This window comes from Condylostylus longicornis, unplaced genomic scaffold, assembly GCF_029603195.1.
Source record: "Condylostylus longicornis isolate FDR11 unplaced genomic scaffold, ASM2960319v2 ptg000044l, whole genome shotgun sequence".
Lineage (NCBI taxonomy): Eukaryota > Metazoa > Arthropoda > Insecta > Diptera > Dolichopodidae > Condylostylus > Condylostylus longicornis.
Window position 1 is genome coordinate 1,915,062 of NW_026578013.1, and position 144,179 is coordinate 2,059,240.

The following is a 144,179-nucleotide window of genomic DNA, read 5'->3' on the forward strand; positions in this document are numbered from 1 at the left end:
TTTGTTATTTTCAATAGAATTTGTTAGAGGTGTAGACTTGTAGAGTTTACACTGAATTATTGATTTGAATAAGATGTGCGATTTTGAAAAAAATTTAAGCGTTTTTCATTAATAAAATGTTTAGTTTATAAAAATTCCGTCTTTGGAAATTATAAATGACGTTTATACGCAGCTAAACTAAACCACACATATTATTACCAGAGTTCAATACAAAATAGCTGAGTACAATGAAGTTGTAGTCATTGATGTTTTTGTAACCTAAAAGAAAGTGAAGCTTTTATCAACAAAAGGAAGATTTCTGCTGCATTTTTGTGGCTGAGCAAAAATTGCTTAAAATTAATCACGACTTACTTGACTTCCTCAGCCAGACATAATTTCTATTTTTTCACTATTTATTTTTTAATTTATCTTTATTTCACCCGTTTTTCATCTAAGTTGTGTCCCAGAAAAATACATTTCATATTGTATCCGTTTTTCATATACTTTCCCTTCTAGTCCGCCTTACTTTCGTTGCTCAATTGTTGTTAAAGTATACAAAGAGAATTTGCTCAATTCTCTTTTGTATACTTTGATTTCCACATAATCAGATTTTCGTGCTTCATTCGGTTTTCGCTTAAGTAACATTCCAGACAGGCATTCACTCGTATTTTATCCGATTTTCATAAATATTTTATGCTTCGTTTTCAGTCGAAAGTTCTATTTTAAGTTTTTGTTTAAGATAAGGGTGGCCATAAATTAATAATTAAGCATGACTTAGGGAATATTTGTTAGGTCTAGAATGTATAAATTTCATTCATAATTTCAAAACATTTTTATAAAACTTGGTAAATAAATAAAAATCGAAAATTTAATGTTTTAAGTTTCAAATTTCTATAGAAATTTAATTGTGTATTAAAATTTTTATGTATGATGGCATTTCCATTAGAAATTAATTAATTTTATCGTTTTTGCGGGTTTCTTTTTTGTTATCAAATTGATGATGGGAAAGCATTAAAATTTATTCGTTTTTAATAAGAATCATGCATTTAATTGAATTTCAAATCAATTTCAATTTAATGTGATAAACTTGAAATATAAGATTTCACCGAATCTTAAAGCGATTTTATTATTAAATTATATATGTACGTATGTATGTGTTATAAATGCTATAAGCATATATATTAACCTTCATATTAAGTATGTGTTGTGGGAGAGTAATTTCAATTTAATTCGTTTTGAATTGAAAAATGAGAATTCATGGTTTACTGCATGTATACTCTTCTATTTTAATATGTCTTAAATGCACGTAAAGAATTCAGTTCAAGAAATTTTAACATTATAACAAATACAAGCAATTGCTATTCATTATTAAAATAAGAACCACTTTTAAGATAAACTTACTACCATTTCGTTAACATAACTCATTACTTTTAATTTTAAGCTCGAAAATTGTTAATATTTAAAAAAATTATAACTATTTTTGCAAAATGCATTCGTACATTACATAAATTACAAGAAAAAAACACATTTGTGGGTACATATTTACAAATTACATAATTATTATTTCCAAGTACTTATAAAATAAATTTTAATAATTTTATTTTTAGAAAAATTTTTAACAATGCGCTTACAAATTTTTTACAGAATAAATTATTTCAAAATGACTGCATTGTTGCAAAATTTTTAATTCTACCATAAATTTCAGCAGATTACGAAATTACATTTTTTTTATTAAAAATATATTTACATACATACACAATTTTATGGTTGCTGTTTTATTGTAACAACTTCTAACGAATTCATTAAATTGAAAAAAATTCAAAAGAAAAGAAGAATAAATGAATTATGTAGGTCAATTTGAAGTTAAAATCACTTTAAGGATTACGAAAGCCAAATAAAATTTATTAATTAGTTTCAAATTTGATTAAATTTAGGATAATAGAATTCTAAAATTCAACTAGACAAAACAGGTTGGATTGATTTATGTTGAAGCACTGTAGGAATCTGACCAATAGTCGCCATTATGCCGATTCTTTAATCGAAACCTCGGGTTCAAGTCCTGGTCAGGTAGCTATAAAAACTATGTTTAATATTTTTTAGTTTAATATAAAATATTATAAAATGAAATATTAATATAAAAGTCCCATATATTCACAATATTCGATATTGAATGCCAACAAAAATGAAATATCATAAATAAATATCAAAAATGAAAAACCATAAATATGCAACCATAAATAAATATCAATAATTTTCAATATGTAATATAAAAAATACGGCCGACTTGTCTCCGAAGGTACTTTATTAGCAATTAACAATTAGTGGAATAAAAATTTGTTAAATAATAACACGTAAACCCGATTTAGATGCTTATAGCTACTGAATTTGTCTAACACTTTTGGTTCAATTTCATTGAAATATTTTTAAATGTCTCTAATTTCTTATATACATGGCGTCTTGTATCAAAAGGCATTGCTATATAGTATTGAATGAGTACACAAAACTTTTGTATGGAGACCATACTCACAGCCTCAACAGGGGCTTAAAGTCAATTTCGACTGATTTTTTTACTTTTGGAAATTTGAAGTATAATTCCGTACCTCTATCAAACAGGCGCCATTAGACAGCTTTCACCTTTTTTATAACATAGAAAACCGGATAAGGGAGAAATTTTTGCAAATATAGAAAGTCAGATTAAATTTTCATATATAAACTAAAAAAAGTGGTTATACTTAATCGGATTTTAAGAAATGTAATTAGAAATCACAATCAAAAATCTTGAAATTTGAAATTGGGAACAAAATATAAAATTTTACGAATATTTTAATGATTACATAATAACTTGATTGTCACTCATTTTATTTATTTGTTATACATACAATTTATTTTGAAACAAAATGTATAAAAAAAAACTATACAAATATGGATATTGTCTTTGAACGTCTAAAAAAATTATTAATGAATCGTTGTTTTCTTTTAATCACTTCCAATCAGTTTAAATATATACCCATAATATTGTAAGCCACCTTGAAAAATGTCATCCAAATCAATTCATATTAATTAATTTATTTTATATATAAAATGCATATTAATAACAAGGTTAAATGACATAACAAGACATTAATATTTATAAAAATATGAATTAATCATAATAAATTTTGAACATATCTGTAAAGTATATTTAATTAAAATAGAACAATTTTTGCATATATTGCATTATAAAAATGTAGACAATATGTACATATATAACAATGTGTAATAATATATATATTTTTGTATATATCAATAATAAAATAAATTTTAAACTTATATGCAAAGAAATTTATATTGAGTATAAAACTTCTTCAAATTAGTATTTTTAAGAATGAACCGAATTTGAAAACAGTGAACATTTCTTTAAAGGCGTTCTTTTACGCTCGCAAATAAAGTGTTTCTATAAAATTTTCTTGTTCCGAATGAGAAAATCTTGTACATGGATCAATTTAAATATAGGAGTTTTTATAGTAAGAGAATTTAATTTAAAACATAGTAAATGTAGGGATAAAATCTTTTATAATAATTTTTAAATGCTTTTGTAAAATTTTTTAACCTTTCAAAAACAGAACGTCGACATTTTTATACTTTTTTGTTAATGATGTTCTTCATATAAGCTTAAAATAGAATTAACTGGAATAGTTACTAACCCAAAAGTTTGTAAGCCAAAAGCGGACTATTAATCTATATTATTAGTATATTCCTCTTAAATACCACTAAAGAGAACTGTTATCTAAAGTTAGATGATAATGAGCGCTACTACAAAGAAGACATAAGCAAAGAAATTAATACCAGAATTTGTTGATATATTGCATACTTTTAGGAATGGTCATTTTTTCATTATGACGTTTGCTTGTTGTTATTTTTCAGTTTAAAAAACAGGTAGCTATATATTTCTAAAAATGCTTGCGGTCTTGACTCAAAAAAATACCACATTTGGAACAATATTTGATAACAATTTTTAGAAGACCCAAAGTTAAATTATAATTTTAAAGGAAATACAATTGAATTTTGACAATTTTTTGACAATTTGAATTTTGTACAAATTAAATTTTAAAGGGTATAAAAATATTGAATGAAAGTGTACAGGTGGACAAGCGGTCTGACAGACCAAGTTAAACCAAAAGATTTTGCTTTTTAATTGAATTCAATATGCATTAGAAATAAAGAAGAGCAAGGTATTTTGTAATTTTAAGTTCAGGTCTTAATTTATCTTATACTGAATTTCAAATCTAGTAGCAATTTTTTCTTGAATAAGTGAAAAAAAAATAATCCACAAGTTAGCTGTGAAAATAATTTTCATTAAAATACCAAAATATATCAAATTATTGCCTACTTCAAGGATGACAAAAGAAAAAAATTGAAAGACGCGCCAACATAATGACAAATTCCGCGGTTCGATTAAGTGAATAAAGATAAATAATAATTTTCTTTTTATGGCATGGGATTATACCATTAGTTTCTCGGTTTTGTAGAATTTTGTGAAAGCCTGCAGTTTTGAAAATATGAAATCGTGAAAATTAATATTTCACAAATTTCAAAAGGTGATGAAAAGGCAAGGAGACAACGGATGTGAAAAAATTCTAACGAAATAAATTATTTATTAGTGTCAATTAAAGCTGTTGAACACAAACACACTGACGGACGGATAGGCAGACAGACGAACTATTTCATATTTATTGTGTGTACAAAAATAATTCATACTAATTTCATATTTATTGTGTGTACAAAATGTTTTTTTTGACTGAGTGTTTAGAATGCAAATTCAACAAAAAAAAATTTTCCTTTAGAATTATTTGCAAAAAAAATACCATAAATAAGTGGTAAACAATTTTGAGTAGTTTGTATTGTGTAATTCTTATCACTTATATTGCTCGTAATGTGCAATAATATTTATTATATATACATTTACATTCTTTACACATATTATACTATACTTGTATAATAAACTGTCGCCTATGATATGCAAAATTTTTATAAAATATTTTTCTATTTATTTTTCAATCACTTGTATAAATTTAATAAAAATTTTCTTATTTGTTTATTTTATTTTTTTCTATATTATTTTTTTTGGTTTTTGAATTATGCCGATTACATATATAGACGAGTATATGCATTTTGCGACTGCAATGTTTTAATTTCAATTTTAAAAAATTCAAAAATGGGAATACTTATTTGTTAATTGGCACTTGTAAAATTCCAAGAAAGTATCGCAAATTGAAAACTTTTCCAATAATTTAATCATTTCAGACAATGTATATATATATGTAAGACAATGTATATATATATATTTAAAAAAGTTAATAACACTGGCTTATGTATACTTATCGTACAAGATCGTTTATTACCTATGTAAATAGTTAACGACTATAATAACTAATTAATTATGCTTGTCACCATATTTAATTAATATAGATATCAACTGTTTTAATTAAATTTTACAATGTTTTAGTAGAAACATACATAGTATGTGTTATTTATAAACTTTCATATAATTTCATATACAATTTTTAGTTGTTTTGAGATAAAAAACAAGTTTTGGAATATTTATTTTCTTAATACATTTTAAGTTCGTTAATCCTATATAACACTCAGAAAATAATAGAAATAATGAACAGTTCAACAAGCGCATGATTTACAATACAAAATTTTTAAATTAAGGAAATTTTGTTTTTTTTGCGCCTTAAAGTATGCAAAATTACAGTATTATGCCAACACAAACCCTTATATTGAGAAAACACAATGCAATCTGGAAATTTTTTCTACAAAGTTGGATTATTAATCACATAATTGTTAGTTACCAGCAATCAGTAAATCGACTTGCGTGCTAAGAAAAATTTTCCAAATTTAAGCGACCAATTACAAAAAAATTAGATTATTTGCCACAAAAAAAAAAACACAAATCGGACAAAAAAAATATTTTCTAAGGTGCCCTTAAAACTTTTTCCCTAAACTTGATATTAGAAGTAATTATCAATTTTAATTTTATTCTAGTATTTATTTCGAATTCTGCCTATTTCTATTCAATTTTCTGCTTATTTCTAGCCAATCTGTTTGGAAAAATGAAATGTTGTAAAATCACCAAATACCCCGACAAATAAATTTTGAAAATGAATATTTTTTTTTTTAAAAAACTTTAAAAGAAAAAATAATGTTGCAATTTGGATTAAAAAAAAAACAATAAAAATTTGAAGTTTTTTGGATTCGATTTTTAGTCTTTTAGCACATTTCGAAAAAAAAAAAAAAAATTTTATAGAGTGATTGCTTCACAATACCCAATCATCTGTCTAACCATTTTTGATTTATTCAATTGCGTGATTAACTAACAAAATTTTTATGTCATCAAAATAAATATTTGAAGTTATAGCTTATATTTTGACAACTAACAGAAACCTTTTAATTTTTGCCACTTCACTATTAATCGAGGTTAAAATAGACAGGCATCTCTCCTTCCACAATTATACTTAGATGTCTGTCATTAGCGTCACTTGTCATTAGCGCAATTCAATAATATAAACCTGAATCTCGATTTAAACCTCTCTTACATCCAACACTAACTTCAGCTCATTTTTGTTAATTTTAAACAAAAATGAGCTAATTTTGTTTCAATTTTTTCGATTTACACCATACTTTTGATGCTTGATTTTTATTCGCAATTGTTTTAAGATTTTGATTTACAACAAATCAAAATATGTCGAAATAGAATTCCTACAATATGCGTTACAATATACATAAACATAAGCTATAGTTTACGTTTGAAGAACGTTAAGTGATTACAAATCAAGATTAAAGTGCACATACAAATTTTTCTTTATGAAATTATTTCTCCAAACCACCTAAAAATATGCAATAAAGTACGATAATAAGTGAATATGCAAAACTTAATATTTATTATTGAAATTATGAAAATGAAATGTGCTACTTTGAAAACTGTTTGTTTCATCATAGTAGAAATTTTGTTTTCTTTTTTATTTGTGTGAATTTTCAATTTTGTAATTTATTACAAATTTAATTTATTCAAGTGCTTAAAACAAAAATAATGAAATTTCAACAAGTTTACTGCGCAACAAAAAAATATTGTAGCTATGTGTGTATTTAAGTTTTATGTCAATTTGTTTTTATTTTATTATTGTTTTTGTAAATATTTCTTTACTCAATAGCAAGTTGCGCAAAAAGTTCAATGAACTGTAACACAGCTTAGAAAAATAAAACAAAAATAAAACAATAAAAAACAGTGACAGCTTAACAAAATAAAATACACTTTAATACGTTCGCCTCGTAAATATATTTAACATGATTGAATATACATACATATATACATCAGTATAAACTTATATACATACTAACATAAAATATATGCATACAAACGAAGGTATTTACAGGTATATAGTAAATTTTAAGTGATGTTTTAATACACATGTTTACAATAATTGATACCTGCATAAAAATGCTACATTAATAGATGTAACTACTTATGTATGTATGTATATATACAGTCATTTTGTTCATAGTGCACATGTATATACGTACTTAATTACATACCTTACTAAGTTCTGTACAATCATTATTATAAGCTGCAGATAAAGTTATTGAGTGAAAAAAAAATTCTTATTTTAAAATAATTTTTAATCTTTTTAAACGAATTTTAGAAAAAACACAGTCGATGACAAAAAAAAAAGTGGATAAAATTGTCAAATTTTTTTTGTGGTATAATTTGCAAAATTATGTCTGAATATATTTAAATTTTTTTTAGTTTTGTTGTTGAAATGATTGTTGAGTTCATGAACTAAAATATTGGAATATAAGGGCTAACAAAGAGATTTTCTTTTCATATATGGGAGTTTTATGTAAGAATCCCATATACAATAGAATTCGTTGCAAATAAAAACAATTATATAATTCGTATTCTTAGTAAAATTCTAACATTTAATTGCAACTTTAAAATTCTTAAAAATTTAAAAAAAATTTTACGTAAGAGTATTTTTTTTATATACGAGTATTTGGTATATAATAATATTTGCAGCGTGATGACTCATATACAAAATTGAAGCTCAGTTGACAAATTTTCATATTCATGAGTTCCTGTAACTGCGAACCTGCTGAGCTGTGAACATCGTTTCTATACAAAAATTTTGTCTACTCTTGAGGGGCTTGAGGGACAGTGCACTTTTATACAAGAAGTTCAATTTCAATTAATTTTACAAAATTTTACCAACATTATATTGCAACTCTTAAATTTTTGCCATCCACAGTACTTTTTAGTTGCGTGTAAAATTAAATTAATTTTTTTCTAGTATTTTAATTTGTTATTTATTTTTTTTTTTTTTGTGATTTTTATTTCTTTTGTTGAAAGTCCCCTTTTATCTTAAAATATTGTCCGAAAAAAAACTACAAAAAAATTGTATTAAAATATCAAACATTAAAGAGCATTTAAAAGCAAAAAATACGGTTTAAACCCAGTTTGTTATAAATGCCATTTTTACAGTTTTTGAGTTAATATTGAATTTATAAGTTTTCGGATTTGCTTTTCTTTGAAACATATAGGTGAGGGCGAAATAAAATTATAAAATGTTTATAAACACCATAAAATAACAATTGAAATACAATAAATTGCCAACATTCCCGAAATTATTGCAAAAATTGTTTAAGTTAAGGAAGAAAACTGAAATGGAAAGTCATGAAAGCTTCAACACTTACATAACGGTAGCATTTAGTTGGTAATATCGTTTCAACCATACCCATATTTTTTAATTTTCCGCAAGTAATACGAAATTCATAGTACATATTAGGGCATAGAGCATAGGGATTAATTTATATGACATGAATTTTGAGAATTGGCTCAGTACACTAGCTATTATTGAATTAGATATTATATTACACCGTATATTAATAATTTTCTTGTATCTAGTACGTATATAGTACGAAAACTGCTTCTTTAACTGATCTACAGCTTCTATTTTAATTTCTATTACCATACATACTTTTATTTTTATTCTCATAAAAAACTGTTGTCTGTGAATACCTCATGATTGTCCTGATTAAATAAACTCCGAACACACAATACATAGAGATAATTTTGTCTTTTAATTTGCTTTAACTATTTATAAAAAATTTAATTTGTCATGTAAACTTTGTGTACTTAACAGTCATCTTATTTTATAATGTTAAAAAGTTTAATACCGCAATTACACTATTTAAATCTTTCTTTAGATCTAAAACCTACTTGTATTGTACGATTTAATCTTTCATCTACTGTACAAGTATAAAGTATTTTCATGTATCTATTCTATATTTGGGTATATTATGTTCATATGTGCGTTTGTGTGTATGTGAAATTGTTATTCAAAAATTTATGTATACCTAATAATAATGAAGGCTTTAAACTCTCTTGGTCTGGACAATTTATATCTGCTTTAGATCAAATGAATAATTGCTTTTTCGCTTTTGATTTGTTGTTGTCGTTTTCTTGTGGTTTTCTGTTTTTTTTATGTTTTCATTTTCATTATACCGGTACGAATGTATGTTCGGGGGGTGTTATAAATTTTTCTTATCGTTTGTACACATAAATGTATATTTTTGATTAGAGGTGAATATTTTTAGTCAATTTAATCATGGCTTCCCGTCTGTCAGTCCTTCCAAATCAGAGCTCAAAAACTACTTTAGTTAAACTCACCATAGTAAACGGTGAAATCGTATTTAAATTGGATGTGATCGAGACAGTGGATCGGGTAGATGCCATACAACTTCAAAAGTTGTTTGCCTATGTTTCAGAAATTATTGAAGCCATAATACCGCTGATACAAATATATCACTGGTGCTGTTATGTTATGTAGGTTATGTGTGACAAAAGTCTTTAAAATTTCTAGACTTCTTGTGGTAGCTGCCATACAACTTCAACAGTAAATTTGGTAATATCTTAGAAACTATTTACAGTATAGTACTGAAATTTTGTATAAACTAATATGACCACTATTTTCGGTAAAAACTGTTGAGATATCATGAGTGCTCATAATAACTGTGATACAACTTCGAAGGTTATTTGGAACTATCTCAAAAATGATAGAATCTATTGTATTGAAATTTCACACAAGCAAATATAATATTTTAATAAGCCTGTTATATTTTATAAAACGAGTAGAAATTTCTTAACTCGTGGTGGAAGCTGTCATACAACTCCGAAAGTCATTTTGTTCATTTATTATGGAAAAAACTGAAATTACAGTGGTGAAATTTTGCATACATATACGAATATGGTATTATCGCCATTAACGTATTTGTAGTAAAAATATTTCAGATGGTATGAATTTATATGGCATACTACCTTATATGCATAAAATAGCACTATATACATAAAAAACAAGAGGTTGTGTGAAACAGTATGTCAATGACACTACAACTCTTAAAATTATTCATTCGTATGGGTATCACAAAGTTGACTTGGTCAACTCTATCTATTCTCGTTTTTCTATTACTTTTGTTAAAAGTTGTTACAAAAATCGTGAAGTATATGGTTGTAATTCACTTTTAAAATAATGTTATTCACAAAATAATATATTTTATATATGATATTGCAATTTCTATAACGCTCATAATTTACACTTTCAAAAGTAATAAATGAACATAAAAATGAATTATGCCGCAACGAGGAGCAGAAGTAAAATATAAATTTTTACATATACAATTATTTTATATGTATACAGTGATATGTTTTTAGATCCTTAATAACATTCTTGCGGGTATGCATTATTATTTATACATCTATATGCATATACAAACATACATGTGCATTTATAAGTCTTTTTGTATATAATATGCAGCTATTTAATTATTATACAAATTAGTTATTTGCTTTTGTATCTATTTGAACGAATTAAGTTGGTTCATTAAAAAATATGTAAAAGAAATTTATTTCACAAGAAATCTCACACCTTAAAAACGACGTGCTAATATGAGTCTACTGAAAATTATGTGTAGTCTTTGTTTCAGTTGAACAAACATACACAAAATTTTTCTTTAACTGCCTTTAAACTATAAGAAATTTGCGAGTTTTTATTAACCATTGCATACCATTGTAAATAAAAAAATTACTTTCGTTATTAACGTAAACAAACTTCAAAGAACATTGTATATGTCATGATAATTCATCTTGCTCATATAGGCAAGTGAAATCACGACAAAAAACAAAATTTCGCTGCAGATTAAAGAAAAACTCTTAGTATAAAAAAGAAATTTTGTTTTCTATATATGGCCAAACTCTGTATATGGTGAACATATCTCTGTTGCCCATGATTGGTATGATGGGGCTTCTACATTATATAAAATTTCGAAATTTCAAAAAAGTGTATATATTGAAAAAAATTGCATGCTTTTAGGGGTGATATAATGTATCATCTTCATTTTATATTTACTAGCTAATAATTAAAAGTCCCTATTTTAAAATGCTCCCGACATTTGGCACATAAATTTAAACTTATAATTAATTCGACTCAAAAAATTCGGATTTTCACGACCAAGTCAAATAGATTGACATTACAAAAGTGTTGAAACCATTTCCATTCTTTCATAATTGAAATGGTTTCAAAAATCTCACACATTTGGTATTTTTTGTACTTAACACAAAGAAATTTTTTTTTAACTTTTAATTGTCTTTTTGTGTTCATTCACCAAAATAGTTAAACTTTAGAAAAATAAAGCAAAATGTGGATTGAAAATTTAAATAATCTCTTCTCTAGCTAGATTATATCTTTTTATTTGGGTTTCAAACATAAAGAAGACCCTAAAACTATAACTAATTACAATTGAAGAAATCAATTCAAATATTTATGGAAAATTATAAATCATGACAATGTTACATATATGTAGATATGTACATATATATTATGTATTTCAAACTACAAATGTATAAGTAGAAACATGCGAAATCTGTAAAAAAATTGAGATAAAAACCTTTCTAATTAGCATCCGCATTTCGTAACAAATAAATTAAATGGAATTGAATGTACAACACAACCAGAAAAGTTGAAATATATTTAGAAGCAAAACATGAAAATCTATTTTGGTCTGAAATAGAATCATAAATATAGGGTAATTTTTAATATACATACTATGACACATTTGTACTTTATGTGGTATAATCGGTTTGTCAGTTTATGTATTTGACACGTTCATAAACAAATTTTAATATATTCATGATTTCTTTAATTTGGTTGTAGTATATTTAGTTCATGACAATCGTAAAAGGATTCAGAGAATACAAAATTATTATGTGATGACTGCATAAAACAAGGGCATGCTACGTGTAAATGTGAAATAGCGTTGTAAATTTCATTGTATAAAAGTAGCATTGATAAAAATGTTGGCGGATTTGATTGATTATTTCAAATATTAATTTTGAACAACAGTAAATTAAAAATTAATTGTCACTTAATTAGCAACTTAAAATCTATTGAAAATTCTACAACTTACCTCTTTCAATTGCATTCTAAAACTGATCGTCGCCAGCAATATATTTTTCCAAAAAAAATTTATTCTGAGGACCATACCATGTTATGTTACCTTACCATGTTACATGTGCACATATTATATTATATTGAATGAATGACCTTATTTAGAAAATATAAATATGTATATAAATAAAATTTATATAATACACTGTAGTTCATAATGAATTGAACTAAAATAGGTAAACGAACAACATGTATGGTATACATGTAAAGCACATTCATATGGTTTTAATAGAATTTTGTTAGTACAATTGTTTGTTGTATTGTTTATAATTTTATTTTATTTTGAATTTCATTTCCGGTCACACATTAGGTATCTATATTATTTTTGTTCACAAATGAACTGTTTTTGAAGGGTAATCGAAATTTACTATTAGATTTGTAACTACCACATTTAATTACTGCATTTCTAATACAACGCGCATTGATTGTTCATGCGGATTGTGAATAGTGTATTCGCTAAAAAAATATTTAAGGCAGTCCCTATGTCCTTGAAAACATGTGCTCCTGCTAGACATTGTAATCATTATTTTAAAATTCGAATTTATTCAAAAATTAAATGATCAATGAAGTTCGCAACAAATTAACTTTTTAGAAATCGGTTTTTAAATCATCAATGCCATATGGACAAGGTTCTGAATGATTTAAACCGGTAAATCTCAATCTACAATTATTACAAATATCTTAGTGTAAGGTAAATAAAATTAGAAAAAGTATTTGCTTATTATGTTTATTCTATTTTTATGAAATTCGTACTATATGACAGCGAAGTCAATACCATATTCCATAAAATAATGTCTCACTCTTGTAAAATAAAATAATTAGAGAAGGAAGTTCTTTCTTGCTCTGTGGGTGTAATGAGTTTTTGCATGGGGATAACAAAACCTCTAGAGGAAAATTTTGTTTCTATTGTAATGGAACTACGTGTACGGATTAAAAGATCGATTAAGTGTAAATGTTACTGTAGTGTACATCGATAATCATCGAAAGTAGTTCGCAGTCGCAAATAATTACCTCTGATTTAACCAATTTATAAAGTCTATTCAAATTTTTCATCAAAAAGTATCTGCATATTAACTTCTTGATTTTGGCCACAGCATTCTTTCGTCATTGAGAAATTAGAAGACGTTTTTGAAATACATCAAAAAGGCATATCTAACTTTCATTCTCTTAAATAAACAAAGTGAACCCGTATAAGAAAATATTTTGAAAACAATTGAAGACAAATTATTCTAGACAACTAACTAGATTGGAAATGCCATGAATTTTATTAATGAAATTCTGTCAAAATATTTCGTTGCATTTTCTGCAATGCGTTACCAATTTAGTTGACTTTTCGCCTATTTCACATTTCAAAGTAATTATCTTGAGAAAGATTTATTTTTTAAGAATTCCAACTAATCCTCTCGCGCATATTTCTAATTTTAAATTGAAAATAAAAATTCGTTCTTTTCCGAAAAAAATCATCGGCCTTAACATTTGGTAATCCAATTGAAATATGCAATTTTCAAAAAAATTCCTTTATATTTTCTTTGAAATTACGAAATAATACGATCAAATTAACTTAAAAACGAAAAATTATTACCCTTATATATCAACCACTTTAACAATTTTTTTAATGCAACCAATCAAAACTCAAGGAATAGATACAAAAGGAGGAGTTAAATCAAAATTATTGGCTTAAAATATTGATTTATTTAAAAAAAAGGGCGTCAACATAAATTTCAATAGTTTTTTTTTATTCTGGTTTTTATCTGTTTTATTATTGTTTTTTTATTTTCTCATTGCATTTTACATATGCACTCTTCTTTTATTAATATTGAATTAATTTTAAAGTATGTGTTTTTGTATTGAATTCATGTTTTTATTACAAATACAGCCAAAAAATCTTGAATCTCTCAAATTCTCACATCATACTTTCCCTTTCAATGAAAAATTGAGTTTTTCTCACTTACACAAACATAAAAAAAAAACAGATTGAGAAAATTGTTTTATTCCCAAATGTTTCATGAAATGCACAATTCTAGGAATTACTCTTTGCATATACCGAAACAAATGAAATTTAAAACAAATCTTCTGGTTTCTTTTTATTTCTCTTTGCTTATATTTTTTTTATGGTAGAAAGCTCCGAAGATTACCGAACATATGATTTGTTTTTTTTTGTTAAAAAGCCGAACACAAAATAATTCAAGTTCGCTCGTACTTTAGTTAAACTGTTATATATATATATGTAAATGCATTTAGTCGATATATACATATATGTGTAAAAAGTGAGGGCATACATAAAAATTCTTAAAAAGAGGAAGCTTTTTTATACATAGGTATTATATGTTTGTGTTTATACATGGTTATACATTTTATACAAAGCAGAAAATGTCGAAATAATAAAATATTGTCAAAAAATCAATATTTCTTTATACAAATGTATAATTCTCATAAAATATGTACATACATATATTGACAAAAAAATACATAAAGGTAGGTACTGTTTGAATAAATTTGTGCACACATACACATACGTGATTGTATATTACAGATTACAGGTAAAAAGAAAATTTACTTGTATTTGTTCATTCATACAACAAATAAATAAATTATTTAAAAACAATATACATTTAGATTAATAAATAAAATTAAATAATTTTTTCAAATGTCAAAAAAATTAAAATACTTTTTCAAATCTACATTTAAATTAACTGAAATAATTGCATATAATTTAAAAATTTTAAAAATAAATTTACGGTAGTGCTCATATGTGAATACATACTTGGTATACACAGTCACAGGCACATGAATATCATACACACAATATTATGTACATACATACATAAAAAATTAAGTATACATTTTATTTGACATTTCTAAAATAATAACATATTGTTACGGTATTGTGTGTATATTATTATCAGAAAATGCTAATATTAGTATTAAATTTAGGTATTCAATTAATTGTAATCAGTAATTTGGCAACATAACATTTTTATATATGTATGTACTTTCCGTATGTTAATGTACTCGTATAATGAAACGTATATAAATAACCAAAGGTTAAATTAGTATTTATATATATGTAAATAAATATACATACATATATCTTAATTAAGTAAAAACTATACACCTTATAAGATAAAAATAAATATTTAAACTTTTTATTTCATATTTGTACAATTGAAATTATTGAAAAAATTTTCGTTAATATTCGGTAATATTCGGTTTTTCTTATACCATGCATACAAATGTATTAATTGATAATAAAAAAAAAAATAATATTTTTTGTACTTACTACCAAAGATTATTATACAAAAGAAAGTATTTTGAATATAAATTAGAGAAAAATTGTACAAATGTGCATATGTATGTGTTTAAAGAAAATTACAACAGCTTAATAAATTATTTAGTCAGCTTAATAATTAATGTTGTTATATTTTTTGGGTAGAGATTTTTTAATTATTAATTAAAATTTTAATTATTTATTGATTTTATAATGTATAAATATCTTTTAGTAGATAGTTGAGTTAAAAATGAAGTTGTAATTTGACTTTATTATAGTTAAAGCATTTTATAAAATTAATGATTATACATACATACATATATAATAAAATAAACATAAACATATTTACATTTGCATCAACAAAACAATTTTTAATTATAACACCTGTGAAGAGTCACGTCTAAATTATTTTATATTATAGAACACCTTAAATTTTGTTTTCCATTACATCTGAAATCATATTATGTTGTGTGGCTTAACTGCTCTTCGAATATTCTTTAGTGCAGAGATAATATTTTTAACTTTATTATCAAATTAATTAAAAAACTTTTACCTAAAAAGTAATTTTAGTAAAATATTTCTAAGAAAATTATTAAAAAATAGCATTCTAGATTTTTTACTTTTGCGAATTATTTACTTTATGTTTTTTACTTTTGCGAATTTAAAAAATTTACATCGTGCAGCTACAAAACATGAAGAAGGGAAATATTGTGCAAATCAAACGCACTCACTACCGCGGCCTTTCAAGATGCTCGAATTCATCAGGAGGGTGGAATTCGAGGGAGTATTGTAGGGTCGTGTCGAATACCTAGTAGGGGGGCACAATAAATCCTTATATGTATGTGCCGGTTGCGGTGTAATGTTACCTCACCTGTGCAATCTATAAAATATGAAACGTAAAATCTTAATATTTTTCCATTCTTAAGGTTTTCTTTCATAGAAAGCTCTCAGATTTGCAACATATGACTACAACGCTTTCCGAATCAAATTTCTAACTTCTTGTCAAACATATCAGGGTTCGATTATCTTTGCTCTCGATGAGTTTCAAAAAATTGTGTATTAAAAAAAAATGTATGGCGTATCGTTTGTTCGGTTTTACAATACTTCTTTCTACCAGCCTCCCCTTGCAAATTATCATCACTTCACAAAATTAGCAACACTGAAATTTTTAACTTCATATTAATCATAAATTTTAATCTCTTTCAGATTTCTTCAAACGTATTTTATATATTTCTGTCTCTTTGAAATTAAGTTAACGGAAGATATTATAATTTATTTTAACTCACTTAATAAGCTGTGAATTTCAACCTAACATTATGGTTGAAAAAGCTCTTTTTCTTTTATTCCTAAAAATATGCAATTATTTAAATGTTATAAATAATTTTGGTATAAATTGTTTTTTTCTGCAGAAAAATCTGAGCTGTCGATAGTGTTTCAGTATAAGAGAAAAAATTACATTAGTAAAATTATAAACAATAATGTGATATTGTGGTACAATTCGCTACCGCGAGAGTTAAATTGTTGATCCTAACTTTATTGGTACCGTTGGTAGAATCTGTGAGATTTTCGTACTTATATCATTTGTTATATAAAAATGTCATATTTTATTACGATTTTATGTTTAATTTTTTTTTCATTTTTTTGAATAAAACCTTTTGTGAAAATTAATTTTCTTCTATAATTCTATATTTGCATTTTAAGAAAAATGCAAATTTCGGGAAATTAATTACAAGAATGGGCAGCTATTCTTTGATTGTGCAATTTAATTTTATTATTATAATTTTAACTTAAGTCTATTCAATAGTGTGTTAACAGATGGGCATAAATAAATAATAAAATTCTACTTTTATTTAATATTATAAAATCTATCTCTATTTATTACGCTAAATAAACAATGCACTATTTTTAATACCTCATGAATATGAAAATTTCCTTAACTAAAAAATTCAAGAAATTAAAAGAAGAAAAGTGTAAATATGAAATATTTGTAATCTTTAATAAACTTTTCTTTTATGAAAATTCTTCTTGTATATGAAAGCAACAATATAATTATAAACACATAAGTATTATTATCACTTAATTAAAAACAATGTTGTTAAAAGGAAAAAATGAAAAATACAAAAAAAAATTAAAATAGTAAGCAATTACAAATAATCACAATAATCTTCTACTTTACTTTAAACCTAGAGCATCTTAAACTTTCTCATAAATGTATACATATGAATGTATATACCTGTACATATTCACAAATTACTATCATACATTCATACATAATATTCCGATAATGAACTTATTTGTATACAGATTAATTACATACTTACAAATATTTACAAATATACCGGCATATAGAATTTATACTAATAATAATTTACGTGAGCACATACAATATTCTTTATTGCTATTACTTGTATACGTAATTTGGAATATACTCATAGGCAAATGTATAAATTATTCATTACCACAATAATAACCACATCATACTCAATTGTATGAATATATAATAATATATATGTTGTATACGAGTATAATACACGTATGTACCCGTATATAGGGAAAACAATAATTTTTTGTGTTTGCATAGTTTTGTATTTTTGTTTTTTTTTAATTCAACTCACAAAAATATTCAGTCAATATATAGATAAAAATCTGATGGTAACAGTTAATGATCGACTATATTGCATATATTCTTCACTAATAATTTTCATTAAATGTTAATCGAAAATTTGACTTGAATTTATTAGGAAAACTACAAAAGTTCCCAAAAACTTTCCCATTGATTCTCTGTTAATAAAAAGTTTTACCTTTTTCTTCTTCAATCAAAAAAACTTCTTCAATTTTGCAATTATCGGAAACTTTCCAACTTTAAACCAGCTTTAGACCTAAACTGAGAAAAAAAAGCATTGCTTTTGAAAGCTTTATTCTGACATTTTTTTTAAATCATTAAGTAAGGTTAAGGCGATAGTAGCGGATTTTTATTAAACAAGCGGCAGCAGTACAGTAATAAATTAAAATATTTAATACAATTTATAGTCTTCTTTAATGAATTTTTTCAAAACTGAAATTTTAGAAAAATTTACAATAACGGCATTTACAATCAGATAATACCCCTAAAAGTATGCAAAATTTCAAGTTTTATTTTTTTACAAAAAACCATTAAGCTAGAAATGTAAGCTCCATCAATTTTTGCCTTATTTATAATAGCTGGCAAAATTTGTATTTTTTATGTTGAGCTATTATAATTGTAAAAATTATTCATTTACATTAAAAAATGGTATGATACTCGTATGTTAAATCTGATGTGAAAACAATACTTCCCTTATCGTGCATATGTCAAGCTATCGGTGCTATACGCTCTTATATTAGAAAATAATAATGTACAATACTTTATTTTTTATTGTAAATTATTACATTTCTATTACAGATGATAGCAAAATTGGCTTTAATCCATACCTACAACTGCAGGTGTATTCTTATTTCTTTATTTAGGAATTATGGTAATATTTAATAATATAAAATTTCAATTATTCAAAAAAGTATAACCCTAACGCTGCTTTAATTAATAGGAGATTTTAACAGAAACAATCGACTTTAATTTTTGGACCTTTTTAGGACATTATCAAGCCACTACTAGGTTCTATTAGATTCTTACTTATTAGATTCTGTTAGATTCTTCTGAATGGGAAGTGTAAAAAAAAATATTTTAAAAATTAAAATTTGATCAGTAGCTAAATGTATCTACCAATTATTATATTTGTATAAAACATATAAAGGAGGTTTTTCTTATGCTAGAAATCCTACTCTCTCCTAAGAAAATTTACCCACAGAAAATTTTCCCAAAATTTAGAAAATATTATACTATCAATCTATGTATGTTATACTGTATTCTTACATGTAATGCATATACATACATGCATGTGCATATATATAGGTACATACATATGTCACAATGTAATATTATTATAGATTAATGTAATTATTTGAAAGATACTATTTAAACTTTCTTAACTATTAAAAAGAGATTCACTATAGTGAATGTCAAATATAATTAAAATTGTGTATACATTCCCATAAACACTGAGTATATAATACCTATTCATATTTTTCTTATAAGAGAATCAACAAAACAAAATGAAAACCAGAGATAGGAGAGTAAACCAAAACAAATCATATATCAAAAATATTCATTTGCATTTCATGTTCCATATTTTGAAAATTCAATTTTTTTTTCCTTTTCTTACAAAGATAGTAGATATGTATGTATATATATTATGAAAGGCTATATATGATAAATAGTAGTTTGAAAAATTTTCCTCTCTATTCTTGTTTTTCTTTTTATACACGCATATTGTTTCAATTCACAATCAAGAAAAACAAGAGATAGTAAAGTAAAATAGAATTGTGAAACAATTGAGAAAAAAACAACTGTATTTGAAACAATAAACATAATCATCATCATCATAACAAAACATAAATTTCTGCATGCCGGTAAGTTAATGATATTTAGTAAATAAAATATAATTTAATACATAATCATACATACTTATGTACGATATTTATTAATACATACATATTTACTGATATAATATTAAATAATAAAATAGTTAGTATCTAAATTTGAATTGGTATTGTTTATTTGTAAAAACGCTAAATGACAACATTTTCTCTACATATACAAAATATGTATGAAAATGTGTATCTGCATTCATATTAATAATATCATGTATAGTGTAGTATGATTAGTGAGTTCACCGACATCAATTGTTTTTTTTTTCATTTTGTTTTTAGTTGTTACTTAGGTTTATATAGTTTAATTTACGAAAGAACTTCTCAATAAACAAAAATACTTGCACTATCGACATACACACATGAAAAAAATTGACGAAGGTTTTCTTATGTTTATAGATACAAACACAAATAAGAAATACCACTACATATCCAAAACAATATTAATATGTGTTCATATTTCTACTTTTGTGTGCGAATATAGGTAATGTAGTGATTTTATGTTAAAACACAATTGCATATCCGAATTTTTTTTATGTAAAAATAAGTGGCACTAATAAAATAAACAATTTAAGAAATATATATGCGGAGCCGTACACATATACAAACATTTATATGCATGTATTATTATTTTTTTCATTTCCGTATGATTTTCAAAACTTTTATTAGATTGTCTCTTTCCTTTAAATACATACATTCGAAATTAATGTTACATTTTATGAGATTATTTGAAAAATACATACATACATATATGTATACTGTCAGGTACCTACTGTTTTAATTCATTTAAATGACGGTTCAAGAATTTATTGAGTTTGTATTTATTTTTCTTATTGATTTCTTATTGGAAAGATTTATTTAATATTTATTTTTTATTATAAATGATGAAAAAAACAATTTTATTAATATATATGATTCTGTTAAACAACATTATTTTTAAAAAAACAAATTTATTTTCTAAATGGCAACAACGCATCTACTTCCGCTCCCAAAAAAAAATAACATTTTAAATACAAGCATAATATACGAACCGATTTAATCCATACCTATACAAATTTATATATGTATGGATTATGCATAAAAATGTTATCATTCTCACTTCAAAAATATGTGAATGAGCACATCGAAAATTCACACACGTATACGCCTGTTATACATGCACATATCGTTTTAATGAAGTATGAAGGCATAAAATTTATAAACTTGGACAATAATTTTTATTGTAATCAAATTTATTTGAAATCCCGAGTGTTGTATTAACAATATTTTTTCAATTGTACTCCTATTAGAGAGAAATAACTCTGAAATGGTCTTCAATATGAGATTGTTCCAGATAAATGTCCAAGTCTTATTATTATTTGTAAAGGTTTTCAAAAAGCATGTATTCTTGCTTTTACAGATTTAGGAAAACATCTACCAAAAATTAATTATCTTACAATTTTGAACGTATGAGTTTATCAAAATACTTTAAGAAAAAGTTGATTGATACACGCTTATACTTACATATGTATATAGAATTATTTTATGATTTTAAAATTCAGGTTTGTGACATTTAGAGAAAGAAATTCACAATAGGCTTAAATAAAAAATTGAAAACATTTTTAATATTTTTCTATGAAAAATTTAGGTTTGACAATTTATAAAACGTGAATTTACTTACAATGTTTTCAAAAAAAAATTCTTTAAACTAAAAAATTTCGTAAAATTGTGTGCATTTTTTTTTTGGAAATAACACCTATCGCGAAATTAAAAAAAAATTATTTGTTTTAAAACAAAATATTTTACATATTTTCAAATAAAATAAGAGTGATAGCAAGTTCTATAACACAAAACAAAAAATAATAAAAGTTGGCTGAAAAGTGAGAGTATAAGTTAAATATCATATATAAAAATATGTGTATATGTGTGTGTGTACTAGAATTAAACGGAAATTTTTGATAAAATTTTTAGCTGAATTTGGCAATGCATAAGTATATTATTTTATTCACATTATACTTTCTTAATCTCTTCATTGTTCTCTCTGTCAATGTTTTTCTGGTATATGTTTACATTTTTGGTCAAAAAAAAGGCAAGTGTTACCAGCTCAAATAATGTGGTTTGATTATGTTTAGTCAACAATAATAATAATGACAAATTTTTACGATAATCAACAAATTTTACATATTTTTACTCGAAACTAAATAAATATTCTTGAATGCAAATGTGCAAATTAATTTGTACGATATTTGGACGCATTTTCAATTGATATTAGACGCATATTAATTGGTTTTAATTGATATATTCATAAATATTTAATTGGTTATAATTTTTAATTTATCGAACAATAAAGTTTATAACGTAAATCGTATTTAATTGTAAAACAAATTAATTATATTTTAATATTTAGATTACGATATGCAACCTTTAAAAAAATAATTCCATTGAATTTACAAATAATGCCAAAAAAACAACTGAAAACCATGTAGATATTTTGCTAAGAAGCTAAAATATTTTTGACTAAATGCATTTATATCTACAGATATTTGTATAATATTTCTATGTATAACAAAAAATGAGAAAAAAAAAATTTTTTTTTCAATAAAAACTTAAACATTATTATCTTGTAGAAAAATTTTTTCGTCATATTTCTGTTATATTTTTTTACGTTTTTTTTTTCAATTAAAAATCTTTCTCTTTCTTACTAACATTATTGAATAATATAATATTAAATGTACAATATTCTATACCGTACATCTACAAAATATATGAACATCTTTAATTCGACATAAATTTGTGTATACACATTTAACTTTTTCTTTTTTTTTTTTTTTCTACACATTTTTATTTCTAACTCATTTCAGCTGAAATGAACGAGAATTGAGAGGATGTGCTTAACGACGATAAAGAGTGACGATGAAATTAATGAGTATTGAATTTAAGCAGTATTTAACGGGCTGCGGAACGATGAACTTCCAAGAAATTATAGTATAATGGAATTTTTAACGCGTGCGGTATATTATTATTATTATTTTTATACATAAATCTATCGATTGTTGTTTTTGTAAATCACATTGGAAACAAATAAACATTCTTGTATATCTAGTTACCGTACATATGTTTGCAACTTGTTAAAAAAAAAAAAGGAGAAAAAAAATATTTTTTCTTTCTTTTTTTTTAAATAAAATATAAATTCTGTATAAGCAAATACGCGAAAATTTTCATACAAAAAAAAAAAAGAAATAACATATAAAAAAAAACTTTATCAATATGTAAAAAGTTATCAAAATTATGGCAAAAAAACAATTTTTTGCCAAAATAAAATGCAATAAATTATTTAAAAATAATATTTAAATTTTGAAAAATAATTTTAAGTGAAAAAATATGAAAATAAATTTTTAAAATTTGCAAGGGTATCCACCCTTTCTCTATATTACATGCAAATTTCCTTAAAGGATAAAATTCATCATTATAACAAACAGAAAATAAAAACCTTAAAATCCTGAATGGAATATTTTAATAAAACACAAAATTTTTAATTCAAGAAAGTTACTATAAAAGACCCTGAATATAAATACTATGGGATAAAAATATTTAAATATTAAATTTTACTTTCATACACATATTCAAATTTAATAAAACAAAAAAAAAAAAGACAAAATTTGATAAAAATATTTAAAAAAATCAAATTTTTTCGAATGTTATAAAATTATTTTAATAATAATATTTTTAATTTTTGTTTTAGAAAGCCAAAGATTTTCAATATAAGAAACTCAATAGAAAATCATTTGAAAATAATAAAGAAAAAATTTTTCATGCATTAAATTTTTATGAATGTATACGAAAAAAAAAATAGTTTTAGTTGTATAAGCGCACATAATTGTAATTTATTTCTTTGAATACAACATAAGCATAATATACACATATTTCTATAAAGAAATAAATATTTTTAATACACATTTCTTACAAAAAGTGTATTATAGCAAATAAAAAAAAAAATAAACAAGCAATCGTAAAAAAATAAAATAAATAACTGCGTACAGATAAAGATATATACCAATAATTTCTATCCATATTCCAAAAAAGAAAAATTTAAAAAAAACAAAACACCTAAGCGTATTGAGTGAATAAGATAAAATTTTTTAATAAAATCAAAACTTAATTCGTTAAAGGACTCTTAAACGGTATAAGCCTCTCACTTGGATAATAAATATAAATAAAAAATTTTAATGCTTAAATTGCCAAACCTATTCATCACTATATATCACTAAAGGATATCACAGAAGAAAGGATACACTATAATTTTAAGTAAAATAAGAAAAATACGTGAGTAAATTGATGTGTAGAGTAAATAAATATAAGTTTTAAAAAAATAAATAAGAAAAAGAATAAGTGAAATTGTTCCTATTATCAATTTTAATAAAAAGAAATATTGGAGTAAAAAATATTAAGGCAAAAAGAAAAATAAAATAAAGTAGTAATAGTAAATAAATATTTTAAGAAAATTATTCATTTATAAAAAAAAAAAAATTGATTAAAGTCAAATTTTTGTATAAATATAATTGTAAGTACATCAAAATTATTTTATTTTAAATTATTATACTAAAATTCATAAAGGTGAAGAAAAAAAAAATCAAAAATTTTTTATATACTAGTGAAAATAAATTAGATAAAGCAGAAGAAAAAAAAAAACAGCGCAATCGCCGCGAATTTTTAAACAAATAATTACCCATACGTTCATAATAAGTTTAATGGTATTTTTTTTATTTATTTTAATTATTATTTTCGGAATTTAAATAAAAATCATCCGCACTTTTTGGTGGAAATTACATCAAATACATACAAATTATTATATTTTTTCTTTCCACCATGAGATATTTGTGAAACAAAAACAATAAAAGCAAAAAAATAAACAAATATTTAGTAATGTCATATCAACAGTATACATTAATAATTTTATTTAAGTGAAAAATTTTATTCCAATAAATTGTCAGAATAAATTTGTTCAATACTATTAAACAATTAATTTTTTTTTTCTTGTAATATACATAATAAAATACATTTATAAATTTAGGCAAATATCTAAAATTCCGATATAAAATTATGTATCTTTGAACACACATACATACATAAGTTTTAATGTGACAAAATTAAAAACTTCAACTAATCGGAAATTTTCGTTACGATTCGGTTATTAATTCGTGATAAAGCAAAAGAAAAGCTCAAATAAGTACTTATAAAACTAATACACTTGCTTTATTTTTTAAAAAATACACCTTTACACAAATAAAATAATACAAACATACCATTCCGTATGTATTTATAAGCACTCTTAAATAAATATACACACAATATTACACACACACACACGCAAGCAAATTTAGTATTTGTAGATAATAAATATTCCATTTTCTACAATTTAAATGTGTACAATATAAAGACTATAATATAGTATACATAAAATAAATAAGAACTTTTGACAAGAGGAGAAATCAGCTGAGTTTAAAATATTAAAACTACTTATCATGAAGAAAAAGTAAGAAATAAATAAATAAATAATTAATAAAATTTATAAGCAAAAGAAAAAAAAAAAAAAAGAGCTTTCACCAAACCTAAAATAAGAAAGTTTATTTATTTTTTTATGTATTACAATACTAAATACATACATACAGATATATGTATAAAAAATTACATGGCAACACTGAGTAAAATTCTTTAAACAAACTGATAAATAATCAAAATAAAAAATTTAAATACAAAAATAATTTAATTGTGGATTTTGTTTCAATTTACAAAAAAAAAAAAAAAGTGGTATACGTTAATCAATATTATAAATAAATATTTACAAATAAAAATAAATAATAATTAAATACATCGATATAAATATATTTATAGTTATATTAAGAATTAGTGCAATTTCATGAAAGAATATAAGTAAATAAATAATTTAAAGTTTTATGTTCTTTGAATAATATTCAAAATGAAAAATTGTGTTAAAGTACATAAGATATATTTAAATTAGAATTGTGCATAGTAAAGATTTTGTAAAACAAAAAATAAAATAAAATACTTATCCACATATTTATTACAAATGAAAAAAATATACAAAAACTGTTTATTCTGTAGAGTAAGATTTAGTTCTTGAGTGAAAAACTGATTTTCTAAATTAATCAATATAAAAGTGATTGTATCAAATTTTACAAATTAAATAAAATATTTGTTTCAAATTGATTTTTTTTTTTAAATTTAATATTAATCTTTTTGGAAAAAGTTTTTATTAAGTGTAAAATACCTTAACTTACATTAATTGACTTATTCTAATATTTCGGATATATTTATTTTCTCTTTTATAATTTTGTTTTTAGAAAATAAGAAAATCTAAAGGCAGAAAAGAAAGATCTTGAGTTAACAAAAAATTAAATTATGAGCACTGACATTGTTGGTGTTACATCATCATGGAAAGAATCATCTTCACCGATTTCATCATCAGTATTCACAGAAACGTCAACATTCCAACAACATCATCTTCATCATCAATTAATAACAACAGATCAAAGAATAATATCACATTTAAATCAAGAAAACGTCGAGAGTCACAATCATCATTTTCAAAATCAAAATCATCATTTTCAACATCATCATTTACATCATCACGGCGTTGCATCAACAGCATCATCAAATAACAGTAATAGTTCAGAAAGCATTGCCAGCAATGATGCAATATATAATGACGAAGAAGAAGATGACGATGACAATGAAGAGAATTTGACAATTTTTAATTCATTTTACAATCAAAATAATTTTGATGATCAACAAAATGATCAAAATAGTAATATAACACTTAACAAAAATTTTAATAATTTTAATAACAATAATAACGATAATAATAACAATAATAGTAATGAAAATAAGCAGCTGCAAGAACAAAAAAAACAACAACAACAAAATCATAGTAATAATTTATTCAAAACAAATGAGGATTTAGAAAAAAATCAAAGAAAACATAGTCGCATAATTGATGACATATTACATGACTTTAATAGTGTGTCCAGTCATGCAGATGATGTTGTATTAGGACAAAATACAACTAATAAAATAACAGAAGAGCATTCTACAACAAGCAACGATAAAAATTTTCTGAACGTTTCAAACGTTGAAATAAATGGAACTGCTGTTGAAATTTGTGAAAGTCAGCATTTATCGGTTCCACAATCGCGTTCGCCAGCAACTTCAGTTTCATCAGTATCTTTACCACCAGTTCCTGATTTAATACCAATTAAAAAATCTTTACAAAATAACAACTGCAAATCAATAATGGCACCATTAACGAACAGAAAATCTAAAAAGAAAAAACAAGCTGAATCAGTATCATCAAAAACCGATTCAGATAAGGTTGAGACAGGAATTGATAATACTTCAAAAATTCCTGAAAATATTCCTGAAAATAATAACATTCATAAGCCTATTTGTAGCAATAAAAGTAATTGTAATCGTAATAATAATATATGTTATAACGATGATAACAATAGTAGTAATAACAGCAATGATATGAATATTAGTATTAGTAATATTAATAAAACTAAAAATAGTAATAGGAAATCTAGTCAAAATACAAAAAGTAGAAAAAATGTAAATAATAGTAAAAACAAAAATATACCAAAAGATAACAAACATATTCTAAATTATGAGCAGCAATTAATAAAAATTAATAGTCAAAACTTTAAAGAACCATTGCATTCCGAATTATCATCATCGATATCAGTGAAGATAGCAAAAAATGATGATAGTAAAACTAGGACCATTAGTAATAATATTGATGTAATAAATTCATTGCAACATCAAAATTCAGAAGAAAGTGATGAAGTTAAAAGCACATGCACTATTGATTCAAATAAGGAAAATAAATTAACTACATCATTTAATACAATATTACCATCAAACAGTTTTTGTGATAAATCTTCATCCTCAAATTTAAAATTAGACAATCAGCCATTAACGTCGCCAATTTTGTCAACACCAATACATGTTAACACGGAAACAAATAACAATATCGATATACAAAAATGTGAAACAAATAATACCACTCTTGATAATTCTACAAAGGTAGGTCCTAAAAAACGGGGTCGAAAACCTAAAGATAAGACTGAAATAACGACAGATAATATTCTTGCTAATGAAGAATATGATCCTTCGGGATTGCAACCTAGGAAGTCAGCAAGAAAACGAGTGGCTAGAGATATATTCTTTTTATTTGAAGAATACCCAGTTGATGTACGCAGACGCACGACTAAAAATACTAACAATAAAACAAAAAGACCTCGGGGCCGGCCTAAATCCAAATTTTCATACTTAACTGTAGAAGACAATGCCTCAATTTTAAGACATCAAGATGATAAAAAAGGTAAATTAAAACAAAATAAAACAATACCTCAATCAAAGTCTGTAACATTTGCTGATACCAAAGTGTCACAATCTGAATGTGGAAGTAACTATACAACACCGAAAAAGCAAAAGAAAAAGCAAATGGAAAAGATAAAAGCACAAAAAAATGATACTTTTGGAAAAAGCTCGAAATGCAGCAAGAAAACAAATAAAAAATTACTGAAAACTAAAGCAAATATCCAGTCACCAAACAATGATGATTTTCAGTCAGAAATGCAACAGCTAAACATTGTTAATAAAGGAAATTGTAAAATTGATCCCCTTAACGATTTGTTTAATAAAGTTGTTGGAAGCCGAAGTTCTACTACAATAAATGAAATTTCAAAGTCGGATGAAACTTTTCCTAATTTTGGGAAAAATATTGAAATGGGAAATAGTATATTACTGCATAACGAAAAAGAGACTGAAAATCATAATAATGACAGCTTATCTGATATTAATTCAGAAAATCAAAACTCTATCATAAGTTCCCATGGCTTTCACACAGAGACAGAATCGATCGATGAGATCATAGAAGAGCCTACCAACGAAATTAAGTATCGTCTTAAATCGCCAGTACCTGATATAAATTGCAACAAGGTAAATGAAGATGAAGTACTGGATCAACAAATTAGATGTCGTGAAAAAACTCCTATTACACCAATTGTTCAAGAAGAAATTATTTTACCGAAAATTCCCAAAATTAAAATAACTGCAACACCTGTACATAAAGTTTCCTATTCATCTTTAACATTTGATGACCCACCAAAAATTCCTAAATTAACAATTTCAGCTACTCCAAAGCACAAACCATATTATTCATCATTTTCATTTGATGATTCATCCAAGAAGACTGCAGCCACTCCCATACACAAGTTTTATACATCTTCATTATCTTTTGACGATTCAAAAAGCAAAGCAGCTGCTACACCAAGGCATCAACAATGTTACGCTCCATTACTTTTTGATGATCCTAATCCCATAACTTCAACACCAAAGCATAAGCCAGGATCAATGGAGCAACCTGCAATTCCCAAATTAAGAATAGTAGCCACACCTAAATATGTACCAAATTATCCACCACTATCATTTGACGAAACACCAAAGGTACCAAAATTAACTATTTCTGCAACACCCAAACACAAAACCACTTACACAGCTATTTGTATGGATAACGAGCCAACAAAAGTTCCAAAATTAACAATATCTGCAACACCAAAACACAAGCCGTATTATGCGTCTTTCACATTTGAAGAACCAAATGCTCGAATTGCGGCTACCCCCAGGCACAAAACTTCATACTCGTCATTGTCTTTTGATAGTGAACTAAAATTTTCTGGTGCCAGTACACCTCGACACAAACCATGCTACGCACCTTTAGTTTGCGATGAACCAAAAGTGCCAAAATTGACTATATCCGCAACACCTAAACATAAAGTTTCCTTTGCTTCAATTTCTTTCGAGGAGCCTAAAGTACCAAAGTTAACCATATCATCTACACCAAAACATAAGACGTCTTATGCTTCGTTATCATTTGATGAACCAAAAGTACCAAAATTAACTATATCAGCTACACCAAAACATAAACCGAGTTATGGTTCGTTCAATTCTTTGGAAGAACCTAAAAGTAAAATAGCTGAAACAGCAAATCAAACATCCGTTTATGAACCAACAGAATTAGATGAACCAACTATAACGCCTGTACTTGCTGGACCATGCGCAACACCGCGGCATAAGCCATGCTATGCACCTCCATCTCCCCCACCGCCTCTTAACTTAATGTCATCAGAAATTGAGCTACAGAAAAATTCTGATAATGAAAAAAATTTAGAAGATAAAAGTGAACCATCCGCACAAACCATCCAGAAACAAAACATCGATGAGACTCCCTTTAATGAAAACGCGCTGGGAGATAATTCCATATCTGACATGAGGAAACATAAGGAATATTACGATCTGAAACCAGTTACAAGATCTCAGAGAAATCCATCACCTGAAAAAGTTGACTCTCAAAACTCAATAGTCCCAATCGAAACAAATTCAGCAGAAGTTCCTATTATAACAGAAAATGTTTCCTCTAAACAGAAAGCGGTCAGACAAAAAACAGCAAGTCTGATAAAGGAATTGCCAAAGAATCTTTCAAATTTAAAAACTAATAAAAAATTACCATCAACAAAAGCTAATGGGCGCAACAAAGTAAATCCAAACAGTAAAACAAAGGCTTCCGAACAAAATACATTATCTAAAATTGACTCTATAACACCTACTAGAGTTAATCCCATTTTCCTATGGGTAAAACAAGATGACACCAGAATAGTGGAGGTTCGGTGTGAAGATTATGATAAACGAAATCGCATAAAATTGACAAAAACATCAAATGGATCATGGAGAGCAATACCAAGAACAGATCCAACCTCGGCTAAATTAGCTAAGGCTATACCATCTATAAAAATCAAACAAGAGATATATCATTCCCAAAAGGACGTGGAAGATCAGTTGGAGTGTAATACCGTTCAACCCTTACAAGAAAATATTGCCAGTAATACAGAAACTTTAACAAACGTACATCCTGATTCCAAAAAACAGTTAAAGAAATTACTACTTACAATGAATACAAAGCAGAATAAAAAGAAAAAGAAGAAGAAGAAGAAAAAGCATAAACAAAAAATTCAAAAATCAACAATAGAAAAAGAGTTAGAAAAACCAAAATTGGTGGAACCAAGTATGGAACCAACTCCTATCGTAGAACCTACAACTATTGTACCACCTGCTATTGTTGAGGAACATAGCGTTACACCCGCTAATGAAAGCTTTGCTGTTGACTTCCCTATAGAAAATCCACCAGAATTGCCAATAAATGTTGAAGAAGACAAAGTTGAAGAAATAAATGAGTTACCGAAAACAATAGAGCCTATAAGCCAATTAGCAATTGAAGTTGAAGAAGAAGGACCAGCTCCAACCCCGCCTCCATTTATGTCCCCTTCAAATACGGACGTTATTGTATACGAAAGCACAAATCATGATAGAAGTGACGAAGTGGACGAAGAACCCCCAGTGTGCCAAAATACAAACAACAATGTTGAAAACAATACTGTCACCATCGACATAAGCCAAGAAGATCAAGATCAGCCTCAGGAGTTGAATATTACACCTATCAATAGCTTTATGAACTCTTCAGCTATCATGTCAAACTCTGCTGCAATCAGCGAAAATGAAATAACAGCTGATTTGACAAAGAATCTTACAGAGCTTAGCGATGACGATATCGAATTACAAATACCACAGTTTATGGTTCACCACCCTGATAAAGATTTTGGAAGGCAATTAATGAATTTGTGCCAAAATAACAACGTTTTTGAAAATGTCAATAGCCACAACAATACTACAAGCAATAACATAAACACAAACGCACAAGTACAAGCCATTCACCCACAGTCTTCACAACATATTGTTACCGCAGTGCCAAACATTTCAACTATAACACCACCCATATTTTCAAATTCTAATAGCAATAATAATAACACCAATATTAATAGTAACAATGATCATCAAGTAACTTTGTCTGATAGTTTTGATCCAACCGATGTTGATACAAAGCATTTAAAAGATTTACTCGATGACGCAGATTTATTGCAAAATTGTGATAATGCAATGACAGGAAATGAAATAATTGATTCACTAGTTAAACGAAGATGTGAAGATAATCATATATCTTTAGATGATGAACCAAGCGGTCACAATGACCGTCAAGAAAAAAGTATCAATCAAGGTTTGGATAACGCAACTACAATATGCCTTGACGATTTCGAGAATGAAAATGAAAACATGTTAATGCGGCAGGAACCTGTAGATGACATTATTTGTAGACTAAATGATACGTTAGCCCCTTCACCAAAGTGCTTGTCCTTCAACGAAGCTGGAGAAATTGAAGGTCTACACGGTGAACTATTTCAAACAAATACAAACTCAGATCCATTTAATCGTGCTACACTAGAGGAGCTTTCAATAACAATCAAGGATCTGGAGAAAACTTCCCAACCTTATATGAACGAGCAGCCAAATAAACCAAAATCAAACATAACTTCAGAAAGAAGTAAAAATACGGTTTCCCCAGATTCTTGTGCGGATGATATTCCTAAAGATTTGACATGTAAAAAACCAGAAGACGATGTGCAAATAATTGAAACAAGCAAAAAATCTACTCCAATTATAGAAAATCAAGTTGAAAGACCTAATTCAAGGAGCTCCGATGCTATACAATCGCCACAACCTAGTGGATTACCCGCTGTACCACCATCACCAGATTTAATTCATACTAAAACTAAGAATCTATTTTTAGATCAAATATTAAACCCCGCTACCTCTTCTAGTCCTAAACTATGCTCTTCACTTACCGTTACTCCTATTAAAGTTCCAAGTAGTACGACTATAACTCAAGTGCAGCAAAAAGAGCCTTTGGACTTAGGAAAGCACCGCAAGTCGGCAAGTCCAACTGTAACTTGCTCTGAAGAAGCGAAGCGTACCCACAATAATAATAATAATAAAACAAATACAACAGCCGCACCAGCAAGTTCGACATCAAATACTATTGCACAAAATCTCGAAATCATTGATGTTGATGCATTACATCCTGAACCGCCATCGAAACGTTTGAAACATGAACAAGAAAATTTATCGCAATCTGTTTCTGCCAATAATTCTAATAATAGTGTCAATAACAATAATTGCAATAAAAAGAGCTATACAGAAAATCTGATGGACATGTTATCAACAGGAAAAGATCCTGATCCACTAACTCAGCTTCGCTTATTAATATCAAATCCTGAATGGAAAGTACCAGATCCTATTTTAGTACCCAAGGATCGTTTAAATGCAATATTAGCTTCTCCAGCAAGGGAAATTCCATTACTTCTTACAACACGAAAAGAATTGAGATTGCCAGAAGCATTTGCATATCCTTCAATTTTACAGGATCCAGATATATTGGTTATATCGATGGCGCAATTAGAAGCAATTTTACAGAAACAAGTTGAAATTCCTAGGTCTAAGCCTGCACAACCTGTTATGGTAACGCCACAGGTTACTATTGAACCTGTGCCAAATCCTAACGCCAGCAATAAGAGTATCCAACGACCTGAAAAATCTGCTCCACAGATTCATACTACGGCTACAACAGATATTCAGCCTCACATGAATGAAGAAAATTCAGTCTCTATTCCTACAGAAAATGCATCAAAGAAGACAAGCGTAAACTCAAACACAAATAATACGCCTGTAGCAGCAAACTTTGCAGCTGCTGCTGCAGCTAAGAATTTATTAAATAATCCCTTAGCACCCTTACTAGCTTCAGCTGGTCTGGCTAGTGAAATAGACGCTGCAACAATGGCTGCATTTAATCAAATGTTATGGTTACCTTATTTGGGACAGATGGCACCAGATCTATTTAAAGCTATGAGTAACTTGCAAAATAATAATAACTCTTCTAATAATAGCAATAATAACTTAGCAGAGCTACTACCACTATTACAAGCACAACAACAAGCTGCAGTAGCTGCAGCAGCACAGCAAAGCGTTCAAACAAATACAAATCAATTCAATCCCCTAACGGCAGTAGCTGCCGCTGCAGCTTTGCAGAATCCAATGGCTGCTGCAGCTGCGTTACAAAATCCTATGGCTGCAGCCGCCGCTTTTCAAAATCCATTAGAAATGGCTATGTGGCAACAAGTGCTTACCCAGGCTCAAATGCAAAGAATCCTCAAATTGCAGCAAGAGCAACAGAAGCAGCAGCAGCAGCAGGCTGCTGCGGCTCTACGAGAGCAAGAATTGAAAAAAAAGCAAGAAGACAAACTCAACGCGCAACGGAATTTAGCGGCTTTGTTTGCAGCTCAAAAAGAGGCTGAAAATAAAAAATTGCTTAATGAAATACAACAGAAATCTCAACAAATGCAACAATCACAAAATCAGAAACAAAGATCCATGATTGGTATCAATCCATTCCGTCAGGACCACAACCGGAATACTCAACGTCTCTCGACTTCAACCAGTAATAATTCAGATAAATCGAATAACGCTCGGCCAATCAACCCATTCCATCAAAATTATACTCCAGGTGGTGTAGATATAACACCTGTTTTAAGAAGTAATAAATCACAACCAAAATCGAATATGAACCACTCGAATCAGATTGACCAAAAACCGCGTTTAACATGTAAATCTCTCACTAATTTGTTGCAACCTGATCGAGTTTTAAATCCAGCGGCTGCTGCTGATAATAAAATGGCGAATTTAATGGCAATGCCAGGATTTGATTTTAATTTTGCCGGTGCAACCAATCCATTCCAAAATCAACATAATTTTAATAGCAATAACAGTATAAATAATAATAATAGCAATAACATAGTGAACAATCAGTCTCATAATTATCATCAAAGTCATTATAATTCTTCTTCCTCGTTAGGAACATCATCATCATTGGGATCTTTAACAAATCAATTAAATCAAAGATCTCACAACAATAATAATAATAATAATAATAATAATAATAACTCAAATAATAATCACAATCATCAACAACAACAACTTCATCATCAGCAACAATTACAACATCATCATCAACAACAACAACAACATCATAATCAATCAGCAAAATTAAAAGTGAAATCGGGAACTCATCTTTTAGACCCGATAGCAATGCAACGTCGTTTACTAAATTGCTCTAATAATGGTGATGAGAGTGGAACAGAAGTTGGAAGTACCACAAGTAGTTTAGACGATATTATGATGAGTGATCCAAATGCTGCTCTTTGGCATCCATTATTCGGCAGGTATGTTATCAAGCGATATTTTAATAATAATTTTTTAAAATTAGAGTGTAATAAATTTTATAAATAAAAATTCTTACGGATATGACGAACTGCTAAGAATATTCTTAAGCATTAGAATATAATTAAATTGGAAGCCCCACTGTTATCAGAGTAGACCTAAATGTGTAAAATTCCCATAAAGATATTTGTACAAAACAAATGTATTGAAAACAAGATTAAAATAATATATAATAATTACAATAATTATAACATAATTATATGCTTACCTTTATACAGTATACATTGAAAAATTTGTATGAAATTTAAAAAAAAAAAAACAATTTACTTACGACCCTGCCAGGAGTCGAACCTGGAATCTTCTGATCCGTAGTCAGACGCGTTATCCATTGCGCCACAGGGCCACATACAATTAGTGAAATAAATTACACATTTCAATATTAAAAATACATATATAATTTTGTTAAGTTGTATTTTTATAATACATTGGTGTATACATAATATTTACGTAGTGCACAACATAAAAATAGTAATTTATTTTTGTTTCTCATCTTTACATACATACACAATATAAAATTCATTGAAGAATAAAATCAATTTGCTCTACCTACTCAAACACATTCTTATGAATAAATTCAAATTATATATTGTATATGTTTGTAGATGTATTTATACACATATGTATGTGCATCAATATAACGGAATTGAATAGATATGTACAAGTATTTCAACCAATATTTAGTACAAATATAATATTACTAATGATATTCTTAAAACATGTTGTTGGAAAATAGTTTATGATCATTATTATGATGACAGAATCACTATCTACATCTAATGTCCAACGTTGTTTTGTTGAAAACTGTAAATAGCGATATTGGGGGGAGAATTATAAAGAATAGGCTCTTGCGATAAAAATACAAGCTTATGGACTTTATATATGCCATAATTTGTTTTGACTGTTTTGTTTTTTTAAAAGATTAACTTTAATGTTTCAAACTCTATTACAATGCAATAGAAATCATTAATGAATACTTCTCTTATCATTTTTATATTAATATTTAATTTATTACAATTTATTTTTGTGGCAAAATAAAATTACAAATACTTCACAAAGTTAACAGTACGCACACCATAAAAGAAATATGAAAAAAAACATTATGGTTCTTTCATCTTGTTACTTGAATTTTAGATACATACAGTCAGCGTCATAATTAATCGTACGGTTGCAAAAAGCTTATAAAAAGAGGAAAAATTATAAAACAAATTCAATTTTTAGATAGAAACTAATCAAAAACAAAAATTATTTATTATTCAGCCTTCATTTTTTCCTATATTATAAAAACAAACAAAATATAAACAAAAAACTTAAAAATTCAATTAAAAAACGCGACATATTTAATCGTACGCATAACTAACAGCACTTTATTTTCTATCACAGCATTTTTTTAGTACTTTGTATTTCCACCCCGAAATTTGTTCACCTCCTGAATTCTATTTGGCATTGATTCAATTAATTTTTGTAGGAATTTTAGCGGAATATTTTCCCATTCTTGTTTGATAGCAGTTTTAAGGCTTTCTTTCGAAGTTATATGGTGTTTCCCAAGTTGACTTTCCAAAAAAGCCCAAATGTGCTCTATGGGATTGAGGTCCGGTGATTGTGGAGGCGAATGAAGTTGTTTTGGCACATTATATAGGAGCCACTCCTTAACAATACCAGAAGTATGTTTAGGATCATTATCCTGTTGGAAGATCCATTCGTTTTCATACCCCATTTTTTGAGCTGATGATTTTAAATTAGCCTTGAGAATATTTAAATAGTGAAATTTATCCATTTTACAATCGATAAATTCCAGATGGCCCGTCCCGTGCCAAGAAAACAACCCCAGACCATGACGTTGCCACCACCATGTTTCACAGTGGATACTAAATTTTTTGGATTGAGGGCTTCTCCGGTTTTTCTCCAAACTTTGGATGGCCCGTCATGTCCAAAAATATTAAATTTACTCTCGTCAGAGAAAATCACCCTTTTCCAATAAGTCAAGTCAGAATTATTATGGCTTTTGGCAAATTCTAATCTTTTTTTCTTATTGTTATCAGATATAAGAGGTTTTTTTCTTGGTGTATAGGCATGAAAACCATTTCTGTTTAGCAATCTTTGAATGGTACGATTTGAAACATCTTTTTTGTAGGTTTGGGAAACTCTTTTTGCTATTGTGGTACCACTCATTTTAGGATTTTTTTTAATTTCATGTAAAATATGTCTCTCTTCTCGTTCGTTTAACTTTCTAGGCCTGCCTGACTTTTTATTATAATTGACTGAACCAGTTTTTTTAAAATTCTGAACTATGTATTGAACCGTGGATTTACTTCTTTTAATAATTTTAGCTATTTCGTTTAAAGAAAAACCTTCTAAATGATATTTTATAATAAGTTCTCTGAACTCGATACTAGTTTCTTTATTATTTACCATATTGCTTTGATAACTAAAATTTAATATCAAAATTTTTACAGAAATGAATGCATCGCATTTAAAAGTTGCTTTAAGAATGATTATAAGTTAATACTTTTCAAAAACTCTAAATATTTCATCAGAAAAATAGCGGTAAATTTATCGTACGATTAAATACGTCGCGAAAATAAAGAGAAAAAAAACACAAAGTGCCAATGCAAGTGTGAATCATTTGTATTTCTAATCATTATATATAGATGAAAACGATTATATGATCAATTAAATCAAATGAAAAAAATATTTTTTTTGTGAGCCCTGTAGAAACCCAAAATTCAGTAATTTCGGCACTCGTACGATTAATTATGACGCTGACTGTACATACACACACAATCAAGTATATGACCTAGCTGCTAGCTATTTTAAAACTATTTTTTTGTTACAATATTATGTATAAAAATTCAAATACCTATGTGTTTAAGATTGTATGAATGTGTACGTATACACAAAATGTTTTTAATAAAGAAAGTCACACAAAAAAATTCAGGTTTTTTTTTGAGATTTTTGAGTTACTTTATTAAGAAAATGTCCATTTTTATCTTACTTGAAAATTAAGTGATCTTCTCCTTTGAATCCCAACGTAATTATATTTCCAAAAACATTTCATATACGTAAATTCACATATGTAAATATGTATGTAGCTTGAAAAAATTGTTATGAGCTCATATCAGAGAGTATATCAAATATTTGGTTAGGACGTGATCGCTTATCTCGCTATTATACTTGGCAAGTGAGAGGAAAGTGAGTAACTACTCGTATTATATGTTTGATAATTTTAGAGTGAGAAAAATTATTTGATATAAAAGATTTATTCACTTTGTTTTTAAAAGTGAAATATTCAGTCGATAATTTGGGGAAAAAGCAAAAATCCTAATTGAATAATCTTATTGGAATAATGAAATTTTCATTAGAAAAACAGAGAATTCTGATTTGAAAGTGAATTAAAAATGAGAAGAAAAGACGAGATGCACGATTAGGCTGTTAATTGATTAGTAAAAAATTTGTTAGAATTCTTAAGCAAAATGGTGATTGCTTAGTACAAGCATATTAAGTACAATACTAAAAACCTTCTAGTTGTCAGGAAAAGAAAAAATAGGAATGTTAACAGAATTTAACAATATTGTTAATATTGGCAATTTAATACAGAAATGTCATATAACAACAAGATGTAAGTGATTACTGTACTTTCTTATTATTGATTTTCGTATTATGTAGATCATATTATATACTAAAAGGTGTTGCAAACTTGTTTAATTAATGCGCCAACATAACTAGATCACAGTAGTAAATTCCAAATTGACTTTACTAAATTGAAAAAATGTATGAAGTTTTCTATGCAAAAACTTATTTTAATTTTGGAACCCTATTAGCATAGACCCTTAACACTATCTCATCCATGGTACAATTTGAAAAAAAAAAACTGTTTCTTAAACGAACTGTTTTAAAACGAACTGTTAGTAAAACGAAAAAAAGAAACTGTTCCTTTGTTTGTATTATCTTTGATTGCCATGTTATATTATTGGATGGTTTTGAAAGGGTAGCTGTTATTGAAGCTTAAACTTCAAAGATTTAAGTGTGCTTCGTTTAATTAATTTGTAAAGATCCTTAATCTTGTCCAGCTTCAACTCTATTCCATATACCTACATATATTGTAATAAATAAAGTTTTTTTTCAGTTTCATTGTAGGTTTATACATACATTGATAACGATTGTAAATTTAATTGAAAAACTTATTATATAATTGATTTGAGCAGCTTTTGTTTTTCAGAGTTCAGGCTTTATACATTGACAAGTAAAGTTTAATATTGTATTAAAGTTTCCTATAGAATATAAAATTTTTAAAAATTTCATAAAACCAATTTTTGTTCCAATCCATTAAAATCACTTAATTAAAATTAATTTTTATAAAGGAAGTGCGTGCAGTTAAACAAATTTTAAGTAGAAGTTTAAAATATGTGGAGACTACGAATAATACAAAATGAATGCAAATTAAAATCCTCAATACAACTAAGCCTATTGTTCTATTTAGGAATTATCAGAACAACTGCTACATTATCCTTTTTAAACCTTTTTCCCTTTAAATTATTATAGAATAACATTTATGCATTGTCATTTCAATATTTTAAAAATTTAATTATAAAAAACAAAAATGTATATAATTTTAAAAGTAATAATAATAACACATGTATGTACATATATGAGTATAACTGTTATGACATTGAATTTTTGTATTATAATTTAAAATAATTATTACATATGCTTAACTGCACATACACATGCATATTTATTACAAATATGTTAATATTTTTTACATGTAGGTATACTAAAAATTTGAAATTGTCAACAAAAATCATATGTCATGATGTAATAAGTAAAATATAATAACAACAAATTAACAATAAAAATTCTTGAAACAGATGCAATTTACTAAAAAAATAAAAAATAAAAACAAAAAAGGAAAAAAACCAAAACAAAGCAAATCTTCCTTCTTCTTTTTTTTTGTCTCATTTTTTTTCCTTTTTTTTTGGTCTTATTTAATATAAAACAGCTGTCATTCATAATATTGTAACACGTGTTCATAAACATATACATACTACATACATTCATGCATACATAAATATTAAGCCAAAGGCAAAATATACCATACATACATACTAACATGCATAGGTACAAATAGAGATTATGTTGCAACAGATACCTATATAGGTAGGATTTTTATATGAAAAAATGCAAATAATAAATAAGAAAAACAAAAAAAGAAAATTGTATGAAAACCTGTAAAGGAATCTTTTGCGCAACGATCTTTTCCAACAACAACAACATCAATAATAACAACAACAAGTAAAAAAATAATAACAGTAGCAAGAGTAAAACAAAAAACAAGAAGAAGAAAAATAAAACAACAAAAAAATAATAATTTAATCAATAGAACAACCGATGCATAAATAAAATACTATTGCAATAAAAACAATAACAAAAACAACAAAAACAGAATGTAGAGTAAAGTAAATGTGTGGTAGCTTACACGTATGCACATTTGTATGTGTTTATAGTTTATATAGTTTACTTTATTATTGTAATAATAATTTTTGTAGGTGTAATTTTATTATTATTTTCCTTTTTTTTATTATTATTGTTGTTATTCATGAAAAAATAATAATATTATTTCTTGTTATCCTTTTTATCTTTTCGAATTGTGAAATTCAAAGATTATCAAAAGTCATTGAGAATAATATGGAAAAGAGTTTTTAAAAGGGGGATTCTCAATAAGAATATAGGTGGGAATAGTCCGTATAATTCAATTATTTGAACATAACGAGTTTTTTTCTTAAATTTTATAAATAGTTTTGGATTATCAGTTTGAATATGAAGTTTTTAAGGAAATTTTGTTATAATAAATTTAATTATAATGAATTACAATTAATTATTTTACAATATTATGTAAAATAAATATTATTAATATTGAATTAATAAAACCCTGCGAGTTTAAAAAATTAAAATTGTAAAAATTAACGAATTTACGATAAACATTTGATGAGTCCACATTTGATATGGGAAAATCTGCAAAACAATAGTTTTTAAATTTTAAAATAAATTTTGAGAGAAAAATGAACTAGTTCACTATATTTTTCAATATAAAGTAGCTAGTTTGTTATGGTTACCGATTTTCTAAAAGAAAAAAATTAAAAGGACATACTGCTTCCCCCAACCAATTATAAAATTACACCTAAGTCGGCTCTACGAGGTCCATACAGTCATTAAATTGAAGCAAATAAAGCTAAAAATAAATTCTAAAACAACGAAAAAACAAAATAAAAATTGTTATGCAAATGAAGAATAATTCATTGGAAAATTTCTAATTCACACATTTAAATGGCGATGTGCACAAAATTCTATAAGCAAATTTAAAATTTTCTAGGAGTTTTAAACGTTTACGGTCTCCTTAAACTAGAAATAAAATAGTAATAATTTACGTTAAAAAAATGACGCATGTAATGCATATATGCATATTGATATGTATGTGTGTATCCTATATCTTTTGTTAATATTTGTTTGTATACATTTACGCAAAAACTTTGCAGATTACATTTTGTAATGTAGTAAGTACATAGCGTATATACATAGTATTAATGGGTTGCCATGTTTTTAAAAAAATGTTCGTTTTATGTACGAAATAAGAAATTACGAGAAAGTTCACGATATAAAAATTATAATAAATTTTTTTAATTGTAGAAAATATTTCTATTAACGTATACTTTTTAATTCAATTGCAGTTTGATAACATACCAAATGCCATTAATACTAAATATTAATTAGCGTTTTCAATTTTTCAAAATTTAAATTTGAATTCATCAAAATTTATAAAAAAATTATTCCAGTTCTTCGATTCCTGCAACTTTTTTTTCAGTCTCCTCTTATAATTTTAATTGTAAATAATTTTTCATGTCCCGAAAATGGCAAAATTTCATAATAATTCATTTTCTAACAATAAATAAAAATTTTTATTTTATAATGCAGTGGTTATGGCACCGGTCCTTTAACCGAAGGGTCTCGGGTTCAAACCCCGGTCAGGTCACTATAAAAATTATATTCAATATTATTATAACTTAATATACAATACTAATAAAAATATTATACAAGTAATTTTCAAATATTCGTACTATTCGATATTAAAAAAAAAACTAAGAAAAATAAACAGTAAATATTAATAACCTCAAATAATTAATATATAAATAAAAACTACGGCAGGCTAGTCACCTACCTAGTTAAACCCTGTGACGCTATGAAACTAGTGCATGAGAAATTATGCACTAGCCCTATGCTCCTTCTAGGAGTGAACAAAGGAAAAAAAAAAAAAATTTTATAAAATACAAAATAATATTTTGTTCGAAAGCGATAAATTTTCCATTTTGCTTATCAAATTTAGATTTGCTGTTCTTAAACTTATGGCAACCCTGTTATCATATATAGTTAGTATGTGCATATGAAACTAATCAAATCATATAATCATTGACAATTATTCAAACTGACTTTGATGACATTGATTGATGATAAATTTACGTAGTTTTGCAAAAATAAGAGACCAAAACGGCGTATATAAAAAATTAGTATTAAAAAATTAAAGTCGCTTCTTATTTGCATGTCATTTTCTGCTTGTGTTGGTATGTTTGTTCACTCGGAAAGTTTTTTTTTTTGTATTTTAGCTTTGTTTTCGCCATTTTTTTAATTTTTTTTTTGTTTATTCGTGTAATACTCATAAAAAAGCAAGGAGAAAAAAATAATTCAAAATTTTAACTTATTTTAAATGAATTTTTAAGTATTTTCGTCGCAGTAATCGTCGTCATTGTAATTTTCGTCGTCATCATCGCACTCGTCTGATATTTGTATGGTTTTCTTTGTTCCTTTTATTATTGTGTACTAAAATAACAAAATGTATTTTTAAAGTTTTTGTACAACTTTTTTTTTAATTGATAAATTTTGTCTGGTATTACTATGACGGTAACAATTACAGTGACACCGGATGACGTTAAATAATTTTTTTTGAAGGTGAAAGGTGATTTAAGAATAAAATTTAATTTTAAATTTATAAATTTTATTTTAATTTATAATGAAATTTTGTTAACAATTTGTTTTCACATAATCAGAATCATTCTAATAATCTAGCGTTGCTCATTTGCTCATTTCTATACACAAAGCTGAATTGTACGAGTTAAGAAATAAGTCGAATTTTCTCAATATTGCCATATACATATTTTTGTTGTTTTTCCTTTTTATTATTTTCTCTACAAATCAGTTCTGTTCAATATCAAAACAAAAAAAAAAATTTTTTTATACGGAAATGTCATAAAAATTTTTATTGCGCCCACCTGTAAAATTTTAATTAAAATGAAAATGTAACATGCTGATAATATCTCGTTTTTATTTTCGAAATTTTATAAAAATAAAATTTAGAATTATTTCATATAGCTATTAACTTTTTTTTTATTATTTTAAGAATTAAGCTCAAATATTTGAAAAAAAATCCATTCTAATAATATTTGACACAAAATTGTCATTACAAATTAATTGAAAATTCTCTAAAAATGCCATTGTAATATCACTTGATAGTGATTAAAATGTTAGGATAGCGTGGGTTGTATTCAAATGCATTGTAGTACTCATATCATTTGTATTTATTAACTAAGGTCATCGAAAATCCTGAACGACTTATGCATTAGACAATTTGAATTTTTCAGATTAAACGTTTAAGAGCGCCTTTACATTTTTATGATAAGAGATTGAGAGAAATAATTTAGATGATTCTGTCATAATAAAATTTGCTGTAAACGCAGACATTTACGAGTAAATATGGAATTCAAATTAGAATTCTGACACTTATAAAATTTCTATTGATGCACTTGAAAATATTTTCGAAAAATATTGTTATTTTTTTTTATTACTTTTCTTTTTTTAAAATACTTAAAGTTGCGTCAAGTATTTTTACTTCAATCAAAACTTTCAACGTTTTTGGTTTTTTTTTTCATTCAATTGCTTTTAACTTCAAAATATTTTCCGATTAAACATTCCAGAATTTCATACATCCATTTTTAATTTTTAATTAACTTAATTTCGTTGAATAAAGAAGTATTTTGAATAAATAGAAAATTATGGGAGAAAATTATGAATTGGTGTTCTCGCTATTTTCACACAATATTAATCCAAATTGTCAAAATAGAATAGAATGAAAAGTAAAAAAACAGAGATAGTTGTGAGAAAAAGTGGTAAGATTGATTGACATCCTAAGTGTTGAATACTTTAGTTTTTGGAACGGATAACGAATAGAAAGTTATTCCAATTTCTCTCCCTTTCTTTAATTATTAAGCGAAGAGTTATTTGAAATATATAAAATATTACAAAATAGCTGGTGAAAATATTTTTGTAAAAATGGTTTCGAGAAAAACATGTCTATTATTTAAATTAAAGGGAATTAAAAAAAATTTCGTTCATTCAAAATAGGATTCTATATTATTCTATATTTTAAGTTTTAATTTTCAAAATGAAAAATTCTGGGGGCTTTGATGTGAAGTGACAGATTTGCTTTTAAATACCTCTATATTCAATAAACACCCTTGCCTCATTCATTTGAGTTAAAGCTATAATTTTATTAAAAATAAATGCGACTTTCTGACAATTCGAAGAGAAAACCACACGGAAAATGAAATATTCTTGTCATTTATAAAGTCGAAATGTTGAGTAGGTTCAAAATAATTAAAAATTATAAATTAAAGTTGCTAAAAATGAATTTAAAAATGAATTTAAAAATGAATAAATTTTTAATACTTTTATTAATTAATATTAAAAATTTTCATTTTACACAAATAAATTAATATTAATTTGGAGAGTAAACTAAAACTATACGGCTTATACACAACAAAAATGTTTTAAGTGCATTTGCTTATGTAATAAATTATTTTCGAAATCAGAACCTAAAAATAAATTCTAATTGGTATGAATGTGACATAACACAAATTTAGAGGCAGCTAGATAAATGCATATGAAAAAAAAAGATATTCTAAAATAATTTCAAATATAGTTGACTTTGAGCGAAAAAAAACTAACAATTGTCTGTTCTTACTTGGTTTTATATGTTTTCTCTTCCTTAATTATAAACACATACCTTAAAAGTGTCATTTGATGCGCGTATAGACTGAAAGACAAATTGTATATCATACATACTTATACGTAATAATCATACATGTTTATATACATATAAATATATGTTTGATTATACAATCATCTTGCATTATGTTCTTGCTTTAATTATACATGCTTTTGATGGGAAGAGCAGCTCACAACACAAATTATCCCTCACATGATGAATGCGTCTAAATTAATGAAAAGCAAGAAAAATATCAATGATCATACCAATGAATATGCTTACAACTTATAAATAATAAAATAAGCAAAAATTTAATTAGATTAATGGCTTCTTTGAAGAAGATATTGTAAGTGTTATACTCCAATATATTTCACATTAAGATATACATGAAATAAGTAAATAATCTATTTTTGAATGCTAGTGTAATGAAAATTCTTAATTTTTCTGATGAAAAGAAATTATTTGCACATTAGCTTGTCCATAAATCATGAGTGCAAATATATTGTATGCGTATAAAGCATTTTGTATGCATATAAAACATTTTGTGAATTAAATTTTCAATTTTCCAGACTAACATTGAAAAAAAACAATAATAAATTGAACTAAACAGCAATAATTTTTAGTACGAAATTGAAAATTTTCTTTTTGTTTATTGTTTAAGCCCTTCTTTAGCTTATTTTACATATTTGTCGCTTATGCCCATATTGATTTCGGAGAAAATTTATCTTCAGAAAAGAAAATTAAAAAAATTTTCATTACTTTTTTTTTGTCGATTTTCTTCGTTTTTTGTTTTTACTTCGTTGAATTTCAATGATTTCCCATGACGATTTTATATAGAGGGGAATAAATATGTATAATATATAGAAAAAAGGAAAACATCAGTGGGATATCAGAAAATTTTATATGTTTTCTGATGAAAATGGAAAAAACCTATTGATTTTTTGATTTTTCAATGCGATTTTAAATTCGACAAATTTTATGGTACTTTTTTGTTGTGCTATGACAACATTATTTCTTCTATTCCATTAATGTAAGATAGAGTCGTTGCAGGTCTTATTAAGGTGGATAAATTTAAAGGTTTTATTTCACTTTTTCAATCAATAACTTTTAGAATCAAACATTCTCTCAGATCAACTCAAGTTTCTTTTATGCGAAAATCTTTAGTTTAAAATTTAAAAACTATTGCAATAGTTCTATTAATTTACCAATATATTAACCAAAATTTATATTCCAATGTAATAATTTACAATTTAGTAGATAATATGTATAACAGATTCAGGAATTTATATAAATTTCAATTTTTAGATCTTGTAACATTGTATAAACATACACATTTTTTGGACAAACACAAACTTTCTTGAATTTTATTGATTCTTCGAAAAATTTTACCAAAATCGAAATCGGATTAAAAACGAGTAAAAATAGAGTTGACCTTGTCAATCTCTGTGATACCCGTACGAATTTATTATCTTATGTGCGAATAAATATGTCATAGCTGACTATGGGACAGACTAAGACTTTAAGTTGTCGTATTACCATATCAACTTATGAAAAATTACAGTACTGTGTTTTCAATGTTTTCTAAGATATGGCCAAACTACTTTTAAAGTTGTATAGTCGCTACCCGAACCAGCTACCCCGATCATATCCAATTTAAATAGGATTCTGGCATTAACTATAATAAAAATTTGGTGAACTTACCTCAATTAATTTTCGAGTTATCGTTGGGACAAGGGACGGACAGACGGACAGACAGTGCTAAATCAATTCAGAATTCGACCCTGATCAGAACATGAACTGAAGTCTATATCTCAGACAATTTTTTCTTAGCGTTACAAACAGTAAGTCAAATTTAGTATAACCTTCGAACACACGTTCATACGGTTAAAAAAGTAATGATGGTTAAAAAATTTAATATAATTTGTTTTTAATGGACAAATGTCATAATGAACTCACATGTAACCCAAAGTGTATCTTTCAAAAAAACACATACAACAGCCCATAATGTATTAACGCTTATCCGTTGACATTAATGCAATTAATATTATCGAATAAAATTAAATTCCTATCTGCTTCAAAAAATATGTACACAATGTACAGTACATTATCACTGTATGAACTTTGATTCTCCCTTGTATATGAGCACATTCCAAAATTTTTACTATAAATAAAATTCAATAAAGGCGGTAAGCCTTAGTTGATCTTTTGACAAATTTATGTGTGTTTTAATTTTTTTTTTTATAATCACGTCCCATAATCACACATACAACTCGATATCATTCTTAAATCTTTCATTTTGTAATAAAAAATATTTCGTTTCCAATAATTATTATCGAATTTTTTAAGTACATTTGAATTTCGAAATAATATTTTTTTTTTAATAAAAATTAATCGGATTCGTGTAATGTTCAATTATAAAATGAAAAATGAAAGGAAAAATAAAAAAAAAAATATTTTTTTTTAAAAGTTAACTGACCTTTTGATCTTTTTTTAACATTTAATTTTTTTTTTTATTTTTCTGGTTTCTTTGTTATAAAAAATTAAATTTCATTAAAGTTCTGACAATAAAAATAACATTCACCTATACACACATAAACATTATACTATATATGTTAGAATGGACGTATATGTGTGTGTGTGTTACTTCAAACACACAATAATGGAAAAGTATTGTTAGTAAGAATGAAAGAAAAAAATTTCTTTACTAAAATTCTCCCTTCATGCATTTTTTTTTTTCGAAAATTACAATTCTGAATTTAATCTTAAATATAATTCCCTGTTTCTTAAAGATTAAAAGAAGAAAAACAATAAACGTTTAAAAATAAAATTCTAAGAATGGCAAAAATCTTAGCTCTTGTTTTTTGGTTTGTTCTTCTTCTTTTTTGCCTTTTAATTTCAGAAGTTCACATAAATATCATATTATTTTTTCCCATGACATAAGGTAATTTATGTAAAGGTAAAGTGAAAAATCCCTTATAAGACAAACTATTGTAAAAATATGAATAAAGGCTCAAGATCATTTTTGTTCAGGGATAACGTATACGTGGAAGATAATAATTTTGTTTTTTTTTTGTTGTTAAGAATTATTAAAAAATAATAAAATAATTTTTTTTGATTTGAAAATTTTGATAATACAGCAATTCAGCTAAATAATTAAGTTTATTAACTATGAATTCAGCGTAAAAAGAGTAATTATAAGGTATGCATTCAGCTATATTTTAAATTATTATATTGAATTTCCGGGATGTCGCAATAGTCAGTATTTGTCAGCAATGCTCTGTATTATCGTAATATAAATTTCTGCTTATGAATACTAATTGCGTAATTATGAATACTATATATTATACTGCAAGTTCAATGTTAAGTAATATATAAAGCTAAATTATGTTTTAATATAATTTGTGGTCTCCCGACATTACTATTTTAGTAATATTTACAAATTATTTACAAAATATTTCAAAATTCTAGTAATATTGTATCCAGTACACAATTCAGCAATTACAACTTATAAGCTGAATTAAAATACAGCAAAAATACATATTATTGCAGTCAGAGAAGTACAGATCTGAAAATTTTTACCCAAAGCAACAATTACACTTGCGTTGCAAGTCCAAGTGTTATATGTGCAATTAATTTTTAGTTTTACCAAAAATAAATTACTTACGGCCGAAAATTTTAATATCAAATTTTTATTTCGGACAAATATTTTATTTATTTAACTTAATTAATATTAATTTGGTAATCTAATCCTAATGTGCACTATGGGAAGTTATAAAAATTTTTCACATACATATATGTATACATTTATGTATGTAGTATGTAATATGAAAATGTAATTTCAGATTACATGAATATTCTTCATTGAATTCAGTGAATATTCCAGATTGCTTGAGTTGTCAGCCATTTTAAATGTTAGGTTCTTGAATTTTAATTATATTTTACAATTAAGCAAAAATATTCATTATTCAAAACTAAGTAATAAAAAATTTATTAAGTGTAAAATTATTGTAAGAAACTTATAGATGGAAACGATATTGAATAATGAAGTCCTTTTAACTTTACCAAGATACTTAAATCTAAATGAGAAAAAAAAAACTGGAAAAAATATGAAATATGACGCTTTTAAATGCGATGAGAAAAAATTTTACCCAATTGTTTGTTTTTCATTTTTGTGTAAATCAGGGAGAATTACTTCAATTCAAGGATGTGATTTTAAGGTCAAGGTTTAGAAATATATAAATAACGTTTCTATAAGATTTAAATAGAACAAAACTCTTATACTTTTTTAAATAATTTTTATTTCTTATACAAAAAAGAGCAGTACTAGTATGCAATTTAGTTTGTATTTTTTTTTCTGTGTAATAAAATGAAAAATTTTTATTATTTAAAATATTTAAAATTGTATAGCTATTATTGTTTCTGATATAGCTATAGTGAATTTAATTTAATAAAATCTAGACTTTCAGGTTTTTAAATTTCCTGTTTCAATGCAAAAATTAAAGGTTTCACATGAATTACTTCTGGCAATTTAAATATTAAATTAAATTTCCCTTAAAATTTTTTTTGCAAAATTGTAAACATTATGTTTCCTTATTTACTCAAATAAAAAAGCCGGTAAGTAAATCACAATTAGCCGACAGGCAAAAATTATGGCAAAATTAATTGAAAACCAAATATGAGGCAACGGCTTAAAAACTTTGTTATTTAAATCTTGTAGCAAAATGATCAAATTGTAAAATTCATAGAAACAAAATCAAAAAGTTGATTTTAATCAAGATTTTAATAAAGATCTAATTTAATTGGTTCAAAGACCGCCTGATTTTTGCCATTCTAGTTTTCTAATGGAATAAAAGACTAATTTTGTTCTGAACGCTGGACTCAGAACTTTATTTATGCTAAAAAATTTTAAATATTTTATAGTTGAATCTAATTTTTATAGTCTCTAATTTGGGATTAATGTACATACTATAAAATAGATAAAAAACTAATTAAAAACCAAATATGGGGCAACGGCTTAAAAACTTTGTTATTTAAATTTAGTAGCAAAATGGTCAAATTGTAAAATTCATAGAAACAAAATCAAAAAGTTGATTTTAATCAAGATTTTAATAAAGATCTAATTTAATTGGTTCAAAGACCGCCTGATTTTTGCCATTCTAGTTTTCTAATGGAATAAAAGACTAATTTTGTTCTGAACGCTGGACTCAGAACTTTATTTATGCTAAAAAATTTTAAATATTTTATAGTTGAATCTAATTTTTATAGTCTCTAATTTGGGATTAATGTACATACTATAAAATAGATAAGGCTATTAAAATCCTAAAATAAAGAACGAGATATTGAAAAACATTCTTTACTAGTTCAAGTAATAAGTAGATATAAAAGAACCAAAGAAATTATATACACTTACAATTTCAAATTTGAATAAGTAATGTTAATTTGACTGAAAATGTTAAAATAAACCATACTCAATACAAAGCTATTTTCAATATGATTTAAAACAGGGCTCGGTAACGTCCTTTGACACATTTTGTGCGGCCCGATAAAATGTCAATGTTATTTTAGGAAATAAGTTAAGACGAATAATCTAAAATGTGCACTAACAGAAGCATAGCGGGAAATCTATTTTACTGCGGAAATTTAGTCTCAACTTCACTTCTCAGCGAATACGACGCTTCACTTAGCAAGCATTATTTCAATTCACCAATTTCCTACTGTCGTATTCATTTTTAAAACGCAATCACATTTAAAAGAATTATTGAATAATATTCGAGAATAAGAAGCGCATTGAATTTTAATGAATCAATTAATGAGAATATGCTCTTCTATATTGTATGTATATTTTATATTTGTTATGAATTTTCTTTTTTTCCTTATTGAGAACAACTTGCTTACTTTAGTGAAGCTGTGAAATTTAAAAAAAAAAATTTTTTTTTATATTTATTTGTAACACTATTAAGTTTCATTTGAATGTGCGGTTCGAATAAAAACATTTTATTTTGAAAATTGCCCACCGTTCGAAAAAGATTGCCAATCTCTGATTTTAAGGTTAAAAAAAGAATAAATTTTGAATTCAAGACATACTCATTCGCATAACCATATTCAATTTTCTTTCACAATTCCATTTATGAAAATCAATTTTTTTCATTTCTACTCTAAATTTAAATTCTTAGATTTTTTTCATTATATTTTATGTACTTAGGCTCTAAATTTGAAATATTTAAAAAAAATTTTTATGCGAATCGCATAAATTTTACAAAAGAATTGAAATTATGAGTTGATCAGAAAATTCTTTTGTAATTTAATTAATTTGACATTCACCTCGCCCATTGAACGCATACAATAGCATATTTACAACAAAATTCTAAAGAGATCATAAAAAAAAAATTAAAATTGAATTCTTTGCTTCTTGCGATTTTCATTAATTTTTGCGTGATCTTATGCAAAAAAATTTTTTTTCAAGAAAATTAAACAACTTTAGTTAAAATTTCTGAATTTCTGAATTTTTTTTTATTTTAGTTAATTAAAGTTTTTATTTTTCATTAATTTTAATTAGGTTATGAGATAATGTGACCCGGTTTTCTTATTTCAAATTTTCACTTTTGTTTTTTTTTGTTGTTGTTTTAACATTTTTTAAATATTTTTGTTGTTGTATGGTTTATTTATAGCGTTTCGTTTAATTAAGTCTATCATTCCGCTTTCTTTATTTAAATTTGCTTGCTATATTTTTTATTTTATACTTAAAATTTCGCTTGTATACAACAGACTTTTCGGCTACATTCTCCATTTTAGTATTTTCTTTTTTCATATAAGTATGCAAGTACTTAAAATTTATAAAATTCTTTGTGCCGCTACACATATACAAATTTTTTACAGTATATTATGTAGATATTGTGCAATAGTAAAGAAAAAATAAATGAAATTTTTTTATCACACAAAAATCCGAACTCAGTAATCGAAAACCCATTGAATTATATCATGAAATAAGTTTTAAATATTGCACATTAAAGTACACTGATGCAAGCAGAATAAAAGTGGAAAAAAGAAGAACCTGGGAAATGATAATAACCGCCTTTGTTATTTTAGCTCCTGTTTTATTTTCTGGTCTTCTGTGTTTCCCTTTTATCGTATCTTCTTCAATGCAGGTTTTTGTTTTATATTCTTTTGAATGGTGCGTTTAACAAATCTATATTTTTAATCTTCATCTTATATTTTTGCCTTTATTTATTTTTTTCGATTCCCCTGTAACTGCCGTCCGTCTTGTGCATATTGTTTAAAAGATTTTGTTCCTGCAACATGAAATTATTCTACAATCGCATATGAGTTTGTATGAGAAAAACTGGTAGAGAGGAGAGTAGTGTATGAGGAGATTTAGAAGTAAATAAAAATAAATAAAAAAAACAAATGAGAACAATAAAAAAGAGAAAAAAAAATCACCATTTTTGGTCTCTTATTATTGTTATTTTCAAATTTATACAAAAGCAAAACACTATAATCAAAAGAAAAAAAAAATTGCATGCAATAAGTTATTTTGTACACATCTTAGGGGTACCTACACACCATATTTTAATTTATATGATAAAAAAAGAAGAGCTCAATGAAAATTATTAAAAAAGCCGACCAGACATAATCATAATCCATTTAAGTTGATAAAATTGTAATAACGTTCTCACAGTTTACCATTATTTTTTTTTTTCCTTCTTCTTCAAAATTTTTTGTTCTTCGCCACTTATCATTACGTTTCTACTTCGCTATTCAGCGTTTTTTTTTATTTTTGTGTTTGTTTTTTCCACGCAATTTTTTGCATTCAATTCGTATACCTACTTCTGTTAATACGATCATTCATTCATTTTGTTAAGATTCACTGGCTGCATTAGTGTTTGTATATGCAATACATACAAAATTTATGTATAAAAGTTGTTATTATTGCCACTTATACATAAACATTTAGCAGATGGTCTTTGGTCAGTTCGCATATCATAAAACAAATTCAGTGATTATAAGAAAAAAAATAATTATTAAATCAAATTCATATAGGGTTACCACAATTTTTATATCCGTGCAAACGAATGTTCTGGGAGGGTATTATAAATTTTCAACTCCGTTTGTGTAACGCTAAGAAATAGAAATTTTTGATCAGTAAGATATTCTGTGTTTATTTAGCTAAAATAATTAGCTTGATTTTATGTTTTACAGCATCATGTTATGCTTAATGCAATCCTTATTGGTATTAAGCATCACAATCTCTAGTGAAATGCAACTACTGTATAACAGATGGCATACATTTATTATGAAAAAAATTTTACACGAAAGATAATTGGAATAAATAAAATTTTAGTTTAAATCAGAAGTTGAAGTTTTTAATCAGGGACTAGGGAATTTGCTGAGAAAAAAGTTAAAATTTGCCACTGTGTATACAAATAAACCAATTTATTATTGGACGAGGCGACAAACATTCTATATAAAGTGCACAAAAATCACAAATTTTATTGTCATTTAAAAAATTCCCAATCGATTGCGATGTTGTTGATTCGAAACTTTAATTGCACTGATGTAGAATTCTTTGCACTTATAATTAATAACTGTGGATTTCTGAACTATCATGTACTTATAAATAGAGGTATACCAACTTAATTATACCCACACCACATGAATGAATTGCAATAATCATAAATGTTCACATATACATTATTAGAGTTTGTACGTGTATGCCCTAGAATGAAGAGCATGTTTCCCCTTAAGTGAAATTTCATAGTACATAATTATAAATGTGTAATGGTCAAATTAAAATATAAGCCAGAAAGTTCTACTGTTCATGCTTAATAAATCCATTTTTAACCTTTATTTTTTTTATTCCAAAAAAATGTTTGTAATAAATGCTTATAGCTATGAAATTTATATTTTCTCATCATTTTAACCTATAAAGTCAATCAACCAACCAAACTATCAAGCAAACTATCATCATTCAATTTCTTATTTAGGATTTAGTTATGATGAAAATAAGTAAAAATCTTGATGTTCATAACGTTTGGTACGTTTTTTTGTTTTGTTTTTTTTTTGTTAATTTTTTATTTTGGTAATTTTATCGTTTTTATGAATAAATTGTTTGTTTGTTGCTACAATATGCGTTTTAAACAAGTAAACCAGTTTGAAAGTTGACCAACTAAAAAGAAGACAGCAAACATACCAACCAACACTTATATAGGTGTATGAATAGATTTTTGTAATTTATAGTAGAGGAGACCGGTGATATTGGAAAAACGAATAGAAGAAGTTAAAACGTATAACATGTTTTTAATTAAAAGCAGAAAAAAAATAAAACAGAAACGTAAAACAACATGTAATTCTAATATAAATTTTCATTTATAATGTAGCACTCTCTTTTTTCAAAATAGGACCGACAACTAATCAAGATCTAATCATAATGAATGAAAATTATTGCTGTTGGGATTTTGTTTTTGTTCTTTTTTTAATTCATTTTATTCTTAAATTTTAAATATCATGACTTCTAATTTATCTTTACTTTTTTTTGTTCTTTCATTTTTATAATGTGTAGGTTTGTTACACTAAAATAGAAAGAAGAATTTAGAGTAAACTCAGTTGCACAGATTGTAATAAAGCACACTTCCTATCTTAGTACTGTGGCGATCTTTGAATTTTAATGCCTAATACCCATACATTAATTTATTAATATTTATTTTAAAAGATTAAAGTCAGCTCATCAATCATATAAGTATCAGCCAATCTATGACTATACCCTGTATACCTACCGTTTGTAATGATCAAACTTAAATAAAGGTGTAGCTTGTGTACCTACCGTTTATACTTTCTTTGCATACAGAGTATAGATATCTAATTCTGTACAAAATTAAGCTTTTAACATGGAACAAAGCTCTATTTTTTAATTATTAATATTTAAATTTTTTGTTGTGGTGAGTTTTCAATAATTTTATAGTAGTGATGTTTAGACTCTTAGATAGGGGGAGACTCAGATACTTAAAATAAGTTTTTTTTTTAATATCTTACGGCACGTTTCGTGTTTGTTAGCGAAAGGTCTGAATACTAACTTTTATATTCTAGAAAAAATTACTGTTTCATGGTTTTAATATCCAGGTAATAAATATAAAATTTCTAGTAAATTTGTTGATTATTTCTCTATATGAGCAAAAATCTAAATTCGTCCACTTACTATGATCTCTGATTTTCTTAAAAAATTATGTGACATGTTATATTTTCAGACGGCGCCTATATATAAAATTTCAAGAAAATATGTAGATTATTTTCTTAAATAAAGTAAAAAACGTTAAATCGGCCAGCAGTATAAAGATACAGTTTCAGAGACCTAACAAAAAAATATCAAACCTCCTCATTTTCAAAGTAAATTTTGGTGGAAATCGGTTCAGTAGAATTCGAGATACTGATCTGCAGAGACAGGCAGACACATAGGCCAGCAGACGTCTCTCTAAATGTAATTTTTTCTTTTATATTTCATTGGCATCGAGAAACGCATTCCCCCCAAAAACTCGGCATGTGAAATTATTGTCCATCACATAACCTCTCCTTATTGTATGCAATATGGTCGGTAATATGTACGATTTCGTTGTATATTTATGGGATGCAATATAAAAAAAAAAGACAATAATATTTTTCTTTTAAAAACCTGTTTAAATTATTCAATTATTTCAATATTATTTTTAATAAATAATTTAAAAGTAGCCTTCTCATAGTTCAACATATACATACAATAATCATGATAAAATCTTAATAATTTTCATATTGCATATGTTGAGGAGCAAAACACAATAAACAAGTTAACAAACGAATATAACTGAATTAAAATAATTAAAGATATCAAATTTACCTTGCTCTATGATTTTTAAAATAAATTAAAAATAAAATTAAAAAACTGTAATTTTTTAATGTTCAACGGTGGCTCATAAGAACAAGCTTGTTAATATAAATTAACTTTTCATTTAAAATTTTCCTAAAATTTTTTGAAACCAGAAAATGGAGAATATTTTTGCAAATTATTAGAGCACGAATATTATTTTATTCTCATCTTCATTATTAGGTTATACTCGTAGTAGTGTTAAAAAACAAGTTTAATAACTCCAATATTTAAAAAAAAATTTTATATAGAATTTTGTAGAACTTATAAATGCGAGTATATAACAAGTAAGTGCTTCGTAACTTGATAAGTAGGTCACATTTTCAATTATTCTCATGTACATATATTTTGTATATAACATAGAACTTAGTACCTACATATATGTATTTAGATATTTACTGTATTCGTAATTGTATAACACTAAAAAATTAATTTTTTTTTTTAAATTCGATTTTATTTAATTAAAGAGAATTTAAAAATTTAAGAAAATGTGTGCTGTTATTGAATTAATTAATTTGTTTCGTTTTTATTTGTTTTGGTTTTTTTTTGTTGTATTTTAGACTTGTTATTATGTGCTTTGTTTTTGTATTTTTTACCCATATTTGATACAAGGTCACCCATTTTTAAATAATAATAAATTTTTTAAAACAAATACTTGTGTTATAATAGCGTTATATTGATGCTGTCGTAAATTACTTGAGAATCATTTAAAAATTGTTACATACATACTTAATAAATCGTGGATTACAAAAGCAATAACTGTTTAAATCACAATTGATGTTTCTTAATATTATAACAAGTTTAGTCTATGCTTTATCGAAATTTTGTTAGTTTGCCTTAAATATATCACAAATCTATTTAATAGAACTGAATCTTTATACAACAAATATTTAATCAATCGGAAATCTCTATATAGTGAACAGCTTGTTTAGAAACGTTTTTAGTTTTCAATAGCTTCTACATCACGAAGTTTCTGTATTCGTTATAAATCTATGGTATTTTGAGTATTAACATAGAGGGAATTTAACACTTCAAACCAAATCATGATTCACATCAATACAGATGCCAAAGTAATTAAAACTCGAATATGTTAGAGCTGTATCGTCTACAAAAACTGTAATTCGTCCTTTAAATGGCTAAAAGAATAAAGAGTTTACATACACGAGAAACATAATTGGACCCAATACAGATCCTTGAGGAACCCCCAGAAAACACCCAACAACCCCCATGCAGTTCTACACACAGGACCCCCTATCCAAACCAGCCAACCTCCCTGGCGAAATCCAAAAGCCGCGGAAGAGACATCTCGGAAAGGTCCCCCAGGTCATCGTAAAAATAAGCCCCCAAGATACGCCTTTTCTTCCACATCAGAAATCCACCTGCGCCACATCCCGACACCCACGACATACCTACATTAATAACTTCGCAGCAAATCGTGGATTCTTTTATTCTTACAATTTGGTTTTTTATTTATAAGAAAGGACCTAAACCAATCAAAAATAAAGCTTTTAAAATCAATATCGTTCATTTCTAGACTTAAAGCTTCTTCTATATGCGTTTTGAGGGCGACACACATTTTTATTTTTGGCCGCAGTGCCCCCTTTTATCTAACGAGATCAAAATTAGAATTTTAATTCATAAAGCTGAATATTAAAAAAAAATTAGAATATTTAATTCATAAAGCTGCTTGACAAATATTAAATTTTCTTTAATTTTTGCCAACTATACATTCTAATTTGCGTGTAAAATTACAAAAGTTTTGCGAATTTAAAATGGCTATTGCTGCAAATGTACTATATATTTACTGTAAATTTTAAATCCTGTCAGAAACACAGGTATGCTTGTTGTAATAAAAACAATAAAGGTTTAACAATTAATTAAGTTAAGTAGAAAAATTGAAATTCATAAAATTTCATGCCTAATTAATTAAGTTATTGGGTTGCATTTCATATTTTGTAAAATTTTTAAAAATATTTTAAACTTCAATAATTTTAATACTAAAATTTTTTTGAATATTTCATCCCAACATTATTCTACATACATACCAAAACTTTCATAGAAACAAAAATTGTAAACTACTCGATATTAATTAAATTATGTAGATTGTTCTTATGATATTACTTTTAATGATATTACTGTTAATTATGCTTCAACATTGCACTAAACAACTACCTCGAAATCTATAATAATTAAATCCGATTACTTTATGAAACTTAATATGCTATTCATATTAAAATTTGGCTTATTGGAACTTGTATAAGAGTTTTTTAATACAATTTCAATGAAAAGCATGTTCAGAAGAAAATATGCTTACAACAACTGGTTTTTGGTGATTTTTCCGCTCTACAAAAAGCCGACTTGAAATTGAACGTGTAGCATAATTTGTAAAAACAAATTTAAATTAATTTTTATAGTAAATAATTGCAGTATACTTGTTATTTCTCCAAACCCTTTTTAACATTTTGAAAAATATTACATTTAGTAATTCTATTTAACCTTTGATCACCTTACACATATTTTAATCATTAAAATTAATTTTAAAATTCAAATATTTAGAAATTAAATAAATAGGTTTGTACCTTCATAGTGTTCATACAAAAATATCTCATAAATCTACCAGGTGTGGCGATATCATCGATTATTAATATTTAAGTAGGTATCTACACATAAATTATAAAAATTAATTTTTTCATACTAAAATTTAAATTTCAACAAATTCTTCATTTAATACTTAATAATTCTATTGTATTGAATAAAAATTCAAAATTTGTGCCTCTGACCTCCATTTCGTTGTTTGAAAAAAAATTGAGTATTCAAAAAATTATGAAAATTGCAACGTTGAGAATTTTTTTTTTTATACTTTGCAATGCAATATTAGACGCAAAATATTATTAATTTTCACAATATGGGCACATTTTTAATAAACGAAAACAGAAAAAAAAATCTGATGTTGTTAGCATATGACCGATTGCAATGTGTATGGCCTAGTTTAGTGAAAATGTTACAGAAGATTATTTAAATGCATTTTAAACACTTTTTATAATTTTAAGGGCGTTAGTAAACTTTAAATTAGAATTTCGCTTTGTGCCACCCTAATTTCCTGAAAAGTTGGGTTTCGGTAACAACCAGAATTCAAATATCAAATTTCAAGAAATTTCTTCAATCCATTTTGTACATATTGTAATGTGAATCCGGCCCCCAGCTAGTTTTCCGAGCTCTAATCTTTCCAAAAAATTTATAAATTCATTGTTTTAACATCACGAAGTTAAATATTATTTCTCATGGAAATTGATTGATAATTTCTTTTTTTCACGCGGTCTGACATATCCAAAAAGTTGGTCAATTCGTGCTTTAGCCAAAATCAAAGCACATATATTTGAGATACACGCGTACACACACAGACCGATGGACCAACAGACCCGCATCTTTCTATAAACGCTTTGCTACTATGAAGAAGTGCATTCCTGGCAAAAACTCGACATCCGAAATTAGGTGCCATCACAATACCCCCGTTATTGCATACAATCGTAATATTAATTAAAAATTAATATTAAATTTTTGAATTATTTTATTTAAATTTCAATTAGAAAATATTATTAATTTTTTTTAATAAAAAATTATTAAATTTTTTTAATAGGCACGTTTTACAATTTTTTTTAACTTGAAATTAAAATATTGAGTATTGATTTATTGTACTAATCAAAACAAATTATTGCTATCAGTGGGGTGCTTTGAATAAGTGTATATAGATAATGAAACTCGCTGCAATGAAATTAATTAAATTTTTTTTAAATATTATTATAAATCTAATGTTGTGCTAAAAAATTTTTAAAAATCTATAAATGTAGATATATTTACCTATACAGGGTGTTCGTATAACTTAGCAAATATGTTCATACATTTCAGGAACGATTCTTTTATCAATTTCCATGTATGATAATAATATGCATTTTTCGAATGTTTGATACGCACATTTAATACGCTTTATTGGAAAAATTAAGAGAGATAGAGGAAAATGTTGTATGGGTTAACTTTTAGATCTCATTGTGGCAAAAAAAAAGGAACACAAGTTTTCGGTAAATTTCGAGTTTTTTAATAAAAATGTCAACAAAAAAAAACAAAAATTTTGACTTTGACGAACTCTATCTGGAAAATTATGACACAGAGCAAATTGATTGTAAACCGGAAAATAAAGATGAATCAATTGCCTGTAAAAAAAGATCTCGATGGTTACACTATGTCGTGTGGTTCCGAAATTATAAGCATTTGTATGTAAGAAAAATCCTGTATTTTTTTTAACAGGCTGTAGCATATCCCCAGTCACACACCCACACAAATTTTTTGTGAAATTAATCATAGAATTTTTCGCTGGAACTATTCGCCACCTTATGTGAAACATCCTGCATATGTGTGGGAAGCCTAGTGCTCTATTTATTATAAGAAATACACAAATTTTTTAATATGATTTAAATTTAGTGACAATAAAATTAAAACGTTGGTGAACTTTGATAGAAAATTCTTAAATTTTACACATATGTACATACAACATTCATATTACATAGTTTAAATAAAACTATTTATTACTAACCAGATAAATTTTACTAGTTAAATCATAAAATTATGCTTTATGCTTATTCTGTTAGTTGCATCAGATGAGGTGATGGGGTATTATTGAAAAGTAGTTTGGTTTTCAGTATAAAATTTCAACTTTTGGAAATGATTTTGTTCTGAAAAACTTAAAATATTCGAATAAAAATCATTGAGGCTAACAATAATAGTATTAACTAGTGATTGTAATGGGATAAATGAAACATTTTGAGTAAACCAATCTTTACTTTGCAATCTTTAATCTAGTAAAACTTACCAAAATGGAATTTAGTCTCAAGGTGAGAAATAAAGTTATGAAAATAAGACCAAATTTTTGAATTTTTGAGAGTAATTTTTCACTTCATTATTTAATATCATTTGCAAGCAATTTCATTAGAAATAATTAGGAAAAATAGTGATATCGGATCCTCGAATTAATTACTGTTAATTAAATATACCGGATTACTAATTGATTAAATAAGAATTCCAATATTTTTAAACTCTCAATATTATACCGAAAAATTATTACCCAAATTCTGAATGCTTAAATAGGAGAAAAATACAGTAAGTTATGAAATGGACCGATTTGCTATGAAAATCTTAACAAAATCATATTTTTTTTGATTTCCTGACAATTTTGTCTTAGTGAACACTTGCGTCTTTTATTTATGCAATCGAATTAGTTCTCGAAAACCCATAAAAGATTTTAAAAATTCAAATAATTCTACACTTTTGAAATACCTAAAGAAATTTTAATTACTTTATCTTCAAAATTGTGTTTTTCTTTTCACTTATTTGAGGATGCCGCTTTATCCAATATCAACCTTAAAATATAAAGTGTTAAAGATCTTAAAATAGTCAAAGAATTAAAAATAATAATAATAAAATTGTACCTTACTCTGTTGTGATAATTAAAAATTTCATAATTTATTTTTAAATTTTGCATTTTATTTTATATTTTTATTGATCACCAACATAGTAGATGTGGTGAATTTTTATTGCAAACCAATAGTGTTACGCCTTCAAAGAAAAAAACTGCAATAATAATTGATTAAAAGTCTATAACCATTTATAAGAGATTATTATCGGCTATTGTACTTTATTATTATGTACATACTTCTTGAGTAATTCAAGGTTTTATCATAAAAATTGCAATGCCATTACTTGGGTATAACAATTTATCTGGAAAAACTAAAATACGAAAAAAAAAAATGAAGGTAAAATTATTTGAAATTTAAAACAAAATATGGGTGAAACTATAAGAAATCTGGTGTTTCAATTTGTAATAAAACCACACATGCATAATTATGCCAACTATAATATTATGAATTTAAATACTATCGTATATGTGCATAAAAGTATGCATGTATACTTAAATGAATGCATACATAATTTGATATTTAGTATAGCATTTTGTCATAAATTTTATTATCATGTGCCCTACTTAGTTACTTGTTGTTAATATAATTAGTAGTTCCCTATACTATGTAAGAGTAATTAGTTTTAATTATAAATGCTTTTTGAGAGCATTAAAATTTTATAAGTTATGTATGTATGTTTCACAACTTTTAAAATATGTACATAAATATATTTTATTGTATAACTAATTAAAATTACATTATTTGGTGTGTGAGTTATGATGTTGGTGTACTGTAAAATAAATATCGTACTTTTTTCTTTTTCGTTTATTATCTAAATGGGTTAAACAAATACGCAATTACAAATAAAGAAGGAACAAAAAAAAAAAGTATGGCGTCCGCTTAAAAAACTTTGTATAGAATTTTTATTGTACAGAAATAAATTTCTTTAAAGTCATTATTAACGGAACGATGCCATTGTAAGTCATTCAGGAACAATACAATTAACTTTTAAACCTTTTTCGTACCGCAAAAAATCAATTTACTTCATCTTAAATGCAGAGCTTCCTATACACAATATTAACTTGAATTGAAATAGTCTCTAAAATTTAAAAAAGAAAAACGCACAGTGCTGCAAACCAACATCAACTTAGAGTTGAACTGAATATTTAGAACAACTTGAATAATTATTAAAAATAGCTTATTTTAGCACATGATTAATATTCGTTTATTTTTTAATACTACTAAATAAATAAAATTAGGCCGAAATTTCAAATTATTTTTTGAAATCGTCGATTTATATAACAAATATCTCCTCCATTTTAATTATCGATAAAATTTTGTATAACAAAATATGCAGGAATTTATTCTAAATTCAAGAACTACCTTTATGTTAAATATGCATGTATTAGTGAGAGAATTTTTATTCATTGCTTGTTAAATGTTCCTCATCTAAAAAAGTGCAATATGTAATACAAATTTTCTCAAATTTGATCTACTATATCTGAATCTAGTATCATTATTAACAAAGTTATATTTAATCTGTTTATAACCCACATTCAACAAAAACACAGCAACTAAAAACCTTTTAAAACAAACTATATAAGAGATGACAAATGAAAGTCTCATCTCTTGACTGCATAATGTCATTAAATGATATTCGAAAATATAAAAATATTTTCGAACTACATATTGTTTCAATTTACGATTAGTCAGGATTTCCTCCTCTCTTCTCTTGCTAAACTAAATATATTTCTGCCAGAAAACTTATTATTTAAAGGATTTCCTATCGAATTCGAATGATTTAGAATTCTAGACATTATTATAAAGAGAATCCGCCTAAAACTGTTTTTTGTCTTATATCAAAATTTCGTTTTGCGGCGATGGACAATCGCGTGTAAACGTTTAATTCTATCAAACATTTTGTATGATAGTTTTGTATTTGGATGAAACAAAATGTTGGTAGCAAAAAGTTGAATGTTTTTTTCCTCTCTCAACTACTTATTATATTATTTATGTATGTATGTAGAAATGTGTCAACACACCTTTACCGCAAAAAATCTCAATTTTTATTCTTAAAGTAAGTATGAAGAGGAAAACAAATAATTATTCTTGTAAGGCTTGTATACAAAAAAAAAATTATTTTTTTTTTTTTATTTAAAATTGATTACTTTTTTTTAACGCTTCAATAATTTTTCGAAAATATCTTAAATTTTATTTCTTTGTTAAAGAAAAAAATTAAATAAAAACAAAAAGCAAATAAATGAAAAAAAAGAATTCTGAAAAATCCATTCTGGTCTGCTGGTTGTTCGACACAAATTCTTTCTGTGATTATGTTCCTTCTACTTATATTCAAAACTCTTCTATTTTAGCTATACGACATCTGCATGCTTAGAGCTATAAAACTTTAACCATATGCACATAAACATGTACCAATGTATATACTTTTGTATACATATTTCAAATATACTTATGGTATATACATTCCTCTCTACATATACATACATGCATAATAAACGATAATTCAATCGCATAGTAAAGAGGTTTTTTTTTGGTTTTCAATCCACAACTTTTTTTTTTTTAATAAAAAAATCATCGAAAAATAATTTTTTTTTATACTCTTAAGTCAAACAATAAAGCGATAATTTATTGCTGGTATGAAGAAGTACTCAAGTACTTTTCCTTTTAAATTTTCCAATAGTTTGAAAAATTTGAATATTTTACTAAAATACACAAACACACATGGTTTAATAATTAAATATGCTCAAAGTTTAATAAATTTTCAATGCTATTACAGTGTAATTTAATAGTTCTGTTTACTTAGCCAAACGTATTATGCATAGTAAATTCTATAATATACAATTAGAAGAGTGAATCAGTAGAAGCGCGCAAGTAATGGAATAAATACATAAGTTGTAGTTCTAAATTTGATTCTTAATTCAAATTTTTCAGCCAACTATTAAATTTCATTGCGGTATCCCATACTATTATTATGCCAAAGTTCCAAACTTTGCTAGTCCGAGGGAACAAGAACACATAGCACTAGTCACATTTGTCCCGATTTCCCTTAAATGCATAGAATTTACTTCAGTTTTTTCACCTTTTCGTTAACAGTTCAAGTTTTATTATTGTAATTTATTTATCTTCTGCTTGAACTCAATATGCCTGTAGATCGTTGTCCAGGGGAGCACAAATGAACCAAATTCATTTGCCTTCTGACTGGTGTTTTGGTGTAGTCAAATATTCTACTATTAAGTTTTTACAATGGCATCACAATCTCTTAAAATTCAATTTACTTAAAACACGGATTTTCGACCAAACAAGGTAATTTCTAAATATGACATAATATTATGTACATAAATTAAAACATTCTTAATGACATAAAGGGTTATAAAATTTTTTTGGTCATGTTGCTCTATACTAGTTTTAACTCAATAATAACAGTATAATTATATCAGTACAAAATAGTAATTATAAAACTGTCCAATTAATAATGGAAAGTACTATATTGTCATCTATATACGTTACGTACGTACAAAATCTTACAAACATCATATTTGATGGATAGGAAAAGTTTTTTTTTTCTATTTTGAGAAATAAGAAAACTAAAATTGTATGCTATTAGGTTCTTACTCTTGAAAAAGTTTTATGTAAATATCATTTATAAAATAAGAAGAATGTTAAACTTAAAATGGTGGTTTAATAATTTCAAAATGGCTGACTAATATAAATTGCTTAAATTACATTCAATACTACACCTTATTAGTGTTAATAAGAATAGAACTGTTAGAGGTTATAGTTCGGTATGTGCAAGGTTATTTTAATATTAAAACACTTTATACAAAAATTTTTAATATAACGTGGTGTTTCATGTAATTTTAAAGTACAAATACAATACATACATAATGCATCTTATTTCAAATATTGCGTCCAAGAGAATTTTGCGTAACTGACAATGAATTTCATTGGGATAATGGTTAATTTGTTCAAAAATTTAAAATTTTAAATCGGTGTATGCCCTTATAGATTCAGACAATATAACATGTAAGTTTTCTCGCCTGTTATGATTTATTCTATACATATTTATGTAGATATGCGTATAGTGTTTGCACTTATGAGACTACTTATTGACACTTAATTCTTTAACAATTTGTTTTATTTGAAAGGATTTTAGACATTTAGATTTACCCGGGGCGTCTTAAATCGTTATTTTTTTTTCGTAATTTTGAGCTTATCTATTATATATTTTTCTGTGGAATAATGTCTTTCGACTATTTTACCTATTTCTCGATACGATTAACCAGCTTCATTAAGATCAATGATATTTCTCTTGTATCTACAGACGTTTGGTTAGCCAATATTTAAATAACTGATTAGAACCTCCTAACAAATTATGTGTTTTATTAAATTTCACCAAGAAACTGTGTATTACAAAATGATATCAAAATTTTTTTGCTTTAATTGAAGCTGCACAACACAATTACGATTTTTTCAAATTTTTTGTTAACAAGTTGCATGTAGTTTTGTAGTACATTTTAAAACTGAGCAGTTTTTTTTTGACGCATAAAGGCGGCTATATTTTTTTTTTTGTTTTGTTATTGTTTCTTAATGCTGTTTTTTTTCATGAATTTTGTTAGCAATTGAATAAAACTTTAATTTTATAAATTAGTTTTTAAATTAAATAATTAAAATACAAGGTATTAAGAGTTAAACTAAAAATATTCTACGGAGCAGTTTTTTTGTGTCGCTCTCATAGTTTGACGATAATTTCATAGTACATGTATACAAGTGAAACGCATTGCTGCATATTCGCAGGCACTTAATTAATTAGTTGATAAATTTATGAAAAAGTGTTCTTTACTAATAGCTATGGCACCCAAATTATTTTTAATGTCATTCCATATCCAAGGATAAAAAATTTTTTTTAGAAATTCGCAAAATAAAATCGAAAGTTTTTTAATTTATTTATGTATTTTTTTTGCTCATTCTATATATGCACTTATTTTACAAAAACAATATTTTTAAAAAAGTCACGACGTGAGAAAATTTTCAAATTATTTAGGTCGTTGTTATTTTTTATATATTTTTATATGTACAATTTTAAATAAAAAATTGTATTGTAAATTATTTAATTTATTTTTTTTTTCATTAAACCACAAATAAATATGTATGTATATAATATTATGTTAATTAAAAAAAATATGCTTATATATTTAATTTAAATAAAGATAAATCATTTGATATTGTAAAATATCTTGATATATACTCAAATAACTTGGCACATTAAGATGTAGTCACAATATTGTACCCAATAGTTGCAGTAAATTCGTTTCACTGAAAAAATAATTATGGGTACTCGTTTTTGCTGTAAAATTTGTAAAAAAACGCAACTTGCAAGTGTAAGATTTTAGATAAATGCGGCAGGTACTTATTTACATACATATATGAATGAGTAAGTTTAAATACAACAAGCAACTTTTAAATCTATGTACCTACTTTAAATTTGAATAAGAAAGGGTTAAATATTTATGCAACCTTATTGAGCTCTTAAATAATTTTTATAAAACTTTTCAAAAATAAATATTGTTTCGCTGGTAAATTTTAAATAAACACTATGATCTTACATACAAACATATTGTTTGTCTTTATTTACGTAAATATTCACAATTACGTAAAACGTAAGTAGATACCTAACGTATATATGTAAAGTTCATTTACTGATAAACGAAATGCAAAAATATTGGTGTACATATTACGTATTTAATATTTTTTTTTGTCAAAAAACAACAGTATCGATAACGATTATTAAAATTGTCATAGCGAAAATTCGAAATTAAACCTATAGCTTAAATTTCTCTATTTCAATGTCTTTTTCTATATTAGGAAAAAAGTTTTGGAAAATGTTTTCTTGCAAAAATTTCAACACAAAACATCAATAATTACGTTTTGTCTTTGTATGGCACCTAAAATACTAAAATAAAAGCCATTTATAGTAATGTTGAATTTATTAAACTTTATTTCGTCTGTTGAGAAATGATACAGTGTATAACATGTATACAATGTATATGGAACTGTTGTATTTCTCAACAGACTATTTACTCCTGTTTTCGAATTTTTTACTTTTCTTTTTTGCTGCTAATACGATCTCTATTTTAAAATATTATCAAATCTCAGATATCCGACACCTAATATTTTTGTCAGAATTATGAAAAATTGTATTCCTTGTCTTTCAAAATGCAGTAATTTTGTATTAACACATTCCCTGTCCCAATACAAAAATTCGAAATTTAAAAAATATTTTTTCGTATGTCCTGGCGTTTTTCTTTAATTTATTATCGTACCAGCATGTTCAGTGCAGAAGCTGTACAGTTCCGTTACGTCCAATCGAATAATTTGCTTTAGAAGTTGCATATACCCCCTGAGACACATATGGCTCAGGAATGTATCAGTGCTTATCAAGCGCACGTTTCCTGAACCATATGTGGCTCAGCGGACAGGGAACGTTTTAATACACAATTCAGCAATTCACATTTATAAGCTGAATTACGTATTTATATCGCATTTTGGAAGTCAAGGATTGTTTCCTAAGTTTTAAAACGATAGTACTTAAGTTTATGTATTAAGCATAACAAAATCGCTATCCCTTCTTAAAATTTCCTCAATATTGCTTAAATTCAAAGACCTTCCTCCAATAAAAACACAATGACAGCAACTTTTATCTATTTAATAGTACAACATTATATAAAATAATAGAAACACTTTTGAAAGTCAAAAATATTACGTAAATTTTTAAAAATGTTACGTAAATTTAAACGTATGAAATTTTTTTATTCTTAGATAAGTAGATTTGGTTACTTAAAAATATTATTATGCAAATATTAGCAAATATTTAACAATTTAGAATTTATGACATAATAAAAATAATTTTTTATTTTTTAAAGTACCTAATTGTTTTATAACATTTTCGCATTTAATTTTTATAGAGAGAAAAAAAAATTATGTATAGTTTTAAAAGTTTCATAATAGTTCACCTAAAAATCCGCTTATAACTTGCTTTTAATACTCCAACAAAAAAAAGTAACTTGAATTCAGTCAGAATAATGACCTCGAATTTTCGCAATATTGTAAGCAACTAAGTATACATACATATATACATGTGTATATACTTATATGTATGTCATGAATCCCGAACTATAAAATCAACTACATTTATAAAGTAACAAAAAAACCGAAAATTAAATTTATTATAACAAATAAAGTTGCCAATAATAAAAATTAACTAAAATTATTTTCAATAACACTAAGTAATTAAATTTTGAATTACAAAATGGTGATATAGTGAAGAAAAGTCAACCAAAAATGGTAAAATTTAATTATAGTTCGCTCAAATTTTTAATTTCAAACTTGACATTATTTTGACAACTGAAATTGAAGGGTTTCAAAGTATTGAGAGACTGATAACTCTTTTTATATGTATGTACGTTATGCTATGTATGCATACATACATACATGTACAAGTTAATTGTATCTATTTTAATTCATACATACCAATTTCATTTCGAATCCAATCATTTATTGAATAATAAAAAAAATCATTCTAAACCCTAAAACAATAAATTAATCGCATTTTATTAGCGGATCAAATTCAAACAAATTAATTTTCGATAACAACAAAATAAAATTGATACTATCTGACAAAATGTTATAAGCGACAAAGTAAACATAAAGCAATTTTCGTAAAATTTATACGGTTTAAAACACAAATATTAGGGTTCTAAATGAACGCTTTGAAATAAAAAATTTAGATATTTAACGCGTAAAATTTATTTAAACGTCAATTTTCTCTTCGTATTGTTCATTTGCGTCCGCTTTTATATTTTATAAAATAAAAACAGTATTTGACAGGAGTGAGGTTATTAATTGCTCATTTAAGTTGCTCTAACTTGCGTTTTAAACATAAACTTAATATTAAGCTTTAATAAATGGAAATAATCGATTTTGACAGGAACAGTACCTCGTCATTATTATCTGCGTGGAATTTATCGCCGTTCCAATATGCAATAAATGAATAGATGACATTATCTGTTAGAGGTACGAGTCAGAATAGAACCAAACCTATATATAATATTCCTTCTTGTACAGCAATATGAAAAATTTTATTCTGGTTCTATTTTAGTAAATTTTTCTTTAATTTAGATAATAATTTTGTGCATTTTAGCATTATGAGTGCTAAATTATTAAATGATAGTTTGACGATTATATTCGGTTTTTCTTCTGTAAAATAAAGAATAGAATTAAGAAATTGAAAAAGCCAACAAAAAAAAAAACAAATAGTATTCAGACATAAATACTAATAAATTTAATTTTATTAGCCAAGCCATTAAAATCTAAATAAGGTCGTAAGTTCTAATCAACTTCAGCTTTTTTTTGTCTTCTTTTTCAACTTCAAAGAAAAAGAAAAGGAAAAAGCAAGTTTTTGTCGCCATCTCTATTTTTACACAAAAAAATAATAAAACAAGAAAAAAAATAATTTTTTTTGACTCTTACAACACATTGTTGATTCTTTCCCCTCATTCTACTTCTTCATTTTCAACCCCGTAAATTCCTTATTCTTGGAACCTATCTAAAATCCGGCACAAAAAAAAAAAAAACAAAACAAATTTCAAAATACTAAAAAAAAAATAAAAACAAAATCAAAAAGAGAAAAAAAAAATTATGCGAGTTTCAAGGTTATTGAAGTGAGAGATTTGCTAAAAAAATTAGCTTAAAACCTGAAAAATTAAAATTTGCGAAAAAAAAAAATAAACTGAAAAGATAAAAAAGAGAAAAAAAGAAAACGAAAATCAAAATCCAAAACGCAAAGAGTCAAATAAAATTAATGAAAAAAAAAGAGAAAAAAAAACAAGCAAAAGAGGGAAATATTGGGGTCATGTGCGAATTTATTTTCTGTTTCTGTTCTTCTTATTGTTTTATTTTTTTCTTTTTGCTTTTCCTAAACTCGTGTAACCTATTTGAGAACAACATTGTGAACTTATTTAACTTTTTTTCTTTTATTTTAATTTTCTGCTTATTTATTTGTTTCTTTTATAAAACGCAACAAACACATATTCATAGATAATTTTTCGTTTCATATTTTAACGCGTATTTTGAAACAAAAATTGTTTGCTTAATAAAAATCCGAATGAAAAAAAGTTATCAAAATAAATAAAATTTTAAAAAATTTATAGGGAGTTTAAAATGTCAACTATAAGGTTACAAAATTGAACTAAAAATGGTCCTGTCTGGATAATAACTTGTATTATTAGTTCTAAGATAAATATGAGCTTTTGTAATTGTTTGATTGCTTATTTATATTCCAAAGTTTTATATTCAAATATGCACACACATGCAACTCTATAGTCGCATGCAATTAAGCAATCAAACAGTTTATAATTTCTTGCAAACTATTTGCTATTTTTGTTTACCACATTCGATTTGAATTGATGCAATAGTTGTTGGTTAAATATGCGTGCAACGATTCTACAATCCAGCGGCAATTCTAAAACTAATAATTGCATGTCTGTCTGAGCCGTTAAAAATATTGGAACTATTATAGGCGCTTAATTCGAAAAATAACATTCCGTTTATTGTTAAATTTCGAAATAATTTCGTTTTTCAAACCACTTCAAATATTTTAGCGTTACTTTATTAGGTGTTTATTATGTTTGATAAAATATATTTTAAATTTAAAAATAAATCAAAGGTTCAAAATTTATAATATTGAGTTCCTTAACTCAACATTCTCATCAAGTTGAGAAGAAAATGCGTGTACAGAATTTTTAAATTTTAATTTTAGAAATTTTCGAAAATGTATACAGAATTACCTCACTATTCACTTATTTTATTTTTTAAATTTTAAGCAAGAGCGCGTAAATCTAAGTGAATTGAAATCAAATTGGAAAAATTGCAGATACAATTAAAAAAATGAGAATCCTGATTTAAAAGTGAATAAAAAACGAGATTAAGTTAAAATTAGCAAAACAATCAAATCTAAGTTTTAAGACAAGCTGCATCACTCTCGTATTTTAGTAATAAGTGGAATATTAATGTTATAATACCACTGCATATTCTATTTGACGGTAGACTGAATAGAGAGAAAAATGAAACAACAAAAAAAGCAATTATTATTTGCTTTAATAACAATAAATTGTTGCCTGCTTTATTTTTCCTAATAGAAATAAAAAGAGATAGGTATATGCTACACATATAATATTTTTGTGAATGAAGAAGACGTAACAAGGTGAAAATTATTGTACAATTTTTGCTAAAAATGTCGAAAAATAAAAATAAGAAACGAAAAAAAAAAACTTTTATAATTAAAATTTAAAAAATTTCTAAAATATTTGAAATAATTCGAAAAATTAGGTCTATAAAAAAATATTTTTTGAATAAATTATAAAAGGTATGATTACGATTTTTTGGTTTTAAATTTTGAGAAAAAATTTTATTCACATAAATGGGTACAATTACTTTTTTTTCTCCAAAAGTGCAAATTTTAATTATGTATAGTGAAAAAGTGGAAAAAAAATTTACAAAAAAAAAATTCTTTTCTGTGTATTTTAGTGGCGGGATTGTTTCTAATATAAAAATGCGAAATTTTTAATGTTACATTAAGTACTTGTTCCACTAATGAACTAATGTGCCCTAATTTAAGCACTGAAATTTCTCAATTTACCATCAATTTTTAATGTTGAAATTTTTTTTTAAGTAAATTACATGTAGAGCAATTTTTATACGACTATGATGCATTTTCAAAGAAGCTGAATGATGAATTCAAGTGGAATTCAAATTATACTATTTGTGTGATATTATACGTAATGTATTTTAAGGTGCTGCTCTTGGTATACGATTCATAATGCTTTCTTATGTAATAGGCACATAAAACAATCATGAAATGATCATGAAAATTGAATATCATTCTGTTTAAAAGGAATACAATTATTTGTAAGTAAAATTCATGTAGATTTAACGGCATGGTGACTTCCACTAAATCTGTTGTAGATTTATTAAAATGCTTTATATGTATTGTATTATAAATATTTTACAATAATTATGATATAAGTAAGTAGGAAAGTCTAACTTTGCTAACCTAGATTTACCCGAAAATTTACTAAAAACTAATTGAAATATTAAGGTTTAAGAAATTCCAAGAAATTATGATGACAATTTATTTTAAAATCGTTTTGTGGTAAAGATTATTTTATTGTTACTTAATGATATTGCTAGGACCCTCTATACATTTTATATAGGGCTTTGGTAACGAAACATGAAAATCTTTTTAATGAGATAAATATTCAAAATTTTATGAATATAAACGTTACCAAAATTTTCTCGAAACCAAAAATTTTTCTCTTATTAACTAATTTACAGGCACCTGCTCAAATATACTTTTTCATGCATTCATACAGTGTTGTTATGACCGTAAATGAGGACATACAAATATTTTCCCCAATTATAAAATTAGATTGTAGAATGTTGTATTTATTAAAATTAAGCGTAAAAATTCAAATTTTTACGCTCTTTACATTGTTTGAAATTAACTTAAGCTCTTTAATAATTTATGTAAATTTATTCAGATTATAATAAAAAGCGTTTTAGTGATATAAAAACGATATCGCCCCTTGAGTTTAATAAACCTATTAAAAATTTTTTTTTAAGTTTGTTGCAATTCGGAGGGTGCCTCTAACTATTGAATCACTATTTTTCGAAACATTGCCAAAGAGATATTAGCTTTTAAAAAAAAGAAGCAATCAATTATGAGGGTAAGCGGTTTATAAAGATTTATTTATTACAAACTTAATTGATAGTCAAATAATTTTTTTTATAATGAATGGAATGGTACTATTTTGTGACAATTTATTAAAAAGATTTTATATTTTCAAAATTCAGTGATCCTATTAAAATAAATTTAAAAGTTTTTTATTTTTTTATGATTTTCTCTTAGGTAGGCCTTATTACCCCGAGATACGTTACTTTCTATTTTGTTAAAAATTAGGAGCATTCACATTCTACTAAGTAAATGGCATAAGTTATTTAATCTAAATTAGACATAATTAAAGTTTTCTAGATATTTAACAAAATTTTCATTATCTAACTATACGTGCTATTCACATATATTATAAGTGTAGCTTAGGTTTCTATTTTAATAAATATCTGATATTCAATAACTATTTATGTGCCTTCGCACATACTTACTCCAAAGTGAAATTATAAATCTACATATGAACCTATTCTATAATAATAATTCTAAAAATAACGAAAAGAAAAAAAACAATATTTTCACTGTTGAGTGTTGCTATACTGCTTCCGTAAAACAAAAACGTGAAAGAACTTATGAAGTAACACATATTTTAAATACAAGGCCAATACCAAAATAAAGTGTAACAAAAACTCCTCCGCTTTAGCGTGTAAATTCTTAGAATTTTCTTTTTATTGAATCTATAAAATTGACTGCTCTAACCATACTATACGGTGATAAAATAAATCGCGTCGTATGGAAGAAGAGTGTATAAGACAAAACTGAACTAAAAGTGAATAAATCAATAAAAAAAAAAAACAAAAAGTGAGAAACAGCGAAAAAAGTTGAAACCCCAGAAAAGAAACAAGAAAAACAAAAACAAAAGAAAAATTGAAAATGACGATGATGGGGCATTTACGACTACTTTTTTTTCACTTTACTGCTACAATGTGTTTGCTGTAACGACTAACGTTATTGTGTTGTGTTCAGTATTGGATTAAGTTTTAAATATTTATTAAGCCACAAAATTGATTTTGATAGATGAATTGTGATGTTTTTTTTTCTTTTTTTTTGTTTTTTCTTTCCTTTTTACCGACCGTATTGTGTAAACAATAGGTAGGTTATGTGATGGGAACAAATTTTGCATATCGAGTTTTCGGTGGGAACGTACTTCTCCATAGTAGGGAAGTGTAAATAAACTATTTTTAGCAACTATTTTATTTGTCAGTCTGTCGGTCTGTCGGTCTGTGTGTGCACGCGTGTATCTCAAGTTCGGCTGGACCGATTTTGATGAAATTTTATATGTAAGTTTATTTCCACCATGGCACGGATCGATCAACTTTTGGTATATATCAGGCCTCGGGAACTGCACTTTTTAGCGGGCCTGTTTTACATTTTTGAACATTTTGAAGAAAATATTCAACCGATTTACTTGAAATTTTATATATAAGCTCAGCTCGACCGTCCGCGAAAATTCCTATGCTTTGAAAGAAATCAGGCATCGGCAACTAGACGTTTACTACGGGCCAAATATACATTTTTGTGTATATAAAGAGAAATAATCAACCGATTTAATTGAAATTTAATATATGAATTCCTCATATTAAAACAAGGAACATGTAAATTTTTTGGAAAGATCAGGGCTCGAAAACTGATCTGCGGGCCGATTTTACATTTTTCACCATATCTACGGAACGAATTGATGGAATTTCTTGAAATTTGATATTTGAGTTCTGGTTGTTACCGAAACTAACTGGCGAGCATTTGAGGGAATTCGAGTAGCACAAACCGAAACTCTACTAAGAGCCAAATTTACATTTTTCTAGGTATGTTAACTATAAGCTTACTAATGTCCTAAAAATTGGAAACAAGTATTTAACAGACATTTTTATAATATTCTGTAACACTTTCATTTAACTAGACAATACACAATGCGGTCGGTTATGTGCTGACCACATCAGATTTTTTTTTTCCTATAATGATATTTTGTATCAACGTATAGAATGTGAAGATAGAAGTATGACATAGAACAAGAGAGACAGGAAAATTATTGAAAAGGCGCCATTTCAATATCAAAGAAATTCTTTTATATGTATGTAAGAACATATGTATGTATGTATGTAAGTACATACATACATATGTAGGATTTTTGTAACGTTTTCTTTGTACACATTATGTTCGTATGTATATGAGTTAAATATTGTAAGAACAATGAATATAACAAAATTTTCCTTGTACAAACATATTTACATTCATATATTTATATACATATGTATGTACGTATCTATGTAATTATTTTATTGCTCTAAGTAATTTGTGGTAATAAGAGAATAGTGTGAAAATTAAATGAATGCATTGGAGAAATTTCTTTTATAATCAATTCCAATGGTTTCATAAAATTTAATTGAAAATCTATAATTATACCCACATAATATATACATACATACATAGATTATTAAACGCGTATGTATGTATGTATGTATTTATAAAAATTTTTATTAAATTGACTTAATTAAAATTCTTATTTTTATAAGAAATTTAATGTCATACGTTACACAATATAAACTACATTACGAACTTACATATGAATGTATGAATAGGATTTCCTATTAGAATTACAGTAAAAGTACTTTCTACAAATTATATAAAAAAGCAGTAGTAAAAATTGTCGTATACACTTTCCCACATTAAGTTGTGTTTTCTGTTCACACAATTTAATGGGGTGAAAATAAACAAGAGATAGTTCAATTTATCACTTATTCATGTACCCGCACTTGCACTCTTTGTGTTTATTGAAATATTCGAAAAAAAAGGCAAGATATTTTTTATTAACTTTGTCTCTTTTGAAAATTAACAAAGGGCAATGTCAATATTTTAAATTCAGTGAATTTTTTTTCTTAAATTAAACTTGAAAATTTAAAATACATTTCAACAAAATTCAAATATTGTTTATGTATATATGTATGTGCATATGTGTGGTTCTAAATATAAATGAAAAATTTAATGAAATTCAAAGAATCTAAAAATTTGATAAAAATCATACGTATGTATGTATGTATACATCTTGTCATATAATGTTTATGATAAAAGTACATTATGTATATGATTTATGGGGAAAAAGAACTCAACATGCTCAAGAACGCAATAAAATTCAAGCAAGATTAACTATATCTGAATTTGTTTTCGAAACTTTTTAGGAGAATTGTAAATTGTTTACTCTTTTCTTTTATGTTCTCTTTTATATAAACAATTTTTTTTTTCTGGTGGTTTTGAAAGAGATTTTATAATGACAATTGACATATAAACAAAATTTTTCTAATGGGAAGCTTAAGAGCTGCACATCTCCTAAACTTGAGGTTAATTAAAAAAGAAAATAGTGTTGATAAAGTGTGAGTACCTTCGTATTCATCTTCATTTACGTAATGTACTCACAATATACATACATACATATGTAAACATCTTATTTCAATTCTAGGCATTATGCATTGATTTAAGATAAAATTGATTTCAAATCATAAGAGTCAACACGTTTATTTCCTAAAAATTTCGAAAAAATTTAATATAAAATTTTAATTCATTTTGCAAATTTTGGATTGGTATTAAATCCTATATGAGCTAGTTAAAACGGGGAAAGCTACTCTATTTTCTCACGCAATAAAAAAACCCGATTTTCTTTGAAAATAATTTTTTTTATAAAAAGCTATTTCGACCATCTTTAGTCTTATAATTTCAAAAAAGTAAAGACAATAAAGGTATGTAATTAAAATAATATTCTTTAATTATTTAATTATAATTCAGAGAAAAAATTCTTTTTCATCGCAATTTATTGTTAGAAAGGTATTAAAAACCTCCTTTATTTCCAAAAAATTTAATATTCCTCATAATATGAATTAAAAGGCAAGGAAAGAGAACCCGCCATACAAGTCAAACTTGATAATAAATTAAAAAAAAATTTTTAATAGTTCGGAATTCTACTTAAGAAATAAAATACTTGGTAAACGTGTAAAAATTTATGTATGACGCACCCTTTTACGCTATTTTTACCCTTAAAATTTACCTAATAGAACAAAACAAAAATAATTCTTATAGAATAATATTAACGGTATGGGGTAAATTCAATATTCTCTTTTCTTATATAAATGTTAAATTGTGTGTATTAAATTTAAAATATCGCTTAGTAAACGCAAAAATAAATCGACTTGAGCAATTCTATACATTTATTGTTTTCCAAGTCTAACAGCAATTTATGCTTTTTGTACTTACCTAAACTAAAATAAAATATGGCATTCGAAGTTTTCAATCGATTTCACTCTTGAAAAATATTTTTGCGCCATCTTGTAATAAATCACAACTTAACCGAAAAAAAAAACAAAAAGAAAAACTAAAAAATGACTAGTGTTGAAATTTCAAAAAATGCATGGTACGTACAAAACTAAACAAAGAAAGTTATAGAAAAAAAAAATAAAAACCAAAAAAATGCTTTTAATTTTTTCTAAATAACTTTTATGTGAAAAATGTATGAAAAAAAAAAAATATTTTCATTAAAACTTTCTTGTTTTTCTCCAACAAAATTCAAAAGAGATTCAAAATAATAAAATTTGGGTATTTTTACTTGTCATCATTTCCAAAATCATTCTTTGTCGCGGAATTTTTATAATATAGTCAGTATTATGTATGTAAAAATAATAAAAATTGTATGTACATATGTGTATGTGATTTAAAAATTTGTATTATTAATTGACAGAATATACGAAAAATTACATTAAAAAAAAATTACAATTGACAGATAATTGAAATTAGTGTGACGTGATGACAGCTCATTTGATATAATTGACACGAGAATTCTAAAATATTTTTAAGATTTTTGTTATATTTTTAATATTCTTATACAAAAATGTCTATTTCATTTTTGATTTGCGACTAAAACTCGTTTAAAATATTTTAAATATTGTGGCTGTGGACATTAGCTTTCCAAATTGAACTAAAAGTGTTACTGCAGCTTTCATCAAAAATTTTATTACCAAACATAAATATTAAATTTATACATATATATATATATATGTATATTATAGTTGGAATTAAAATTTGAAAGACAACGTTCTAAATTCTAATAATTTTTCCTCAAAAAATTAAAAGTTCTAAAAATGTGCAATTTGAATAATTCACAATTATTATTAAAACGCTGTCATCTGCAATTCACAATTTGTGAAAATAACATTGAAAATGAGACTTGGTGTTCTATACAATCGAGTTTTTAAGAAATAAAGCGGCATTTGTTAAAATGACATTGTTTTTGTTAAAATTCAATATTTTAGGAAATTTTTTAACTACTATATTTTTTATATTTAGCTACTATATACGTATATATGAAACTGTTATACGTACTCCATACCTAATATTAATTCAGAACAAATTACTTGCGTCAATTAGTATAATTGTATTCCAACGAGTTCTCTACTAAATACATTTTAAACCAAATACAATGTCCCAATTTTGCTTTATTAGCAAATATTTTTGCCAATTATAACTTCGATAATTTTTGACAATTCTCTTAACGATAACATTTAAAACCTTAACATGTTTCCTTTTTTTACCAAAAATTCAATGTCAAATTTTTAATGTGAGTTGAAAGAGCAACCAACATTAATTTTATTTTATTGTTTAAGCAATTTAATAATATAAAGTTTTTTTTTGTCTTAATGCCATTTTTAGAATCTACATAGTTTTACTTTAGTAATTTATCAATTTTAATGATGAAAGCAAAAAAAAATAATAATAATAACAGTAAGTGAAAACATATTCATATTTATAATTAAATATGTATGTACGTGTAGATATTTACAATATACCTAATATTGCTTTTCTATATGAACACACTCACAAACTATAGAGAGAGTAAAGACAAAAGCTGTAAAATTCTGATAAATTTTTTTTCTTTGTTTTTAATTTCTCAGCTGGTGGTGCATTATTTTCTTAAAAATGGTTGTTTTTTTTTTTGTTTTTCTTATTAGTTTTCTTTTCTTATTTGTACATCTTTTCTCGGCAACATTTAGTTAAAATGAAAATGAGCATTTATTGATAAAAATTTTATTTTCATCGCGATATGAATTTTCTTAATAAAAGCATAATAACGATTTAGTCTTGGTATTGGTTCACTAAGAGAAAATATAAAATGATTTTTGACTCTTGTGACCGGAAATCATGATTTAATCAATAAAATTGTAAATAATTTCATTTCCAATTATAGACTAGAAAATTGAAGATAATTTGCCGGAAACTGTTTTAAATGGAATTTAAAAAAAAATATTGCATATTTTCAGGCGGCTCAAGAAAACTTATCTAATGTGCATAATTCAGCTATCACGTTGCGTATTGGAGAGATTTCAAAACGAACTAAGTGGCCTTTGTTTTTATGCATTATATTATTCTAGTGTTTTAACAAATTTTATGACCACATTAAACCTTAAAGTCCGAATAACCACTTCATTTCCAAAAATCGCCCAGTTACACAAAATTCCTGTTTCATTTTTGAATATACATATATGTATATGTAAATTGTTTATTTAAGTAATTTTTATTTTGAGGAAAAAAATATTTACCAATTTTTAAATATAAAACCTTTATACACTAAAAATTGAAACCTCCACTGGTAAAGACGTTTTTTTTTAAAGCAATTGAGAGTAGAGATACGAGTAGTTCAGAATTTTAAAAATTGAGAAATAATGTGTTCATTAGATTGTTCATATGTATTGTATTAGAGATTCCTATCTTAGTCTACAATTCTAGATATTGAAATATGATTAATATCTGCATATACACAACTACATATATATACAAATACTTATACAAATTTAAATACAATATACAAATTTATTGTATATTATTTTATCAATTTTGCTGAGTGTATATATGAAAATTTTACATTTAATAACCGTAATAATTGCAAAATTGTTGATAAGTATCAAATTGCGAATATTTTCGCAAGCTAATATAAATATATATATATATATATATATATATATATATATATTGCATATAGGCATACATACATATATACATAATGGTATAAATAAAATAAATTGATAGACAAAGAATTCATAACTATAAACGAATTATTTTAAATAGTACCAATAGTACTAAGCCATTTTGGATACATAAAAATTTTTATATTTCTTCTTTTCAATGTTTATGTATGTATGTATATTAGAATATATGAATATGGGTAGAAAAATATTATCATAAATTTTATTTTTATTATTCAATAATAAAAATAAAAATCTACTTTAATTACCCCCCAAAGGGCATTTCATACTCAAATGCAGAGAAAGTTTAATGTTTTGTCTTTTTTTTTCGAATTTTATTTTTTATTTTTTGTTCTGATTATATAATGTTAAAATTGAAGTACTAGCCCAGCTGAATAGATTTTGAAATAAAATTTAGATTTTCTTTTATTAAAATATAGATGAAAGTAAAATGATAAAAACTTAATATTTTTGTATACACACACATATGCACATAAATAGTATGAATACTTTTATGTCTTTTTATAGCTATGTGCGTATTGAAAAAAAAATTAGAAAATTGCATTATATTTTTTAAAACAGAACGTTTCTTCTAAACTTTATGAGAAAAAAAGTCCTTTTAAAATGGTTTTTTGTTGGTATATTCTTTATTTATTAATTAGAAACTTTATTTTGAATTAATTTAGAAACTTTTAAGGTATTAATTTATAATTAATACCCGAATCGGCTTATCAAGCACCATCTACGTAAAAACATGTCATATAAGTAGGTACTCTTAACCTTTTCCAGCTACTGATTTTAATGATGTGTCAACAATATTATATACTTAAGTAGAATTCAGAAAATTCTAATTCATTATTGTTCATAAAATACCAAACATTTTACGAAATTTTTGGATATTATTACGAGTAGCTATTTAAAATAGCTAATTTGATGATTTGAACTGAAACCGAAAATATTTCATGCAATATGATTGATAAATGGGGTATTCAAATACCAAATAAGACGTGATACAAGTTTCGAAATCATATAGGAAAAGAGCTTGTATTAATTAATAGAGACATAAATTAAGATTTAAAGCAACTTAATACAAAATTTTATTCAATTTCCAGAATTCAAGGACGGAAAAATTTTCAAATAATTTTTTATTTAATTTTTTTCAATCAATATGTTTTTCATACATTCAAAATTGTACGTACAATTTGTGTTACTGTGTATGTGTATATAAATACGTCATTTATAACATATATATGTATATATATTGTACGTTATATAAAAATTCATATATAAAAAATTTATTTCGTACAATCTTAAATTATTTTGAATGTTTAATGAAATTGTTTAGTAAAAAATTATTTAAAGATACAAAAAAATTTTTTTTTCTTATTTTTTAATTACTAAATGAATTAAAAATTATTATTTTTATATTTACTAAGATGATGGAGAATGGGGGAAGAGAGAGAGAGGGAGAGAGAGCATTTTTATGTTCTTTTCTCTATTTTAGGAATTTTTTTTTTTATTTTAATTTCTAATTACTTTTATTATTGTCGTTGCTGTTGCTCTTTGTCTTACTGTCTTCTTTTATTATTATTGTTATTATTTTGCTGACGTTTCAATTTCATTTTACTTTTTCTGAAATGATTTCATTTTTTTGACGTTGAATTTTTTTGTTTTTGTTTTTTGTTTTAGTTTTTTTTCATGTACTTGCATATTAGTTTTTTTTTTTGTTTTGTGTTTTTTATTTTATATTCACCCCTTGAGACTAAAATATTTTTGTAATGTGTACAACAAAACGATTTACAAATTTTTCTCGCTTGTACTCAATTGTACTTACTTACATTTATATATATATATATATATATATATATATATATATATATATATATATATATATATATATATATTGATGTTTATAAATGATATATGTAGGTACATATAATATGTATGAGTATATAAATTTAAGTATTTATAAGTAAGTTTTAATATGAGTACTAAAAATCAGTGATACCGTTTTAGAGACTTTACTGCTAGAATCAAGAGAAATTTTTCAAAGTTTAAGCTACAAAAAATGAGAAGCAAGTCGCTTTTAAAAAAAATCTAGCGAGAATTTTTCTTCTTAGGAAATTAATGATGAAATAACAATTAAGAAAGAATAAAGGCAATTAATTTTTGAGTTCTTTGACAAATTAACAATACAAAAACTTCGTTTGTGTGTTTCTATGTGGGATGACTATTATTAGCGCACAAATCTAATTTTGAATTATTTGAGTTCTTTTGTTCATAATAAGGCTTTTTCCATTTTTATATTTTTGTAGACTTAATTTATAAATTTCATTTTGTTTTTTTTTTTTTAGCATATTAACATATTGAATTTAAAATTTATTGTATAACAATTGTTGAATTTTTAAGTATTATCTACGTACCCTTTTATTTCTGTCACGGCAACACTGATTAAAATGGGTACCATAAGACTACTATAAATATATGTACATATGTACATTTATTGTAGTTTCCAAATGACATGAGATATAGAGATATGGTTACATCTTGTGAAAATTTTTAATTCCAACATCACGTTTTATTTAGTATTTTTTTTTTTTTGTTTCTCGTCTTTTGGTTTCTGTTTTTATGATTGTTGGAACTTTTAAAATGTAAGTATGTATACATACCTATAAAGATAATAATAATAATGTTCTCTTTGTTAATTCATATATTATATAGTCGGTTCAATTCAGTTTTATTATAAGAAACCATTTTAATTTTCATCTAAAAAGGTATGATGATGACGAAGATAATAATATATCATATTCACATAAACACGTACATATATTTGTGTATGTACATATTTGTATACATATAATATAAACGAATATATTTGAAATAATTCGTGTTAAGTTGAATTCTATTTTGATATAGTGATAGATTTCTATAAGGTAGATAGAATATAAATCATATGTATAACAGTATGTGCATTTGTACATATAAGTATGTAATAACAAAAAATGCTGAAAGCAATTTTGAAACTTTTCTATCCATTAATGATTATAACATGTCTTTTCTAATTATATTCATTAATGCGCTTAAGTGAACACATGTGTACTTATGCATATATATGTATGTATATATAGGTACATTTGTTTGTATGCATCATATTGTGAAAATGTATTTTGTATGTGACTGTTGAGTTGAAAAATTTCGAAAACCAATTCACCTAAAAATAAACTTTTTATTTTTAATTAATATTTATATATATATATATATATATATATAAAAAGTAATCAGAAATAATAAAATAATAATTATAATAAAGCAAAAACCACAGTTTCAGCTATTCATCCCAAAAAATAGTAGCAAAACTCAGCTCCAGTTTATTAGTTTCAAAAAGTTTTACTAAACTAAAAATTAATTATTGCAATTTTTTTTCATTTTAATTGAAATTTTAGAAGTTTGTTAGATGCAATTTAAAATAAAAAAACACTTGAATTTTTATTTTTTTATAATAATTACGATATTCGCCATCTTTGTTATAAAAGTTGTTGTATACTCCACTATGGCGCTACTTATACTCATTAGTCATCAAGTTATTCAAATACAATATACTTACTTAATATTAAATTTTATTTGTGTAATTTTCAAAATTAATTGAATTGTTAAAATATGAATAAATAATTGAAGAGATTAACTTAATTACGCTATAATATACTCTGCTTTAAAATTTAAACAAAATGTATTTAATCAATCTTTTAGACAACTTCTAATTAAGCACTTCTCAATTTTCAAATCAATTTTTTCGTATATTGCTGTCTTTCAAATTAGAATTGAGAAAACCTCAATAATTTTTCATTATATTTGCTTTCTTTCCAAACTAAATTTTGCATGTTTCCATTTAGTTACTTTTTTTGTAAATAGCAAAGAAACACATTTCAGAAAATCTGTGAGTTTCGCTTAAAAAATGTACTAGAGAAATTTATAATACATAGATTCAGTTTTTATTTTTTATTTTGTATATTGGGGTATTTCTTAAGTTAATAATGTTATTGTAAACAATTAACATTTGATTTTACGTTCTTGAACTTGCTAGTTATATTTTAAATAATTTATTGTTGTCTATAATTTTGACACAAAATGGTTGTGGTTCATGATTAAAAATAAGTTAAAATCTTATTAAAAAAAAGTCATAACAACTCCTTGTAATTTTCAAACTTCATTTTTACTCTTAAATTTCAATAATTTATTTAGAAGATTCAAAATTATATGAATGGCAATTTTAACCAAAATTGTTTTAAATTTAACAATTAAGTGCTCTTCAATTTTTCTTTTTTACCATATTTTTTTTTTTTTTTTAATTTGTTCATTCAAATATTTTAAAAATTTAATTATTTTTGACTATGTATAAACCTTTAATATATTTTTAGAATATTTATTGTCGAATAAAATATTTTTAGAAAATTAATAACATTATTAAAGTTTATGATGTCTGGTAACATGTTTTTATATTCTAATAAAAAATTCTAAATACTAGACACTTGATTTTTTTTTTAAATGAGATTTTAATTTATTTATACCAGAAAGTTTCAGAATTTGTTTTGAAAAATTTGCAGAATTTTATTTAATTATTAAATTTTATTAGAATTGGAATGAATAATGGCTACAATTTTGCTTAAAAATAATTTTATAAGGCTTTTGCATCAACTATAATAAGTTCATGGGTTTCAGTGATCATTCAAATTTTGTTATAATTGATTTACATAAATATTTATTGCCTGATAACAGCTCAGACAGACGTATAATTTTTAGTTTTGCAACTGTTTAATTGGTTGTTTGTATTCCATAAGTTTAACACATAAGCGCGAGCACATGCAACTGTATGAACGTATAAAATTCAGCAATCAAATGGTTTTGCAGTTTTTAACGAACTGATTGCGGTTTTTAGGTAACTTACTCGATTTAAATTAACGCAATAGCTTAGTTATTTAGATGTGCGTGCAACGATTTTACAGACAAGCAGTAATTGTAAAATTAAAGAATTGAATGTGTGTCTGAACTAAATTTGTCTAAATTTAGGTAATATTTTTTTTTGACTTGTCATTGACATGTCATTTCAGTAAAAAATAAAATATTTGTTATTACGTTCAATTGTAAGGTAAGTAAAATGTATAAAGTACGTACTAATTTTTGCACTCATCCCTTCGATTATTTTAATAAAATGTCAATGGCATCTATTCTATATTTTATTTAAAATTACAACACAAAACAAATTTAAACATTCTTTAAATATAAGCATAACGTACAAACTTATAATAAAACAAAGAAAAAAATTATGACAAGTAATAAAATATTTGTTTTGTTTTTTTTTACTTACCCCTGACATCTATAATATGCAATTAGTAGAAATATTAAATATTTAACAAAATCTCATATGTATATATTGTATATATACGTTAATATGGACCTAACCTAAAAAAAAAAAAACTCAATTTCACAATAAATGACATTTAAGGTAAGTGTCCCTATTACTGACATATTTCGCAACAAATTCAACTTTGGCGTGAGATATTTTATATGTGGGACACAATAAATGATCGCATTTCCAATTTTTTGAATAATTTGGATAATTGAGAATAATGTTTTTTATAAAATTATTTAATCAAAATATTTTTTAATTCATAATTTTTCGATTATAGACGAAAAGAAAAAATGTTCCTAATATTGACATAACCGCAAATGTTTGTGTCTATTACTGACAGTTTGTGTTCCTAATACTGACAATGTAATTTTATATGCTGTAATCCATATTCTATATATGAATAATGGTTTAAAATGGTTAAAATGATAATATTCAATAAAAATGGAATAATAATTTGGATTTCTACGGATATTTCATTTTATTTAAAAAAAAAATTAAAAATTTATCATATTATAATTCAAACAAAAATAAAAAACATATTTTTTATTGAATTAAAGGTAAAAATATGTGAAATTCAGCTGATTTGAATTTATTATTACTGTAGAATGTACTTTTGCTAGTAGTCTTAATATGCAACAATGAATAAATAAAAATTTTTAAAAGATATTTATGAAAATCTAATTCGAAATTATATAATTTTTTATAAAGTATTATAAGTAATATTTGCTACAGATGTATTCTTATAAATAATACCTAAAATATGATGTACCAATCACACGAAATTATAAGAAATCATATCAATATATTCTAAAGCTGCTAATAAGCCTATTCTAAAGCTGCTTTTTGCTTTAACAAAGACTATTTATGTATTAAGTACGTAACGAGAGCAACCCATTCTTAATTTTTGGAACAACATTTCGGGTTATTAAAAAGGACTCCTTTTCTTATTTAAAGAGAACCATTTCCGTTGTGATATTTGTTATGACGTTAACGTTTACAGTAATTTCAAAGCATTTTTTTAGAAAGCGAATTGTACTGTTTTATTGACAGTATTGTATACAATATTGACACACAATTTGTTAGACGAATATCACTATTAAAAAGGTAAAAAGGTCGTAGTCAGATATAAGTTTTCACAAATGTAATCGATTTTCATTCGACAGAAATAGTTTAAACAATTTTAAAGTATAAAGAAATTATTTTAATTAATTAAAATGAATATCAAAATTAAAACTTTATACTGACATAATTTTGTTCATAATATTGACCCTCTTTAGATCGTATTACTGACACCAGTTTTTAAAGCTAAAATACTCCGAACCTGTAGTAAATTCTTAGTGTCAGAATTCGGACATAAGAAAGAAAATTCAAATTTGATTTTAATTAAATAAATACGAAAATAAAAATTTAAATATTTTAAAAATGACGGCATTTATAAAAATACGGATTTTTGACGTATTACTGACACATATGTCAGTAATAGAAGCAGGGTCGAATTTTAGATGTTCCTAATACTGATAGAAATTATTTGTTAAAATTCTTATTTATTTAACGTTTTTACTTCGAATTACTTATAAAATAAGATAAAAAATAATCAAAATATTTAATTTAATATAAATACATATATTTTTAACCCTCAAATAAGTCAAAAAACAATAAAAACAAAATCGGAAAAATTAAGCAAAAAGTATAAGAAATTCTCCAATGCAACCCACTTTTGCTATGTCTATGGAAACAAAACTGATTTATGTTCAATATTTTAGAGTTACTTCAAAACTAAATAAAAGGAAGTATTGCGATAATTTGAATTAATCTAGAAATAAAAAAATATATATATATTGTATAGAGAAAATCTCTTAATAATTATAAAAAAGCTCATATATGTCAGTATTACCGCCACTGTCAGTATTAGCTACACTTACCTTAATGCAAGAATAAAAAAAAGGGAATAACAAAAAGGGAAAATGGTAGAAATTATTAGAAAATGACGTGTGCTGCTGTTTATAAAAAAAAAAAGAAGTAAATTCAAAAATACTTAGACCAAATTTGAATTATATTACTTTTGTATACGAATGATTATCCCCCTCCCTTTCTTTAATTCTTGTTATTATTATTACATATTTATTTTCTTTGTTTTTTATCTTGAATTAATTTTTTTCTTATTATTATTATTCTCTCTCTTTCTCTATGTATGTAGGTATAAAATGTGTTATTCTTTGTTTTGATGTTTTGTTATTCTGCTCTGCTTTTGATTTCGGCACGTGTACAATTGTTTCTTTTCCCTGTATTTTTTTTTATTACTTTTGCATTTTTTTTTCCGTAATGTTTCGTGTTTTATCATTCATTATAATATTATTTGTTTTTGTAATCTTAAAAAGTACCTTGCATTTTACGAAAAAAAAACAAACAAAACAAAAAATAAGCAACAAATATTTCGCATATTATACGTGTAATTTCTAATTGAGATTGCCAATAGCATCGAAAAATTGTTTCGTTAAATTAGAAGAAATACAGGAACTCTTAAATATAGTTTCCTTATAGTTTAAAGTTGACAACTAAAGTTTTTGAATTTCTTCTTGTATAACAATAATTTTTGAGGCTAAAAATTTTTTACTACTCTAACTTATACTTTTAACATGGCGTCATTTATATCAATTTTTTTCACTTAAGAATAGCTATTTTATATAATGATTCCGTCATGCATCATCAATTTTTTGATATTGTATGGTAATCTTATAAACTATTGTTATACTTATATATACAAATATAATACAAAGTCTAAATTTAACATTGCAATAAAATATATTTCGTTACTCCTTATAAAAATATATTAAGCATATTTTATTTATTCAAATTCTTCATTCTTTATTCTTCTTCTTCTTCTTCTTCTTTAACATTTTTAAACAAAATTTTGTAATCTGGTCATGAACGTAAAACTATATTGGTACTTACCGAAAACAAACTGAAAATAACATAAGAAAGAAAATGAAGAGAAAAAAAATTTAAAATGTCACATGATTCTTTTTCGTTTTACCAAAAACAAAACAAGACAAGTAAAACAAGAAGAATATAAAAAAAAAACTCAATAAAATAAGGATAACGTATAAAGGATGAAAAATGTAGGCCGTCAATAAGAAATGCAATAATATGTTAAAAAGAATTTTTTGTCAAATAAGAATGATTTTTCGAATAACAAAAAAAAAAAGAAGAGAAATGAAAAAAATGAAATAAATTAAATTTAATAGAATAGAAAAATAATATCAGAAAATTAATAAATTTCAATTTTGACAACAGAATATTTCTCAAGTGACAAAAATTTATTGAAAATGTCAAAAAACAAGAAATATGAGAATAAAGGATATAAAAATATTGTGTGTGTATGTATGTGTGTGTAAAGAATTTTATTTAAAAAATTTTTTTTTTTTTAATTTTAGTATAAATTGGATTTCAATAATTTAATTTAGATATTTCAATTTAAAAGAAATTCTTAAGTATAAACTTTAATATTATGGAATGGAAGCTGTTATACATATTATAAATGTTATACCATATAAAATTTAAGATTTTTTACTCTTAGAATATTGATATTGAATATTGAGTTTGTAAACTTCTTATAAAAGCATGCATACATTGGAATATTGAGATTTACATAGATTATCGTAAAAATATTTTGAAAAAATTCAAAAAATTTATATAACAAAAACATTACCTCAAGAAGATCTAAATTAAGTTTAAACATTAACAGTTATAATGTCTTAGTCATGCCTTAAACTACATACATTTATCAAATTTTGTTAACGTAGGTATTTTGTTTGATTTGCTGAACAAAAATTTAAAGCCATTTAATTTGTATTAAACAAAATCTATCGTATATAAGTAATTATGTCTAAACTCTGCTTTAAATATAATTTTCAATTAAAAACGGTACAAGAATTGACTGCTGCTTCAATTTATATACTAAAGACTGTACGCATATTACATAAGAAAAAAATAAAATATTTTTTAACGTGGCTTCTCTCATCTAGTATAGGAATACATAATTTTCAGTCAAAACTTAAATATTCTTAAGTGAAAATTCTCACCTACCCCCCTATTAAGAAATATGATTTATTAGATTAAAATTAGGAAAAAATACAGTGATATTATGCGGTGTCAGTATAAAATGTCAATTAAAAACTTAAAAATTTTGGGCATTTTAAGGAGTTAAACGCAAAACCTTGCAGAAAAGTTTTCTAGAAATGATCTTTTGTTAAAAAAAAATGTTGTTTATAATTAAAACATTGTTTTTACAAAAAAACTGTTCTAAATTATTTAAGCATTCATGAGGTTTGGGCTATTTAGAAAACGTGATGAAAGAAATTGAATTTAATACAGAGCAATAATGAAATTATATGATAGGAGCAATTCAGACTTTCAAATGTAATGATATAAAGTGGACTCTGCCGCTTTTTGGAAAGAACTAATTTTTTTTCCGAGATTTAGTTAATTATTCTTTGTTATATACAAACTATAAAGATTATAAATAATTATTTTGTAAATTTATTTGCCATTTTCAAGGTAAATTTTATTTAATTTTAAAAATTTTTCCTTTGAATTCCTCAAAGTTTTCAATAATTTTTATTTTCTATGTGAAAATAATTTTATACATGCGTACTCGTATATATATTGTGATATACTCATAATTATGTATGTATATGTAATTTAAAATAACCTCGATAAAATACAATAACCTTTAGTTTATAAGGAAAATATAATTTTGAAATGAGAAAAAAAACTCAATTTTAAGCTTTAAATAAGGTCAAAAACTTTATTTTTTTTTCATACAATACCAAAAAATTTTTTATATCATATTTTTTTTTTGTATATTTCTTGGTTTCAACTATAAAATATATTGTAGCCAACCATATTTTTATTAAAGTTAATTTTTTTTTTTTTATTTGATTCTACATACAATAAATTATGATAGTCAGACATATTATACTCGCCATACTTAATGTATTTTCTGCTGAAATTCACAATAAATTCTAGATTACTCGTATATACAACAAAATTATTTGTTCCGCAGTTTTATAATGTACGAACGAACATATTGTACATATATCGTATATTTAATATATTGTATGTAGTATGCAATATAATTATATTATATTATAGATTAAAATTAAAAATTCAACATAATATAATAATATACACGTATATGTGAGTATGTTAATAATTTCATGATATGATTATGAATAGATGATGTTATTCTTGTATTGTATAATAATTGTTTATTTTGCTTCTATTACGAATATATAACGAGTGTACAAACCTTAAGTAACTTATTATTATTACGATAATCATCATTGTTATTATTCATTATAGTCATTATTACGATATTCTTTGGTTCTAGTTATGCAATAATATTATATATCGTCACGTGAAATGACAACAATAATATAATTCTTAAAATATATACAAACATATGCACATACTGTATAACAGATAATAGAAAAAACTCAAATGTTCATACAACAATTTTTTAATACACACACATTTTTTGTTTTTCTTTATAATTCTAAAGTTGGGAATAAAACTAAATAAAATATTATTTAGGTATTGATATATGAAAAACAAAATTTGTAATATTATTACAGCATAATAAACGGTAAAAGTTCAATAAGATCAATAATATATTAAAGTGGGGTTCAAAAATATAGTAATTATATGAAAATTATGGCAATACTCGTACAATAACTACAACTTATACAATAAATTATTATTGTAAAATTTCAGTATTAAATTAAATGGGAGGGTAAAATAAATATTAAATAAAATTTATATTTGTCAATTTCGACTTATAATTGCTCGACAGCAATTAATTATTAAAAAAATACTTGGAAACTATATTAAAAGGACACGAAATCGTGAACAACAATTATTTAATAGATAATTTTAATGACAAATATATATACTACAAATTATTTATTGTTAATGTACATATACTGAAACTTCAGAATAAAAGAAAATATTAAATTCCAAATTTTATTTCGCACTTTGTATAATTTTTCAAATTATATCAATTTTTTATTAATAATTTTCATTTAATTTTCTTTTTATTACAGTGCACAAAAAAATACGGCAGCAACAGCAGCAGCGGCGGCAGCTGCAGCAGCATCAGCATACTCAAGTCCATGGCAATGGACAACGGTAACAGCGAGTGGTGAATGACATATAGGGGCTCGTAAAGAGCCCGGAGTTAATGGTGGTGGTAGCGGCAATAATAGTAATTCAATGAATTCTCAACAACAAAATGCGAATAGCCAAAACTCAAACCATAATAATAATAATCATAACAATAATAATAATAATAACAATAATAATAATAGTAATAACAATAATAATAATAACCATAATAATTCAAATAATAACAATAACAATAATCTCAATGCATTAAATAATTTAAGTATGTTTGAACAAGCAACATTACAACAACAACAACAATTTGCTGCTGAAACATTTGGTAATTATACAAATATGATGATGATGAATAATTTTGGTACAAATAATCGTTATTCATCATCACAATCAAATTCATCATCATCAAATTCAAATACAACAGCAGCAACAAATCAACAACATCAAAATTCATATAATAATTCACATAATCAACAGCAGCAAAATCAACAACAACAACATCAAAATGATCTCTTACATCAATCACAACAACAACAACAACAACATAACACAAATCATAATCAACAACAACAAAATCTTCTTCAACAACAGCAACAACAACATCACAATCAAAATAATAATAGTAATAATAATAACAATAATAATAATAACAATAATAATAATTCTGCTGTTAATTATGGTTTCCCATCATGGGCTAATGCTGCATTAGCTGCAGCTGCAGTTGGTCATCATCATCATCAGACGACACCATCAGCAGCTGTAGCAGCAGCATCAGCATTAATGGGTACACATCAAAATTCACATTCATACCATCATCATCAATCATCATCGTCATCATCAACTTCAGGTTCATCATTAAATCCATCTGCATCTACATCATCAACAACATCAAATGTTGCTGCAGCAGCTGCAATTGCTGCTGCAGCAGCACATAATTCACGTAATCATCATAATCCATTTGCAAACTATGATTATAATTATAGAACTGCTGGTGGATATCTATAAAATATAAAACAAACAAAAAACAAAAACAGAATCTAAATAAAATATTTTTTAAATCAATAATTATTATTGTTGATTTAAATAAACTTACATTAAATAGTATATATATTATATTTGTAAAATTTTAGTAAAAATTATTTAATATTTAAAATATAAAAAATTAAAAAAAAACCAAAAAAGAAAAAAATATTAAAAAAAAACTATAAATTAAAAAAAAACAAAACTCAAAAAAGAATTATACAACAAAGTAAACTGAAAATTTTATTAAAACAAAAAAAAATGTAGAAAAATTATATATATATATATTAATAATAAACACATAGATACATACATATATATTTAAATATAATTATAAACAAATATTAATTATATTTAAAAAAATAATAAATAAAAAAAAACACACACACACAAGAAAGTAAAAAAGAAATACCTAAAATAAATGTTCATTCTTATATACTAAATTAAAATAATTTATAGAAAATAACAAACAAAAAATAAAATAATTTTAAATCAATAATTATAAATAAATATACAAATATTATAAATATATTATATTAATAAAAATTAATAAAAAAACAAAACAACTGGAAAACTATAAATATTAAAGAAAAATTAATAAAACACTGTAATAAATTAAAGGAATTTACAAAAAAAAAAAAACAAATAAAAAATACGCTAAATATAATTTAAAAATAAATATATATATATATATATACATTATAAATTTAATACTAGACAACAAAATTTCACACAATAGACATACACAATAAAACAGCAATAAAAAAAAAAAAAGTAAATGAAACAAATTAAAATAATTTTCTTATATTATAAATTAAATGTTTTAATACAAGCAAACAAAACAAAATATAATAATTTATTATATAAATATATTTATAAATATATATATATATATATAGAAAAATACAACTACATACGTATATTATTATAATATACTATAAAATAAATTAATTTATTAAATATAAATGTACCATTTTCCATATTAATTAATATAAATAAAAATTAATGTAAAACTCTATTAGACTTCTTGTATTATATTATATATATATATACATATAAATATATGTTATATTTATAGTATACATTATATAATAATATTATAAATAAAATATAAATAAATTAATATAAATATTTAAGTTTAGTTTATCTACATTATAATATAAATATACAAATAAATACATTTATTAAAATAATTATTTAATTTTAATTTAATATTTAATTTTTTTTTTATTTTTTATGAATAAATTTGTAAGGCTCCATATTTTTTTTTTTTTTGTTTTTCTAAGTTTATTATATAAGTTATAATATTATTATTATGTATAAATATTATTATATATTTTTGTTTTTTTTTAATTTTATTTAATTTAATATTTTTTTTTAATAAAATTATTTAATTATTAGTTATGAATACTTAGTTAGTTTATTATTAATTTTTATTCTTTAAATATTAAAAAAAAAATAATTTTGTATATTAAATTACATTTTTTTTTTAATTATTATTAAATTAATTAATTATATAAAATAAATAATGAGAAAAAAGAGAAAATTTTTAAATTTTATTACTGTGTAAAAAAATTATACATACAAACAAAAACCCAATTATTATTATTATTAATTATTATTAATTATTATTAATTAATTATTATTATTAATTATTATTATATTATAAATTAAATGCAAGAAAAAAAAAATGTTTTTATTTATAATTTAAAAAAGAAAATTGAAAATAAAGAATCATTGTTAAATTTAATATAAAAAATTATATATTATTAAATACAAATCAAAAACAAAAAAAAAATCCAAAAAAAAATCAAAAAAAAAAAAAAGAAAAAAAATAAATATAAAATAAAAAGAAAATACAAAATTTCAAAAATAAAAAAAAAGAAATATTTGGAAAAACTAAAAAATGAAAATAAAACAGAAAAATAGTTAGAAAAAAAAATTTATATAATCTTTTATTTCAAAAATTGAAGGCTTTAAAAACGAACAAAATTTCGCCCAGCTTGAATCATAGAAAGATTTTTATTCTTTTCAAGCGCAGTTTATATGAAACTCCTTTGCATTCAAAAAGCTTCTGATTCGAACTAATCCGCTTTGTTATTTTAAATTCAGAATTCAGTAATTGAGCAAACAATCTTCGAACTTAATTTTTTTTTACAAAAGTTTAGAACACATTAATGTAATGACACTGCATGTGAAAATTAATGTATATGACACTACATGTGAAAACTAATGTATATGACACGGTTTAGGACACTACATCTGGAACGAAGTCTATATTCGAAATATCAGCAGTTGAAAAACAAAAATTTTTAAAACTTGCTCGCCTATATTTTGTTAGTTGCATCAATGAAATTTTATTAAAAAGTATTTTGGTTTTCAATATAGAATTTTGAAAATTCGACAACATTCGACAAGATGGGTATGTAATCAAACTTTCTTTTTAACGAAAATTGAATGAGATTATTAAGTTTTCATAAATTGATATTATTAATTAAAAATAGTAGTACTGTCTTATCTACTTCAACGAAAGCTGACACGAAAGAAAATAAAACTATGACCATTTAGGTCATATGCTATTATTAGTAGGTTCTTATATAGCTAATATACTAACCCAAAAGTACTACATTTTTAAACATACTGTTTTGACAGCCAAAAAAATATTTTACTTTTATAACAAACTGCGTTGTCAAAACAGAATTTGCAAAAACACGGTATATCACCCTGAATTTCTGTCTCTGTAGAAATTGTAGACCAAAGTTTTATATGAACTTGACATTTTATTGTATATATCTATATTTTCTTCTTAGAAATTCAAACAGTCAATTACTAGGACACAAAATGTGTAACTATTATAGAAAAACAATTGCCGAAAGTAAATTTTATGCTTCATTGCACGTAACAAAGTTCTAATTAAATTATAATTAAAATTGCATACAGAAACATGGGTTGGAACAATCTTAAGAAAATTATGAGAAATTTACAATTAAGTATATTTAAAAGAAAGATTTGAAAAATGATTAAAAAATGATTAATTAGAAAATTTTTTCTTTTATTTCTGTAATTACCTTCTAAGTAGGAATAACACTCTTGTACGATTAAAATTTATTTTTAATTTTGTATCACAAGGTCATTAATTCTTTATGAACTTTTAAGAATAAAAAAATAGATAGATAATAATTATAAAAATAATGTAATTTCGAAATTTCTCATGCCAAATGCATAATATTATGTAAGTATATGAAAATTTTTTATTGTCCAACTTTTCTTATGGTAAAATATTGGTTATGGTAAGTATACTATGCAGAAGCTGTGTAACATTAACGAATTATGGAATATTCCCATTAAAAATATTAAAAATTCTATCTACTTTGCAAATGTATATGTATATGTACCTATGTATATACAAAATTGAGGGCAAATTTGAATTTTATATACAGTGATTTTAATTTTCGGTACATTACAAACTTTTACTATGAAAAATCTTAATGGTATGTATTGTATATACATACTTACACTTATAAATACATCCATAAAAGTGCATTTCATGAGTTTGCATTTTAAGCAAGCAAATATTTTTTTTTTTTTTGATTTTAATAAGTAATTCAAGTGAAAGTTGGTACTTGAACGTAATTAATGCAAAAATTTAAAATAATCGAATAATAAAAAAGTATAAAAAAAATTGTATTCCAATAAATCAAGCAAGCATAAATTTGATTAAAATTATATGTACATATGTAAGTATATATTCATAATACATAGTTCTTATATGTGTATACACAATATACGTATATACATAACTACATATTTGAACTGATAAAATTTATATTAAATATTCTTTCTTTCGCTTTGAATATTATACGAATACGAAAATTTTAGTATATTTTTCAACAAATTTGGAAAATATAAATTGATTAATTAGTTTTCGTTCGTCTGTCATACTGGAAGATGTATAACAATTTAAAATTGTTAAAAAATTCCTAAATTCTAAATAATATTTGAATACTTGTCGAAGGATCTGTTATACATAACATTGTATGATAATTCAAAATGGAAAAATTTGTTAAATATCAAATATTTGCTAGAAATATTTTAACTAAAATAGTAATTCAAAAAATTAATGAGGCCATATGTCTATACAAAAAAAAAATAACATCAAATCGTCGGCTGAGAAAGAAAACAGCGTATAACATTTATTGATATTGCACTCTTATATAACGGAATTGTCATGTATTAAGCCATTTACGGGCTACATTCAATTGCTCCGAAAATTATTCAAAGTCTAATACCACTTTTAACAGGAACGCATTTACTGTTGCAATTTATAGCCTCAAAACTCATATTTGTGTGAAAAATAGTGCAAAAAAGTCAGATTTGAATTTTTTATTTTTCTTATTTATTATTGGTAACTTAAATATTAATATTATCTTCATTCTTATATTTTAATTATTTTAATTCACACCAAATTTCTTATTATGGTTAAAAAATTATATTTTGCAATAAAGATTTTTACTTTTCAACTTGGATTCAAATTATAATTGAAGCCCTCAGCGTATTAGTGGTCTGTTCAACATTTTTACGAAAATGAGTTATTTTGTTCAATAGTGTAACTGTAGTGGCTTAAAGAATATGCTCTATATTTTCAAATTATTTAGTTTACTCCTCTTTTCACTCTGTTTTAGCATAACTTTGTTTTTGCTTTTAAAAACTTTCTTTAAAAATTAAATATTTAACATTTCAATTGCGATTTACACGAAATGTCATTTATACAAGTAGGCCATTAATGCGCTAGCTGCCTCAATTAAGATATTATTTTATAAAAGACTCTTAAAATTTTTATTTATTTTCAAATTTTTAAACTAATGGAAATGTGATTTTTTCCAAACTTTCTAACCACATCTAACTTATTTTCAATGCAAAAAAAAAATTACAACAAAAAATTTTTTTTTGTTAAAGCGCAAAAGAAAAAGTAGTTATAGAAAAAAAAAAGAAAAGAGAAAGAAAATGAAGAGAGAAAGCAATAAATACAATATTTTAATGGTTTTTTAAAAGACTTTTATCGCTTTTTTAAAATCTAGGTATGTTTTCATGCACCCGGGAAAGTTAAGTAGAGTGAAGAATTTATTATTGTGGCTATGCACGAAAACTCATTTTTTTTCTCTATATTATTTCTAAGTTTTTTTTTTTTGTTGTTTTTTTTTAACCATTTAGAAACTAAAATATAATAATTTGACCTCCATTTAATATTTTGTGATATTTATAACGTGTTTACAAAAATTTTTAAAGATAAGTAGGTCTTAAAACGAATAGAAAATTATTCATAAAATAAAAAATTTCAGCAAAAAAAAAAAAAAAAACATTTTCTAAATAAGTAAGTAATAACAAAAGGGAGTGCAATTGACATTTCGACTTGAACAATTAAAAATTTTTAGGGAATAAAAGGCTTATATTTTAAAAATCTTCTTACATAGCTACTATGTAGTAAATTCAATTTTCATTTGGTATTTTAGACAAAATTGGGTGGGACCCCTTTAAATTTTCCCAATTTTGTAATTTGTGTCTTGACTGAAATGAACAGTTTATTGTACGGCTAGAGTCATAACCAATTGAAGTAAGGGAAGTTTGAATTAAAAGTTCAATTGGTTTGTTATTTCGGCATCTTTTAAGAAATATGCTGAAAAAATTGGAATAATTCAAAAAAATTTACGGTATATTTAGTTACAAATTGGTTATTTTTGTAGCTGAGACTTATTATTTACGAAATTTAATCATAAAGAATTAATATTGATGATATACCCACACGAATGGTCCGTTTACGAGTATTACGCAAGCCGATTAAACACTTTATGAAAGCAATGTCAAATTTTGTATGCTAAAATTTTGTAAAAGTTAATGCCGAATACAACGATCTTCCAATTACGATTAATAAATGGTAGATTTTATCAGAACTTTATATAGTACATGTATTTTATCTACATGTAGTGTCTTCTTTTATAGTGTCCAATTTTATAATAACAATGAAGTTTTCACCCAAATGGAGTTTTCATAATATTAACAAGCACTTTCTTCAACAAAATTAATAAAACTGCTTAAATTTTTTTCATAAACTTGCAAATATCAAGTATATAATAACAATAGAAACCTATGTAACTATATTCTTTATGATAGAACAACCCAGCCTATTTCCTGTCTAGACACTACTAACTTTACCTTTCACTTTAACAAATTTTTAATAGCATTAAATTAATTACTAAATTTACACGCATTTTTAATGAAGAACAAATATTTAATGAATATATGCCAATAGTCAATTTAGAGTCTGATTAAAATTAAAAGTCATATTTTTTAAAATCTAAAAGATTACTTTGTTTTTTAGCTTTTTTGATTAATCTATGTGTTATTCCACAGCGTATTGCTCTTTAAAAAATTATCATATGTCATTGAAAACTACTTAAAATTACAAAGAAAACCGCAATGACGTGTTTATAATTTTATGCTTAAAAAATAATTGAAAATTAGTTGCGATTCAACTACATTTTTAAACTTATTATGCGCATATAAGAACAAAAAAAATTAATTTCAAAGGATGTTTTGTGAGTTAATCCTTGAGAATTTATTTTGAAACTAAAAGTAAGTAATTTCAATTAACTACAGTTAAAGTTCTTTATTTCGCACTCTCTGTAAGATGAACTTTTCTTCAAGTTGAACTACCTGTTTCTGTTTACTTATAGTTTTAAAAATATTTTTTCATATATGGTAGATTTTGTAGCTCAAATATTTTCTCTACCTCGAACATTTACAGAGTCTGAAATATTGAAGTTTTACTGTATTATTTTTGTGTTCTAAAGGTATAGCACTAACAATTAAATCAAAAAATGCATGGGACTACAAATAAAAGTGTTCATTACGCAAAGTTATTCCAGCATAGCTGAATCCAACAAATTTTATATGTGCAGTATAAACGCCAAATTTTCAATTACGATGTTGTATTTAAAGGCATAGAACATACTAAACGTATAACATATTTGGTGTACAGTACTACAAACTACGCCAATTTCTAAAACAAAAGAATAATTTAGATGAGTAGCTATATGTAAATTAATTCCGATAGATGGCTTCTTATTTTTTAGAAAATAATAATATAAAATTCTTATTTTTAGAGTTACATGAATGTTGTACTTGCACACGTTGGACGTAAAATTACAAAGAGAAGGAAAGAGCGGTAAGGTTTTCACTCCTTTTTATAAGAGTACACTATTTCGAAAAAAAAACAGCGTTCCGCAAACTAATAAAAATTTCACCGGAGTAACAATTTCCCAAACGTAATTTTTTAACATTATAGTGAAAAGTGTGAATTTAGTTAAATTTTTTTATTTTGTAATTTTCTTTTAATAAATTTTTCATAATTCCAAATTAAACAGCGTGTACCAAATAATTTTATTTAGATTTATTTTTAAACACTGTATAATAGTGAAATTAAATTGTAAGCCACGAAATAATTTTTCATTCTAATTAAAAATTCCTTATTAATAATTACATTTTTTATACTATATGCAAACTGAATATCATGAACAATATTGGAACTATTCAATTCAAGCCCAATTTATCCCCACTTTTTTCCACACTTTTTTCGTCCACTTTAAATATTACAAGTGCTCATTTACAATTAATTTGGAAAAGGGATAAAAATTCGATTGAAAAAGAGGATGGTTTAATATCCTAGATTATTTGTGCTACAATATGGTTACCATTCGAATACGTACTTTGTATGTATACTTGTGTATTTAGATACGAGTACTTATATGCATTCAAACCCATATAATTTTTATAATGTGTATTTTGTTCATATATGCATAAAAGTAAATACATGAGTTCAAATTCACATAGCGTATGAAAAATGTTATACAATATTTTTGTATTCAACCGAAAATTGTAATTTTTATATTACATAAGAATTTTTAAGGGGGTTGGTTTTGATTTTGGTTTCTTTTTATTAATAATTTCTCGAAATAAGTGAAAACAGAAAATTAAAAATAAATATATTAAAGAAAAAAGAAAAACTAATAAAATTATTAAAAACTTTTTCTCATTCGAACAGTTTACTTTTTTTATATGTATTTGACCTAAGGATATTTTCCTACAACTTTGTAATTTTTCTCTACAATACGTGCATGCTAGTACTATAAGTACATAAAATTTATGATAGCACAGAAAATTCATACAGTTAATATTTAGATCAAAGGAAATTTTAGAGGAGAAGCTATTATTTTCTAACAAACATACTCATACCCTTGGGTAAAAAACTATTATATTACATTTGTGTTATAAATATTATTAAAGGAAAATAATTGAGACAGGAAATAGAACTAAAATATTGAAATCGTGCAAAATTATAAAATAAGTATTTTGCAGTTTTTTGATATTCATTGTAAAGACACTGGATTCTTCTTAAAAATGTATTTAAAACTTTTGTCTTGAATAAATTTTAAAGAAATAAAATAGCACACACCTTGTTATTTAAGTATTTGGTAAATAAATGTCCTACCATACTTTCAGTTAAAAAAATTTACATTTGGATTTATACAAGCTTGCATGTCTTTAAATCGCTTAGTTTTAAGGTAACTTAGAAGATATTTTAAACATGAGAGAGATTCTGGCACAAGGGTGAATGTCAGTATTGTACATTTTGACACTGTTTGTTGAGGAGGATAGCTAAAAGACCTGGCAATTCCTCATCGGATATTTGCCGTTGATGCCAAGATATCATGATGGTGCAGGATGTGTGTCACGTTTTCTGCGAATGCCCCATTCTAATGCGAAGGAGACGCTTCTTAGGAGCATATCAGTTTGACAAATTGGAGGAACTCTCCGAGGTGCCTGTAGGTCATCTGCTAATGGGAAAAGTGTGTTATGGAGGATGCCGATTGGCCTTCTTATCAGATCAATCGTTCAAATTAAATTGTCAAAATTTTGAAAGGCAATCATGTAAGAATTTTATAAAGTTTTCTTAAATGGTCAAAAATAAAATGATATTAATTTCATTTCAATTTTCTGTTTTCGATTCAAATAAATTACGGGACTCAATTATTAGAAAAGAATTTTTAGATAAAAAAATTGCTTGAAATTCTGCATACATATTACATTTGTATTTGCGATTGTTCCTTTAATTTAAGCTCAATTTTTTCTTTAAAATAATCTCTAGTTTTTATTTTTTCGACATATTATTGCCTAGAGAATTCAACAAATGTAAAAATATTTAAAAGAATGTCTAGCTATCGCAATTGGCCATTCAATTGTTTTTAATTTTGGTTTATGTGTATTTTAAGAATCCTATTGCTTTATTATAGATTATAGAAGGAGACACTGTATATAGGCTTTAGATCGCCGTCTTGTTAAAAAATGAATTTATCCTACACGACTGGATTTCTGGTAATACTCACTTTCACATTTTACTTTAAAATACTTGAAACATCTTATATTTTCATAGTAGATTTTACAAAATTTAAATATCAAACGTACCAGTTTTTGCCAAATATCTCCACATCTTTCACCACAAAGCATATGCTCTATTATTCCAATTATTTTTGTTTAAATTAGTAGAAACGTTCAAATATGTGGTACCGGGGGTACATTGCATTGTTTACAATAAACAATGAACTTGGCATTTCTTATTAAAAACAAATGTTTTTGAAATATTCTAAAATGAATTGAATTTGGAATAAGTAAGCAGTCTTCACTGAAAATGTTTTTGGAATTTATTTTAGATAACTACATCTAATATTTTATAAATTTTTAAAAATTACAAAAAAAAATATTGATAAAAATTTTCAAAATCTTTTTTAAAATTGTAAGTAATATTGAAATCCTGTGAAAAATCGAAAAATTCTTTTTCTTTTTATATTTTATTTTTGAAATCAGAAAAGAATTGTGAAAGGATAATGCAAAAAATGAAAGAATAAAAAATTAAATTCAGGACCTACATTATTTTTTAAAACAGGAGAAGGATAAAAAAGAAATTTTTTATCTTTTTATAAAAAATATTTAAATTTTCTTATCTTAAAGTTTTGTAGAAAATTTCTGGCAAAATCCACTCAACCATTTCTGTTCATTTTGGCATATACACATATTTGAATATATACATATATATACATATATATATATTATATACATTATGAATAAACCCGCACCTTTTTATTTTCAATGCTGTTTAAATGTAGTTTCTTTTTTTAATAAATGTTTCCAGCAACTTTATTACAAGAAGTAAAGGCTATTGAAAATTTTGTAAATTTATAACAGATTATTTAAAGTTACGTTTGAACTTTAATTATAACTTGACTTCACATTTAAGTAAGACGAGAAAAAATAGAGTTGACCTTGTCAACTCTGTGATACCCGTACGAATTTGTTATCCTATGTGCGAGTAAATATGCAATAATTGACTATGACTTTAAGTTGTCGTTTTACCATATTAATTTATGCAAAATTTCAGTACTGTGTTCTTCAAAATACTTTATGTGCCAAACTACTATTGAAGTTGTATGGCAGCTACCAGAAAAAGCCAAGCACATCGGCCCTACTAATATATTCGCTTGTGTTAAATTTCAATACCATAGCTTTTATAGTTTCTGAGATATAGCCAAATATATTTTGAAGTTGTATGGCAGCTATCCGAACCAGTACCCCGATCATGTCCAATTTAAATAGTGTTCTGGCACTTACTACAATAAATCATTTGTGAAAATTTGATGAAGTTAGCTCAATTAGTTTTTGAGTTATCACTGGAACGGATGGACGGACGGACAGACAAAGCTAAATCAACTCAAAATTCGACGTTGATCAAAAACATACACTTGAGTCTATATCTAAGACCGTTATCTCTTAGCGCTACAATCGGTAAGGCAAATTTAGTTTTCGAACATACGTTCGTACGGGTATAAAAATCGGTTTGTAATTTTAAAACCGGCTAATCTGCGGAGGCGAAAATCGCAAACTAAATTCCGTTGAATCAAGTTGGTCTTGAAACTTTTTACAATTACGGGCTAGTCCATAAATTTTCGTTTCATGCAAACAATTTGTACTTATTTTATAATCCTAAAGTATGATCTTTGTCACAAGGCACTTGTATGTTATTGTGTATGTTGAAATTTAAGGTATTAAATAACATTGTTTATTACTGTTTCAAGTTTGAAGAATTGCAAAAAAAAACATTTATTTCTAGAAATATTTGGAACAATTACATCAATCTACTTTAGGTACTCATAATTTTCAAATATGCTCAATTGAAATACCTACATTTTGCTTTGAACATATTCACATAATTCATGTATACTTATATATATATGTATGTATAAAATGTCAAAGGCGTTTGTTTATGCCCTTATTCCTTATACCTTCTAATTTTCTGTTGACTGTATAAAATATGTATTTTATTTTCTGTAACTTGACGTTGTATATGTGAATATTAATTGCTAGGGTGACCATATTCCTAAAATAATAAAGTGGATATAAATTTAAATAAAATCTTAAAAACATTTTTTTATAAAAGAATTCAATTTAAGAATTTAATTAATATAATATATTGATTCACATGTATAACAAGAAAAGCTGGACAGGAACCAATTTTACAATTTATCAGTAAAATTAAGAATTTAATTGCATTATCGCCAGTCCGTATTTCAAGTACATTAACGAAAAAATTCAACCATTACTGATACTGTGTCCGGAGTACTCAAGAATAGAAAAATTTTGTCAATATCCAATCCCTGTAGGAAACCCCTTCTATGTATCAATAAAAATTTATGAAATGCAACAAATACTATAATAGAACAATACTCAAAAAGATCGAGAAATCATTAGAAATTAGAAGAAGCCAAAAAAGAAGAAATATCTAGCAAATGGAGTAGTTTGGATACCCTGGTGAATGTACATTATTTATAATACGTATATCTTCTTTTTAGTTTCGGATTCAGTAGATTGGCAAACAAATCGGGTAAAAAAATTCTGTTTTATTTTAATTTTTTTTTATTATTAAAAAACCTACAACAGAAGGTTTTTAGTCAAATATTCGTTTTTGTTTCTTTATTTGTTTTTTTTTAATATTAGAACAAAAGAAGATATAAGAAAAAAAACAAAACAAAAATACAAAAATTTAAGAAAAAACAAACAATTTGTTTGCGTTCCTTTATGTTTGTGTGTTTGTGCATTAAAATTTACTGGTGCGCTTATGTATAAAAAAATCCAAGTGGCATTTTATCAACACACGTTTTTTGTTGCAAGGTTTTCTTTTGTTGTTGTTGTTTTTTTAAACTCAATAATACCAAATCGTACAAATAGTGACTGGAATGCAGGTGAAATTATTGAACAGAGGGTAATCGTATTTTTTTTCTTGTTTGCTTTTTCGTTGTTATTGTGGTTAATCTTAAATAAAGTTTTTCAACAGTTGATCTGGTTACTAATAAGATGTTATGATGAACAGGCAAAATTTAGCTTATGAGAGTGTCGTGGTGCAAGTACGATTAATTTAGTGTTGTAATAAATCGCTTAAGTTCTACAGGAGACCCTACTCCACTGAGAGAGTGAACCGCAAAAGTTTCAAGTCGAGCTCAGACAGAAAAGTCTTCAAAAGTTCTGAAGAGAGATCTAAAGATATAAAAGAAAAGAGAAGATCCTATTAAAAATTAATTAGTAATGGTATATAAGACAGTCATTAACCTGAGAAAAACAGATTCCCAATTTTCGAAATTGAAGGCGGATGTGAAGTACATAAGTAAAAGTTGATGACGTAAAATTGTTCCTTGGAGTATGAGGAAATAGTTTCTGGAATATGACGTCTTCATGGTATAGATTAGTAAATATTGACCTTAATAAAACAAAAAATAAATTTCAGAATGATTTCTTCAGTTACGATTTATATCGCGGTACGCTACCGCTCCAATATCCCAAATTTAAAATTTATTTATTGATCTTTCAAATCAAAACTTATTGGGAAACTGTGCATATATTCCATTCGAACTATCAGACTATTGTGAATTTTAATATCAATGTTCTGCAAAATATGCACTTTAGAGTTGGTTATAAATTTCATGGGATTCAAAACGAAAAATCAAATATAATAGTAAGTCTTCTACTTCTTTTATTTTACAAAACACAAATTATTTTCTCAATAAACACAAATAAATGCAAACCATTTACGAAAATGATAAAAAAAATTTTTTAGTTCTTCGAATTCCTTGTATTTGATTTTCTGGCTCATATTTGTACACCTTACACAATCTCTACCTATATACTTAGTTCCATGATTTGTTCAGATGTTTTTTTTTTGTAATTTTTATTAAATGTTTTCCTTATGTTGCCTTTTCGATGTACCGCTTAAAAATCTTAAGCGATACCATCAATATTGTAAAAGTTTTCAAAATATTTTTTACAATTTTCAAATACACCATACATTTTTTCTAATCCCATATAAAATATTTTTATTTAATAAATTTTTTCAAAGGCAAAGTGTACACGGTTGCTTAAATTTTTTTCTTATATAGAAGCATTATAAAAAATTAAATTTTAATTTTAAATTATGTAACAATTAAGGGTATGGTTCTGTAATTTCAATGCACTATGCATTCATTTTATAATTTTTTAATTTTAATTTTAAAAACAAAATATTTCGTTTCTTTATTTTCAAAGAAAATCAATTCACCAGCATGAAATAAAATAATTACAATCATTGAAATAAAATTATAAATTCACAGTATGTTCTCGATAATTTTACTTTTTAAATTTTGTATTGAAGAATAAATTAACAAAATAGTGAATTTTTAAGATATTACAGTAAATAAGAGCTTCCAAAAGATATTCACGTGTTTCAGAGCTCTAGACTAATACCACGATCAAATTCTCTTAAGGTGTATACAACACTCATCTTATATTTCCGATTTTGCTAAGCTAGATAAAAAGAAGTAATTAAAATTTGAAAACATTTTATTCCGGTAGATGGCTTTGATATTTTTATGAAATAGCGAGAGAAAAACGTCAAAACTTTTGGAATTACTCAATTAACCTTAAAAATGTCAAATTAGTCAGAGTTCAATTATTAAAGTGTAAGTTTAGTTTATATCTGCGTATCACAAAATTATTATTCTGTTTACAAACAGTACTTTTAAAATATTCGTTCAATATAATATTTATATTTAAATTTATATAAGCAGGGTTCAAAGTTCAAAGAGAAATTGCAAAAGATGTTTCATCATTTTATTGTGAGCTGGAATAATTATTGTGATTTCACTGTATACAAACTATATAATATTATGTGCATATATTTTAGACAAATTTGTATTATGCACTTTCATATTGTAAATGATTCAACATACACAACACACATACACACATACACAATACGTACTTATCTATGTTGAAAATAATAAATGATCGACTTCCTTATAACTTTAATATTAATTCCCGTATATATACCCTCTAGTTACAAAATCCCTATATTAAATTTGAAATAATAAAACGTATAGAGCAGCAAGTCTTGAGCATTTCCTGCTGATTTTTCATCATGGAAACTAAAAATTGTTGTACACAAATTTTAGTTTCGCTCATAGTGCGAGTAAATTGGAAAGAAGAAAAAAATTATGCTGTTTTTTTTTTCGAAATGAATTTTAAAGTGATAAAATTCAATTCCACAAAGGTGTGAATAATGATAAACGAAACAAAAATAAAAAAACGAAGTAAAACTGAAAGAAAAAATGAACAAATGAAATAATAATTACGAAAAACAAGAAATAGAACAAAAAAAAAAATTGCTTAAATAGAAAAAGGTATGCACAGAGTTCAAGTCATCGAAAAAACCTTTGAACTTTTCTTCTTCGATCTGAATTATTTACAGTGAGCTAAGGGGTTAAATGTTTATTTTTATAACTTCGTATGTATTCGATTGGTTGAGGTTTTTTGTTTTTCTTTTGCTGTTATTGTTGTTCTTTTGAATAATTTATCTGTTAATTTTTTGTTTCTTAAATGTAAATTGTAAGCTATTTTTATATTCCGAAAAGGGGATAATAATTTTAAAAGGCAATGACCATTTAAGTAAATTAGAATAGAAACTTCTTTTTAAATTTTTAATTTTTTTTTTTTAAAGTAAGTAATTTTAGATTTCTAATGGCATTAGCAAAATTTAAATGTGATAAAGCCCAAAGAACTTTTTTACTAAATAAACCAACTCATGGTTTTGTTTAGGCATACGAATTTAAAATATTCTAAATCTTTTTTCTTTAAGATAATGGGAGAAACCTACAGTGTGTTCTATTATGAACGTGTTTCGAAGTTCATTTTGGTTAACTCATAGGAGTGATCAATTAATGGTTAATAAACAATAAAATTGTATTTATTGTACTCTTAAAAACTACAATATAATTTTATCCGAAAGCTCCACGTTAAAGCGAAATTATATGCGTTTATAAAGTAAAAGGAATTCAAGTTACAATATAATGTGATACAAATGTGTGCACATGTAAATTCAACATAGAAAGTTAACAAAATAGCACAAATTGAGCATAAAACACCTACTCTTCGTGGAGAACAAAGAAAAGAATCATAGACGAAGTGGTGGAAGCATAGAAGAAGTATTCTGGGCTGCAGCACTACTTTAAAAAGATTTTAGGGTTATTAAAAAATAAGTGTAGAATTCTCACCGTGGTGTTGTCAGGAAACTGTAGGCTAAGAAGATACCTCAGTAAGCTGGACTTATAAAGTGTCGACATCACGAGGATGGAATTCGAGCGGCTGTTGTAGATACATGACCCGCACTCGGAAGGGTGATAGTACCCCGGTTATACAATTGTACAATGCTATTTATATACCATTTGTTTTTCAATCGGTTTTATTGTGAAATAAGGACTACAAAATGCTGAAATGTAAAATAAAAACTAATCATGCACTTATAGAATAATCAATTGCAATTCCTAATAAAATTCCCAATTTATCTTACATTTTATTGTCATAAAATTGACCATCATTTACTGAATCATCAACTTTTATAATAAAGAAAGTTAAAAATAAAAAATTTTGCCCTAAAATAAATATTAATAGTCCACATAATAGCCATAGTAGTGTATAATACGTTCCAGTATTTTGCACACTCTTAAATATTTTGCAAATATGAAGGGAAAAATTATTTATAGCCTATTTATAGATTCCAATTATGTTATATGAAATTTTCTTCATCGGCTACTCAAGAAATATCTTAATAACAATAATAGGATCGATTTGTCACTATGTGTAAGACCGATAAAAAAAAAAATTGTGAAAAATATAATATCGACTAAAAATATTTACTATATACACTATATTTATCTTACCTTACCATTTAAATATTAACTTATATAATCTGAAGATATGAACAGCACCCTTACTGCAATTTCTTAAATATATAACAGGAGAAATCTAAAATAAATCAGTGCAGCATAAAATTGTATTGTGATTGTCTCTCTCATCCAGGTTTTTTATTTCTTTTTTTTTTAAAAAGTCCCATGTAGGTATGTAATTGCATTTTAAACGTAATTTATAAATAAATGTCTTATACATATTACAGATATACCGTTATACACTTAAGCTGTCATCTTATTAAGGTTTTGTTTTTTCATTCTTTCCTTGCTTTTGTCATACCGTTGTGTTGCTATATGTTTCTTTTGTGTTTTTCGTTTTGTGACAAAATCCTAAAATTATTAGTCTCATGGGATAATTCGCATCATACAGGCATATCAAAGTAAAACAGTCAAATCAGATTAGACGGAAAAAAATTGGTTTCTTTTTTTTTTTTTGCTTTGTTGTGTTTTGTTTCTTTGCTTATTATATTTGTTTTCTTATTTTTCCACAATTTTCATTAAAATATTTTGATTATAGTGTTGTCGTGTTGTATTGATTTAGAAAGTTTCACTATTTTCAAAATGAAGATACGCTAATATGGTAACTGAAACACTTGGCACTGATTTTCAAAAATGTTATCCATTCATTTTGCAAGCAAGTGTTCCTTAGTTGACAACAGAGATGATATCGATAGATGGATTGAGAGAGATAAATCTCTTATGAGTGGAGAGAAATCATTAACATAGTATGATTCAAAGGAATAGTGGACGAAACGAGTTTTCGTTTTAATAAATTAATGGGCATCAAATTAACCGTACCAACGCGAAAACGCAACCTGTACGGTCATACTTATAACAAGCTATTTTATGTCATTAGAAAATTAAGTAAATTATTCAAACATCTGTAATTGAATAATAATGAATTTTATATCAATCGTATAGAAATATTTATGAATAACGAAGGTTTCGTAAAGATTTGGGAATAATAAACCAGTATAGACCAGTATAGTAATCTCGTTTGGTTCACGAATGTTCCGTTCTACCCTTAAATCTCCGTTGGTCAAACTAAATTGCATACAATTTTTATGAAACCGTATATCAGATCACAGACATGTCTATGAAATTTTATTCAAAACTATAGCCAAAATTTACTGGTTCAGAAGAAGTAGCATGATCTGATAAAACTTAACAATGTTAATTCATATATAATGTACATCAGTTTTTTTAATAAAATTTAATTGAAACGGTAACACTGATATTTTAATACAGCATGTTTATAGGAATCATTCATTTCTTTTCTAAAATATTTTACTCACATGGTAATTTTTTCACATATGTTTTATACAAATGCATATGACGACGAGTAGAGCAGTGTGTACCAAAGTTATAAAAATATATTCGGGTATCGTAAATATTCGTGAGCGGATATTTTTTTCTCTTTATTTTGATTATTTTATTGTTATTTTCTTTGCTGTTTTATTTTTTTTTTTATCACTCACTCCGAAGTTTTTGTTGTTGTTGCATAACAAAACTTAATTTGTTAACTAATGATTGTTAAAAAGGCACGAAAAATCTTAAATCCCACATGGATTTAAAGTCAATTTTTTTTTTTTATGAAAAACCTACACAATATTTTCCTCCTTTCTACGGATTTTCTTATATTTTTTCGTAGTTTGTTTTTTTTTTCATTATAGTAATTGGATAATATGTATGTGTATAGAACTTACACGTAAATATAAACATACATATGCATATATTATACAGATTTGTATATATGTAATTCTTTTGTTATACCAGAAGAAATTTTAAAGGGTCACCACGTCACATCTCTCTCTCTATAATTTTATAATAAAATTTTAGCATAAAATCAGGCAAATATTTTCAGTTTTAATACTTTTATGTATGGTATAAAGATTTACAAGATAAGATCAATAAGAAGAGAAAAAGAGATAGGTATATATAAGAGAAAGATTGAGTTAAAAAGAACAAAAAAACCATTTATTATGAGAAAGGAACATAAAACAGGGAAATATATTGCATAACAGAGACTAGAAAACAATTATTCGTGGACGTCAAAATGAACAAACCATTTTCTTTGTCTTTTTAATATTAACAACGGGCAAATTTATAACGTTATAATACTATGAAGCATAAAGGAAGACTATAAAAACATTAAAAAAAAATTCGAAAATATTTTTTTCTGTTTTTTTGGCTGGTGCATAAGAATATTTTGTAACTATGTGACCAAACCACATGATTATCCCGTCTAGTCCTTTTTTTGGTTTTTCCGTTTTTTCGTATCTTTATTGCATTTCTTTTCGTTTTTTTTTTTGTTTGAGTCTCTCTTTAACACCTTCAGATAAAAATAACGAACGGACCCTTTAATTTTATTTTTCTATTATTTTATGTATTTGGCATTTCAGTTAATTTTTTTCACTTTTTATTTTTTTTGCTTTAGTTTTGTATTTTTATGTTAAGGAGGATGGGGCGGAAATTATCGAAAATAAGGGGTAAAAAAATTGGATTGTGTCATTGTTTAAGAACAGTGTCAAAATGATTGGTTAAGAACATAGTACACAAAGTGAAAGATTTATTAGAATTTTTAGTAATTGTTATACTTGTTATTAATGAGAATTCAAAAAGTTTTTACAACTTACGTGGCACTATACTTAAAATATAGTTTTTAGATTATGCCATTACAAAAAATGTAATTTAATTATTGACTTATTTGCAATTTAAGAAAAATTATTAATTTATTAAGAATATTAATAGTTTTAAAAATATTCATAAAGCTGCTAATTCTAATTCCAGTGTTAGATCATTTATTATTATTACACGAAAGTAATTTGCACAGTTGAGCTTCATTAAATTGTATTAAAGTTATGACACTATGTAAAAAAGTATTATACTTTTCCATTAATTTAGTTTATCCGTGAAAACACAATTTAGTATTACAGAATAAAAGTAAAATTGAATTTATGTATAACATTAGTCTTAGGATTAAAATGTGAGTGACCATGTATAAGCAGAACCAAACCACTATCACATTTATGCTGTTATACAAGTGCAAAATATTAGTTTTCGGACTCCGAAGTTTTTTTCATGCTTATGAACGAATAATAGCAATGTGTACAACAAATGCTTAAATAATGCGGAAGACTTTAATGCATTCCTACATTTCGAAAGTAAATGTGTAAGTAAAAATTTGTAAAATTCATACTTTGTGGCGATGCGGCATTCATTCAGGTTCCGTATGATGGTTTCAGAACGAAACAGATGGATTTGACAGATTTCATAAAATAAATAGCATGAGTATTAATTTTGGAACACGACAAGTTTAATCGAAATATTAAAATATTAGAATCTAATTAGAAAAGTGAGAAATCTAATAGAAAATATAAGAATTCATAATTTGACATTTCCAGTTACAAAATAACGAAACAAAATTCCAAAGCGACATAAATATAGTTGAACGAAATTTTTGAGAAAGATTTTACTTAATATAAAATGGCGTCTATGTGACAAAGAGATCCGAAAATTATAAAAATTGAGTAGAAGCATATTTAAGCTTTCCATATAGATCGCAATTTTGAGATATTCTAAAATTTTACTGTGAAAACAATTTTATTTTCAAATCTTTTCGGATTCTAAACGAAACAAATTTTCAATATAATTCTCTAATAGAATAAGCCCCTTTAGATTATAACCAAAAAGAACATTAATAACAAAATACGACACATTAGTAGTACCTTAAACGGAATATAATTGCCATTATTATTACAGTTTGAACTAAGCTCTTATGAACATTGAACGTACATATATACTTGTGTATTTATATAGAGAGAGATAAATGACCATATTCCGTACTGCTTCTTTTGTCTAATTGCATGCACACGACCAACACCCTCTTTTTTTCGTTTTTTTAATCGAACGGAAGTAACTTTATAAATTATATTTCGTGAAAAAACAAAAACTCCTTTAAAAGAGTATTTTTTTTTCGAATCATGTTGCTTTTGAAATTTATGAGTTTCTCTCTAATAAAAAAAAAAATATGAATTCAAAATTTCTTTGAACTTTTTGAATTAGTACAACCTTCTTCTTCTTAGCTATAAAGTTCAAAGAAAAAAATCTTTTAAATCATAATCTTCTAATAATATCATTTGAGTCTTATAATAATATTGAATAGCACCTGCTTTTCGCATTCTTATATTTTGTACTAATTGATTCTTCTCTCTACTTAATACAGATTGGTTCAAGTGAAGTAGAAACAAAGGTAAAGAACAAAAAAAAAAAAGTATCACGTGCAAGATAAATTTGTTTTAATAGCAAAAACAAATATCAAAAAAAAAACTAATGATTAGACCAGGCACGGCTTTTAAAATGAAAAAAAATATAAAAATGTCAATGATATGAAAACAAAAGCAAGTCCAAGTCTCATATGCAACGCATATACAGGAAGCAATGTAATAAATTTACGTCCTTTACCTAAATATGAGACTTTTACACACTCCTCGATTTTTTTCCATTTATTTGTTTTCATTTTTTTTTTTTGGGAAGCACTAAAAAATATAAAAAATGGCATTAAACAGAGTCGAATTTTTTTTTATTTTGTCTTTTAAACATTAAAATTGAATTAACCAGAGGAACGCTTTTGTTTTTACGTTTTAAAATTTCTGTTGCTTCTCTTAAACCAAAAACAAAAAAAATTAAATAAATAAAAAATATAAAAAATTATATTTTTATTATTCACAAACAACAAAAAAAAAAAAATAAGGTAAGTCACGTTCAGGGTTAAATTTAAAAATTCTTTATGGGTTTATAAAATTCGACAAAAATATTAGAATGTACTTGGGTGGGTTCAAAAATATTTGATCCTATGTATATTCAACAATCTAAGAATGGAGTGATGATTTGTTCAATATAATTTCACCATTTTACTATAATTGTCCGAACTGAACTAAATTTTATTATTATCAGATGAATTGGCTATGAATCAACACTATCAAGCAAACTATTTTCGAACGAACTAACATAAAAGTTCTTATAATACAACTAATGAATATAAACTAATATAATAGTAGTTTAATACAATGTAATATAATAGTGTATATAACTAAATATAATTTAAATTTACAAGAAATATTTGACTGATCTGAAAGCACGAGCACTTTTACTAATGCCAAAATCAAAATCATCATAATTTGAATTGATTGCACTCAATATCCTAGTCATCGACTCATTTCTGGTATAACACGTATTGTGATGACGAGCAATGAAAACTTTACCAACCTCAACTCATTCGAGATCATCAAAAGACATCAGTCCCAACAAAATGGCAAAATATATTATCCGAACAAAATTGATGAATAAAATTTATAAACATTTGCCGTACGAAAATGTAACGTTTTCAAGTCTATCAATAATTTTCCATTTTCATATAAGTAATGACAACATGAGAGGATCAAACCAATCTAAACAACGCAATGCGAAACTGAGTATATTAACTTCAAGTTCAAAATTTAATATAATTTTGTGAAAATTTTTACAAAATATGAGGTGTATAAATGTTTAGTTGTGTAAACGCTATAATTGCAAAGTTAGTAGTTTTAAAGTTAATTTGTAACATCTTTGAGTAAATTCTAATACCAAATTCTCAAAATTTTATTATTTCATAAATGATTCAAATTCAAAATTTCTTACGTTAAGGTATTCTTTCTCATAATCTGTGCATTCAATCCAAAAAATTTAATATCCAAAACTATTTACCCGAACAATGTGCGCAAAGCCATGTTTGAGGGGAAGTATTACAGTTTTTATACCCTGCACTTCGTGAAGGGTATATTAACTTTGGTATGGAGTTTGCAACTACTTGAAGGAGTCATCTGCGGTATGGACATATATATATATTCTTGCTCAGCGTAAAATTCTGAGTCGATTTAGACATGTCCGTCTGTCCGTCCGTCCGTCCGTCCGTCCGTCCGTCCGTCCGTCCGTCCGTCCGTTCGCACGATAACTCAAAAACGAATAATGCAATCGACACCAAACTTTCACAAGTTTTTTCTTTTGTGCCAAGGACGAGCCCTATTGTTATTGGACTAATTCGGACAACGGGTTCGGGTAGCTGCCATACAACTCAAAGAGTTTGTTTTAAATATTTCAAAAACTAATAAAGCTATAAATATAAAACTTTGTACACATGTGTCCAATTATATTCTACACATGCTCTAAAAATTATAATGGGATAGCTGCACCGGTTCGGGTGGCTGCCATACAACTCCAACAGCAAATTTTTTATATTCGGCAAAATAATAAAGTCAGATTCATGAAACTTGGCAGTCATGTGTCCAATTATAGGTCAAATATACTTCTGAAGTTTTAGAGGAATTGCTTTACAGGGTCGGGTACTTGCCATACAACTCCAGAAGCTAATTTTAAATATTTGGAAAAATAATAAAGTCAGATTCATGAAACTTGGCAGTTGGATGTCCGATTATAGATCAGATATATTTGTGAAGTTTTAGAGGAATTGCTTGACAGGTTCGGGTACCTGCGATACAACTCCAGAAGCTAATTTTAAATATTTGGAGAAATAATAAAGTCAGATTGATGAACCTTGGCAGTTGTGTCCAATTATAGGTCAGACATATTTCTAAAGTTTTAATGGGATTGCTTGACAGGTTCGAGTAGCTCCCATACAAGTCTTAAAGCTTATTCTTAATATTTGGAAAAATAATAATGTCAGATTCATGAAACTTGGCAGTTGTGTGTCCGATTATAGATCATATATATTTGTGAAGTTTTAGTGGAATTGCTTGACAGGTTCGGGGACTTGCCAAACAACTCCAAAAGCATATTTTAAATATTTGGAAAAATAATAAAGTCAGATTCATGATACTTGGCAGTTGCGTGTCCGATTGTAGATCAGATATATTTGTGAAGTTTTGATGGAATTGTTTGACAGGTTCAGGTACTTGCCATACAACTCCAAAAGCTAATTTTAAATATTTGGAAAAATTATAAAGTGAGATTCATGAAACTTGGCAGTCGGATGTCCAATTATAGGTCAGACATATCCGTGAAGTTTCTATAGAATGACTTCACAGGTTCGAGTAATTGCTACACAATAACGAAAGGTGCAGGGTATTATTCAATCGGTATATACCGACTGAAACGTTTTTACTTGTTTTTTCTTCATTTTATTTATATGAGTTGTGTGAATAGAATTGAATGCATTCATTCCTCCTCTTACTTTTGCTTCATCTTCCCAATTTTCTTTGGTTTTCTTTCATTTTATATTATGCTCTTTCTTGTTTTTTTTGTTGTACACAGAAGGGTTTCTAATGAATATTTGAAAGCATGTTTAAGGTATACTTGAATAATTTTATGTATTTATCCAAAAAAAAATATTATATATACATACATATGTACATGCACATATACTTTTCTTCCTTTCAAAAATGGGGTTCTTTTCTAAATACTTGCGTATATACATACTCTACATATTCTAAACGTTTGTATGTTTTCTTGTAAGGCGAGAAATTTTAATTGAATTTGAAGATAATTAGAATATATGTTCCAAAATATTCCTTACACACATGCTTACATTACATATATATATTATGTATATAACAGTATACAGTTATATAATTCGGTTATATTGAATAATATGATCTCTTTTTTTCAGGTAGGTATGACTTTTTAAGATATTTTAAGAAATTGTTTAATAATTTTCTCGTGCGATACTATAATTATGCAGTTATATAATATTTAAATAAAAATTGAACACATTCATATATACAATACAAATATGAATGGGTAGGTCTTACATGTGTAAGCATATTATATTTAAAAAAAAAATATAACAATAAGAAAGGAAGAAGAAATTCTCAAAAAATTTTAAAAATTACATTTTTATTTTGTGTGCAATTCGATACAGATTTCATTTTATTTCTTTTTTCTCGGTAACAAACAAATTTTTATGACGTGTTAAAAATTTAAAAGGAAAAAAACGAAGGGGGGAAGCAAATAAAAAGGGTTCTTAATTTCAATGAAGAGTGAAAAAAATTTGTTAAAGTTTCAAATTTATAAACAATAATTTATAGAATATTTTGTAGATAAAATGACAACAAAAAATACCAAATTAATGAAATACCTCTGATCCTATAGAAAATTTTAAAATCTAAATATTATGAATATCTGAACATTTGATTATTAAGAAGGTCTATATAACTTTGAAGTAGTTTTTTTTTCAATTTTTTCAAGAAATATTCTGGAATTTTACAGAAGTTCTAATATGTGGGTAATATAATATAAGAATATAAGAAAATTATCTAAAATCTTAAACCTTATGTAATTATGTTATCAATTTTTTAAAAATATTTTAAGGTCTTGAACTTTATGGGTTTTATATACCAAATACAGGCAGATAAGGGATCTTGTTATTTCGTTACATAGTAATTTGCATGCATATACAAATAAAATATATAGGTATTATAGTGCTCACATATACATAGATCTATAATATACGTAATGGGAATTATATGCAGACATTAAAATTTGTGGATTTCAAAATTAAAATAATTGAGAAAAATAATTTTTTATTTGGAAATCGATGTAAAATAAAAATATTAAATGACTGAATATTTTAAAGTTTATTTCAATTTCTTTAAATAATCGTATGGGTCTATGATGGATCGAATATTTCATTAGTGAGTTACAGCTTTTCAATATTTATTAATTATTGTTGTAAAATTTACTGATATCCGACAACAATATTGTGAATTATTAATGATAATAAGATCCACAAAACGCCTGTACAAGAAAATAATGTAAAACTAAGTATTTACAGTTTAATCTACAAGAACGCATAGGACAGAAAGCTCAAGTTCAAGTAATAAGGCTTAAATAGAAGTCATTATCCAAAGATAACCGTGAATATTTTAAGCAAATCAAATTTTGAAAAAAGAAAAAATTTAATAGAAAGCGTTTTACGACGGCTCAATTTTATTTCATGTCTACATGAGGAATTTTCACCTAAATACAGATCCAATTTTAACTTAAATTGTTTAGAAATACAATTTTAATTGCTATATGAATAAAGTAAAACTAACAGACTTACATATATTCCAAATTTGGAGCTACATACAGAAATTTAACGTTTTCGCTGGTAATTTATATTATGTCGATAATTTAACTCATATAACCATCTTGAACACAACTAACAAGGTGCTGGCACCAATCCTGTCCAGAATTGAAATGAAAATAGAAGAAACTATGAGAGAAGAACAAGTCTGATTCAGAAAACAAAAGGGATGCATAGAACACTCGAACACCCTGAGAATGATTGAACATAGAAATCTCGAACAACCTGAGAATAAATACTCGAACACCCTTAGATTGACACTTACGAGTAAGTCATATCGAGAACACTGAATAATAGAGAAATACTACGAAAACTGATGAGCCTCATACAAGCATTACACAAAAATTCCGACAACATATTGAGACTGACGTAAAACAGGAGTGTCCCCTCAGGGTGCAAGAGTAATAAGAAAAACCAAGCGGGTATTGATATGCCACACATTGCGACAATCATCTGAAATAATTGCAAGGCAGGTATTGGAGTGGAATCCGCTAGGGAGAAGAAACGTTGGACGACCCAAGAATACATGAGAAAGAACAATAAAGAAAGAAATCGCCACGGCCAATATGACATGAGCAGAAGTAAAACGAATGGCCCCTAACAGACTTCGTTGAAAATGTTTTGTGAAAGTCCTATGCTCTCAACATGGGAGTAAAGCATGAACAAAATGAAAAAAATTTTCAAACTTAATTTTTATCAAAATAATCTCAGTTATCTTAAGTAAACAAATTTCAATTTTTACGTAATTTCCCCAAATTTAATTTCCAATTACTTAAATAATCTACTCATATTTACAAATATTTATTCGGTTTTTTTCTTCTAATCTTATGGTACACCTGTCATAATTTTCTATACTTATATAATTTTATATATTTTTGTTATACCACAATATCCCTGCCTTACCGTTCTGTTACTCTGCTTTATAATCAAAAAAAAAAAAATCTATTATTTACTCATACGCCACGATTTTTATGTTTTTTTTCAATTTATTAATTAACTTAGGAATTCAACCAACACTTCGTGAGTATATCACTGTATAATCTCCGCAATACTGTGTAAGCAAGAAATATTTAATAAATTTTATTATTAAAAATAATTTTCGAACACTTTTAAAATTGCTTAAAAAATTTTTGTTAATGAAATAAGTAAAAAAAATGTAAAATTTTTTTTTTTCTATTTCGAAATATTTTGAATTTTTTCTTTAATAATAAAACCAAAATTTTCAAATATTAATTAGATTTCAAAATTCCAAGTATACATACTATATTCAAGTATCCTTGATTATCATCACTTTAATTAATACCATTAGTATTTATCTGGATTTTACATAAAATTTTTGCTCTATAAAATAGCTGATCGAAAAAGGGAAAATAAGAAAAATTGAAAATAAACGGCTCCCATTCATTGAGCTCAACAAGAGAAAGATTGAAATAATTCTTTTATATATTCATAACGTGGTATGTGCATATTTTTATGAACAAACAAAGACATGGCTCATAAACGCAATAATATGGAAAACTTTTCTAATTTTAAAAATTGAAAAAATATTTAAAAATTCTAATAATAACAAGAAGGGAACATTGAAAAACACACCAAATGCGTAAAAGAATATTTTTATCCTTACATTATGGTTATAAGCACTCATAATTGAATTCTTCATTACACTAATGATATTTTCTTTTTGTATGTACATTATCCATATGTTTGTACATATGTATAATGCATTATGCCAATTATTCTTATATATTTTTATCCCGCACTCCATATATGTTAATGTTATCAGACCTTATGCGTAAAATCCTTATAAAATATATCAAATAAAATTATACGAGGGTTGATTACACACTTTGAAAAAGTGTTAAAATTAAAATCTCAAATAAATTTATAGCATAACATGAGAAACATAATATTTATTGCTATAGAAGATATACGCAAGAGTCCCAAGACAAGCATTTTAAAATAATAAGAACCGCGTAAATAAGACGAATTTTTATTTGATAATGTTCGCATAAAAAATGAATTATTAAAGAAAATGATCTACATATAAATATTAAATTGGTATTGAAATATTTTCTTTCCATGTTCTGGTTTTACTAGGCTAGTATTCCTTGGTAATATAATAATGATATACGCGGTGAATACGAAATATTACAAAATCAAGTATGTACTTACGTGATTTTGTTATTTTGATGTCATGGTTGAAATTGTGAAGTCAAGGTTTTGTTGTTTAATGTCAAAAATATAACCACCAATTTATTCTTGTAATGCGTGCGAATAACAATGCTTTAAACTGGGAATTAAAATTCGACGTACACAAACATAATAAAGAAATTGAAAGATTTATTTATTGAACTAGTTTTAATTATTTTTTAAGTTTTATACGCCCAAAAATTCGAATACCCGTATAATAAACCTAATTCGAGGCAACATGGTTTAGTGTTTTGAGTCACAAGCGAATATTGTTGGAATTTGCCAATTGATTTATATTTAGCCTTACCAATTAGTTATTTATTCATATATCAAGATTGGTTGATGCAATTCGGACTATGTTTTTGTATATCGCTTAAATGTAGTGAAATTTGCATTTATCTTTCAATATATTTAACATTTCCTTATCGAAAATGTTATGGAATTGAGTGAAATTGTAAGACTTAAAGAAAGAAAATTTTAAAATTAGTAGAAAAGTTTCTAATTGTGATAATATTACACAATCTCCTTACTGTTTTATGCATGTTCCTCTATAATGACCCTCATAAATCCCTTGTAAAAGCACAGGGCTGCCATATAACTTTATGACATTTATGCTTCAGTTTAATCTCACTAGGCAGGAGCGTAATCCGTCGTAACTATTTGTATAAAGTTCAGGTTTTCCGAAATATAAAGCAAATGTGTGCGGTTATAAATCATTCTGACGATGAATTCAGGTGTTTGTTGATGTTTGCTCGGTATAATGCGAAGTTTTTATTAAACAGTACCGTAGTACTAGATTTATGGTGCAAAAAACTAAAAAATAACTTGGAGCACTTTTCTCCTTTAAACTTAAGTGAAAAAATATACGCTTAGTATAGGAAACCAAATTTGAAAATCAAAAATTTTTTAAGGAAAATTCTCAACTTTTTTTTAATCTAAGTGAAGACATACACATGTACCTATGTATGTACATAACATGTAAGTATAGACACAATAAAAGTGTTAGCATAGTTGTATGAGCATAGTATAGAATATAAATTTGTGACGTGAGTACATGCCCTTAATGAGAGTAAAAATAAAAAAAATCTAGTAATGACAACAACTACTACAGCAACAGAATGAAAAACTATTTTGGCAGAATTTTCCACAATAGTACAAGTTGTTTTTCTACTGCTTTTCAGCAATTTTTCTTCTGTTTATTTTTACTTTATTATTTTTTTTCTCTTTTTTTGGCTTAATAACATTTCAAAATTGGCTTTAAAATTGTAAACGTCAACAATTTTTGTTAAACAAAAAAAAAACTAAAAAGAATTTTTTGATGCAAAGTAAAACTAAGCATCAAATTTATTGTAATATTTCCACTGTATGAGTGGGGTATGATGTCATCCAAAAAAACTTTTCTTTTATATTGAAGTTTAATTTTGTTTTGGAGGTATCATGTATAGGAGAGGGTAATAATCTGAACACAATAACCATCTGTGCATACCAATTGAAAATTATTACGTTATTCTTTACTTAGCAATAACATTAAGCGCACAACGTACAGAGTGTTTACTTGATTGACACAAACTTTTCGAAATTTTAATTAATTTAATAGTCTATAACTGTAAGAACTTTTAAGCTCTAAAATTTAAAAAATGTCATAGCTTTTTATAAGAATGGAAAGCGAAAGTGAAGCTATTTTACATATTACTTATTACTACAAATGGCCATCGTATCCTAATAAGCTCATCAGAATCAGTTTTAAATGTTATGTGTCACACGATTTAAGAATCAAAATTTTAAATTCAAATATTAAACTGCAAATATTTAAATAATATATTATATACGTATTATTAGAGATTTTCATAAACGCAATACTGCATGGCAATAACTGCAAAACGAAATATTGCAAAAAACATAACGGGTATTTTATAAAAGCAAAACAGTTCATATGATTTAACTGATCTACTCATAAAAATTGTACACCAAATAATATTGCTGATAATTTAGCAATGTTTATGAACTAATTTAATTAGCAACATTGTGTATAAACATGAATAAAGTGCATTTTTCACAATAATATCGCGCCATATACTGCAAATTAGAATAAACTACAATTAAAAATTGACAATTTCCTAGGTTAATGATCTTAGTTTAAATCTAGTTCTTGGCTAGTACGATTAGATAAAACTAATCCTAATTATAATCTAGTTTATTTTAGGTTCAGAAATTTCAATTTTTGTACTCTTCCTGCACATTTAGTATTTAATTTATTAATCACATAAAAAAAAGGAAAAATATAATGCAAGAAAGAAAAACACTAATATTCCTTGCTTAAATCCTGCTTATTAATCATTTACGATTTTATTCTTATACCCATATAATTTTAAAGAAAAAGTATAATTCCAATCAGGGTGAATAATGTTTTGCTTGCCAAAATGAATAAATTTTCATATACCTACATAATATATTTCTGCCGCTTTTCCTACATCATTGAGCTTAATATTTGTAACCACGTCATCTATGAAAGTGGATTAAAATGAAAATGTTTTGGAACAAGGAAGTAAAAAATAGTTTAAAAAGAAAATTAAATAAGGTACTCGTATTATGTTATACGCGTAAATGTTTGTGTATATGTGCGTATTTTACTATTAATCCTTGACTATTAATTCATCTTAACAATAAAATAATTTTATCATTGCTATGTAAGTGCTCTTAAATACGATATAAAGTACCACAAAAAATATTCTTCCCCTTTACAATTCTAAATATTTCAGCTTAATATTGTATTCGAATAATTCAAGTATGTATACATAAATTAAATATTAGATTGACATATTCTTGACAAAAGTTATACGAAAATCTTAAGTTGTAAAATAAGAAAAAAAGCCTATATTGGAAAGAGCTATTCTAGGAATAGAGAAATAATTGAAATTCCATATAAGTAACCGTATCATAACGTACTCCCACTTTTCCTTGAAAATGAAAATTTCAAAATTTTCTTTTTTTCTGATATTTTTAATATAAAAGAGAATAAGAACACATTGAACAATTCAAGCGTTAAAAATTCTTGCAAAAAAGCAAAAAAAAAAATCCAAAAATTCAAAACACAATAAATACAAAATAATAAATATGTAGAAATTGAAAAAATATAAAAAAAAAAAGAAAAACAATGGTAAATTGGCAAAGATTTCGCCCACTTTCTTCTTAAAATTATCATAACAAATGAAAAAAAAACATAAAAAATTTAACATTCCGGCTGATAAACACGAAGGAAACTTTGATAGAATTCCAAAATAGCAGAAAGAAAGAGGAAAAATCAAAAAGAAAAAAAATTTTTGCATGGCTTCCCTTGGAACTGAAAAATAACAAAAAATCTATTCTATGACATTTTACTTTTCCTTAATAAAACCAGAACAATTCACTTTAACTCTTGTCAAAGTTCTTATAGAGTAAAAAAAAAAAAACAATATTTTTTGCTGCATTTTTAAAGAAAACAACAGCAATTTAAATAAGCAAGAGAGTTTGAGATAATATAGAACACAAGAATAAACACTAAAACATCATATAATTGAATTATTTGAATCGCTTGATTGAACCATTGATTTTGTCAGGATAGCAAGCTTTTTAAATTTGTTCCATAATGAATTTTTCAATATATTTTATTGTTATTAGCTAGTATATAGTATGTATTTCCCATGTGATCGTGCCTGTCGTGCCATTTTGTATAATAATATTGAATGACGTTAGTTGATTCAGAACAGTATTGGGAGTAGTATACAATAGATTAAAAGAATTGAGAGGGCTAGAAGTTCATAAAAAAATGTACACGTATTATATTGCTCCATTTGAGCTGCTCAACTACAATAATGTTAAAAACAAAAAAAAAAACAGGATCCGAAATGAGAGGAGTTTAAGCTGAGAGAAAGATATAAAAAAAATATGACGTCAAAATTAACATGAAAAATAGTTGCTCACAAAATAATTTAAGATTTTTAGAAAAACTTACATTTTCTGCAAAAATGGTGTTTTCGTGTTAAAGCAGCTGTTTGCATTATGACGTCATAGTACAAAATTATTAATTAAAAATTTATGATAATAATCTTTTTCCGAATTTACTCTATTATTTCCATTCCAGCATTCCTTCAACTAATTAATATTTTAAATCATCAAATTTCTAATACATTTGCTACTTCCATTCTTCCATATTTCTGTTAATTTTTATTTACAACTAAAGAAATACTGTCTTTCTAGCAAATTCAATGTTTAGCCAGTTATTGTGTGTTATCAAACACAAAGGACCAGTGTAATAACCACTGACCTGAACAATCGCGCAGTGGTTATTGTATTGGTCCTTTAACTGAAGGATCTCGGGTTCAAAGTCCAGTCAGGTCACTATAAAAGTCTAAAAAGTACCAGGAAAATATCACGATAAATATCGATAACCTTAAATATTTAAAGTAAAGAAAAAATTACGGTAGGCTCGTCACCTATCTACCTCCAAAATTCAAGGATGTAAGAAACCGATTCATAGTTATCTAAAATATCATGCACTAGTGCTATGCTCTTCCTAGGAGCGAAGTAGGATAAAAGAAAATAAAACCCAATTACTTTAAGTTTTTTAAAAGTCTTTGTTATTTTATTTCTCACCTGCTAAGTAAACTCATTTTCAAGGAATAATTTCTCTATATGCACATATTGTAAACATTCTTCATATCCATACCCTTACAAAAGAATTTAATTGGCACTCAAATTTAATTTTTTTTTTCTGTTCGGTTTAATTTTTAAAGTGATAACAGTACATAGTTCAATATTAAGACACAATATGGAGATAAGAATTTGTACTTGCAATATTAGTCGAATATTTTGTCGACTGGTCTTGAAAAGTGCCCATTTTCATATTGTATGATTTAAACAAAAATGGGTGAAAATGTAAGTATGACAACTTTCCTTTTGTGTTACATAAATTATGTACTAAATTATGTTAGCCAGTTATCGTATATATTAGAAAAACCAAATTTCATTATCATTGACTTTTACTTTAATGTGTAATTTGTGCTGGCGCCCGAAGTGAGGCTCATGAAATTTTATTTAGAAAAAATATTTGTAAAGTTTTTGCTTGAAGATGGCTAAAAAGTTTCATACAGGTTAGAGAACGGGAATATAAATTTTGAGGCTTAATTGAAAAAAGTTTGTTTTAAGAAAAGTATTTCTTATCATGCAAAATATTTTCTGCTGCAGCCCACGAAAGCTCAAAATATTTAATGAATTAAAAGAATTTGCTAAAGATTTCTGATTCATAGTTGAGTATAGGATGGAAAATCTTCACAAAAATGCAACTTCTATACTAAAAAAATTGATGCCTTTTAAAATTGATGCCATTTTTCTAAAAAAGAAAAAAAAATTGTCGAATCATATTTGATATCCTAAGAGAACCGGATAATGATAAATCCTTTCCCATTTTTTTTAATGTCGGTTATAGAGTTGCACACACATTTCATTTCATTTTATTATTCTATGTCATTTTATTACTGGTGCCAATTCAAATGGAATTGTTCATCTAAAATGTTATGAGAGTGAGTAGAAAAATTCCTAAAATAAAAATATAAAATGAAATCAAATCAAATGACATGGACATGACGCTATTTTTGTAACATTCTAAAAATAGTTTTTAAGGATTTCAAATTTTTTTATTTGCTTATCTTGTATTACACGTATAATAATAAAATTCTATATACTTTAGTAATCTTCCATTTCGATATTTTGTTATAAAATTTGAAGTACTAAAAGAGCAACCTTCACACAACTTCAATTTTTTCATGATAAAAATAGAAAAGAATGTTTTTTTGTTTTGCTCTTGTTTTCGATTTTCAATAGTTTAAAAACTAATCTTTGACAAAATGATAAATTACGAGTATTTTTAACGTACCAGACTATAAAGACACAACAAAAAAAAACTCCAAAAAACAGCTTTCTTCATGTGGAAAAGCTTGAATATTTATGAATTTTAAGTGCCAAGATTTAGAGTGACTGGAATTCTGGAGGTTCTATTTTATTTTTCACATAGTTTAAACCCAAATTCAGCGTTTTATTAATTTTTGAAATGTAAAATACACGTACTATAATCTCATCTTCCGACAATGTAATCAATTCCCTGAAAATTGAATAAGGCAATTTTTAAAATTTTTATGCCTTGCTACTTTGTGAATTACTGTCCGCCCGTCTGATCGTGTAATAACTCAATTACTCAAAAACAAATAAAGCAAACGCTAGTAAACATTCAGGATTTACTTCTTTTCTGTTACAGACAGACAGCTGCTATTGTATTATTAGGTCCATTCTAGCAACAGCTTCATTAGGGTTACCACCATGCAGCTCAAAAAGTTTATTTTGAATATTTCAAAACCTAATTAAGATGTGAATATAAAATTTTGAAAACATGTGTCAAATTACATCTTATATATGGATACTATAAAAATTTTAATGGAACCGAACCATGTTGAATGTTGCCATATAATAAAACTAGTTAAATGTAATTGGATATGTCAAACTATAATCTGAGATATGTCATTAAAGTAAAGACAGGTAGCTGCCATACAATTTCAAAAGTTAACTTTTAAAATTTGGAAAACTAATTTCTATAGACAGGCTCTTAAGTAGGGTATAATTCTGTCGGCTTAAAATCGAACTTGTTTAATATCATCATTTCAATTCTCAGCTTTGACTAACTTATTTTATTTGCCTTAATTAACGCGATATTTAACGATTCTTGTGTATCATTAAAATATTCAGAAATCTCGAATTAATTACACGCAACAATAGGGTTAAATAATTAATCTTAGAATTTTAAAATACCTTGAAAAAATATTTTTTAGTAAATTTACGTCAACCCAATAAAGAAAACTTACATAATGTCAGCTAGTAAAACTAAAAATTCTAGCAATACAGAATGCATTTTTTTGGTTAAACACATTTAAACTAACAATAAAGACGGAGCTACACAAAAATTTTCGACTAACTGAATTTGCCTGTACAAAATATAATGAAATCAACTAGGAAAAGAAATGGGATTAATGCAAAGTCTAATGTTATTAAAAAAAAAAATACTTATTAAATAAAGTTAATTTACCACACTTTCTTATCATACCTACCCATTATCCTTTAATATGCACTCAATATAATTAAGAATCAACTGCAAATATGTTGTTAGCCAGCAATAAAAAAATATAAGCACGTTACCACGTTTTTGTTTTTCATGGCTAAAATTGTTATAGAATCAATTTCTAAAATCTTACTGCCTCATACTTAAACGCATTAATTTTAAAATTACAATAACAATAATAGCAAGATCATCAATAATTCCGACTGAAAAACAACCACAAATAATATTTGGACCCCTTTTTATTTTTTCCTTTTGTTTCTTGCCTTTAGATTTTTCAATTTTTTAAATGCAAAGGGTAAATGCAATCATCCGAAAAATCAACATACGGAAGCTATATATACACAACGTAATACCAATATGTGTAACTAAAAGGCATCCTTTCAGTTGAGAAGAGATGTTTTTGAACAAGTGCAAGAAACAGAGTTAAGGGGAGAGGATTGGGTTGGTTGAAAAATAAAATTAACTTTTATTTTTTTTTGTTATAGTTTTTAAATGATTTCTTTCACTTCAGCGAAAAAAAAAATAATAGAATTAAAACAATTTCATATCCTTGTTAGCAGACTTGGTTAAAAATCGTATTGATAAATGAGTTTGAAGATATTTGAGTTCTTACACAGCTATTGTCGTTTGTAAAAAGAAAAGTTTTTGTATTACACAAGAAAATTTATTTTTCATTTCTATTTTTCAAAATATTCTTTGAATTACTTGCAACTTTAAGTGCCAGTAAATTGTCACTGACACTTTTTTTTTACTATTGCCTGCTATTGCCTCGAATTATTTATTTTACGGTAATATTTTATAAATTTTCATTAACGGAAATTCAAACTATATACGGATTAAATTTCTGTTTACAAAAAGGCTAGACGATTTCTAAGTTGTTTTTCCCCATTTTTTTGCTATAAATTGCAAATAGGTGGACAAAATATTAATAGTGTTGGTGTACTCTTATAATAGGTATAATATCAATGGAAAAAGTTTCAATGACAAGTGACTCTATAATAACAACAACAACAACAAAAATAAAATGAAATTAATCTTGAAAAATTGTAACGATTCTTATATAATATTAGCACAGAATCCTGGCAAAAAAGGAAAGGAAAATTCTATTCAATTTCTTTTTGACTTTTCAAATCAATTCTAGCATTAATAAGAGGTTTCAAGTGAATGGTTACTTTCCTATGATTTTTATTTTATTTATTTTTATTTATTTTGTATATTTTATTTACTGAGTCGAGAGATCGAAACAAAAATAAAAAAGCAGATTTTTAACATATAAAGTATTAAAAGGAAATTATTGGGAATATCAAAACAGAAGGGAACAAGGGGTGAGAGAAAGGTAAAATTTGTAACATTGTGTACGCAAATGTAGAGGGAAAAGGATTTTAGGAGAAAAAAGTTTAAGGACAAAGCTTGAGAATTAAAAGTCGCCATTATTAGTTTTAAAAACAAGAATGCAACGAAACCTTACTTGGAAATAGAGCAAGATTTCAATTTTTTGAAACATCTTTTATTTAGCAAAGAATTTAGCGATCTTAATCAAATGCACACATAACTGAAATAATTACGAGGCGATCGCAAATCAGACAGTGTCCAACTAAAGCCCCTATCATCGCGCCGGTGTCCTCCCACCGGAGAAATATCAGATCCCATGCAAGTCTACCTTTGGACACAACTTCCTTGTTGCGTTACTCGTTAGCTCCCCGAAACCCCACCGTGTGTCCGGGGACCGAAATCAAATTTAACTCGAACTGTCCAGCCATCTCGTTAAGAGACGACCTACGATCTAGAATCGTTCTGGACGTACTGGAAGTATCTTACTACTTATTCAAAACAAAAACAACAGTAAAGTATTTAGGAATATGTTCGAAGAGACAGTTACACAACTCATTTAAACATACAACTTCGCAATCGTAGACGAGCTCCTATCAAACTACAAAAACCTCTATTAGACGGTTCATTTTTTCCTAAATTTGATTAGAATACGTATAAAGGTATAGGAGAACACACATGATGCAAAACATGAGAGTAAAGCACACCAATTGTTATATAGGCAGATGAACGGTGAGACTTATACCATATTTTAAGATTTTGATCATGTATATATGTACGTGAATCAGAAACCTTACCATGCAATTGTTTTCGGGTCATCCTCAATGGTATGTGTTTCCGTGCCTATCCAAACAGGATAGGAAAGAGAAAGTGAGAAACAATAAATTTACGTACAGCTCAAGAAAAACAAAACACAAGGATGTGGAAACGATGGTAGCAATCAGAGAATGAGAAAGTGTTATACCCAAATCAGAGAGAAAAGTATCTTGATATTTCATCAAATAAAACTTGTCGTTCCAAATTTTTTATTAGACCAATTGCACCAATACTATAGCTATTTTAGATCGAAAGGCATATAGAAATCTAATACAATTACACTATCTACAATGTCAAACGTGTAAGCTCCTTCAAACTGAGTTACTTTGTTTCATTAAGGGAAGAGAAGGAGAATCAAATGAAACACTCATTAAATAATAAAAATGTGTGAGTATGACTAGGTATATAACACTTTGTATACGCACATATAATAAATTACATAATAAAATAAACACAAAAGTACACAATACAATAAAAATAAAAAAAAAATCTTAAAATTTTTTTTAAAATCCTCTGGTAACCTTCAATAATTCCCCATAAATCTTTAAATATAAAATTGTTTTTTATAATATTTTTATATTTTCTTTAAAAGAAAAAAAATCATGTTAGCTATATCCTTAAATTTTTAAAGGAAGAGAAAAAATTCTAAAATAAAAATGTTTTTTTTTTTATATTTCTAAAATTATTACAAGTGCGTGATACGCGTTAAATAAAAAACAAGAAAATAAGAAAAAATAACGAAACAAATAAAAATTATGAGGCCATGCTTTTACATATAGGATGGCATTGCGTTAGTCGGTATAGAGAAATAAAAAATATTAGAATCTTTATGCTTTAAAATAACCAAACGTTGTACATAGTAAAAACTTCTATATTATATAATATAATCTTCGTGTTTTAAAAGCGCGTGTTTTTATTGTATAACACGCTTACTTTTTACATTATACTTATATAGACCCCACTTACTCAAATCACTCATTTTTAATCATTAAACCATCAAACCATTCACATATATTATATAGATAGTCATATAAAATTTCAACTTTGAGTGATGGAAAACAAACATACGTAATGTAAAAAGTTAAAGAAGAAGACACAAAAAAAAAAAAAGAAAAACAAAATTATTATATCCTGTAAAAATGTCCTTTATATATACGTATATATATGTAATATACATAGGATCTTTATTTACAAAAAGAAATATTGGTATATGGTTATACATAAAAAGTAGAGGGCTGTTATGATGCGTAAATTTTTATGGGTGTAAATTGCTTTGAAAAATGAGAAAATTTATTTTTTTTTTTTTTATCGTACCACGCATATATTTTGGAGATTATTGTGAACGCTCCAATAACGTATGCAAGTATTGTGGTCGTACATATTAGAATTTAGAGTATATATAGAGAGAATTGATCTCATTTTCACTCTACTTGTTGTATTTTTCATTGTGCATAAGCACAAATGGTTATAACACCATATTTTTTCTTTTACCTAAAAATATTTTCTTAAATTTATTCAAAAATGTTTCAGTGCACAATTTAATATCCATTCAAAGTATAAAAATTTTTTTATTCTATAATATGATAATGATGATGTCAAAAGTTATTAGTATACAGAGTTACGAGTATAATATGCGCAAACAATATCTTAAAATCTCTTAATATCGTATTTAAAATGCGTACTTAATATCGTATATACAGTGTGTTTTAAATTTTTGATAATATTTCGAAATGTGGGCGAACACAATAATTTAAAAGTAAATTTTTACTTTTAATTTGACTCGTTCTTTAGCACAGTTAAGCGCAAAAATTTGTTCTTTCTAAAAAATGGATTATTTTTACTAATTTTAAGATAGAAGTCTGAAATTTTTGCAGCTTCTTAAATTTAACAAATGATTTATTTTGTTGGAAGAATTTTTTTTATCTCAATCCTCTCCTAAAATATCATCTTGAAATTTAAATTATCGAAAAACAATACTTGCTCATCCTAAATGTATGCAATCTTTTGCTGTATGGATGAAAGTAATTTAAATAACGTATGTATTCGATTGTTTTTAAAAGCAATATTTTTACCTGCTGAAGGGAAAAGTGCTACTTTACAAACCATAAATTTCATCTAAATTTATTAAAAATTTTTTTTAGTACATCCTAATTGTGCCTAAAAGTTTTATAATTTTTTTTTTTTCTACTAGGTGAAAAAATCTCGAAACAAGGACGGCTCTATCTGCCTTTTTCCTCCGACAGTGGGGGAGCGTGACTCCTACCCTAAAAAATCACCGAAATTTTGAACGGATAAAAGTGGTCCTACAGACCAACTATTACCTCCGCGCTGGTTTTTCCGTGCAGAAATTAAATACCTTCCATAAGGGAATTGGTATTTCGTGTTAAATCGAATGGTTTTGTTCATTTAAGTCTTTCTGTCATAACGCCATTGTCTAGCAGCGGAGCTTTGCACAACCCCACAGCTGAATGCCATATCGCCATATAGGTTTAATGATTTGGTTATATATTAAGATTTTATTATCAATTGCCAAATTGCACTTACGACCTAGGAGCTAATAATTTTCTCTATATTTATTTATTTTTAATTTTCATATTATAAAAATTTTATAATATGATTTGATATATTGATGAAACAAATAGCTAGAAGATTATTTTTGCAAAAAAAAAGTATTTTCAGTTATTCAAGGAAAAATGCTACTTTCCAAGTCATAAATTTGCATTAATTAAAGATTTAAAGCTTATTCAACTATTACCACGATTATATAATATCGTCGACTACAATACCACATTTACATAAATTAAGGCCACGATTGCAAACAACTTGAACTTAATTCTGTAGCAAGAATTGGTTTTAATACTAAAAAATAACACTTGTTATGCTAGTTATTGTTTAAAAACGTAAGCCTTTTGACGACACTGCTTTATGACACTGTGAAATAAAAAATATTTTCTCGTGTTTATCTCAAATTTGAGGAAAACTTCAAATTAAAATGTTTTGAACAGTGAAAATTTAAATTTGCATTACCATTAAGTAAAGTGTAATTACATTTTTATATTTCTAAAAAAAATCTGTTAAATATTCTGAATATAAAGTTCGTGCTACTGGGTAATTTTAATTAAAAGTTGAAATGATGACGTAAATGAAATCGAGAGCTTATGCAAGAAAACGCACCCTAGATTCTTTAGGTTTTGGAAGTTTTTTTAGGTCTTTCTGATGCGAAAAAATTGCTTTCCGTACCGGTATCTTCCACATTTAATTCTTGATATTGTATTGGTTTTCTAAATAAATCATTAGAAATTACTACAGAAATTTTAGAAATTTAAATAAAATATTACTAATACTCCCAAATTTAAGTTTCAGAATCTCATAGGAGTACAATAAATCTTGCTTTGTTTCATCATTTCTCATCATACTTATACGTACATAATTTATTTTCCATTAACTCAATTGATGTTAGTTAATCCATTAAAAGAGATTTATAATGTGTGTAGGTGTTCTTAATTAAAAACAAGTAAAAACGTTTCAGTCGGTATGAACCGATTGAATTATACCCTGCACCTTTCATTGTTGTATAGCAACTTTTCAAACCTGTGAAACCATTTTATAGAAACTTCATGAATATGTCTGATCTATAACTGAACACACAACTACCGAGTTTCGTGAATCTGACTTTATTATTTTTCCAAATATTTAAAATTCCACTAAAACTTCGCTAATATATCTGATCTATAATTGGACACACAAGTTTCATGAATCTAACTTTATTACTTTTCCAAATATTTAAAATAAGCTTTTGGACTTGTATGGGAGCCACTCGAACCTGGCAAGCAATTTCACCAAAACTTCAGAAATATCTTTGACCTATAATTGGACACACAACTGCCAAGTTTCATGAATCTGTCTTTATTATTTTTCCAAATATTTAAAATTAGCTTTTGGAATTGTATGGCAGGTACTCGAACCTGCCAAGCAATTCCACTAAAACTTCAGAAATATCTTTGACCTATAATTGGACACACAACTGCCAAGTTTCATGAATCTGTCTTTATTATTTTTCCAAATATTTAAAATTAGCTTTTGGAGTTGTATGGCAGGTACTCGAGCCTGCCAAGCAATTCCACTAAAACTTCGCAAATATATCTGATCTATAATTGGACACACAACTGCCAAGTTTCATGAATTTGACTTTATTATTTTTCCAAATATTTAAAATTAGCTTTTGGAGTTGTATGGCAGGTACCCGAACCTGTCAAGCAATTCCACCAAAACTTCGCAGGTATATCTGATCTATAATCGGACACACAACTGCCAAGTTTCATAAATCCAACTTTTTTATTTTTTCAAATATTTAAAGTAAGCTTTTGGACTTGTATGGGAGCTACTCGAACCTGTCAAGCAATTCCACCAAAACTTCAGAAATATTTTTGACCTATAATTGGACACACAACTGCCAAGTTTCATGAATCTGTCTTTATTATTTTTCCAAATATTTAAAATTAGCTTTTGGAGTTGTATGGCAGGTACTCGAGCCTGCCAAGCAATTCCACTAAAACTTCGCAAATATATCTGATCTATAATTGGACACACAACTGCCAAGTTTCATGAATCTAACTTTATTACTTTTCCAAATATTTAAAATAAGCTTTTGGACTTGTATGGGAGCCACTCGAACCTGGCAAGCAATTTCACCAAAACTTCAGAAATATCTTTGACCTATAATTGGACACACAACTGCCAAGTTTCATGAATATGACTTTATTATTTTGCCGAATATAAAAAATTTGCTTTTGGAGTTGTATGGCAGCCACCCGAACCGGTGCAGCTATCTTATTAAAATTTTTAGAGCATATGTAGAATATAATTGGACACATGTATACAAAATTTTATATTTGTACCTTTATTAGTTTTTGAAATAATTAAAATAAACTCTTTGAGTTGTATGGCAGCTACCCGAACCCGTTGTCCGAATTGGTCCAATAACAATAGGGTTCGTCCTTGGCACAAAAGAAGCAACTTGTGAAAGTTTGGTGTCGATTGCATTATTCGTTTTTGAGTTATCGTGCGATCGGACGGACGGACGGACGGACGGACGGACGGACGGACGGACATGTCTAAATCAACGCAGAATTTTACGCTGAGCAAGAATATATATATATGTCCATACCGCAGATGGCTCCTTCAAGTAGTTACAAACTCCATACCAAAGTTAATATACCCTTCACGAAGTGCAGGGTATAAAAAATATGTTATGTACTTTTCATCACGAAATAATCTTAAATCATTCCTATTTTTTCTCTTTTATTTTGTTTTCGTTTTTAATAATAATTTTTATAACTTTGTAACAAAAAATTATTGTATTAAACTTCTAATGACTGCTACCCTAATGGTACATTTAGGTAATTTTTGATGGATTATTTCTGTTACGTTCCATAAATTGTCCATCTAGTGCCAGTGATTAAACAGTGTTCAAACATTTTCAGAAAATTTTTCACTGATTTTCAAATAATATTTTCTGTATGTTTTTTATTTACTTTTGCAATTCACTTGCGTACACAAACATGTACACAAACATTTTTATATTTGGAATAGTGCCGTGAACGGAAAATTACACCTGAAAACACACTTTTTTTTCAATTCTTTGTTTCTGTTTTCCGATAATTCAATTTTCTTTCTCACTCTGCTCTGTATGTATTTTTTTTTATGGTATAAGCATACAAACATTTATAATGTGTTAAGATATGTGTGCGTTATGCATGTACCTATACTTTTGTTTTACCCTTTTACAAAATTCTAATCAAAAATTTTACACAAGGGAAAGCAAAATATTCATTGCTCAGATCCAGATGCTTTAAATATAATAATATTTTTAGGCTAAAAATTCAGGTTGATGATGAAATTAAGCCATATGGAGCTCACGTGCAAATTATTTATTTTTTTATTTTTCTTCATTTTTGCAATCTTATTTTATTTATTAACAAAAGATAAAAATATATATAAAATGCTTAAATACAACTAGATATACACAGATATACATACACATATAATTGATATATGCGTATTTGCTAAGAAGAAAGAGAATAAACATTAAATATATAGAAAAAAGGAAAGAGATTAAACACTGTTAATAATCGCATCACATCAAACGAGAAAAAAAAGTACTTTTACTCTTTTTTAAGCTGAGATAAATTTTGTTAAACAAAATAATATACATAGTTAGTACCATTCTCAATAAAGAAGAATATATGAGAAAATAAAAAAAAAAGTAAAAGTAATTTCGAACAATTATAAGGCAATTTGGATAAAAGTAATTCAATTATTGATATTTTTATTATAGCTTCATCCTAAAATAAAAATTACTGATTGAATAATAAAATTAAAAGATTTTTCTCAATATCTACATTTCATTAACATGTAAGACGACAAGAAAGATGTGGCCAAAATACGACATTAGGAAATCGGATGGTCTTCTAGCGTATCTAGCCACATACATCTCCACTAGCCGCTGGAGGTTTATGAGATTAGGCTGTGACTGCTTTTCAACACAACCAGGAAATAAACAAAAAGGAGACAATTTTCCACTATCTCTGCAAGTATCCGGCACTGGGCGGAGCCACGTTGGGCAGGACGCGCTTGACGGGGCTGGACGAGATATCGAAGATTAGCGTTGGGGATTTAGATAAATTCCTCAAAAGAACCGGGTAGCTTAGATTGGGCACCTGTAAGCGTACGCTCTATGATGACCTATTAATTAAGGAATAATGGTAGTAAAATGTCACATTTGTGCTAATTGGGGTGCGATGAACCTGATACACCGGGTACGTCAACAAAACAACCAACATCTCATTTAGGTTAACCCTTAGAATAGAAGTACATACTATAATGCAATAGAACAATTTTCGTCAATTATTTCGTTAATTCTTTTTGTAAGTCAACAATGAAGGTAGGTAAATTTTGATATAGGTATCCAAAAAAACTCTCCATAAAAAACTACGTTCCTCCATACTTGAATTCTAAAAACCTAAACTATTTTAGAACTTTAGTAATTAATTAAATCCTACACTGTCTTGAATACACTAAAATTTATTTAAGAAATCAATTCTGTCATATAGGAAAGCCAGAACACAATATTATAAACATAACCGTCTTCTATTATTACCACCACAAAATTTCAATTTTACACAAGCATAGTAAATAAATTGGAGTTATGAAAAAAAAAATGAAAGGATAATATAAAGTGTGGCATTAAACCACAAAAAGGATAATAGAAATACAAAATAAAAATATCTAAAAAAAAACATGAAATACATACTGGGGACATGGAGTAGAAAAACAAATGGGAAAGAAGAGAGGTGAATAAAGGGAATTTTGTAATACACGAAATGTAGCAACAACACTGTGAACATTATAGAAATTCATGTAGTTTTGTATTATTTTACATTTTACACATATAAAATAAATATTGAAAATATTTCCTAAATATCAAAAATATATTTGAAAATGCGTGCTTGTTAAGCAAAATAAAAAAGCAAAATGTTAGTAGCATGAGAAGAAGAGGTGAAAAGAGAAGGAGAATTGAGTATTTTTACATGTTATGGCCATTATCGAAAAGCATTCATAAATTTGCTAAAAAATAAAAGAAATATTGCTGTCATTAAATTTAATTACGTCAATTATTTAACCACAAAGAACCAACTTACATGTGTATTTATTTTTATTATAGTTATTCCTTGAGAAGCCATTCATCATTTAGTCAGAAAATCTATACAAGAATTTAAGAAATTAAATAATTTTTCTTCCTTTATTCTATTTTTTAAATTTTTGAGTATGGTCGATTTTATTTAAAATTTAAAATTTTGAAAATTACTAGTAGTTGTTTGTAAAGCAGCACATTTCTCTTTAAAAATTCGATTATTAAAATATTTCAATATATATTTTCCTTCTTATCATTTCGATAAAAAAATATTAGAAACGTCTGAGCATGTCTGAGACTATCCACTTTATCGGAAAAAAAAACCCTCCTCAGACACCATTAGCAAACAACATTTCACAAATTTTGAAAAGTGTATAACAATTTTCAAAAAACACAAAAAAAAAAATCTTAATATTTTTGAATTTGGTGTGAAAATTCTAAAAATAGGTAAATTAAATGATGTCGAAATATTTTTACGAATTTAGAAATTCATTTATTATCACATTATATACGTATATTAATTTAGGGTGGTTTAGATGGAAGACCCCTATATATACATGTACTTTTATGCATAGGTAATCATTGCGGGAACTCGAAATGTCTTAATTAAATTCATTAATCTTATTTCATTATTTTAAAACTAATGTTCATATCAACTTAATGTTCATTTTATTGCATTTTCAGATTCTAATGTATATTTTAATAGATTAGATGAACAGATGCTTATACAAGGTGATTCTGTAAAAACTACAATCTTAGGACAACATTACTTTTAAAATTGAAAACCTAAATTAAATGCGAAAACTCTATATTTTTAGGTATCAAATATTCTTCCTGTAAATTCCTGATATTTTCTTTAATTTCCTTGTTAATGTAAATTTCCGAGCTATTTAGGAATCGTTCATAAACTTTATACTAATTTTTAGCATTTTTATACCCTGCACTTCGTGAAGGGTATATTAACTTTGGTATGGAGTTTGTAACTACTTGAAGGAGTCATCTGCGGTATGGACATATATATATATTCTTGCTCAGCGTAAAATTCTGCGTCGATTTAGACATGTCCGTCTGTCCGTCCGTCCGTCCGTCCGTCCGTTCGCACGATAACTCAAAAACGAATAATGCAATCGACACCAAACTTTCACAAGTTTTTTCTTTTGTGCCAAGGACGAGCCCTATTGTTATTGGACTAATTCGGACAACGGGTTCGGGTAGCTGCCATACAACTCAAAGAGTTTATTTTAAATATTTCAAAAACTAATAAAGCTATAAATATAAAACTTTGTATACATGTGTCCAATTATATTCTACACATGCTCTAAAAATTTTAATGGGATAGCTGCACCGGTTCGGGTGGCTGCCATACAACTCCAACAGCAAATTTTTTATATTCGGCAAAATAATAAAGTCAGATTCATGAAACTTGGCAGTCATGTGTCCAATTATAGGTCAATTATACTTCTGAAGTTTTAGAGGAATTGCTTTACAGGTTCGGGTACCTGCCATACAACTCCAGAAGCTAATTTTAAATATTTGGAAAAATAATAAAGTCAGATTCATGAAACTTGGCAGTTGGATGTCCGATTATAGATGAGATATATTTGTGAAGTTTTAGAGGAATTGCTTGACAGGTTCGGGTACCTGCCATACAACTCCAGAAGCTAATTTTAAATATTTGGAAAAATAATAAAGTCAGATTGATGAAACTTGGCAGTTGTGTGTCCAATTATAGGTCAGACATATTTCTAAAGTTTTAATGGGATTGCTTGACAGGTTCGAGTAGCTCCCATACAAGTCTTAAAGCTTATTCTTAATATTTGGAAAAATAATAAAGTCAGATCCATGAAACTTGGCAGTTGTGTGTCCGATTATAGATCATATATATTTGTGAAGTTTTAGTGGAATTGCTTGACAGGTTCGGGGACTTGCCAAACAACTCCAAAAGCATATTTTAAATATTTGGAAAAATAATAAAGTCAGATTCATGATACTTGGCAGTTGTGTGTCCGATTGTAGATCAGATATATTTGTGAAGTTTTGATGGAATTGTTTGACAGGTTCAGGTACTTGCCATACAACTCCAAAAGCTAATTTTAAATATTTGGAAAAATTATAAAGTCAGATTCATGAAACTTGGCAGTCGGATGTCCAATTATAGGTCAGACATATCCGTGAAGTTTCTATAGAATGACTTCACAGGTTCGAGTAATTGCTACACAATAACGAAAGGTGCAGGGTATTATTCAATCGGTGTATACCGACTGAAACGTTTTTACTTGTTTTAATTTTACCCTGCCTCCGTTTTACGAGAAAAATTACCTTCAAACAAAAGATTTTTGAAAACGGTAATTAACGAAACGGTAAAACCTAGTTCGAAGTTAAGTGATTGCATAATTTTGACAGATTTTCTGACAGATTTTCGGAATGATGAGCGTTTCCTCCGATTTTATCTAAATTTGGAAAATTAGTTTAATCGATTTTTTTGTCATTGTTCAATAGTGAAGCTATAAAATGTTAAAATAATTTCTGTGATGCAGGTGTTTTACTTCTTGATGATAAAAAGGCATGCCTCTTCTAATTAGTTATATATGTATAAGACTCTTTTGTGGATTAGCGAAAGTAATAGTGTTGCGAGATCGCATTTACGATTGTGTTGTGCGCCCGCCATTGAGAATGAGACTATCATACTGCCGTGAGAGTAAAGCTCCTCAGTAACTAGTATTCTTTCAATGACAATGTATACAAAATTTTTACTGTTGCCTGAATCAACCTGTATAATAATAGTGTAACATTTTCTATAATTGTACACTATGATTATAAATACACCTCTCATATTAATAACGATGATATCTTAATCTTTCATTTATCCTCCTATTCTTTTTCAAAATAATCTTATATAGATCACAATAATAGTGAATAAATACATAAATTATAAATGTGCATACGTAATACAGATGTGAGATATACTCGTAGAATATATGTGTTTATATTATTTGAAATAAAAGAAAAAGTATTGTGAATATTTGGGGTGAAAATAATCATATTTGTATATGAAATATTTCATATTTTAGAGACAAAACATTTGTGATTTGAAGACAGAAAAAAATTTTATTTTATTTTTTGAATTAACCAAATACTCTAAAATATCCTTTATCTTTATATACCTTTTTATTCGTTTTTCATAAAAACATTTTGTAGTTTGCCTTCCGTTTTTTCTCTTCATGTGAGTCTATATCCAATTTTATATTATATACTTAAAACATTTTAAATTGATCTATGACAATAGAATTACTAAAATATTTTCCATATACACATACAAACATATACTCATTTATAGTTTACCCACAAAGAATAAAACAAAAAAAAACACCATAGCATTAAATATATTGAGTTCAGCAACAGGGGAATTGTTTTTGTTGTATATGAAAAATAAATTTGAAGAAAAAATGAGTAAAATATCTAGAAACAAAAAGCATAAAATATAGAAACTTCTATTAAAATAAATGTCCTTAAAATCGAGAACTATGTGGAAGAAGAACTATGAAGAAGACGGAGATGAACAACAAAAATAAAATTATAAACATCACCCAAGGACAAAATCTGTGAATGAAAAACTAAATTAGCTTTCAGTTACATTTACTTAACAATTTTATAGCAACAAAAAAAAAATATCAGAGACAAGAGTTATATATAGAGAGAGAGAGAGAGTGAGAACATAAAGTAACAGGGAGCGCAACCAAATATGGAATAAAAAAAAAAATTTTTTTTCTATTTTGCTGAATTTTCTTTTATTTTTGTTTGATATTTTTTTTTCGAAAAAGGATTGCTTTACATTTAACATATACTTAGAATTGTATCCTGCCTGATCCTGTATATTGATATAATAGATTAATATTTTGGGGAAGAAAAGAGAAGGGTGCATAAAATATATATTGTATTAAAGGATGTTCCTTATTTTTTGTTTATCTCAAAATATTGATGACTTTGAAAAGTGTGAGAGGACTGATGATGTATCTATATTGCTATAATATATAAGCACCATAAGTATATGGGTTAAAAAAAAAGAAAAAAATAATTTATAAAGAAAAAAAATATAAATTTTTTTTTTTGTTTATGATTATAGATGAGATATTAATTGATGAAACATCTTAGATATAAACACAAATAACAAGAAAAACATACATATATATGTACGCATACCTAGATATACATACATGTGCATATAAATAGAGCAGGAGTTAAACACTAAAAACGAGGGTCTCCTTAATATTATACACTAATCAAATATACTTTTATAATAACAATATAATAAAAAATAATAAGAGACTCGTTAGTGATGGTTACATTTTTTTTTTGTTTAGAATTGAGAATAAATATTTTAAGGATTGAAGGCAGGAAAAATGTTAAAACGATAATGATTACCACTTGAAGTTTTCACTTTTTTTTGTGTTTTGTGCTATTATTATATGTGTATAAAGTATATAATATATATTATGTTGCTAAGTAGAGTAGGGTTACTTAGAAATAATTTCACGCAGTTAAAATAATTAATTTTGACTCTAATGGGATTTTTGTTTATTTCGTTTTTAAATAAAAATGTTTTTACGTAAAGAAAAGCCTTTACTCTATATTCAATATTGTTTTTCAATTTTAACGAGTCATAAGTAAATTACGTGCATAATATTGACGTTCATTTAATTTATGTAAACAAAATTATTTTTGTTAAAAAATGTTTAGATTATTTTAATACAATTGTTTAAACAAAATTAACTTTTATGACTAAAGAATGATATGGAAACGGTTCTAGTTTGAATACCACTTGAGGCAAACATAAGTGAACTAAAAAATGAAAATTACGTGGTCGCGAGGCACTTTTGCCCCCGTTGTACAAATCTACAATCTACAATAGAATTAAACTTAGATGTCACTTACATTGTGTGTTTGTTGTATTTCAAATGTTTGAAAATGTTGGTGTTCTTAGTAAAATTTCGGTTTTATTGCCAGAAAGTGTCGAAAAATGTATTTACTACAAAATTTTTCATAGTCACTTTAGCTATGGTATTAATTTGTGGTGTACAGTGTCTGATGAAATAATAAATGAGTTGCAAATAATTCAGAATAAGTCAATATGAAAGTGTTGTATAACCACAGTTGGCGTGAAAGCACTAAACATATTCCCATAGAAAAAACAGAATCTCTTGCTCAAAGATTTTGTTGATCTAAGGTTACCGCTGCATATTCATGATGTGGTATTCTCTAATATATACACTACAACTGCATTGACTAGAAGACAAGATCTTTATGGTTTTAGTACTAGAAAAAAAATATTATACATCTAGACAGGAAAAGAACAACACGTTTTGGATCTTCTACAACTTTATATCGTGGAGTAAAAATATACAAGAATCAACCTAATTTTATTAAATAAAAATAATTATAAAAAAAATTAGTAAAACTAAAAATTACAAAATATAATGAAGAGCAAAATTATATGTACTAAAATTTATATGACATACCTGCCTCATCTTATTTTTATATTGTCTCTTTTTTCAATGAATTCTTAATTTCAAACGGATCTTGTTAAAATTTTATTGCACGTATTTGTTAATTCTATATTATATATAGTCAATTATGAGATATACTTTCTTGTGGCATTAGGAAATAAACACACTAAAAAAAACTTAAAATGTGCTACAATTCCTAGATTGACTTTAACTAATTCCGACTTGAAAATTTTCTGTCTTTACAGTTCAGTAATATAATCGTGTAAGTTTATATATGTATAAATTATAGAGGTTGCTACAATGTTGATGTCAGCGAATTTTCCGAAACTGATTGTGTGGTTCTTTATAAAAGAGAATATTTTATTCTCTATTTAAGTTCTTTAGAAAGAAAACGTAAGAATGTGAGTGTATACAAAACAATTTCAATATCACAAGGGTAGTCACTAATCTTTAACACTGAGCTTTAATTCTCAGCTTGCCTATAGTAGTAAAAAATTTTGAAACAATATTATTGAAGAGTCAGAAAATATTTTTTGACGTTCAAAAACAAAATTTGTCACAACTTGTCTTGACTTGTAGTCTTGATTTCATATTTCTTATTGCAAAATGTTGTATTT

At 25.8% G+C, this 144,179-nt stretch overlaps 1 protein-coding gene and 1 non-coding gene across 2 annotated transcripts; one reads left to right on the forward strand and one right to left on the reverse strand.

Moving 5' to 3' along the window:
- The first annotated feature begins 26,403 nt into the window (after positions 1-26,403).
- LOC129610450 (uncharacterized) lies at positions 26,404-92,435 on the forward strand. Its single transcript, XM_055523043.1, has 2 exons — positions 26,404-35,510; positions 92,297-92,435. The coding sequence occupies exons 1-2, from the start codon at positions 26,689-26,691 to the stop codon at positions 92,400-92,402; spliced, it is 8,928 nt and encodes a 2,975-aa protein (XP_055379018.1). The 5' UTR covers positions 26,404-26,688; the 3' UTR covers positions 92,403-92,435.
- On the reverse strand, positions 35,839-35,911 carry Trnar-acg (transfer RNA arginine (anticodon ACG)). Its single transcript has one exon. It is a non-coding gene; the product is annotated as a tRNA-Arg (tRNA).
- Positions 92,436-144,179: the final 51,744 nt, after the last annotated feature.

Coding starts and splice junctions, on each gene's coding strand:
- LOC129610450 (XM_055523043.1), top strand. CDS start 26,689: ATGAGCACTGACATTGTTGGTGTTACATCATCATGGAAAGAATCATCT. Junction 35,511..92,296: donor TGGCATCCATTATTCGGCAG/GTATGTTATCAA, acceptor TTTTTATTACAG/TGCACAAAAAAATACGGCAG.